The sequence below is a fragment of the Salvelinus sp. IW2-2015 genome, linkage group LG36 (genome assembly GCF_002910315.2).
Source record: "Salvelinus sp. IW2-2015 linkage group LG36, ASM291031v2, whole genome shotgun sequence".
NCBI lineage: Eukaryota > Metazoa > Chordata > Actinopteri > Salmoniformes > Salmonidae > Salvelinus > Salvelinus sp. IW2-2015.
Genome location: NC_036875.1, coordinates 10,579,113 through 10,723,291, shown reverse-complemented (window position 1 = coordinate 10,723,291; position 144,179 = coordinate 10,579,113). Strand labels below are relative to the sequence as shown.

The 144,179-nt window shown below is 41.5% G+C and overlaps 3 protein-coding genes and 1 pseudogene across 10 annotated transcripts in view; 3 read left to right on the top strand and 1 right to left on the bottom strand.

The window, feature by feature from the left end:
• LOC111959748 (sodium channel protein type 2 subunit alpha-like) overlaps window positions 1-15,633 on the bottom strand; it is a 46,924-nt gene extending 31,291 nt beyond the window's left edge. Inside the window, exons 1-7 of the mRNA XM_023981536.2 lie at window positions 15,443-15,633; window positions 5,523-5,836; window positions 3,881-3,999; window positions 3,542-3,631; window positions 3,319-3,447; window positions 2,422-2,513; window positions 1-215 (exon numbers count right to left, since the gene is read on the bottom strand). The exon at window positions 1-215 is cut by the window's left edge and continues 49 nt beyond it. Of these exons, the coding sequence (XP_023837304.1) occupies window positions 1-215; window positions 2,422-2,513; window positions 3,319-3,447; window positions 3,542-3,631; window positions 3,881-3,999; window positions 5,523-5,783 (906 nt within the window). The 5' untranslated portion in view covers window positions 5,784-5,836; window positions 15,443-15,633. The remainder of the gene's footprint in view (window positions 216-2,421; window positions 2,514-3,318; window positions 3,448-3,541; window positions 3,632-3,880; window positions 4,000-5,522; window positions 5,837-15,442) is intronic.
• Window positions 15,634-32,249: 16,616 nt separating this feature from the next.
• Window positions 32,250-40,507, top strand: LOC139023743 (putative sodium-coupled neutral amino acid transporter 11; annotated as a pseudogene).
• A 1,535-nt stretch (window positions 40,508-42,042) lies between these two features.
• On the top strand, window positions 42,043-77,356 carry cobll1b (cordon-bleu WH2 repeat protein-like 1b). 2 transcript variants are annotated; one of them, XM_023981772.2, is made up of 13 exons: window positions 42,043-42,406; window positions 42,639-42,725; window positions 64,530-64,727; window positions 66,877-67,084; window positions 67,237-67,462; window positions 67,686-67,745; window positions 67,950-68,044; window positions 68,223-68,465; window positions 68,662-68,779; window positions 73,420-73,681; window positions 73,779-73,864; window positions 74,005-75,380; window positions 76,806-77,356. In XM_023981772.2, the coding sequence occupies exons 1-13, from the start codon at window positions 42,366-42,368 to the stop codon at window positions 76,860-76,862; spliced, it is 3,057 nt and encodes a 1,018-aa protein (XP_023837540.1). In that variant the 5' UTR covers window positions 42,043-42,365; the 3' UTR covers window positions 76,863-77,356. The 2 variants fall into 2 exon arrangements, with proteins under 2 accessions (XP_023837540.1, XP_023837542.1); XM_023981774.1 differs by lacking the exons at window positions 42,043-42,406; window positions 42,639-42,725 and adding an exon at window positions 59,977-60,074.
• A 299-nt stretch (window positions 77,357-77,655) lies between these two features.
• LOC111959583 (growth factor receptor-bound protein 14) lies at window positions 77,656-134,672 on the top strand. 7 transcript variants are annotated; one of them, XM_023981246.1, is made up of 15 exons: window positions 77,656-77,741; window positions 89,203-89,417; window positions 90,923-91,055; window positions 118,880-119,036; window positions 129,043-129,164; window positions 129,320-129,394; window positions 129,624-129,761; window positions 131,236-131,346; window positions 131,523-131,618; window positions 131,722-131,781; window positions 132,927-133,043; window positions 133,176-133,245; window positions 133,826-133,913; window positions 134,088-134,181; window positions 134,261-134,672. In XM_023981246.1, exons 2-15 carry the CDS (start codon window positions 89,230-89,232, stop codon window positions 134,405-134,407), a joined length of 1,596 nt encoding a protein of 531 aa, XP_023837014.1. In that variant the 5' UTR covers window positions 77,656-77,741; window positions 89,203-89,229; the 3' UTR covers window positions 134,408-134,672. The 7 variants fall into 7 exon arrangements, with proteins under 7 accessions (XP_023837014.1, XP_023837016.1, XP_023837015.1 ...); XM_023981248.2 differs by lacking the exon at window positions 134,088-134,181 and having other exon boundaries at window positions 134,225-134,672; XM_023981247.2 differs by lacking the exon at window positions 77,656-77,741 and having other exon boundaries at window positions 89,150-89,417.
• Window positions 134,673-144,179: the final 9,507 nt, after the last annotated feature.

The following is a 144,179-nucleotide window of genomic DNA, read 5'->3' as shown; positions in this document are numbered from 1 at the left end:
GTCTGCATCATTATACTCCTTCCCATTAAAGTCCAATGTATCATTCAAGAGGTTGGTTGAGTTAGGACGGATCCTTAAACATTTGTTTCTTAAATTGCCCATGAACAGCTGCAGCCCTACTAGGGCAAAGACACTTAGGCAGAATACAGTGAGGATCATCACGTCTGACAGTTTCTTCACTGACTGGATCAGCGCTCCCACAATGGTCTTCAGGCCTGCAGGACACGACAGAACCTCACTGTTATTCGCATAGGAGTCTTATACAGTGTATGCAAAGAAGAAGTGTCATTTGTATACAATGTAAACATCACAGCATGAAACGTCATCTCTGTTGCTCATATGTTTAAAAACAAATAGTGTGGAGGTGTCCAAAACGCAAAATCCACACATTTTTCATTTTGTTTTTTCACTAGAAATGATTGCTTAATGTGTGTGTAAAATATGACTGTTCTCAGATTTTTTATTCATAGATTTTATATGTGTCTAAACGTTATATTTCCGTTGTTTAGCTGGAATGGAATGTTTGTATACAGTGTATTTGACTGTATGTGGTTGTCTCACCTAGCTATCTTAAGATCAATTAACTGAGTCGCTCTGGATAAATAACTAAAATATTACATGCAAATTATTTACATACAGATGTTATATAACTGTATTGATTTGTTTTATATTGATGTCACAAATGTATCATTTGTACAGTCCTTAATTAAAAAAATGTGTTATTTGTTACTTTGGACTGTGTAAAAYCTAGCAGTCCTACTTAATTCTCTGAGAGTGAGGCGGATATACACTGAGTGTACAAAACATTAAGGACAACTTCTTAATATTGAGTTGCACCCCCTCTCCCCCTTTTGTCCTCAGAACAGCCTCAATTCGTCAGGGCATGGACTCTACAAGGTGTCAAAAGCTTTCCACAGGGATGCTGGCCCATGTTGACTCCATTGCTTCCCAAAGTTGTGTCAAGTTGGCTGGATGTCCCTTGGGTGGTGGAGCATTGTTGATATACACGGGAAACTGTTTAGCGTGAAAAACTCAGCAGCTTTGCAGTTCTTGACACAAACCGGTGCACCTGGCACCTACTACCATACTCTGTTCAAAGGCACTTAAATCTTGTGCCTTGCCCATTCACCCTCTGAATGGCAGACATACACAATCAATGTCTTAATTGTTTGAAGGCTTAAAAATCCTTCTTTAACCTGTCTCCTCCCCTTCATCTACACTGATTGAAGTGGATTTAACAAGAGACATCAATAAGGGATCATAGTTTTCACTTGGGTTCACCTGGTCAGTCTATGCCATGGAAAGAGCAGGTGTCCTTAATGTTTTTTACACTCAGTGTATAGGGTTTTGCAAAACAACATGATTATTTGTCTCTCTAAAATGAAACCATCAAGAGATAGATTTTAAACAGATACATGTCTGTCATTGAACAACCCCATGCCATGATTAGATAGTGAAAAAAACACACCAACCTCTGTCAAACGTTCTTTAAACAATAAAAGCGAATTTACCAACATTTTTGAAAATGGATATATAGCGATTTTGAAAGAAACTCCTCAATTGTCAAAGAATGGTACGCTGGCAGTGCAGTGACACATATTCTACTGTCTCAACTGGTGGTCTTACACCATAAGAATGTTTAATCTGTTATCTAACGTTCTTTTCTCCACTAGAATTATATGAGCCATGATAAGCATATAATATTTTCTGACTAAGATCCAAATCCCATTAATATGTTTATAGCACACAATGTAGCTTCAAATTAAGTCTCTGATTGCTCTATGGTTGATTATAAAAACAAATAAGCTGAGGAGCATAGTTGTTATCATGGCCAGGCAGTTCTGGCCACAAATTGACATATGTTGTAGTAGATATTATACCTGTGTGTTATACACCCTACCAAGAGTTTGGATCAGAAAATATGTCGTAGGGTATAATAACAAAAGCATGCATGTCTGTGAGGAAGGGCATACATCACAATCAGCTCTGACGTATGACCCACCCTTACCAGACCAAAACACAGTCTGTCTTCACTGAACAGGAACAGTTGAACGAAGACAAACACCAGTCAGGGAGAACACTGACAAGCAACCATCCCAAACAGCGAAGGAAGGAGACAAGAGCTGGACAGCACCACAAACACAATTAAAGCTGGATTTAAACAAAGTCTCATGCAAACAAAATCGACTAGACCCCCAAGGCTGTTCAATAAAAATAAACAAATCAATAAATAAAATAGTCTAAAAGCAAGAAATCCTTTCCATTTTAAATGAACTGCTTCAGATTCCTGCTTTTACTGGCAGCATGAGAGGCAAACCTAAAGAAAAGCGTAAAGGTGTAGTAACCCTTAAACTTTGATGGAGTGAGTGGTACAGCACCACTCTTTGGCCCCGAAACCTTGTCCCTTAACCTGGCTCTCACCTGGGATGACCGATATAGTTTTCAGTGCTCGGAGAACCCTGAACGTTCTCAGTGCTGACACATTGCCCAGGTCCACAAACGATGTGACATATCTGTAATAAAAGGGAAGTCGCATACAGACGCCATGACAGGACAACAAAGAGCAGTCGGAGGAAACATGACACAAGGAAGGGGCTGGCTGACAGCTGGCAGCAGGCACTCCTTACCTGGGATAACTGAAATAGTTTTCAAAGCTCTCAGTACTCTGAAAGTGCGAAGAGCTGAAACATTGCCTAGTTTTACAAACTCTGTTACATACCTGCAGGAAAATTCACAATTACAATAGAGCTTGTGTAGTTCAGGAGAAAAGACATTCATGTAACATGGCAACGTCCCTAAACCCCTCAAACACTATTACATGGTGGGATAGACAATAGGTGTGAGGAGTCTGAGGAAGGACACTAGCAAAGCTAAGGTTAGACTGAGAAGTGCCTCAATATTCCTCATGTCTGCATGGTATTGTAATTACAAAGACGTGCAACCATTCCAACACAGTATTGCAAAACAACTGTTGTCTTGTGTATGCTCCAACAATTAATACACTAACAACACAAAGAATAAACTAAGGGGACTTGTTGCCCCTGAACAACAAACAGAATCAATGTACTAAACTACATGGACAGTTACCCAATACTTGTAACTCATCTGCCTCAAGCAGATAAAGCAAATGGTAGTGAAGTCTGGTAGCTGTTAGTAGAAATAGGCAAAATGACTTGTAGTGTAGAAGTGGGTTTGTCGTGAGAACTTTACAGACTGAACATTAGTGTATAGTGTCGCCACTAGTTTCATCATACAGCTAGGTACGCAGGATACAGTATCCTGTTACAGCACATGACAGGAAAATGTGTGAATACTTACGCCATGACAATGACACAGAAATCCAACCAGTTCCATGGGTCTCGGAGAAAGGTGAACTTCCCGACACAGAAGCCCCTTGCCAATATTTTTATAAGCGATTCAAATGTATAAATTCCAGTGAATGTGTACCTGTTGCAAACAAAGGGGACTGGTTAGTCGACATAGATAATTGTGGATGTGTATTGTGGATGCATGTCGATTTTGGGGTAAGAGGATGACTTACTCTATATTCTTTGCCCAGTCTGGAGGCTGACTCAGGGTCATAAACGCACAGTTGGTAAGGATAGTGAACATGATTACCATGCTGAACAATGTGGAGGCAGTTGTCAAGGAAACTGAACTGTCCAGACTGGTTAATTTAATATTGCTTACACATGACATACGATACAACACCTGACATCAGGGATAGAACGTATCAGGTGACCACATATCTTCAGTACACAAATCACTATATTGCACTAATTATCTGTTCAAACAGGATAAAGACATGGGATATAGGATATAGATTTAATTTGACCTAAAAAAAAACGTAATTAAAAAAAAAATGTCAATGAAAGGATATGAGTGAACCAAAACCTTAATTGATATTCTTCTAAGAGGGTTGAAGGGGCTTAAGACATACAAGGCAGGAGTGGCGTTGAAGCGGAAGATGGCCTTCCCTCGGTTCAACACTATAAAGGTCTGTGAGAGAGAGAGAAAAAGAGAGAGACAGAGAGAGAGAAAGGGAGAGAGAGAGAGAGGGAGAGAGAGAGAGAGATAGAGAGAGAAAGAAAGAAAGAGAGAGACGGGGAGAAAGACACCCCATGAGACTGTAAACACATATTCCTGGTCAGTTAGGAGTGATGGAAATGAACTATTCGAGAAGAACAAAATGAAATGAACTCTTTGAGAAGAACAACAACACCAGCTTCTGGTGTTGCTATAGCACAGTGATACTCTGTGGTAGAGAGCACAGTGATACTCTGTGGTAGAGAGCACAGTGATACTCTGTGGTAGGGCTGGGCGATATGACGATATATAAACATCTATCGTTTCATATTATGCTMTATCGTTTATTTTGTTGGGTTGCAAATCACACTCTTTACGGCAATATTTTCCGTCAGTTGGACGTCGCTTTGCGTTCTTCCACACGTGCCACGTGGAAGGTAATTTGCAACACAAACAAACATGGAGGAGAGTGAACGCGACACAAAGCCCGGAGACTGTACCTAAAAGAGGAGTTACGTCGGTCGCATGGACGTGGTTTGGGTTTGAAAAGTCTGACACGGACCAGAAAACCGTCCTCTGCCAAATATGCTGCAGGCCGGTCCCGACAACAGGCTCAAACACCACTAACCTCTTTTACCACCTACGCAAGAATCATGTGAAACAGTACGGAGAGAGTCTACGGATGAGACCCCAACAAGTAGTCGAGTGCTCAAAACAAGACGTTGCAAGAGGCTTTTGCCCGCGGCACACCATATGGCAAAGAATCATGAAGATGGAAGGAGATAACAGCTGCAGTTAAAACTTAGCAAAGACATGGCCGCAATTTACACGGTAGAGAAATGGGGGTTTCGTGAGTTGGTGCTAACACTCGACCCAAGGTACCAAATGCAAATACCTTTTATTTGTTGAGTATAATTCAAAATGTAATAAGAAATAGGCCTTTACATGTGGTCATTTTATATAAAGATTTATTCATTCATATCGGGATATGATATTTTGGCCATATTGCCCAGCCCTACTCTGTGGTGTGGTAAAATGTCCTCCCTGAAATTGTCAGATGGTATCCCTATCGATCCTTGCTTTCCTGTCACCTTGAATACAAAGGCTCTGGATGGATGACAGCGTGCTCCATCACCTAACCTACACAATAACAACTGAACCTGGATCTGACAACAGAGAAAGCCTGTGCTACGACAACTCTGGGTGTCACAGCATCACAGTGCCCGACCCAGAGATCTCTCACAGCACGGTATACTGTACACATGACTGGATAGACAGTAGTATGCATCAACATAAACCGTCTGCTCAAAATATTATGCAGATCCAAAGTTGAGGGCTACTGTATCCAAAAACATAAGCTACTACATCCGTTATGCAACGTTACAGACAACTGTGTGTCTATGCTTTCCAAGACTGCCATAACCCTTCACAACTCCTTCAAACACCTCTTCCTTGGTTTCAAAGCCCAGCTCTTTGTGATGACCAATCCCACTCACTTTCTGATTGCTGTAGAAGGTGTCCAGGTCCTCCAGTGGTGTGGACACCAATCCTTTGGGAATGTCCCCGTATATGAGTGGCAGTGATTTGCCTGCCTCCAGGTCACTGCTGGGCTTGGGTCCGTTGTCGTCATCGTCATTGGGCTTCCCCTTGGGTTTCTTGGCGTTCTCCTCAGCGATCCGCCTCTCGATGGCATCAAGGGACTCACGACAAAACAGGAGGAAGCTGTCTGGTCCTGGCGGTACAAGCAGCTGTGCCATCTTTTCATCCTGCACATTCAGAGTGAACGGCTAGCCTCCTTCAATAGAAAGGACTGGAGAAACAAGAGGGAGAAGCTCCAGTTAAAGGCAAGTGTAGTGACTCTGTATCAACTCCTGAGGCATGGATATCCTAAAAACGACATAAAACCTCTGAAATATTTATACTGAAGGAAATGTGCAACCTGTATGAGTGCAGAACACAGTGACTTGGACAATATTCTTCCGATATAATCTTACAGCCACAATCATCCAATGTCACATAGATACCAGTGACAAAGGGAAACAGAAATGCTTTCCATACCGCATCTCTTTGGCAGTATAACAATCAATATGAGGTACTTTACAGTCTATTCTTCACATCTATTACGTTACTTTAAAAAAACAAGCCCATGAGTGGAGGGAGATCTGTCTGTGGATCCCACAGAGGACAAGTAGCAATCCATTATCAGCCTAGGGAGACCTGACTTCGCTCTTTAATCCACAGCAACTACCTGGCAATAATGAAATCAGACTTGCCATATAATACAGGCTTCTAGTTTAACCCATTACTCTCTGCTCCAGAGCCAATCCTACCGACAACAGCTAGAAGGCATGGTTTCGTTCCGAGCCCAGAGTTTCCACCTTAAAATGAGTAACGAAATTACAGAGGTAGAGGCTGATGTTCCAAATAGGCTCAGAGAGTAGTAAGATGATGCACAGGGACACTGCAAGGGCAATATCGAATATCCCTTTTACTACAGCTCCCCTCTGCATCTGTCCCGCTGTGGAGAGGCCTCAGCTTTATCTCTATGTCATAGGCTTTATAGTGCAATAGTGTCATAAAATAAGTCCATTATTTGTCTTGACAGATCCAAGAAATCAATCACTAAGACATTGGTCAATGCTGGACTGGATTGAATATAAATCACGTCAATATGTCAACATAGTAAAACCCCATTGAGGAATTTAGTGAAACGGAAGTAGTTGTTGTAACCTCTGTTTGAGGTATATTTGTGCTCTGCTATGGCATTCGGTTATATCACCCCATATTTAGGTTGTGGGTTGTGAATATGAATGATTTGTTACATATAACAGGAACGCAAATCCTGCCTAAGGCAGCATAATACCTATAATACACTATCATATAAATACCTTAATAGCACAGCTGTGGTTGACTAGTTTGACTCTTCAGCCAGCTACACACAAATGCTAATTCATACGAACCTGAATTTGGAACGTTCTCATAAGTGCGTGTCATCAGCATTAGTACTCTATACAACTCACACATCTTCTATTCACTTTAATGGCTAGAAGCCACGTCTAATTTCCCTTCATTAAATGGAAGAAGTCATTAGGAAATGGCTTAGTTTATCTGTACAGAATTTGCCAGTTGTAGCTGTGTATCAAATTCAGCTACAGTAGCTTCTCTAGAATGCCTCCTTAATGCATCTGACATGTTGACTCTGAAGACAAAAGGCAACCTTCCTAGTTGCCTTTACAGGTATGAGTGCATGCACTGAAGGAGCAGAGCACATACACAAGTAGAAGCAGTTATGAAAAGAGTACAATGAAGAGCTGACACCTGCATTCTGAATAATAGAACCAATTATTCAGAATGAAATATTTTATATTGTTGGCTATAGAAAAGTATAAATGTCACATTAAAACACGGATGAATGACTAATCTATGTAATATAGCAAATATTTTCTATTAGTTTAAAGTCTTTTTATGTTAAGAGTTTTTAAACCTTTTAGAGTTTACCCACTGGGCACAGGCATCAGTTGAACGTCTAGTTTTGATTTGTCTTTGATTGAGTTGTCAATTAACATGACTTCAACGTAAAGATCAACAAACATCTTAAGCATGTAATTGGTTTTAGGTTCAAAGTTGGGTGAAAAAAAGACAAACATCCCTGAAGTCCCTTTACGTTGATGACTTTTTACAAATCCAATCAGTTTTCCACGTTGATTCAACGTCATCACATTGAATGTTTTGGTTGAAATGATGTGGAAACAACGTTGATTCAACTAGTTTTGCCCAGTGGGTACCTTGCTCGACAAACAAAATCCCCCAAAATTGATTTAAAGGTGAATGTAAATGTCTGTATGAATCATTTGATCTTTTATCCATTCACCACTTTCCAACAGGTATATAAGTGAGAATGCGCCGTGATGTAAAAAAAATACTTCCTGGCTTCAATGGTATCTGGGAGCAATTCCCAGTTTCCAATGTAATCGCTGAGGTGCCAGGTTGGAGTCATGCTAWAATCTTGGTACTAACCTTTCTCTAGGCTGAGGGAGGTAGGCCTCTCCATCGGACCTACTACAAGCTGTTTAGCCTTCCATTTATTTTAGATTGCTTCTACCAGAGAATATACGTAAATGTTTGGTCACAATCCAGCTGCAAGACAAAAAAACGGGCACAATCATTCATACTGTACACTACAGTATCTCCATATAACACAACAACTCATTCAACACAATATAACATAAGGTCATTATTCCTATAACCTTGGTACATCAAACTCAATAGATAATAAACAGATAATGGACTAGATACATGATGTCAACTAAAAGGGATTCAGTCAAACGTATCTTACAGTCAGATGTGACCGTAGGTGTGTGGCCAAACTGTATCCAGTGAAAACATGGTGACTGTTGGCAGCAGTTGAAGGATTTCTGTTGGGTAGGCTATATTCTGTGTTAACTCCTCGAATCTATGTTTATTGACATACTGTAAATACTGATTAGTGATTAGACTTAATATGTGAGCCAAAATAAATACTGAAGCGACTGGTCACCAAACATAGGCAGCATAAACAGATGGCCACCATCATTCCTGTTCCCAAGAACTATAAGGCTTCATGCCACAATGACTACCGCTCTGTAGCACTCACATCTGTAATCATGAAGTGTTTTGAGAGGCTGGTTATGGCACACATCAACTCCATCATCCCAGACACCACTCCAATTTGCATACCGTCCCAACAGATCCATAAACGACACAATCTCAATTGCACTCGACACTGCCCTCACCCACCTAGGTAAGAGAATTACCTTCGTGAGAATGCTGTTTATTGACTACAGCTCAGCGTTCAACATCATTGTCCCCTCCAAGCACATCACCAAGCTTAGGACCCTGGGACTGAACACATCCATCTGCAACTGGATCCTGAACTTCCTGACGGGCTGATCCCAGGCGGTGATCACCTCCGCCATGCTGACCCTCAACACGGGGGCCCCACAGGGGTGTGTGCTTTTTCCCCTCCTGTACTCCCTGTTCACCCATGACTACGTGGCCATGTACGACTCCAACACCATCCTCAAGTAGGGCTCCCGAGTGGCGCAGATGTCTAATGCACTGCATCTCAGTGCTAGAGGCGTCACTACAAACCCTGGTTAGATTCCAGGCTGTATCACAACCGGCCGTGATTGGGTGTCCCATAGGGCGGCACACAAATGACCCAGCATCTTCCGGGGTAGAGTTTGGCTGGGGTAGGCTGTCATTGTAAATAATAAGTTGTTCTTAACTGACTTGCCTAGTTAAATAAAGGTTAAATTWAAAAAAGTTAAAGGTTTGCTGACAACGCGACGGTGATAGGCCTGATCACCGGCAACAATGAGATAGCCTACAGGGAGGAGGTCAGTGACCTGGCAATGTGGTGCCAGGACAACAACCTAACCCTCAATGTCAGTAAGACYAAGGAGCTGATCATGGTCTACAGGTTGCACCTCCCTAGATCGCATGGCACTACAGATGGTGATGCAGACAGCCCAGGACATCAGGGACCGAGCTCCCTGCTATCAGCTAATGGGGATTCTAATAAAATACCAAATATCAAAATCCAGCACCTCTAATTCAGGCAGTGTGAAAGGAAGGCCCGGAAAGTCATTAAAGACTCCAGCCATCCAACCCATCAAGTCTGACACCAAAAGGTTCCTGAACAGCCATAAAACTGCTAAATAGCTAACAAAATGGCTACACAGACTATCTGAGTTGATCCTTGTATTTTATTTGTATTTTTCCAGTCTATGTACACTCACAGGTCCCTATACACTCATGCACACTGACACTCACACAAACACTCACTCCATCATCTGCTCACATACACATAACATGCACATACATTTATACTGACTCTACACACACGCACTCACATACAATCATCATATACACTGCTGCTACTCTGTTTATCATTTTTCCTGATGTCTAGTCACCTTACCTCTATACAGTTGAAGTTGGAAGTTTACATACACATAGGTTGGAGTCATTAAAACTTGTTTTTTAACCACTCCACAAATGTCTTGTTAACAAACTATAGTTTTGGAAAGTCGGGTTAGGACATCTACTTTATGCATAACACAAGTAATGTTTCCAACAATTGTTTACAGACAGATTCTTTCACTTATAATTCACTGTATCACAATTCCAGTGGGTCAGAAGTTAACATACACTAAGTTGATTGTGCCTTTAAAACAGCTTGGAAAATTCCAGAAAATTATGTCATAGCTTTATAAGCCTCTGATAGGCTAATTTAATAATTTGAGTCAATTGGAGGTGTACCTCTGGATGTATTTCAAGGCCTACCTTCAAACTCAGTGCCTCTTTGCCTGACATCATGGGAAAATCAAAAGAAATCAGCCAAGACCCCAGAAAAATATTGTAGACCTCCACAMGTCTGGTTCATCCTTGGGAGCAATTTCCAAACACCTGAAGGTACCACGTTCATCTGTACAAACAATAGTATGCAAGTATAAACACCATGGGACCACGCAGCAGTCATACCGCTCCGGAAGGAGATGCGTTCTGTCTCCTAGAGATGAACGTACTTTGGTGCAAAAAGTGCAAATCAATCCCAGAACAACAGCAAAGCACCTTGTGAAGATGCTGGAGGAAACAGGTACAAAAGTATGTATATCCACAGTAAAACGAGTCCTATATCGACATAACCTGAAAGGCCGCTCCAAAACCGCCAAAAAAATGCCAGACTACGGGTTGCAACTGCACATGGGGACAAAGATCGTACTTTTTGGAAAAATGCCCTCTGGTCTGATGGAACAAAAATAGAACTGTTTGCCCATAATGACCATCGTTATGTTTGGAGGAAAAAGGGGGAGGCTTGCAAGCCGAAGAACACCATCCCAACCGTGAAGCACGGGGGTGGCAGCATCATGTTGTGGGGGTGCTTTGCTGCAGGAGGGACTGGTGCACTTCACAAAATAGATGGCATCATAAGGAAGTAAAATTWTGTGGATATATTGAAGCAACTTCTCAAGACATCAGTCAGGAAGTTAAAGCTTGGTGGCAAATGGGTCTTCCAAATGGACAATGACCCCAAGCATACTTCCAAAGTTGTGGCAAAATGGCTTAAGGACAACAAAGTCAAGGTATTGGAGTGGCCATCACAAAGCCCTGACTTCAATCACATAGAAAATGTGTGTGCAGAACTGAAAAAGCGTGTGCGAGCAAGGAGGCCTACAAACCTGACTCAGTTACACCAGCTCTGTCAGGAGGAATGGGCCAAAATTCACCCAACTTATTGTGGGAAGCTTGTGGAAGGCTACCCGAAACATTTGACCCAAGTTAAACAATTTAAAGGCAATGCTACCAAATACTAATTGAGTGAATGTAAACTTCTGACCCACTGGGAATGTGATGAAAGAAATAAAAGCTGAACTAAATCATTCTCTCTACTATTATTTCAGGTTCTTAAAATAAAGTGGTGATCCTAATTGACCTAAGACAGGGAATGTTTACTAGGATTAAATGTCAGGAATTGTGAAAAACTGAGTTTAAATGTATTTGGCTAAGGTGTATGTAAACTTCMGACTTCAGCTGTACATATCTACCTCCATCTGTCACTCCCTGAGCGTAGAGAGCTTTTTATGTCTCTATTTTGGTTTGGTCAGGGTGTGATTCGGGTGGGCATTCTATGTTCATTTTCTATGTTTTTTATTTCTTTGTGTCTGGCCGGGTGTGGTTCTCAATCAGAGGCAGTCTATCATTGTCTCTGATTGAGAACCATACTTAGGTAGCTTTTTCCCACAGGGGTTTTGTGGGTAGTTATTTTCTGTTTAGTGTTTTGCACCTTACAGGACTGTTTCGGGTTTCATTTATTCTCTTGTTATTTTTGTTATAGTGTTCAGTTCTAATAAAAAAAACATGAACACTTACCACGCTGCGCTTTGGTCCGACTACTCTTCATCCGACGACGAAAATCGTTACACTATCACTCCAGTATCCCTGCACACTGTAAATATGGTACTGGAACTGACTGACCCTGTATATAGTATGCTTACTTACTTTCTCGTGTTCTTATTTCTTGTGTGTTTTTGTTCTACCTTAAGTTATTTTTAATATTACATTGTTATTGATTACTGCATTGTTGGGTTTAGAGCTATCAAGAAAGGCATTTCACTGGACTTGTGCATGTGACATTAAAACGTAGAACTTGAAACCAGTGTTTCATATAGGCCTCTAGTATCTATTGCACACAACTATGAGCTGCTAACGTGCTTCAAATATTTTTCTTCATCTGCAAGCTGTTGCCTTGACATCAAGACCATAAGGTGGCCAGCTGACCAAAAATGGCAACTCATTTGTCTCCTCTATCGTTCACTGACCTCAAATGACACCACTTTTGTTTTCTCTATCTTTCACCATGCATATTAGCCCTGTCCTGCTCATCAACAAAAACGGAGGGGCCTTGGCCTCAGTGGCCTACACCCCCAGCCTTCCCCTCCATGTTTCATTAATTCAATCAGGTTCTCCTCTTTCACATGGAGTTGACAGAAAACCCATGGTAAGCTACTGGCCTCAGTGTGCTTTTTTAGCCTAAGTGCTGGTATCTTTTTTCTCTCTTGTCAACACATTATGGAATTATCATGGATGATTATCATTGCTGACAAGGATTTAGCAAGAGAGCAGAAACAGACGGGCACTCAAGCTAAAGTGTGTTAGTCTACTTACTTGAAAAATGTACTATGAACTCAGGTACAATGAAAAGACTCCAGGGAGGGAAGTGCCCACGGCTATAGACGTGATTTAGCATAGATTATTTAAAACATAATTGCCATGCATTATGACGTTTTAGTAGCTTGTTATGTAGGCGAAAACATTTAGGCATTTCAGCGCATCTGCATATTTCCTACTGTAGCCGACCATAAACCACATTGAAAGTCCAATTTGAGTTGCTTAGTCTGTTATCAAAATAAATAATCCCAAATCWGTCTAACAGAGCAAATAAGGCTACTTGCTCTCCCTCTCTTTCGTGAACGGGTGCTGTTGATTGACGGATTCTACCGGGTAGTCCTACTTTTCGCGCATGTGCTGCTGTCCATGGTGCTAAAAGGTTAACCGTAAATGGACTAAGCGCAGAAATGCCAGTGGGTCTATCAGAAATGCGTGATATCCTCCTTCCAGAGTGTCTGCTCGTGTGAATGGCACTGATTTATCCTCCATTATTTCACAAGAGATATGCCCAAGAGGGAGAAATCTGAAGTTCATGGCATTACTCACATAAGAGTGTACAAAATTATGTAGTCTAACTAACTATTCAAATCATACTCGCCTTAGGGGTATATCACTTAGCCAACTGTAAATCATGTTCAATTTCATGACAAAATATACATGTTGACCTGGGTTACTCATGCAGGCAAATGTATGATATGATTTAGGAAAGTTGAGATAGGACTTTAAATTAATAAAAGCGCTAGGAATTGCTGTTTTGCYGACTACTACAACGAAATTGTACAAAAGCAACGTTATATATCAGCTTTAAACAGCAAGCAACACGAAGTTATTGAGGTAAAATAGCTTACATATATGTTATCTTAACCAATCAAACAAATGAGTATTGAGAATGTATGACCAATATCGTATTTATACCCGCGGCTAATAAATTACACATTCATGACATCTGCTTGACTATTACCACAACCTTGACACGCAGCTAGCTGACTGACTTCTTGTATGTTTATGCATTTCTGCGTCTCGTCCATAAGAAGGTCCACCCTGAGTGGCGCGCTGAGGGAAGGTAAATAAATAGAAATATGCCCACACAACAGAAAAGGAGAAAGGTGTACGGATACATTCGAAAATGAATGACTTGATTAGGCTAATATTTTGGATATGAATATGAATATGACCGCATGCGATGATACGGGAGGGCATCAAACAAGTTACCTTATCAATGGTAGATTTGACGTACGGAGGGGGTTCAACTGCTGTCGCCATATTGGAGGCTTCAATTATTTCCATGGATAAGGCTCACTCATAGCAAAATCTCCGCCCTACCCAGCGAGTCTGGTAGAACCAACACCCTCAAGCCACCCTTCCCATTCACGTACACGACAGTAGGCTATAGCCAAGCGCCCACAACCACTGCTTGCATCACGCCTCACGCCTCGATTTTTCTGAAAGAAAATGGGCTAAGTTGTAGAATGATTGGAGAAGTGTGACACATTTAGCGCGTCGGCGACACTATAAATAATGTAGACCTATACATTATGATGAGTTTAAACAGACTGATTACGATGTATAGCCTATAAATATATGTATATTGAAGAGTTATGACAGGCCTATGTCGCAGATAAATACATACAAACATATTTTGCTTGTGGGATAAAGTAAAATCGTTCTTGACTGGTATATGTTCAATTCTCATAGTCTTTATACGGCAATAATCATATTACAGCCTATCTAGTCCCAGGTGATGAAGTGTTGGCTACAGTAGGCTATTTGTACGGCTGTTCCAACGTCGGTAGCCTTATTGCCACTCTGTTGACATTAATCTAACAGGTTGGAATACCTAGAAGTGGCACCCAATTAGAAACACTATTGATGGGTCAGCTGAAACAATCCTGCAGCAGCAGACGGGACACTATTATGATCACAGTGATCAATAACATTCGATTCATATATCCGCTCTAGCAAGGTTAAACTAGGCTACAGTAGGGCGCATTATATTTTGTGTTGAACTATATTTTCTATGGGAGATTGGACATGCCGAAAGAACAATGTTGTCAGAGGTGAGATGGGATGGGGTAAATGCGGAAGACACATTTCAGTTGAATACATTCAGTTGGACAACTGACTAGGTATCCCCTTCCCCCTTATATTTCATGCCTGATCCAGGGGGTTTGATCCATTGACATTGTAAGAAGAAGGTTTGATCACACAAATCTGTAATAACTAGCAGGATCATAGTATTATCTGCTAAACAGCTTATTTCACCCATCAAGACTAATTCCCTTTAAAACCTACGCCACAGTTGTTTTTTAAATGAATAAAATACAGATCTGTAAAATCTGGTAATCCCCTGTCAAAATTACAAAATGCCCATAGTACGGATTACCTTAAACTACATTATCTGAGTATATAATAAGGCCTATCATAATTATTTGAATAGGTCAGCTATAGGTTACACATCATGGAATATTCTGTGACCAATAACTGATCATTATTGTATCAGGGCCCTCCAGGCATCTTCTTTAACCATATTTTTCCATCAGCCTTGTAATGCATCAGTTTTGAAAAACAGGGACAGCTCCCACTCCGTTTTCACCTGAGACATTAAAGATGGTAGACATACCTGTTTTTGAGAGATTTGTTTAAATTACGCAATCATTTCCCACCTTTGGGCAGCCCAATGGCACCCATTCCCATCCCCTATACTTACCATTCGTTTTGGATCCAAGGCAGGTAAAGACAATAATCGCTAGGCACGCCTCGATGTTGCTTTCTCCCGAGTAAGGTGATTGAAGGACACATGTGTAAACTTGACTAAGTCAAATGTGTTTTCTTCTTTCGATTTGGTATTTCCCAGAGATGGACAAAAAAATCACAGGAGAGCGTGATTAACTTGTTGCCACGGTCGTCTTGTTCAGAGCATTCTGTTGCGCTTCCGGTTGTTACCGGGTACCAATGACGGCAGAGAGTCGGGGTTGTGTGCGTGATCAGAAATAATGTCTGTCTGTGGTCGTGGATGTCGGGAAGAGATAATGGGCAGCCTACAGTTTAGTATCACTGAAATGGAGATTACATGTAGGCATACCTACTGTAACACATTGAAGAACATTCAAAAAGTGTTAGTCATCTCTGGATGTTGGTGAAGTATGGGGGTAGTTTCTGATACACACAGTGGGTGACTGTGGTAATACGATGTCAGAGTGTGTTTTTCTCATTATGAAAATGCTAAAGGCTTCACTACACATACACATTGTCACTACAATGTGTGCATCAATTAAAAAAACACACCTTGTAGCACTAGACACAGTTTCATATCATATTAGTACAAAATACCAGCTTTCTGTGTGATTTCTTAGTATTTTAAAACATTTTTATTAGAGGAAATCTGTGACAAATAAGAAGGCAGAGAAATGCACTTATAAACAAGTGTGAATATTGAATGAATGAGTGAATACTCTGTCGTTCTAGCCCAAAAATACCCCCAGACTGTATGCTTTCAAGTGTTCTGATGGCACCTGGTGGCTGCAGGCAGCATTGTTCAGGGATCAAATCCACTGCACTGCTCTTTGTACATATCATTCATCCATGTGCTGAAATACAGCAACCATCAATTCTGTGTTTCCAGAGAAAAAACACTTCATTTTATTGAACGTCTTTGTAGTTTTCCATTCAACATGAGAGGATCTCTTTAGTCTGATCCCGACTGGAGGTGTGTGAGTGAAGGGAGTACATATAGATTGGTGTTACAATGGAGGAAAATGTGTTGTTTAAACTCTAATTTGGGTAAATTCCAAGGACACTACTTTTTAATTAACTTCATTTAGATGAATCTATCCAGGTTTTGTTTAAATTGAGTAAATTCATTTTGTTGCCAAATGGGCCCACATTGATGTATGACTAACAAACCGCTGTGTGACATTTACAGACCTCCCTGTTAAATGTTTTTTCCGGGAGCCTTTTTTTTCATTCAGGGCACATTGCTGGGTTCATGTTGCTATAGCACGGTTGGCCAGTGTGTGAGTTTCCACCCTAACCCACTTCTCTGAATCATCATTAACTACACTAACGGGTTCAGTCATTTCTAGAACATCAGTGCTCAAAGACAGGGATCCTAATGGATGGTGCCCTAGTGAGCCAGCGTTTGTCTGAGTGCCAGCTAGCCAGACAATGGGTCCCCTGCCTAGGCGTTGCTGACGAATACCCAGATTTTACAATGCCTGGACAAGTATTTTACTTCTCAGCTAACCGCATCATATGTTATAGCAATCTGTCAGTTGGTGACACAGTCGATGATGTGGCACGCAACCATTGGTTGATGCATGCAACATCTGAGCAAGGGGACTTGACCAATGTGACCCGGACTGAGCTAATACAACCCTGGGCAGCACAGCATGCATCATGGGAAAGCAAGTGTGTGATGGGACACTTTGAAACGTGCAGTGAGGAGTGTGATTTTAACTGCTTTAAATGTTCCAAATCATTTAACTGATTCACACTCTTAAAAATAAAGGSGCAAGTTGGAACCAAATAGGGTTCTTGAGAGCGATGCCATAGGGAACCATTTTTGGGTCTCCAAAGAACCATGAATGGGATGTTCCTTTAAAGAACCCTACCAACAACAAAAAAACACAATGTAAATATCAAGAGCTCCAAATAACCATTATTGGTTACACAAGGATCCAGCATAAAGAGTTATACAAATATCCATTATTGGTTCTACAAAGAACCCTAGCCCTAACCCTAACCCAACCTTCAGTAGCACAGTATTGATGGTTCTTTGTAGATCTCTAAAAGTTTCTGTATAGAACCTAAATCAAATGTTTCTTTAAGATATGGTGGTTCTTCAGCAATTTTGTTAAAATACATTGATCCTTTCAAATGTGTTGAAATAAGAATCAATAATGACTAAACAAATGTCAAATGTACCAATAGTTTGTTATACAACTAAGAAGTACAAAACAAAGTAGAATCTACAATTTCAAACAAAGTATCATTTCATTTCAAACTCAAAGTACAATTTCCAACGAATTGCCATTCATTTTATTTCAAACTCAAAGTACAATTTCCAACAAAGTACAATTTCCATTCATTTCAAAGTACAATTTAAAACAATGTAATTGTTCAATGATAGAGGTAGAGTATAATCTAAGAACATGAGCCCATCAGTATGTGACAGGACATGGTAGTAAAGTGGAAGGGGCCATCACTTTCACATCGTTAAACCTTCATAATTTAAGAACATGATCTTCCAATCCATTAGCATTACATTTCTCTTGTGAGACATTCTGTTAACTTTATGTTCCTGACAGATTGGGATAAATCATTTGACAGCAGACCACACACAAACACAATACAGAGAAAAAAAGTGAGCGAGTAAAGAGTGAGTGAACCATGAGAATAAATGTCCCAAGTGACTGTACAGACATTTATCCTTTTATAGGCTTATCGAGGTGCCTTTGCTGGGTGGGCAGAATGCAAAGTGAATTAAACATTTTTCAAACTCTAAGAATTCAAAGTGACGAGAACCTAATTGTAGAGCTCTGCACTAATGGCTCAAAAAAAGTAATGAGCGTTCCAAAATGTCGTAACGACAATTCTTATTTCACTTACCTCATCAACCACAAACAACTGTGCTGGATCCTCTTTGAGGAGAAATGACAGCAGGAAAATGGTTCCGCTGACCATCTGGCCTGAAAAACAGAATTAAACATCTTAATTCATCGCATCTCCGACATTGTTATTGAACATTGTTTTAATTTTCTCTGCTCAAGCTTGAATGAGCATCCCCTTTTGCGCCACCTTGGTTGGCCACCACCCAACTACTGTATCATAGACAAATCAGTGGACCCCTAGCAGCTGCCCGCCTCAGGCTGAACTTCAAGAGTAATAATATAAAACCACTTACCCGCTTCTTCCACCTCTGATCGGGCAGCCATCTAGCAACTGGGCACATGACGTCTTCAGGAGACTCTTTGGGGCCTTCTCAACTAGGTTGACTGCCATTTTATGCAGATTAGTTATCAATAGCTTGCCCACGTCCTTGTGCATGAGTGCTGTCATCTCCTCCAAAAGCTAGAGAGAGCGAGAGAGGAGAGAAGAGAGAGAAGAGAGAGAGAGAATAAAGCATAAATTATGTATATTCATGCTGTACATTTATTCTGTAAATTAATTGATCTACTGTATTTTATTCAGGAACTAAATTAGATTAAATTAGATTAGACTAAATTAGATTCCTCAAAATACCAGACAAATATGTCAAATCCACCACGAAAACATATAGTAACAGTTGAGACTTTCTAATATGAATTACATTATATATTCTGTAAATACATTCTGTATATGTATTTATTAACTAAATGAGATAAATGGATAAATAGGTACTTTAAAAAAATACCCGTCAAATATGCAATTATTTGTTACTCGCTGTAAGGGCTGCTGTTGGTCAACATTATTAGCTACCTTTCTCAATGCCTGCCAGAGGCGCTCGTTGTTTAGCTAATGTTAGCTAGCCACCGTTCATATTTAGCCAGTGATAGGTTTTGGTTGAAACAACTAACATCTCACATRATGATATTACTGACAAATTAGTTTTCTAGCTAAATTGGACAACCCAAGCTAGATAGCTAATTCATCTGACTTGGTCAGAGATAATTGTGTTAGCTAACTTAGATAATGTACTGTAGCAAGCTAGCTATTTAGCACCATGCACAATGTGATGTTAGCTAGCTGGCTAGCTATGTTACAGTGCATTTGGAAAGTAATCAGACCCCTTGACTTTTTCACCATTTTGTTAAGTTACAGCCTTATTCTAAAATGGAATAAATGTCTCCCCCCCCCCACCCCCCGTCAATCTACACACAATACCCCAAAATGACAAAACAAACAGGTTTTTATACATTTTTGCAAATGTATAAAAAAATATGTTGAAATATGACATTTACATAAGTGTTCAGAACCTTTACTCAGTACTTTGTTTAAGCACCGTTGGCAGCGATTACAGCCTCAAGTCTTCCTGGGTATGACGCTACAAGCTCGGCAAACCTGTATTTGGGGAATTTCTCCCATTCTTCTCTGCAGATCCTCTCAAGCCGTGTCAGGTTGGAAGGGGAGTGTCGCTGCACAGCTATTTTCAGGTCTCTCCAGAGATGTTAGATCAGCTTCAAGTCGATCTGGCTGGGCCACTCAAGGACATTCAGAGATTTGTCCCAAAGCCACTCCTACATTGTCTTGGCTGTGTGCTTAGGGTCATTGGCCTGTTGGAAGGTGAACCTTCGCCCCAGTCTAAGGTCAATGAGCACTCTGGAGCAGGTTTTCATCAAGGATCTCTGTACTTTGCTCCGTTGATCCTTCCCTCAATCCTGACTAGTCTCCCAGTTCCTGCCGCTGAAAAATATTACCACCGCATGATGCGGCCACCACCATGCTTCACCATAGAGATGGAGCCAGGTTTCCTTCAGACGTGACTCTTGTCATTCAGGCCAAAGACTTCAATATTGTTTTTAACAGACCAGAGACTCTTCTGTCTCATCGTCTGAGTCTTTAGGTGCCTTTTGGCAAACACCAAGCAGGCTGTCATGTGCCTTTTACTGAGGAGTGGCTTCCGTCTGGCCTCTCTACCATAAAGGCCTGATTGGTGGAGTGCTGCAGAGATGGTTGTCCTTCTAGAAAGTTCTCCCATCTCCACAGAGGAAATCTGAAGCTCTCTCAGAGTGACCATCGGGTTCTTGGTCACCTCCCTGACCAAGGCTCTTCTCCCCCAATTGCTCAGTTTGGGCGGGTGGCCAGCTCTAGGAAGAGTCTTGGCGGTTTCAAACTTCTTCCGTTTAAGAATGATAGAGGCCACTGTGTTCTTGTGGACCTTCAATGCTGCATAATGTTTTTGGTACCCTTCCCCAGATCTGTGCCTCAACACAATCCTGTCTCAGAGCTCTAGGGACAATTCCTTCAACCTCATGGCTTGGTTTTTGCTCTGACATGCACTGTCAACTGTGGGACCTTATACAGACAGGTGTGTGCCTTTCCAAATCATGTCCAATCAATTGCATTTACCACAGGTTGGACTCCAATCAAGTTGTAGAGACATCGCAAAGATGATCAATGGAAACATGAGCTCAATTTTGAGTCACATTGCAAAGGGTCTGAATACTTATGTAAATACGTTTTTTTGTTATATATATTTATGGCACAATTGTTTATTTAACGGTTTTCGTTTTGTCATTATGGGGTACTGTGTGTAGATTGATGAGGGGAAAAAAATATTTCACMCATTTTAGAATAAGGCTGTAACATAACAAAATGTGGAAAAAGTCAAGAGTTCTTAATATTTTCAGAATTAACTGTATCTAAGTTCCCTATCTACCATGCTAGACTGCTAGCTACACCAGGCTTGAGAGTTTGCTGTACACCACAGTAGCAATATTGGCTAGCTAGTAGACAGCTAATGTTAGTATGTTGATATAACCAAAGATACTTGTAACTAGCTAGCTAATTTGGGGACAAGCATAATATAGATTTAAGTTGTCCGAATGGGCAAGTAAAAAAAACACACAAAAATCACTATATCAAACAATTACTCCAATCAGAATTAGATCAGAGAGGCCAACAATGCAATAATATTCAAATATATTTTTAATATAATAAATAAAAAAGTCTACATGTCAAAGTGTAGGTGATATGCATATTGTTTACAACCTCATGTCCAAACCGATGCTGACATGAGGGATGCGCCAGAAAACTTTTAATTACATCAATATACACTAAATGACAGTCATTTTTGACAAACATAATGGCAGGAATTTACACTAGAGGCACAGTTCATTCAGATCAAGTGGTCAGGGACCATGCCTGTTGCGCACCGCACATCACCTACCTTGAATCTGAGTGGAGGGGGTCAGCATTTTGAAACTATAGAGAACAAAAATATAAATGCAACATGTAGTGTTGGTCCCATGTTTCATGAGCTGAAATGAAAGACATCAGAAATTGTCCATGCACACATAAAGCTTATTTCTCTCAAATTCTGTGCACAGATATGTTTACAACCCTGTTAATGAGCATTTCTCCTTCGCCTAGATAATCCATCCACCTGACAGGTGTGGCATATCAAAAAGCTGATTAAACATCATTACACAGGTGCACCTTGAGCTGGGGACAATAAAAGGCCACTCTAAAATGTGCAGTTTTGTCACACAACACAATGCCACAGATGTCTCAAGTTTTGAGGGAGAGTTCAATTGGTATGCTGACTGCAGGATTGTCCACCAGAGCTGTTGCTAGCTGTGAACCTTCACATCCTGCTTTTTCTCCTTCGGGATCGTTTGAGTACAGCCACCCAGACAGCTGATGAAACTGTGGGTTTGCACAATCAACASCCTGATTAACTCTATGCGAAGGAGATGACTTGGTTTTGAGCCCTGGAGGGAATTATTTTATGAAGACATATTTGGTTGCAATTGTAATGTTGCAATATTTTATAGGCTACCAGAGAAACAAGGGCTCTCTATGGTCAGGGCGTGACAAAGTTAGAGCATTTCGCTGGGCATTCAACATCAATATGATGTCTCAAGGGAAAATCATAACTTCACATGCATCTACAGTGCCTTCAGAAAGTATTCACACCCCTCAACTTTTTCCACATTTTGTCGTGTTACAGGCTGAATATAAAATTAACTACATTTAGATTGTTTTGTCACTGGCCTTCACACAATACCCCATAATGTCAAAGTGGATTTTTTTTTACAATTGAATTATAAAGGAAAAGCTGAAATAGCTTGAGTCAGTAAGTATTCAACTCCTTTGTTATGACAAGCCTATATAAGTTCAGGAGTAAAGATTTGCTTAACATGTCACATACAGTAAGTTGCATGGACTCACTCTGTCTGCAATAATAGTGTTTTTAATTACTACCTCATCTATGTACCCCAAACGTACAATTATYTATAAGGTCGAGCACTGAATTTCAAACACAGATTCAACCTCAAAAACCAGGGAGGTTTTCCCAATGCCTCACAAAGAAGGGCAGCTATTGGTTGATGGGTAAAAAAGCAGACATTGAATATCCCTTTGAGTATGGTACAGTTATTCATTTTCACTTTGGTTGGTGTATCAATACACCTAGTCACTACAAAGATACAGGCACCCTTCCTAAATCAGTGGAAGGAATCTGCTCAGGGAGTTAACCATCAGGCCAATGGTGATTTTAAAACAGTTACAGAGTTTAATGGCTGGGATAAGAAAAAACTAAGGATGGATCAACAACATTGTAGTTACTCCACAATACTAACCTAATTGACAGTGGAAAAAAAGGAAGCATGTACAGAATACAAATATTCCTAAACATGCATCCTGTTGGCAATAAGGCACTAAAGTAAAACTGCAAAAACATTGGCAAAGAAATTTACTTTATGTCCTCAATACAAAGCGTTATGTTTGGTGCAAATCTGACACAACACAGTTTTTTTAGGATGAAAATAAACAGAATAGAGCTAAGCACAGGCTAAATCTTAGAGGAAAAACTGGTTCAGTCTGCTTTCCACCAGACACTGGGAGACAAATTCACCTTTCAGCAGGACAATAACCTAAAACGCAAGGCCAAATATACACTGGAGTTGCTAACCAAATCAAATCAAATCAACCTTACAGTGAAATGCTTACTTACAAGCCGTTAACCAACAATGCAGTTTTAAGAAAAATAAGCGTTAAGGAAAAAACAGATAAGTAAAAAAAAATGTAAATAACAAATCATTAAAGAGCAGTAGTAAAATAACAGTAGCGAGGCTATGTACAGTGGGTACTGGTACAGAGTCAATGTGCGGGGGCACAGGTTAGCCAAAGTAATTGAGGTAATATGTACATGTAGGTAGAGTTAAAGTGACAATGCATAGATAATAAACAGAGTAGCAGCAGTGTAAAAAGGGGGGGAGGGACAATACAAATAGTCTGGGTAGCCATTTGATTAGCTGTTCAGGAGTCTTATGGCTTCGGGGTAGAAGCTGTTAAGAAACCTTTTGGACCTAGACTTGCCGCTCCGGTACCGCTTGCTGTGTGGTAGCAGAGAGAACAGTCTATGACTAGGGTGGCTGAAGTCTTTGACAATTTTTAGGGCCTTCCTCTGACACTGCCTGGTATAGAGGTGCTGGATGGCAGGAAGCTTGGCCCCAGTGAAATACTGTGCCGTACGTACCACCCTCCGTAGTGCCTTGTGGTCAGAGGCCGAGCAGTTGCCATACCAGGCAGTGATGCAACCAGTCAGGATGCTCTCGATGCTGCAGCTGTAGAACTTTTTGAGGATCTGAGGACCCATGCCAAATCTTTTCAGTCTCCTGGGGAATAAGCTTTGTCGTGCCCTCTTCATGACTGTCTTGGTGTGTTTGGACCATGATAGTTTGTTGGTGATGTGGGCACCAAGGTACGTGAAGCTCTCAACCTGCTCCAATACAGCCCCGTCGATGAGAATGGGGGTGTGCTCGGTCCTCCTTTTCCTGTAGTCTACAATCATCCCATTTGTCTTGATCACGTTGAGGCAGAGGTTGTTATTCTGGCACCACATGGCCAAGACTCTGACCTCCTCCCTATAGGCTGTCTCATCATTGTTGGTGATCAGGCCTACCACTGTTGTGTCGTCGGCAAACTTAATGATGGTGTTGGAGTTATGCCTGGCCATGCAGTCATGAGTGAACATGGAGTGCAGGAGGGTACTGAGCAAGATTACTTTTCATGTTCCTGAGTGGCCTGGTTACAGTTTTGACTTAAATTGGCTTGGAAAAATTTGGCAAATGGCTGTCTAGCAATGATCGACAACTAACTTCACAGAGCTTGTAGAATAAAAAATCAAAAAAATGTTCAAAACTCTTAGAGACTCACAATTGTAATCGCTGCCAAAGGTGATTCTAACATGTACTGACTCAGGGGGTTGAATATCTAATCAATATATATGTTTTTATTTTATTTTATTTTTAATTTTTTTACAAATGTTATATTTTTTCTTTTGCATTGACAGAGTATTTCATGTAGATTGTTGATWAAAAAAAATACACTTTATTTTAATCCCACTTTGTAACACAACAAAATGGGGAAAAAGTAGCGGGGTGTGAATACTTTCTGAAGGCACCGTATAATGGCAAGCCCTAACCCACCAGATGTTATTATAGCAACAATTTGCAAACATATCTATGTGTGGCCTTCATTTTATTGCCATGCTATGAAAGGGACACATCTGCAGGCTTCAATACATTTCAAACTTTTAGAATTCTGAAGACCTGTAAATGCCACCTTAGGAACCCCCCACTTAACTCAAAGGTTCTTTATTGGTCAAGAGTTCTAAAAGGAACCTTAAGAGCTGCTGTAGAACCATTTAATATGACACCACCATCCAATGTTGGCACAGGAAAACATTAATGCCTGCTTTATGGTGCACTGAAGAAAAAAGGTTCTTCAGTCCAGAAGATCGTACCCTTTTTTCAATTTTCGCCCAAAATAACATACCCAAATGTAACTGCTTGTAGCTCAGGACCTGAAGCAATGATATGCATATTATTGATACCATTTGAAAGGAAACACGTTGAAGTTTGTGGAAATGTGAAATTAATGTAGGAGAATATAGCACATTAGATCTGGTAAAAGATAAAACAAACAAATAAACATGTGTTTTTTTCATCATCTTTGAGATGCAAGAGAAAGGCCATACTTTCAGATAGGAGTCTAGGTGTAATTTAGATTTTGGCCACCAGATGGCAGCAGTGTGTGTGCAAAGTTTCAGACTGATCCAGTGAAGAATTATATTACTGCACAATATTTTGTATCAAGTCTGCCATGAGTTTGCCTAAATGTGCAATTGATACATTTTAAAATACATAACTATTGAGAACACTCCCAGGAATGTCATACATGATGTATCATTAGCTTATACACTAACTTTCACACATTAAGAATGTAAGCTTTCTGCCCATATAAGGAATGTCCATGTCCCTGAAAGTTGGCTGTTGTATACAACGTCATTCTAGTCACATTAGCACACATTATCAACAACCGTCCCGGTTTAGGGACTCCCATCCCGTAGAGATTAACTTCTTATGGAACAGTGGGACGCTAGCGTCCTACCTCGACAACATCCGGTGAAATTGCAGAGCACCAAATTCAAATTAAATTACTATAAATATTTAACTTTCATAAAATCACAAGTGCAATACATCAAAATAAAGATTATCTTGCTGTTAATCCAGCCAAGGTTTCAGATTTCAAAAAGGCTTTACGGCGAAAGCATACCATGCGATTATCTGAGAACAGCGCCCAGCAGACAAATCATTACAAACAGTAACCAGCCAAGAAGAGGAGTAACAAAAGTCAGAAATAGCGATAAAATGTATCACTTACCTTTGATGATCTTCATATGATTGCACTCCCAAGACTCCATGTTACACAATAAATCTTTGTTTTGTTCGATAAAGTCACTCTTTATGTCCAAAAACCTCTGTTTTTTTAGCGCGTTTTGTTCAGTAATCCACTGTCTCAAACAACATCCGGTGAAATTCCAGTGCGTGAAACTCAACAAAACAGAAATGCTCATAATAAACATACATAAAAGGTACAAGTGTTATACATAAGCTTAGAGATATTGTTAATCCAACCGCTGTGTAAGATTTMAAAAAGGCTTTACGGCGAAAGCAAACCATGCGATTATCTGAGAACAGAGCCCAGCAGACAAATCATTACAAACAGTAACCAGCCAAGAAGAGGAGTAACAAAWGTCAGAAATAGCGATAAAATKTGTCACTTACCTTTGATGATCTTCATATGATTGCACTCCCAAGACTCCATGTTACACAATAAATGTTTGTTTTGTTTGATAAAGTCACTCTTAATGTACAAAAACCTCCATTTGTTAGCGCGTTTTGTTCAGTAAYCCATTGGAACAAAGCGCGGTCACAGCAGTCAGACAAAAAATCTAAAAGGTTCGTAGAAACATGTCAAACGATGTTTATAATAAATCCTCMGGTTGTTTTTGTCATAAATAATCAATCATATTTCAACCGGACAATAGCTTCGTCAACAGAAAAGGARAAACAAGAAAGGCACGCGCCCGTTCACGCGCAGGACTCATGTCTGGAAATTTCCAMTGTCCTCTCATTGAAAGTGCTGTTTCTCCCTCATTTTTCAGAGTAAAAGCCTGAAGCAATCCCTAAAGACTGGCCACGTGTAGTGGAAGCGACAGGATAGGCTTTCAATGGAAAAACAGCCATTTCAAAATAAAAGCATTTCCTGGATGGATTTTCCTCAGGTTTTCGCCTGCAATATCAGTTCTGTTATACTCACATACATTATTTTAACAGTTTTGGAAACGTTAGAGTGTTTTCTATCCAAATCTACCAATGCATATATGCATATACTAGATTCTGGGCCTGAGTATCAGGCAGTTTACTTTGGGCACCATTTTCATAAAAATTCCGAATGCTGCCCCCTATCCCAAAAAAGTTCAACACTATCATAAACTTCATACCAAATTTGTGTTGGTGATACCACAGACAGAACAGCTTTAATTTCAGAAGTCAAACAGTTTTTCTTGAGGTTAATTTTGTGTTTCTGCTTTGTTTCTCTACAGCATTTGATTTTCTTCCTGAGTAAAAGGCAAAACAAGTCTGACCTAAATTTCCTCACCTGACTTGATCACACAGTGGGGAATGTATAGTATACATTTCTTTCATAATGTAACAATTGATACCAACACATGACCAAAACCCTATGAACAGTCAGCTAAAGCTGTCCATATCTCTGACCTTCTTGCCCAAAGGACTTAGCCTATACATTTGAATACTAATGTTTAAAAGCCAATTTCACTCGACTGGTTATTGGTGTTGAATCCAGCTTATAGTTTGGATTCGTTCCAGAGACAYAATTCTGCACAGGCCTGTGGTTACATTTCCGTTTGAGTAATTTAGCAGACACTCTTATCCAGAGCGACATACACRAGTGCATACATTTTCATACTGGTCCTCCGTGGGAGTTGAACGCTCAACTCTGACAACGCTCACGTTGCAAGCCACAACTCTGGCGAGCCACACAAGACCAAGTAAGTTCACGTTTCAAGAACCACGTCAGTAGTAGCCTATACTGATGTTGTACTTTGCGCAAGCCTGTCCAGAAATTGTCTAGACCTATCTGGAACACACCCATTGCTGCCATCGTTTTTCATGGGCGGACTTCACCGACTCAGATCAGCAAAGTTTTGCACATTCTGCCAAGCAAAACWATTTCACGGCAGAGATGCGGACAGCAAATGTATAAATTGATGKAAACACTTGTATTAAAATGAATTCATCAACACAGAAAAGTGGAGACCAGAATRCTCAATGCTACGATACTAATAGCATAACCTTTATTGATACTCACGATTACCACCATTCTACCAAAACACTTTAACAATTTGATATTTTACCACTCTAGRTTGAGAATGGCGATGGTAAAACGTTACTTGCTTCACAAAAGGTGGTTGGAGAAGTCAAAAGTTGGACGACCTCAGCCTCTTTTAATTTAATCAATTCGATAATAGGATCTGGAATAATAGGTAAATTGGTGTTTACACATTAAATTGCTTGAGCATCATGTGGCGCAACAGAATATGGGGAGGTGGATAGATACGACACCCTTCTTTGGAGGGGAGCACCTGTTGCATGTTAATGTGGGCCTATACRATGATCGATCATATTACCCAATAAGATAAGCAATTTCCATATAGTTCAGAACATGCAGAATAGAAAACATCATACCTCAGCCATAGTGAACAGCCCCTGGGTGGTTGTTCTCTGCATGATCGCATGACTACTGCAAATGCCTTTTTTCTCTCCTTTTAAAAAACTTTACCCCTCTTCTTTTGCCCTTCCAACATTCTCTCAAAGTTGTAGGATTCAAACATTCCAGTCAATTCAATGAAACAAAATATTACAAATATATATATCTTTTTTGAACAATATGTACATGTATGTTGGATGTGTAAATAATAAAATCGCAAGATTTCTGAGAGTTTTGTATGGTGACGATTGTGATGAACTCCTTTGATGATACAAAGAATTTAAGTCAACAGCTAGGTGTTCTGTTTATTCCCTGCAGACTATTTCATCATCTTGTTGATAAAAGGAGGGAATCTTTCGGAGACAAAAAGCTACCAGTCACTTGTACTTTCATTGGTACTTGATTGGAGAATACATTTTAAAATAAATCAGAAATACTTATCATCAAGATTTGAAGAGATTGAGCAGTCTCAATCTCAGGTACAGTATGGGAGGACAGGTACAGTATGGGAGGACAGGTACAGTATGGGAGGACAGGTACAGTATGGGAGGACTTGGATTGTAACATAACTACAGTTGAAGTCGGAAGTTTACATACACCTTAGCCAAATACATTTAAACTCATTTTTTCACAATTCCTGACATTTAATCAGAGTAAAAATCCCCTGTCTTAGGTCAGTTAGGATCACCACTTCATTTTAAGAATGTGAAATGTCAGAATAATAGTAGAGACAATTATTTAGATCAGCTTTTATTTCTTTCATCACATTCCCAGTGGGTCAGAAGTTTACATACACTCAATTAGTATTTGGTAGCATTGCCTATACATTGTTGTTGTTTGGGTAGCCTTCCACAAGCTTCCCACAATAAGTTGGGTGAATTTTGGCCCATTCCTCCTGACAGAGCTGGTGTAACTGAGTCAGGTTTGTAGGCCTCCTTGCTCGGACACACTTTTTCAGTTCTGACTACAAATTTTCTATAGGATTGAGGTCAGGGCTTTGTGATGGCCACTCCAATACCTTGACTTTGTTGTCCTTAAGCCATTTTGCCACAACTTTGGAAGTATGTTTGGGGTCATTGTCCATTTGGAAGACCCATTTGCGACCAAGCTTTAACTTCCTGACTGATGTCTTGAGATGTTGCTTCAATATATCCACATAATGTTCCTAACTCATGATGCCATCTATTTTGTGAAGTGCACCAGTCCCTCCTGCAGCAAAGTACCCCCACAACATGATGCTGCCACCCCCGTGCTTCACGGTTGGGATGGTGTTCTTCGGCTTGCAAGCCTCCCCCTTTTCCTCCAAACATAACGATGGCCATTATGGCCAAACAGTTCTATTTTTGTTTCATCAGACCAGAGGACATTTCTCAAAAAAGTACTATCTTCATCCCCATGTGCAGTTGCAAAGCGTAGTCTGGCTTTTTTATGGAGGTTTTGGAGCAGTGGCTTCTTCCTTGCTGTGCGGCCATTCAGGTATTTCGATATATAAGACTCGTTTTACTATGGATATAGATMATTTTGTACCGGTTTCCTCCAGCATCTTCACAAGGTCTTTTGCTGTTGTTCTGGGATTGATTTGCACTTTCGCACCAAAGTACGTTCATCTCTAGGAGACAGAACGCGTCTCCTTCCTGATCAGTATGACGGCTGCGTGGTCCCATTATGACGGCTGCGTGGTCCCATTGTCACGCCCTGACCTGAGATATCTCTGTTTTCTTTATATTTTGGTTAGGTCAGGGTGTGACTAGGGTGGGTACTTTAGTTTTTGWATTGTCTAGGGTTTTTTGTATGTCTASGGTTTTTGTAGGTCTAGGTGATTTGTATGTCTATGGTGGCMTGATATGGTTCCCAATCAGAGGCAGCTGTTTATCATTGTCTCTGATTGGGGATCATATTTAGGTAGCCATTTTCCCTTTGGTGTTTGTGGGTTCTTGTTCTATGTTTAGTTGCCTGTCTGCACTACTCATATTAGCTTCACGGTTCGTTTTGTTATTTAGTTCGTTTGTTCAGTGTTCATTCTGAAATAAAGAAGAATGTACGCATACCGCGCTGCACCTTGGTCTCCTCCTTACAACGGCCGTGACAGAAGAACCCACCACAAAAGGACCAAGCAGCGTGTTCAGGAGGAATGGACATGGGAAGAGATTCTGGATGGAGCAGTACCCTGGACGCAAGCGGGGGATTATCGCCTTCCGAAGGAAGAAATAGAGGCAGCGACAGCAGACCGGCGATATTACGAGGAGAAATACAAACGAGGCAAGCACGAGAGGCAGCCCTTTTGGGGGGGGGGGGGGGAGGGGCGGGGGGGGGGGGGGGGGGGGGGGGGGGGGGCGTGGAACATGGAGCAGTCGGAGCCAAGGAGCGAACCAGAGCCAGTCAGGGAAGGCGGATGAGGAGTTCGACGCAAGATTCCGGAGAGAGGTGCTAGCAGAGCGGTCGGGGGAACGTGTGACTGGTCAAGACACCGTGTTACGCAGTGATGCGCACGGTGTCTCCAGTTCGCATTCTAGTCCGTGTGCGCTCTATCCATCTCTTCGCACTTGCCGGCGCAAGTGACATCCAGCCAGGACGCAGTGTGCAGCCTAAGCTCCAGTTCTCCAGTGCGCCTCCACAGTCCAGTACGTCCTGTTCCTCTCCGTGCTCGCCCTGAGGCGTGTGCCCCAGCACGGTACCACCAGTGCTGCACCATGCATCAGACCTCCAGTGCGCCTCCATAGTCCAGTACGTCCTGCCTCCTCTCCGCACTCGCCCTGAGTGCGTGTCCTCAGCCCGGTACCAAGCACAGTTCCGGCACCACGCATCAGGCCCCAGTGCGATTCCACAGTCCAGTACGTCCTGTGCCTGCTCTCCGTGCTCGCCCTGAGGTGCGTGTCCCAGCACGTGTACCCAGTGCTGGCACCATGCATCAGACCTCCAGTGCGCTCCACAGTCCAGTACGTCCTGGGCCTCCTCCGCACTCGCCCTGAGGTGCGTGTCCTCAGCCCGTCCACAGTTCCGGCACCACCATCAGGCTCCAGTGCGATTCCACAGTCCAGTACGTCCTGGCCTCCCTCTGCACTCGCCCTAGAGCGTGTCATCAGCCCGTACCACCGGTTCCGGCACCACGCATCACCTCCCCAGTGCGCTTCCACAGTCCAGTACCCGCTGTGCCTCTCCCCGCACTCGCCCTGAGGTGCGTGTCCTCAGCCCGTACCACCAGTTCCGGCACCACGCATCAGCCTCCAGTGCGATTCCACAGTCCAGTACGGCCTCTGCCTCTTCCCCGCACCCGCCCTGAGGTGCGTGTCCCAGCCCGGTACCACCAGTTCCGGCACCACGCATCAGGCCTCCAGTGTGATTCCACAGTCATTACGGCATGGTCCTCTTCCCTGCACTCGCCCTGAGGTGCGTATCCTCAGCCCGTACCACAGTTCCGGGCACCACCATCAGGCCTCCAGTGCGATCCACAGTCCAGTACGGCCTGTGCCTCTTCCCCGCACTCGCCCTGAGGTGCGTGTCATCAGCCCGTACACCAGTTCCGGCACCAGCATCAGGTCTGCATGCGCTCCACAGTCTAGTACGGCCTGTGCCTCTTCCCGCACTCGCCCTGAGGTCGTGTCCTCAGCCCGGTACCACCAGTTCCGGCACCATGCATCAGCCCCAGTGCGCTTCCACAGTCCAGTACGGCTGTGCCTCTTCCCCCACTCGCTCTGAGGTGCATCTCTCAGCCCGGTACCACGAGTTCCGGCACCATGCATCAGGCGTCCAGTGCGCTTCCACCAGTCCAGAGCTTCCGGCGACCGTTCCCAGTCCATAGCTTCCGGCGACAGTACCCAGTCCAGAGCTTCCGGTGACAGTACCCAGTCCGGAGCTTCCAGCGACGTTTCACAGTCCGGAGCCTCCAACGACGGGCCACAGTCCGGAGCCTCCGGCGATGATCCCCAGTCCGGGGCCTCCGGCGACGGTCCCCAGTCCGGGGCCTCCGGCGACGGTCCCCAGTCCGGGGTCTCCGGCGACGGTCCCAGTCCGTGGCTTCTGGCGACGGATCCACAGTCCAGAGCCTCCGGCGATGATCCGCGGTCCGGTTCTACAAAGGCGGAGGGATCAGCGTAAAGAGGAGGGGCTGCGTCCAGAACCGGAGCCACCACCGAGGGTAGATGCCCACCCGGACCCTCTCCTATAGGTTCAGGTTTGCGGCCGGGAGTCCACACCTTTGGTGGGGGGTACTGTCACGCCCTGACCTGAGATATCTCTGTTTTCTTTATATTTTGGTTAGATCAGGGTGTGACTAGGGTGGGTACGTTAGTTTTTGTATTGTCGAGGGTTTTTTGTATGTCTAGGGTTTTTGTAGGTCTAGGTGATTTGTATGTCTATGGTGGCCTGATATGGTTCCCAATCAGAGGCAGCTGTTTATCGTTGTCTCTGATTGGGGATCATATTTAGGAAGCCATTTTCCCTTTGGTGTTTGTGGGTTCTTGTTCTATGTTTAGTTGCCTGTCTGCASTACTCATATTAGCTTCACGGTTCRTTTTGTTATTTTGTTCGTTTGTTCAGTGTTCATTCTGAMATAAAGAAGAATGTAYGCATACCGCGCTGCACCTTGGTCTCCTCCTTACAACGGCCGTGACACCCATGGTGTTTATATTTGCGTACTATTTTTTGTACAGATGAATGTGGTACCTTCAGGTGTTTGGAAATTGCTCCCAAGGATGAACCAAACTTGTGGAGGTCTACATTTTATTTTCTTAGGTCTTGGCTGATTTCTTTTGAGTTTCCCATGATGTCAGGCAAAGAGGCACTGAGTTCGAAGGTAGGCCTTGAAATACATCCACAGGTACACCTCCAATTGACTCAAATGATGTCAATTAGCCTATCAGAGGCTTCTAAAGCCATGACATCATTTTCTGGAATTTTCCAAGCTGTTTAAAGGCACAGTCAACTTAGTGTATGTGAACTTCTGACCCACTGGAATTGTGATACAGTGGATTATAAGTGAAGTAATCTGTATGTAAACAATTGTTGGAAAAATTACTTGTGTCATGCACAAAGTAGATGTCTTAACCGACTTGCCAAAACTATAGTTTGTTAACAAGAAACTTGTGGAGTACTCCAACCTAAATGTATGTAAACTTCCGACTTCAACTGTATGTTTCTTCCCCAGCTGTTATCAGCTACAACATCATAGCTGGTGACACATTGACCAAAGTATTTCAGACTACCTGGAGGTATAATATGGCACATTTTACTTTAATGTAATATATCTGAACAATATCAAGCCACAACTTAGCGATGTGCATTGATATGCTAATGCAGTGACAGTCAAAGTTTTGCTAAATTAAGCACAAAACACTAAGGCCACATTTGTTATTGTATGTTGCTTATTCATATTTTTCATAAATGTTATTTGCAGTTGGGCCGGGCCCCGCACTTGCAGTGAGACATTTTGTCATCTCAGTATCCACCATTCTGTTCACGCTTCCTCTGTCTCTTTTCCGGAATATATCAAAGCTGGGAAAKGTAAGACTTAATCACATATTGTTACATTGATTTAAGGAGTCAATGACTCATTCTTCAATTTCTGAGCTAAAGCACCTGTCTATGTGATTCTTGGTGTCCTTACTGTCCATGGTGTTGACTGTTTTGATCCTTATCACTGTAATCACCAGAACAGCTACCCTAGGACCACAGATGTATTGTCACGCCCTGACCTTAGTTATCTTTGTTTTCTTTATTATTTTGGTTAGGTCAGGGTGTGACATGGGGGATGTATGTGTTTTGTCTTGTCAAGGTGTTTGTATGTCTATGGTTGCCTGGATTGGTTCTCAATTAGAGGCAGCTGTTTATCGTTGTCTCTGATTGGGAACCATATTTAGGCAGCCATATTCCGTTGGGTATTTCGTGGGTTATTGTCTATATGTAAGTTGCCTGTGTCTGCACTTTTCGTATATAGCTTCACGTTCGTTTTGTTGTTTTTTGTATAGTTTGTCAAGTGTTCTTCGTTTCGTTATAATAAATAGAAGAATGTATTACTATCACGCTGCGCCTTGGTCCTCCTCTCTTCCTCCATACGACGAACGTGACATGTATATAATAACACTGTCAAAATCTATTCCCTCACACCAGTGGAGGCTCCTCAAAGGAGGAAGGGGAGGACCATCCTCAGTGAATTTCATAAAAATGTAAATAGTGAAACATTTAAAAAGTTATCCTTTTTAGATAGAACCATACTAAATATATCGCCTTTACCAAATAATTGATTAAAACACACTGTTTTGCAATGAAGGTCTACAGTAGCCTCAGCAGCACTCTGTAGGGTAGCACCATGGTGTAGCCAGAGGACAGCTAGCTTCTGTCCTTCTCTGGATACATTGACTTCAATACAAAACTTAGGGGGCTCATGGTTCTCACCCCCTTCCATAGACTTACACAGTAATTATGACAACTTCCGGAGGATGTCTTCCAACCTATCAGAACTCTTGCAGCATGAACTGACATGTTGTCCACCCAATCAAAGGATCAGTGAATGAAACTAGTACTGAAAGCATTAGCTACAGATAGCTAGAACTGCAGTGCGTAAAATGTGGTGAATAGTTGACTCAAAGCGAGAGAAAGACAATAGTTGAGCAATTTGAGAGAGAGAGAGAGAGAGAGATAATTTTTTTTAAACTTTCACTTAGCTAGCTAGTTTAGCCTACTCAAACACCCTGCTCAAACAACGAGGGATGCCATATTAGCTAGCTGTCTATGACTATCCAACACTGTAAGTCCTCCATGTCAAGGTAAGCTTTTGGCTTTATTAATGGATTGCCCCCGGGGCCCGCCGGYGTAACTGCTAAACTGCTTTCTGACTGTACACTGTACTGCATGATTGTAGCGGGTTTACTAATGTGTTAGATCTAGTAGCTATGTTGACTATGACGTGGCAATGATGTAGGCTGTGTGTAGCGGTTAGCGGTCATGATATGAAGGTTGGGCTTGGAAAGGTTTTTTCACCTGGTCACAGACAGCTGATGTGTTGTGCATTGAAGTCCACAAGTGAAGGGAAAAGGGGAAGAGGAGGAGAGCACGTAGCCATAGATAGCTGCGAGAAGGAATTATATACAGTATACAACGAGCAAAGTGAGCATGCTGCTTTTATGTGGCTGTAATGAAAGTGAACTGTGTTCTCGTGTGATCAGGGGTGTAATAATTCTGCCGATTTTGTTGAAAAATGTTTCTTCAACAAAAGCAAACGGAATGAAACGGGGAAAAACATACCTGAATTTGTCCAATAGAAGCTCTCATTTGCAGCTGTTAGACTAGATCAGCTAGATGCAGGCAAGAGTGTGCAAGGCGATATTGAATGTGTCACTGTCTGTCAACTTGATTACTCAAAATCMTCTCAATCTGTGCAGCTACGTTGAAACTTTCATTCATAGGCTATGTTGTAGTAMCCTCATGATGGGTACAGGGAAAATTGGAGTATCATGTAGTAGCCTAAATGTATCGATATTACATTGAGTTGGGTGAATGGAATATGAATTACAGTCACCCAATACTTAATAGAAATAAGGCCATGCTCATTAAAAAATTATCATCCTCCCTCGTCTTAAACGGCAACAACCGCCACTGACTCACACACGCTATATCACATTCTACTAATCAATCTGAAATGCATTCTATTTTTATTTTATATTTCAGTCAAATAAACGACTATTGAAACCACTTCCTCTAGAATTTGAAAATGTTAAAATGGCTARCAAAATGTTAATCCAATGACTTTGTGTCCAGTCCCCCTACACTGAATGCATGAGCATTTACAAGATGGAATGCAATTTAGGCTGTTGGTGTTGTCTTTTGACTTCTCTTCTAATATAGCCTATGTGTGTACAGCTTCATATTGTATGATAATGCCAATCAAGTTTCATAATAGCAGAAATCCACACAAAACAACAACACAAAAATGTAACTTGGACTATTGATATATTGTAATACTTTGCTATATACTTTTGTTTTGCAGCCTATATCAGCCATCACAACAGCTTTATGATCTATGGCTCTCTGGAGGAACCAAGTCTTGGTCTCGTGTCACTCAYGTCTGTTGGTTCTTCTCTGATTGTCAGTGCTCTGTTTGCTGYGACTGGCTATGCTACCTTCACTGGGTACACGCAAGGTAAAACACAACACATAGAATACTCTCATGGTATGTCTCCAATCACTCTCCACTAAGTGTTCTTTTTCTGACCTCTTATCTCTTTTTCTTTGAAAACTACTGCAGAAACGATGACCTGGCTATGTTTGTTTACTTTTGTTTTGGCATCAGTATAATAACAACTTGTCCTCTCTAGTGTTTTGTGACTCGAGAGGTACGGTGCATTCTGAAWGTATTCATACCCCCTCATCAATCTACACACAATACCCCATAATGAAAAAGCAAAGACAKGTTTTTATAAATTTGAGCAAAAAAATTATAATACAAAAAAAWATATATTTACATAAGTATTCAGACCCTTTGCTATGAGACTTGAAATTAAGCTTAGGTACATTGTGTCCATTGATCATCCTTGAGATGTTTCTGTAACTTGAGTCCCCTGTGGAATATTCGATTGATTGGACATGATTTGGAAAGGCACGCACTGGTCTATATAAGGTCCCACAGTTGMCAGTGCATGTCAGAGCAAAAAACAATCCGTGAGGTCAAAGGAATTGCCCGTAAAGCTCCAAGACAGGATTGTGTCGAGGTACAGATCTGCAGCATTGAAGGTCTCCAAGAACACAGTGGCCACCATCATTCTTAAATGGAAGAAGTTTGGAACCACCAAGACTCTTCCTAGAGCTGGCCGCCTGGCCAAACTGAGCAATTGGGGGAAAAGGGCCCTGGTTAGGGAGGTGCCCAAGAACCCAATGGTCACTCTGACAGAGCTCCAGAGTTCCTCTGTGGWGATGGGATAACCTTCCAGAAGGACAACCATCTCTGCAGCACTCCACCAATCAGGCCTTTATGGTAGAGAGGCAAGACACAAAAAATATTTCAACATTACAGTTGCAACCAAATATGTCTTCATAAAATAATTCCTTCCAGGGCTCAAAACTAAGTCATATCCTTCGCATAGAGTTAATCAGGCTGTTGATTGTGCAAACCCACAGTTTCATCAGCTGTCTGGGTGGCTGTACTCAAATGATCCCGAAGGAGAAAAAGCTGGATGTGGAGGTTCACAGCTGGCAACAGCTCTGGTGGACAATCCTGCAGTCAGCATACCAATTGAACTCTCCCTCAAAATTTGAGACATCTGTGGCATTGTGTTGTGTGACACAACTGCACATTTTAGAATGGCCTTTGATTATCCCCAGCACAAGGTGCATCTGTGTAATGATCATGCTTTCAAATCAGCTTCTTGATATGCCACACCTGTCAGGTGGATAGATTATCTAGGCAAAGGAGAAATGCTCACTAACAGGGTTGTAAACATATTTCTGCACAGAATTTGAGAGAAATAAGCTTTATGTGTACATGGACAATTTCTGGTGTCTTTTGTTTCAGCTCATGAAACATGGGACCAACACTCTACATGTTGCATTTATCTTTTTGTTCTCTATAGTTTCAAAATGCTGACCCCCTCCACTCAGATTCAAGGTACAGTAGCTGATGTGCGGTTCGCAACAGGCATGGTCCTCCACTCTCTGGGCTTGTGACCATTTGATCTGAATGAACTGTGCCTCGAGTAGCCTATGTCGACAGAATCAAGCCTTTAGACATTAATGTACATTTCCTTCCTTATAATTGTCAAAATGACTGGCATTTAGTGCATATTGATGTAGTTAAAAGTGTCATTAAAGTGTRGCTACATTTTCTGGCGWATCCCTCATGTCAGCATCGGTTTGGACATGAGGTTGTAACCAATATGCATATCACCTACACCTACACTTTTWAAATTTATTATATTAAAAATAGATTTTAATATTATTCCAATGTTGGCCTCTCTGCTCTAATTCTGATTGGAGTAATTGTTTGATATAGTGTTTTTTTTTATTTTTTTTAACTTGTCCATTTGGACAACTTAAATCTATATTATGCTTGTCCCMAAATTAGCTAGCTAGTTACAAGTATCTTTGGTTATATCAACATACTAACGTTAGCTGTCTACTAGCTAGTCAATATTGCTACTGTGGTATACAGCAAACTCTCACGCCTGGTGTAGCTAGCAGTCTAGCATGGTAGATAGGGAACTTAGATACAGCGCATTCTGAAAATATTCAGAACCCTTGACTCTTTACACATTTTGTTACTTTACAGCCTTATTCTAAAATGGGTGAAATATTTTTTTCCCTCATCAATCTACACACAATACCYCATAATGACAAAGTGAAAACCGTTTAAAAAAAATGTGTGCAAAAAAGATATAACAAAAAAATACCTTATTTACATAAGTATTCAGACCCTTTGCAATGAGACTCGAAATTGAGCTCAGGTGCATCCTGTTTCCATTGATCATCTTTGAGGTGATTCTACAGCTTGATTGGAGTCCAACCTGTGGTAAATGCAATTGAWTGGACATGATTTGGAAAGGCACACACCTGTCTATATAAGGTCCCACAGTTGACAGTGCATGTCAGAGCAAAGGCCAAGCCATGAGGTTGAAGGAATTGTCCGTAGAGCTCTGAGACAGGATTGTGTTGATGCACAGATCTGGGGAAGGGTACCAAAACATTTCTGCAACATTGAAGGTCCCCAAGAACACAGTGGCCTCCATCCTTCTTAAATAGAAGAAGTTTGGAACCGCCAAGACTCTTCCTAGAGCTGGCCACCCGCCCAAACTGAGCAATTGGGTGAGAAGAGCCTTCGTCAGGGAGGTGACCAAGAACCCGATGGTCACTCTGACAGCTTCAGAGTTCCTCTGTGGAGATGGGAGAACCTTCCAGAAGGACAACCATCTCTGCAGCACTCCACTAATCAGGCCTTTATGGTAGAGAGGCCAGACGGAAGCCACTTCTCAGTAAAAGGCACATGACAGCCCGCTTGGAATTTGCCAAAAGGCTCCTAAAGGCCTCTCAGACCATGAGAACCAAGATTGAACTCTTTGGCCTGAATGCCAGGAAACATGGCACCATCCCTTCGGTGAAGCATGGTGGTGGCAGCATCATGCTGTGGGAATGTTTTTCAGTGGCAGGGGCTGGGAGACTAGTCAGGATCGAGGGAATGATGAACAAAGCAAAGTCAGAGATCCTTGATGAAAACCTGTTCCAGAGCACTCAGGACCTCAGACTGGGGYGAARGTTCACCTTCCAACAGGGCAACGACCCTAAGCACACAGCCAAGACAACACRGGAATGGCTCGAGGCCCAGCCAGAGCCYGGATTTGAACCCAATCTAACATCTCTGTAGAGACCTTAAAATAGCTGTTCAGCGATGCTCCACATCCAACCTGACAGACCTTGAGAGGATCTGCAGAGAAGAAKAGAAGAAAGTCCCCAAATATAGGTGTGCCAAGCTTGTAGCGTCATACTGAAGAACACTCAAGGCTGTAATCGCTGCCAAAGGTTCTTCAACAAAGTACTGAGTAAATGGTCTGAGTACTTATGTAAATGTTATATTTCAATGTTCTTTTTTTCATATACATTTGCACACAAAAAAACAGTTTTTGCTTTGTAATTATGGGGTTATGTGTGTAAATTTATGAGAAAATCTATTTTAGAATAAGGCTGTAACGTAACAAAACGTGGAAAAATTCAACGGGTCTGAATACTTTCCGAATGAACTGTATGATTTTTACTGATAATATGGCACTTCATAACTTCAGGCTCAGTGTTCATTCATTTGAATGCAAATCACGTACGAACAACAGTTCTTTATTCTCTCCTATGTTTGTAGGTAATATCCAATGTTTTTTTTAATGGGTCTCTCAACAACCATGCCCATGTGGCTGTCACCTTGCTTATAGTTGCAGCGTGCACATTGCTTTCCTTGGCCTACGACTGTCTGGGTATTGTTCTGGTGTTAAATGTAAGTCAGATGTCCTTTGAATTGTTGTAACTTATTTCCCTACTCTGGTACAACATGTAAGACTGCAGAAACAAATGTATTATTAACTCTGCAAGGAATGTGTGTGTCATAATTTACTATTTGACTATGACGTATGTGTGATAATGTGCCAATACGCAATGCATTTATCAATTTGTAAATCAAATTGTGAAACAGTGAAGTTCCACCTTGAATGTATTTACCTACCACATGATGTCGCTATAACATGAATAMAACTATCATAAAAAGGCTCAATTTGAAAACTAGGCTACCTACAGTATTGTCCTCTTGCCTTAACGTCATTATTCACCCTTCAATGATTAAGATTAAGATCCAGATTATAGGTGTTTGTCCACTGGTAGTGCGCACCTAAGAACAAYGTTCAATTTCTGACACAATAAAGCTACRTTTGGTAAAAATGTGGTATGTGGATGATGGTCATGCTTAGGCAAAAACTATACATGGAAATAAGTAGCTACAGTTTACATTTTTTTTTGTTATTTCATGAAATATGTTKTTKTTTTTTTAGAAAAGGGGCGTTTTTCCCAAGTACTGGGGTAACATGGGAAAAACATGTATCTAAAAAATAACTGTAACTCAATGAAGTTACTTGTAGATGGTTTGGGCATGATTTGAAATATGGTAATTTAGGTACCACTGACTTGCATTGGGTCACCTTAAATGTTACTGCTTTATTAAAAACGGATTACAATGTGTATCTGTAAACAAGTGGTTGTTTATCTTTAGGCTTTCCTAATGGTATATATAACTTTTTCTAAATTACAAAATATTAGATCAACTTAACTCAGAATTGTTTTGTTAGAGTGACAATTTTTTGTTTGTTGATGAGACAGATACCATTTTTAGTTGAGAAAGAGCATTRGTAGCCAGAGAAAGTGTTGAAAAAAAATGCTGGTGACATGTGGTTTCTGTGAGAATTATTGGGGCAATTACCCCGGGTGGTTAGTTACCCTACGTTATCTTATAGTAGGTATATTTAGGAAATTGCAATAGGCCTATTATAACATTTAGGCTATTTCAAAAGTATAAATGTAAACGCGAATTGTTCACTTCAGATGTTGAAAATACTAATGACGGCTCCTTCAATAAATTCAATTGGCTCCTTCAATAAAGTTTCACATACACTTAGTGAACAAAACATTAAGAACACCTTCTTAATATTGATGCACTTAAATATTTTGTCTTTCCCGTTCACCCTCTGAATGGCACACATACACACTCGTTTCAAGGCTTAAACGTCCTTCTTTAACCTGTCCCCTCCACTTTATCTACACTGGTTGAAGTGACATCAGTAAGTATCATAGCTTTCGCCTGGTCAGTCTTCCTTGGAAAGAGCAGGTGTTCCTAAAGTTAGCACTTAGTGTACATATTTCCAATAGCTGCTTTAAATTAATAAAAAAGCGAAACGTTTGTAGCCTATTCCTTCTGGGATGGAGCGATGAAATCAATCACCGCTGGGAGGAAAACTAGGGCAGTAAGGTATTCGACGCCCCACGAAAGGCTATTTGCACACTGAGTCGTCGTGCAAAGCATCTACAGTGCCCATAAGCTTACGTTTGGACGACGATTTTTTTTAGTTGCTCTGCATTCGACGGAGAACTTGGCATCCGTAGCATTGTGTCACAACTTTGATATGTTAACTGCTGGCTAAACGGGAAAGACTGGGTTGTGCTGGCGGCGTATTGGAACAGAGCAGTGACTGTTGTTTTGAACCAAGAGTTGGAGGTAAAAGTGGGAGTTCCAGAATTCATAAGAACGCGGAGTAGCCTAATGGATCACTGAACGAATGAAAAGTCTACGGTATATTTTGTACGGTATAAGTCATTTTTTGAATCCCTAATAAAGACTGATGAAAGTTGACAGCTGCTCGGAGGGGCAGGGCCATTCATGGTAAGAGATGTCGAGTTACAGAATGATCATAATGAAATTGTACTTTAATGTCTGTCCCGCTTTGTAAGTCTGGCAAAAGTTATCCGGAGAAACTATGACCTCATTGTTAATAGGGTTCGCCCATCCGCAGCAGGCACTCGGTCGTTTTGGGACAGCTATAGATGTAAACCTGTACATTTCTGTTGTTATTATGAAATATGAATAATTGTGTGTTTTGCTTGCCTTTCATTAGTCCGAGGGATTTAGTTAAACCTATGCAGCTAGACATGGAAGAAAATGGGTCCCAAGGAACTCCTCGACGACGACTCTCTGGCTCTAGGTACAGTATGTGGATTCATTATGGGTACTAGGATCAGAGGGTTCCTGTGTGAGAACTGTCAGCTGTCACTTTTTCTTAGCTGTAGTCTACTACATTATTGTTCACTTCAGGATAGAAATTGTCACCATTATTTGGAGGTGTTTTAAAATGCTTAGATTGATGATGACACTTAAAAATCGTGTATATTAGATCATTTATTGTGGAATTCTTGAGATGACATCAGTTGGAAAATATGGGACTTTTGTAGTCCATGCATGGTGTCTTATGTCATTCCAAACCCTTATTCAATTCAAACCTTTTACAAAGCTTCACTGGGATTCCATCCCTTCTATGCCATTATCTACCCCCCCCCCCCCCCMCACACAAAGACAATGTTGCAATACATTTTCTAGACACATGTTACAAGCAAATTGCAATTGAATGAAATGACATAATTGCATGTCTAAGACAAAGGGTTTGACTAATTTAATAGTCCACAACCAGAGGGGATAGATGTGCATCGGCTATATTGAGTAAATGTAGTCAGTAACTGAAGTAACAGTTGTTGCAGACATTTCAGTAACCTTTGAACTCCACTCATTTCCTGCCTTCTGAGTTGTTCTGAGAAATTGCCTTGACCACATGTTGGGGTCATGGGAAGCATTTTGGAGGAAAACCAGTGTGCATCTCATGTGCATTATAATCAACGTCTGGTTATTTATTTATATTCTGAAGTATTTTGGTCAATAATTGTATGGATGGATGATCTCATAGATATATCATCATATTTCAGTCTCAATATGGAAAACTCAACAACTGTGGAGAAATGGAAACTTCACATGAATTGCTATTAAACCCTCAAATTCTGCATCTCATTCCTAATTAAAATCACAATAAATCTGCAGGCCTGTGTTGCATGCCAAGGGAGTGAGCAGTGACTTTCTAAAAGCTTGCAAAGAACTTTGGAAAACTCACTCCCAAGTTTAAGAGCAAACGCCTCCGACCAACTKGAATACAGTCAGCTGACATAATCTTCAAGCAACCGGGCTTGAACCAAATATATGGGAAATTCCACACGGTCACAGATATAACACTTTTAAAGAGATCCTCGTTGACTCTTATTTATTTGACATTTAATATTAGGCAAAAGACACGTTTAGACCTCTCCTCACGGATCATTGTGTTTCACCACCAGTGGTATTTTTGGGATAGGTGCTTATCACGAACTCCACATAACCACACAGTAATCTATTGGATCAAGTGCTGTAGTTTCAACATGACCCTTTTGATATGTCGTTGTAGAATTGTGTAATTCGGTAGCAGAGCCCCTCTCTGGCTTTCTAGAGTAGCAGACTACCCAATTCAGTCTGTGGTTTGTCTGTTATTTGGAAATGAAAGCCGCTCTCCATGAGCTGTTGTTGGGGGGGGGGGGGGGGATACATGTCTGCCGGGTTTATTTGTGGCTTCTCATACTTTGAGCCACAACTGCTTCTGAAAATCCACCCCGCTTTTCAAGTGCAATGACTTGTGGAGACATCATGTGGCCATCCACGCCATGCTACATTTGTTATCCTGCTACAGACCCTTTCAAAACACATTCCCTTGTCCAAGGGTGGCAGTTTGTAGTACACACAAACATGCATAGCTCTATGAACACAGTGATATTCACTTGAGGATTTTCCAAATTAGCCTCAACTAAATAATTCCAAMGGCTTTGGCCGTTGGAAAAGTTACTTAATGTCTGCTAAAAGACAGTATCATTTTGTCACAGCAGCATCTGTTTGCAATGACATCTGGTCATTTTGAAATTCTTCGCTTGGCAACTTTGCATTTCTGAGTAGAGCTGCACATACAGTGCCTTCAGAAAGTAGTCATACCCCTTGACTTTTTCCAGATTTTGTTGTGTTACAGCCCGAATTCAATTCAATTCATTGATTAATTTGAGATATTGTGTCACTGATACCCCAAAATGTCAGCGGAATTATGTTTTTAGAAATGTTTACAAATTGATTAAAAATGAAAACCTAAAATGTCTTGAGTCGATAAGTATTCAACCCTTTTGTTATGACAAGTCTAAATATGTTCAGGAGTAAAAATGTGCTTAACAAATCACGTAATTTGCATGGACTCACTCTATTTGCAATAATAGTGTTTATTGCACATAGAGTGGGGTACAGAGATGACTACTCCATCTCTGTACCCCACACATACAATTATCTGTAAGGTCCCTCAGTCGAGCAGTGAATTTCAAGCAGAGATTCAACCACAAAGACCACGGAGGTTTTCCTATGGTTTGTTATGAAGGGCACCTATTGGCAGATGGGTAAAAGAAAGCAGACACTTAATATCCCTTTGAGCATGGTGCGGTTATTAATTTTACACTTTGGATGGTGTATCAATACACCTAGTCACTACGAAGATACAGGCGCCCTTCCTAAATCAGTTGCCGTAGCGGAAGGAAAACGCTCAGGGATTTCACCTGGAGGCCAATGGTGRTTTTAAAACAGAGTTGAGTGGTTGTGATAGGAGAAAACTGAGGATGGATCGACARCRTTGTAGTTAATCCACAATACTAACTTAAATGACAGAGTGAAAAGAATTAAGGCTGTACAAAATACAAATATTCCAGAACATGCATCCTGTTGGCAATAAGGCACCAAATGAATACTTCGAAAAATGTGGCAAAGAAATTAACTTTTTGTCCTGAATACAAAGCATTATGTTTGGGGCAAATCTGAAACAACATATCACTGAGTACCACTCTTCATATTTTCAAGAACAGTGTTGACTGCCTACTGTTATAGGTATGCTTGTCATCAACAAGGACTAAGGAGTCTTTTTTAGGATAAAAATAAATGGAATAGAGCACAGGCAAAATCCTAGAGGAAAACCTGGTTCACTCTGCTTTCCACCAGACACTGCAAGACAAATTCACCTTTCAGCAGGACAATAACCTAAAACACAAGGCCAAATATGCACTGGAGTTGCTAACCAAGACAAAATTGAAGGTTCTTGAGGAGCATAGTTACAGTTTTGACTTAAATCGGTATAAAAATCTATGGCAAGACTTAAAAATGACTGTCAAGCGATGATCAACAACCAATGTGACAGAGCATGACAATTAAAACAAATATATATTTATTGTATTGTACAAATATTGTACAATCCAGGTGTGTAAAGCTCTTAGACTTACCCAGAAAGACACAACTGTAATCGCTGCCAAAGGTGATTCTAACATGTATTGACCCAGGGGGTTGAATAGTTATCTAATCAAGATATATTAGTGTTTTTTTTCTCTCCATTAATTACAAAAGTAAATAAAACATTTCTTCCACTTTGACATGAAATAGTATTTTGTGCAGGTTGTTGACAAAAAATGACAAATCCATTTTAATCCCACTTTGTAACACAACAAAATGTGGAGAAAGTCTTGGGATGTGAATACTTTCTGAAGGCTATACAGGCCTATACAAATGTAGGATCTTGATTTGTATCACCCTGTTGCWGGAGAACTTTCCTGAAATGCAGGAAATGTCAAACTTGTATTGTAAAAACGCTTCTGACGTTTTAATTTCCATTTGGACATTTCAGAGTTGAGTTTTCCTTTTGAAAAATGTATCAGCCCCTACAAAAATGTCCATTAGTTATAATGCACATAGTAATTCACACTTCCTGTTGCTGCAGGATTATTTTCCTGTTGTAGCAAACTGCTGTAGCAAAGATCCTACATCTGTACAGGAAAGGACTCCAGAAGGAGGATGGATGGTTTATAGATTTTCCTCCATGACAGTTGAGTGTTTTATTGGTGACATTCCTCTCCCTATCCTCCCAGCTATGTGAAGCCTTTGCAGATAATGAGAGACACCTTTTTACCATGATCTCACATTGCAGGCTTCCCTCGGAGTGGAGCCGAGTGTGGAATTGGTGAAGGTATTGTGAATCCCTGCAGCTGTTTCCAGACACTTTAGCAGTCCAAGGGCACAGCTGCATTTGAATTCAGCAGCTTTATTCTCATTTAACTGCATCTAGTGAAGATATCATACGTCTAGACCCTGGCAAATGAGATCACTGTCACACATTGTAGAGGCTTAACTATTTGGACGTTTCTGTTTTAGGTCTTCTTCTGTTCTGAGTTGAAACTTTGCAGGAGTATAAATGGATTGAGTGTCTGCAAATATTTGGACAATTAATTAAGCTCACAGCCTTCAACCACTTTGAATAGTGCTACTATGTCGAGAGGGATGGGCTGAATTCTACAACAGATGATAAATATTAGGAAAATATAGCTGCAAGCTGAAATCATTGGGGTCAAAGTTACTGCCCTATAACCATATTTTGTGTTATACCGCCAGAATTGAGCATACTGGCAGCAGTACGCCCTTATAACGAGCTACTGCACACCCATGTTTTCCATGGTAGAAGTTATAGGTCTTTGAGGCTAAAGTGTTCCCTGTGAGGAGAGGAACTTGTGAAACTAATACTGCAATTTCAAATCCAAGTTTGCTATTTCAAACTACTTTGATTAGTACAACTGTGAGCTTAATAATTGTCCAAATATTTGCAGAGACCCAATCCTTTGATACTCCTGCAAAGTTTCAACTCCGAACAGAAGAAGAYCTAAAACAGAAACGTGCAAATAGTTGAGCCTCTACAAACAGAAGTGTTATAAGTCTAGACCCTGGCAAATKAGATCTTCACTGGATGCAGTTAAAGGGGAATAAAGATACTAATGGAAGGTTATGATAGCATAGACAAAAACCCTCAGAGTTCTAGCATTTGCAACATTTTCCCCTTGAAACTTTCCTGAGGGATAAAAGCCTCTCTGTTCAGCCAGGAAAAGAGTCTCCAATTGGGCCAGGAACTACTGTAGGTTACAAATGAAACACAAAACACTGTCAAAAAACTCTGAAAGCCAATAGAGGACAGCATGTGTCATTCCCTCACTAAATGCGATGAACTTATATGAAAATGAACACGTTTCTAAATAACTTTTCAATACAGAATAGTATATACTGCGTTTTGATACAGCATTTGTGCGATTATGATTTAGGCCTATACATTTGTACAATGTTGTTTATCACATTATTTACAATACTGTTTGACAGACTCAATAGAGTAGATAAAGATATCACACAGGCCTTGTTGTTTGTCGTTTCTGTGAAGAGGTCAGTGGCATTCCAACGGCCACCCACACCACTCATAGCAACGCCATTAAATGTAAAGGAGAGGCGAAATCACTGAATTTGGCCAGTAGGAAAATGAAAAACGTATTCTAACAAAAAAAAGGAATTGAGACCTTACGACAAGCTTGTGTTTGCTAAGCCCGTCAGGTCTTGGGAATACAGAGGCTCTTATGTCTTGTGGATGGGATGCTTTATGCCTCAGAGGGCTAAAACAGACAGTGGCCATCATCCAGAGAACAGGGAATAATGGGTCGTCTTTGTTGTGCAGTTGAAGCCAATGCACTGACCGTAAATACCAATGAGGGCTTATTACTGGAGTTGTACTGGGTTAGTATACAAAATCAGTCAACTATATGTTCAAATTTTGCCAAATGAATTGGTAGGCTTGGCTATTCCAGGAATTTATGTGTTCGTTTTTGATACTAGAGAGAGCACGTATTCAACACAGATCCCACGCAATAGCTCTGTGCAAATGGCGTCATAGTGCCTGGAGAATACAAATAGTCAATACTGTGAAGTCTTGGCCCGTGTTTTGTTTCTGTTGTGTACTCTTCCAACACATAACAGTTGGAAGCCACCTACCATCCACCTTCATAACAGAGCCTTTTGTGTTAAAAAGGTCAGAGAAAAATAGGACAGGGCTGAATAAAAGTATGTGAAGCAAATCTCTAGATGGCGCTATTCTTGCGCACATTATCATTTACCAGTTGTTCATTCAGTATATTGAATATGTCACAGAAGCAGACATTTCGCAGCCATTAACCTAATGGTTACAAATGTGAGAAATATGTATCTTTCATAATGAATGCTAGTGTATGGCACTGTGGCCCAAGTATCATTTATTTTTATTTTGGGATTTCCTCTGTGTCTTTTACATGGAAAACTGTAATCACAAAGCAAGATCGTAGTTAACGTTCCCATATAAAGCTCTTGGCCCTTTGACATTTTGTAAAGCTCCAGTGCATGTGATGAGCATCAGGGGAGACCGCAAAGCAACAGGCTAATGCTTCTTTGATAAACACTCCTGTATAGACAATGCAGCATTGTCTCATAAAAGAATGAATGCAGTGTGATTATATATTATAATTATGACTCAAGGGGAAAAGCGCTCTCTTCTGCATTTTTATGTAAATGTTGACCTCACAGAAAGGGCAAACTTGTTCCTCTTTTTCAGTAGCGTACACATTTTACATACACTCTTAGAAAAAAGGGTTCCAAAAGAGTTCGACTATCTCCATAGGAGACCCCTTTTTGGGTCCAGATAAAACCGTTTTTGGTTCCAGGAAGAACTCTTGGGTTCCATGTAGAACCCTCTATGAAAATGGTCCTAAATGGAACCCCAAAAGGTTATTCCATGAACAAAAAAGGGCTCTCCTATGGGGACAGGCGAAAAAAACCTTTTTAGGTTCTAGATGGCACTTTTTTTTTCTAGGAGTGTAGGCAGCTGAAGCTTATGTGTATTTGATGGGTTTACAGTGCATTCAGAATGTATTCAGACCCCTCGACTTTTCCCACATTGTAACATTAAAGCCTTATTCTAAAATTGATTTAAAATTGTGTTTTTCCCCTTATCTACGCACAATACCCCATAATGAAAAAACAAAAACAGGTTTTAAGATTTTTTTGCAAGTGTATTATTTAAAAAAAAAAAATCACATTTACATAATTATTCAGAACCTTTCGAGTCTTCTTGTATATGACCCTAAAAGCTTGGCACACCTGTATTTTGGCAGTTTCTCTCAAGCTCTGTCAGGTTGGATGGGGAGTGTTGCTGCACAGCTATTTTCAGTTCTCTCCAGAGATGTTTGATCAGGTTCAAGTCGAGGCTCTGGCTGGGCCACTCAAGGACATTCAGAGACTTGTGCCGAAGCCACCCCTGCTTTGTCTTGGCTGTATATGCTTAGTCATTGTCTTGTTAGAAGGTGAACCTGCTCTGGAACAGGTTTTCATCAAGGATCTCTCTGTACTTTTCGCCGTTCATCTTTCCCTCGATCCTGACTATTCTCCCAGTCCCTAGCGCTGAAAAACATCCCCACAGTATGATGCTGCCACCACCATGCTTTATTGTAGGGGTGGTGTCAAGTTTCCTCCAGACGTGACGCTTGGCATTCAGACCAAAGAGTTCAATCTTGGTTTCATCAGACCAGAGAATCTTGTTTCTCATGGTCTTAGTATTTCAGGAGCTTTTTGGCAAACTCCAAGCAGACTGTCATATGCCTTTTACTGACTGAGGAGTGGCTTCCGTCTGGCCACTCTACCATAACGTCCTGATTGGTGGAGTGCTGCAGAGATGGTTGTACTTCTGGAAAGTTCTCCGGAGTGACCATCGGGTTCTTGGTCACCTCTCTGACCCTTCTCCCCCGATTGCTCAGTTTGGCCGGGCGGCCAGCTCTAGGAAGAGTCTTGGCGGTTCCAAAATTCTTCCATTTTAAGAATGATGGAGGCCACTATGTTCTTGGGAACCTTCAATGCTGCAGCCATTTTTGATACCCTTTAGCTCTGACATGCACTGTCAACTGTGGGACCTTTATACAGACAGGTGTGTGCCTTTCCAAATCATGTCCCATCAATTGAGTTTACTACAGGTGGACTCCAATTAAGTTGTAGAAACATCTCAGGGATGATCAATGGAAACAGGATGCACCTGAGCTCAATTTYGAGTCTCATAGCAAATCAAATCAAAGTTTATTTGTCACGTGCGCCGAATACAACAGGTCCAATACAACAGAATACTTAGTGAAATGCTTACTTACAGGCTCTAACCAATAGTGCAAAAAAGGTGTTAGGTGAACAATAGGTAAGTAAAGAAATAAAACAACAGTAAAAAGACAGACTATATACAGTAGCGAGGCTACATACAGACACCGGTTAGTCAGGCTGATTGAGGTAGTATGTACATGTAGATATGGTTAAAGTGACTATGCATATATGATGAACAGAGAGTAGCAGTAGCGTAAAGGAGGGGGTGGTGGGTGGCGGGACACAATGCAGATAGCCCGGTTAGCCAATGTGCGGGAGCACTGGTTGGCCAGCCCAATTCAGGTAGTATGTACATGAATGTATAGTTAAAGTGACTATGCATATATGATAAACAGAGAGTAGCAGCAATGTAAAAAGGGGGGTTGGGGAGGGGGTACACAATGCAAATAGTCCGGGTAGCCATTTGATTACCTGTTTAGGAGTCTTATGGCTTGGGGGTAAAAACTGTTGAGAAGCCTTTGTCCTAGACTTGGCACTCCGGTACCGCTTGCCATGCGGTAGTAGAGAGAACAGTCTATGACTGGGGTGGTTGGGGTCTTTGACAATTTTTAGGGACTTCCTCTGACACCGCCTGGTGTAGAGTTCCTTGATGACAGGCAGCTTAGCCCCAGGGATGTACTGGGCCGTACGCACTACACTCTATAGTGCCTTGCGGTCAGAGGCCGAGCAATTGCCGTAACAGGCAGGGATACAAGCAGTCAGGACGCTCTCGATGTTGCAGCTGTAGAACCTTTTGAGGATCTCAGGACCCATGCCGAATCTTTTTAGTTTCCTGAGGGGGAATAGGCTTTGCCGTGCCCTCTTCATGACTGTCTTGGTGTGTTTGGACCATTCTAGTTTGTTGTTGATGTGGACACCAAGGAACTTGAAGCACTCAACCTGCTCCACTACAGCCCCGTCGATGAGAATGGGGGCGTGCTCGGTGCTCCTTTTCCTGTAGTCCACAATCATCTCCTTCGTCTTGGTTACGTTGAGGGATAGGTTGTTATTCTGGTACCACCCGGCCAGGTCTCTGACCTCCTCCCTATAGGCTGTCTCGTCGTTTTCGGTGATCAGGCCTAACACTGTTGTGTCGTCTGCAAACTTAATGATGGTGTTAGAGTTGTGCCTGGCCATGCAGTCGTGGGTGAACAGGGATTACAGGAGGGGACTGAGCACGCACCCCTGGGGAGCTCCAGTGTTGAGGATCAGCGTGGCAGATGTGTTGCTACCTACCCTCACCACCTGTTGGCGGCTCATCAGGAAGTCCAGGATCCAGTTGCAGAGGGTGGTGTTTAGTCCCAGGTTCCTTAGCTTAGTGATGAGCTTTGAGGGTACTATGGTGTTGAACGCTGAGCTGTAGTCAATGAATAGCATTCTCACGTAAGTGTTCATTTTGTCCAGGTGGGAAAGGGCAGTGTGGAGTGCAATAGAGATTGCATCATCTGTGGATCTGTTTGGGCGGTATGCAAATTGGAGTTGGTCTAGGGTTTCTGGGATAATGGTGTTGATGTGAGCCATTACCAACCTTTCAAAGCACTTCATGGCTACGGACGTGAGTGCTACGGGTCGGTAGTCATTCTTGGACACAGGGACTATGGTGGTCTGCTTGAAACATGTTGGTATTACAGACTCGATCAGGGACATGTTGAAAATGTCAGTGAAGACACCTGCCAGTTGGTCAGCACATGCCCGGAGCACACTTCCTGGTAATCCGTCTGGCCCCGCAGCCTTGTGTATGTTGACCTGTTTAAAGGTCTTACTCACGTCGGCTACGGAGAGCATGATCACACAGTCGTCCCGAACAGCTGATGCTCTCATGCATGCCTCAGTGTTGCTTGCCTCGAAGCGAACATAGAAGTGATTTAGCTCGCCTGGTAGGCTCGTGTCACTGGGCAGTTCGTGTCTGTTYTTCCCTTTGTAGTCTGTAATAGTTTGCAAGCCCTGCCACATAAGACGAGCGTCGGAGCCGGTGTAGTATGACTCAATCTTAGCCCTGTTTTGGCGCTTTGCCTGTTTGATGGTTCATCGCAGGGCATAGCAGGATTTCTTGTAAGCTTCCGGGTTAGAGTCCCGCACCTTGAAAGCGGCAGTTCTACCCTTTAGCTCAGTGCAAATGTTGCCTGTAATCCATGGCTTCTGGTTGGGGTATGTACGTACAGTCACTGTGGGGGGGACGTCCTCGATGCACTTATTGATAAAGCCAGTGACTGATGTAGTGTACTCCTCAATGCCATCGTAAGAATCCCGGAACATGTTCCAGTCTGTGATAGCAAAACAGTCTTGTAGTTTAGCATCTGCTTCATCTGACCTCTTTTTTATAGACCGAGTCACTGGTGCTTCCTGCTTTAATTTTTGCTTGTAAGCAGGAATCAGGAGGATAGAGATGTGGTCGGATTTACCAAATGGAGGGCGAGGGAGAGCTTTGTACGCGTCTCTGTGTGTGGAGTACAGGTGATCTAGAATTTTTTTCCCTCTGGTTGCACATTTAACATGTTGATAGAAATTTGGTAGAACTGATTTAAGTTTCCCTGCATTAAAGTCTCTGGCCACTAGGAGTGCCGCCTCTGGGTGAGTGGTTTCCTCTTTGCTTATTTGCTTATACAGCTGACTGAGTGCGGTCTTAGTGCCAACATCTGTCTGTGGTGGTAAATAAACAGCCACGAAAAGTATAGCTGAAAACTCTCTTGGCAAGTAGTGTGGCCTGCAACTTATCACAATATACTCTACTTCAGGTGAGCAAAATCTAGAGACTTCCTTAGATTTCGTGCACCAGCTGTATGCACAGACCGCCCCCCCTCGTTTTACCGGAGTGTGCTGTTCTATCTTGCCGGTGCAGCGTATATCCCACTAGCTGAATATCCATGTCGTCATTCAGCCACGATTCCGTGAAACATAGGATAGAAAGTTTTTGATGTCCCGCTGGTATATTCGTGATCGTACCTCGTCTAATTTATTGTCCAATGATTGCACGTTGGCGAGTAGTATTGACGGTAACGGCAGCTTTCCCAGTCGCCTTCTCTGGGTCCTGACCAGGCATCTTTGTCCTCTGTACCTGCGTCGCTTCCTTTTGCAAATAACGGGGATGTCGGCCCTGTGGGGTGTTTGGAGAATGTCTTGTGCGTCGTCCTTGTTGTAGAAAAAATCTCTAATCCGAGGTGAGTGATCTTTGTCCTGATATCCAGAAGCTCTTTTTTGCCATAAGATACGGTAGCAGAAACATTATGTACAAAATAAGTTACAAATAACGTGAAAAAAAAACATAATAGCACAATTGGTTGGGCGCCCATAAAACTGCTGCCATTTCTTCCGGAGCCATTTTACAGGGCCTGAATACTTATGTAAATAAGGTATTTCAAATTATTATTATTTTTTTTAACTTGCAAAGATTTCTAAACTTGTTTTCACTTTGACAATATGGGGTGTTTTCTGTAGATGGATGAGGATTAGAATTTWAAAAAATCAATTTTAGAATAACATGCTGACCAGACCGGACACGTCGCGTGCGCAAGCGTCGCAAAATAAATTTAGAAGTCCATGTTATTCAATTATTGCATCCACACTGCTCGCGCGCACCAACGAGCGTCTGTGTTGCCAAGGGCTAAAATAGAAGTCATTCCTATTTCTGACGCAGATCACGCTGCAAGTCCTGCCTCTCCCATCTCCTCATTGGTTTATAGAAGCAGGTACCCATGTGCCATCTCCTCATTGGTTATACCCACGTGGGTGATTGAAAGACAAAATGTTTTGCCGGTCGTCATGGTAAAAGTGTAAGTTAGATGCCAATCACCATATAAGTTCAAAGATGAAAAAGCCTGGAAGGAGGAGCGATACCTAGAAACGATTTGGCTAGCTAATTAACGTTAGCTAGCAAGTGCAAGCTAACTAGCTAAATTGCCATACATGTTTAAAGCTTTTCGACCTGGTCCCAAATTAATGTAATTGGTTCAGAGTTTGTTTTGATATTTTAACCTGCGTGTCGTGATCTCGTTTGGTGTAGCGGGGGCAAAATACATTTTATGCACGATAGCGCACGATAGTGCACGCGCGCAGCCGGTTTGGGTTCCGTGTAAGGCTGTAACGTAACAAAATGTGGAAAAAGAGAAGGCTTCTGAAATAATTTCTGAATGCACTGTAAATAGTTCCAGGCGCTAACTGCTCCTAATTTCAGCTCTTATCACTCCAAAAGCAACGGATTTAAACATACACTTGGACAGGAACATATTACTTGTTGTTTTCTTATCTTAATGCTTGGCAGATGTTCACCCTGTCTTTACTTGGCCAAGTTACTTGCCTATACTGAGAAAGTTCTGGTAGAAGCATATTTSACCTCTGAAATAAGGTGTGGGGAGAGAACAGGTCAGACAAGGTTGATCTCTTCTGTGACTAGCGTTGTGTAGTGTCATGGACATGGAATTCAAGGATCACCCAGAATGATCTGGAATCTCTTTGATTGACAGACTGCCTGACTGCCTGACTAACTTCCTACCAGCTGGAGTCCCAGTGGTATTAAGAAGGATATAATGTACTATAGTCTTAAATGGCACCCAGCCGTTCCTTATATAGTACACTACTTTTTGACCAGTAGTGCACTATATAGGGGAATAGGGTGCCATTTGGGATTTTCCCAATGTTACTGAAGTGAAATAAGGCGATTCATAACGGAAGGTTATAACATACTGTATATTAATGCTAAGCCACTCTGAAGTTATTAATGCCCCCTGGATACTTATCAGTTGTCTAAATAAGGGTGTGAAATGTTCCAAGCAAGTTTGAAGCCTGCATACGGACATGTTATGGGATTTTTTGTTGTTGTTTTGCCTAAAATAATAAGGTATACACATAGGAAGTGGGGAGTTCTCATAGTTTCTTTTTTTTAATCTCCTGCCACCCGCCCCACACAGCTCCTGGAGTAATGGCCTTTCCAGACCTTCTCTAAACAGCTTGTGTTTACTGTGAGCAACCTCTTACCAAATTACCAGCTGTGTCCCTGGTCCTGTGTTTTGTCTTTCCACAGGGATTTCCCTTCTCTGCAACCCAACCCCCATCTCCTGTCGCTCCGATTCCCACCCACTAATGCCTCCAACCACAAGTTGTCCCTTATCGTCTGATATGGCTTTTCTATTAAATGAAGGACAAACKCTAAAGGCAAAAGAGTATGTACAGAGGAAGTATACTAAGATCATGTGTTTCAGTAGAAATTCCTCTGTTTGTTTCACTTGGAGCATGAACTGTGTGACACTTGATCATTGTACTGTATCAAGCACCTAGTTCTGTTATTTTAAGTGAAAGAACCAGGGAATGGGACATCTATAGTACATAGTAGGGCAGAGGGTGCAGGAGAAGACTTTGACGTAGTTGAACCTATGTTGATCTCATTGTAAGATGTAGGAAATTTAGTTGAGTCCATTGTACGCTTACTACCCAAGGTCAAACTGTAGCTTCCTGCTTTTTTGTCGCATATTCAATGGGCAGACGGTGACCTCTTGCGTAGATTGTTCCATTTACAACCACTATGATTTAGCAAACAAAATACAGCACAGGACAGTTCAAACTACTTTAAGTACTGTGTAATAGACGGTAAATGGCAGCATCTCTGAGCCCTGCTTTTCGGTTAGAGTTTCAGGTCAAGTTTCAACCTGCATGTCATTCCTGACATTATCAAGTAGTATGGAACTGAAAAATGTTGATATAGATAGATTTTTTTTTTCTTCTTTTTTTTTTACAGAGGAACATTAACACCAACCTGCATATTGGTGCTGTAAATCTTCATCTATTCTTCTGAGTTTAGCTTGCCTAGTATTACCTTTCCTCATATACCTGTTGTCCAACATCTATTATGTGCTGAGTAGCTGTGTGAGTAAAGCATTGGAAAGCAGGAGGCTACTAAATCGGCCTTGGTAAGCTGCTGGGGATAGTAATAAGTAGGGTGTCCATCCACTCTGCCCAGAGTGGGTGAAAACACGCTTTGGTGATGACGTTTCACTTCCTTATGTTATGAAATACATTTTTCCATGACAATTCTGATTATTTATGGTCTGAATCGGTCGGTGGGGTCTGTTTCAAACATATCATTAACAGTATGTCCAAAAAGTTGCATTTTGTAACCTAATACATCCGACAATAAGCACCTAGCTGTGTTGACAAAGCGGTGCAGGTTTCTCGTAACAACTTTTGAGGATTTTACATTTTGTGGTCGCCGCCTTCAAAGTTGTTTCCTCGGGTTGCAAAATTAACATAACACGAGCTGAATGAAATGTAAAAGGCTTTGAAAAGAAAGGGCTTGGTGTACGCTCATTGATCTGTTAACATTTCACAGAGACGCTTGTTTTTTAACGGATTATGATAGAGACATGAGGTTTAGACCATTCGTTTTCTTAGAGGATTATCTACACAATTGAAAATTTTTACCCATTGTTACAAGCTACAAGCTTGGAACATCTGTATTTGGAGTTCCTCCCATTCTTCTCTGCAGGTCCTCTCAAGCTCTGTCAGGTTGAATGGGGAGCGTCGCTGCACAGCTGTTGTCAGGTGTCTCCAGAGATGTTTGATCGGGTTCAAGTCCGGGCCACACAAGGACATTGAGACTTGTCCCGAAACCACTCCTGCTTTGTCTTGGCTGTGTGCTTAGGGTCGTTGTCCTGTTGGAAGGTGAACCTTCGCCCCAGTATGAGGTCGTGAGTGCTCTGGAGCAGGTTTTCATCAAGGATCTCTCTGTACTTTGCTGTGTTCATCTTTCCCTCGATCCTGACTATTCTCCCAGTTCCTGGTGCTGAAAAACATCCCCACAGCATGATGCTGCCATCACCATGCTTCACTGTAGGGATGGTGCTAAGTTTCCTCCAGACATAACGCTTGGCATTCAGGCCAAAGAGTTCAATCTTGGTTTCATCAGACCAGGGAATCTTGTTTCTCATGATCTGAGAGTCCTTTAGGTGCCTTTTGGCAAACTCCAAATGGGCTGTCATGTGCCTTATTCTGAGGAGTGGCTTCCGTCTGGCCACTTTACAATAAAGCCCTGATTGGTGGAGTGTTGCAGAGATCTTTGTCCTTCTGGAAGGTTCCCCCATCTCCACATAGGAACTCAGGAGCTCTGTCAGAGTGACCATCGGGTTCTTGGTCACCTCCCTGACCAAGGCTCTTCTCCCCCGATTGCTCAGTTTGGCCGGGTGGCCAGCTCTAGGAGGAGTCTTGGTGGTTCCAAACTTCTTCCATTTAAGAATGATGGAGGCCACTGTGTTCTTGGGGACCTTCAATGCTGCAGAAATGTTTTGGTACTCTTTCCCAGATCTGTGCATTGACACAATCCTGTCCCGGAGCTCTATGGACAATTTATTCGACCTCATGGCTTTATTTTTGCTCTGACATGCACTGTCAACTATGGGATATTTTTATATTGACAGGTTTGTGCCTTTTCAAATCATGTCAATTGAATTTACCACCAGTGGACTCCAATCATGTTGTAGAAACATCTCAAGGATGATCAATGGAAACGGGATGTACCTGAGCTCAATTTCGAGTCTCATAGCAAAGGGTCTGAATATTTATGTAAAGGTATTTGTTTATTTTTATACATTTACAAAAATATGGCTGTTTCATAACAAAGTGGAAAAAGGGAAGGGGTCTGAATACTTTGYTGTTATGGTCTTGGGAGTGGATGGCCCTTACATAGGTGAGATTTCCATTGCTTAGCTGTTATGCACTGAATACAGTAGCGTAGGCCTACTGTACTTTTCAGTTTGATGCCGGCATTTGAAGTCATCCTGTATTGTGTCGCTTTAATATTTAATTTCATAAAGCTATCAAGATGTGTTATGCATTTAAGCTTATTCAAAGATGATTTCATTGAGCTGAGATTGGAACCCATGCCGACTCTGGGATATGTGTGAGTACACATCATTTATTCTGCCTACTTCTTGCCTTGAACACATAAAAATAATTGATCTAAAAAAAACTGATTTTCTCTTAACAAAAAATACATATACCCCCTACAAATAAGTACATTTATTATAATCCACATAAGAATACAGCGCTTCTCTTGTGAAGCCTGCACGTAGACTACATACAGAAGGCTACTTGAACTGGCGACCTAGTGGACCTGCAGTCTAAGATACAATGTAGGTAGCTACGGTACTGCATTGTATACAAACACCGCTTCGAGGTGCCCCCTGGCTGGGATTTCTAAATATTTCTTTAGATATTCAAATCTTCCTGCTGTAGGATTATTTTCCTACTGCGACGAAATGGGTCAAATTAAGATCCGACATCTGTAGTAACCACTACTGTAATGAACAACGTCACTTAGATCACATCATTTGACCTAGCTTCCCATGCACACTGCAACAACCTCATCTTTTCTGTTTTACGATTGATTTCTCTAATGCTATTTTACTATTTCACAGTGAAACCGATTTTAACCAAAACCAGACATGCTGGATTCATTTAAAGAAATGTTGATCAGACTTTGAAAACAATAAAGTGTATTCGAATGGAGACTTGTGGATTCATCAGATGTATAATACTAAGGTAATGCCGCTACTGTAGGTACGTTATCTTAGATTAGGCTGATTTAATCATGTCAATCTCAACGGCACTATGCAAATCAATACAAATCAGAGGCTTGAGGCAAAGTCTGTTGTCGTCTATAAGGATATGTTTATCAGAAGTCATCAGAAAGCAATCATCCAGAAGTGATTTATAAGATTAGCTTACAGGGAATCTGTTCCAAACCCTCGTCTCAGCAACTAGAGCACCCTAGAATCATCTGAGCAGGCGTGTAATCTCATTCGTTGGCAGGCTTGTTCATGGGAGTAAGATCCACACAGAGTTGCTGATGTGATTTCAGAGTGAATCACCTCGAAGAAGCAGGGTGTGGTGGTGGTCTGTGTTTGGGATAATGAATAGCAAACACATACAAAGTAACACCTGATTGAATTAAGTGTTGGAAAAGCGTCCCAGGCATGCTATTGTAGCCAGGCTCAAGAAGGCGGACAGATAGCTAGCGGACACAGTGTGGTTTGGACTGGAGGATATGAGAGGAAGTTGATAAACTCGCTGTGAATGTGATGGATAGCAGGGCTGTGTTGTTTCACCGCCCTGCCCACAGGTTCACGGCTCTAGCGCAGTGTGCAGGGAGGTAAAGTAAAGCTGATTTATCCCTTTGCTTATTACTGACGGTGGGGGAGTTCACTCACTCACTGAACTGAAGCTCCACCGATATATACCAGGCTTAAGAGATTTCTACGACCGACTGACTGAGGGGGCCCACTGTGTGAAGGGATTTAAAGTACAGGAGACTACAGATTTTCTGACGTCACAGCCTGGGCGGGGCATTAAGGTAGGCCCGGTCTCCTCTGCTCCAACAGTCATAGCATAGCGGAGTCTGTCTTTGAACGCAGTGGAGATGGCAGGTATTTAAGAGGGGAGAATTCAACACTGAGGCCAAGAGGTAAGAAGGCGTTACAGGGTAATGATTGGAGGAGAGGATCTGTTTTAGGATGAATGTGTAATGTTCAAACCTGTAGCCAGCATTTGAAAAGAAAGTACAGGTGGACTTGAGGCACTCTAGTTTTGCTCTACTTCCTAGAGCACCCTGTCTAACTTTTGTTGCGTTGTTTCTTTCCTAAGACAATGTTGAAGGGGAACATAGTGGGTATACGTGCCTTCAGTTTTAGGATTATATACACTTGTGTATTACTGCTACGATTCTTGAAAGTACATGCCTGGGTAATAACTTCAGACAGGACAATGTGGGCCATGTTGCTTGCACTGTCATACAAGAATGTTGTAAGACACGTTGGTTTGAGTAGCTAGTTTACTGGTTGTAGTTTGCTTGGATTCAATGGTTTTGTGGGAGTGTACAGTAGAGTTTCTGTTAACCCTGTATGTGTGAGGCCGTACAGTAGATTACTCAGGCAAGGCAATAAAAAAAAAGTGGTGTGGACGTTGGTGGTGGTATGCATTGTTGCACTCTCGCTTCTTAAAATACACAGGGTGTTGTCCAGAGGAGAGCAGGGAGGCTTGTTTGCATAGCCACTTTGTTTGTCGCTTTGTTCATGAACCTACCTTTTCCCAAGGGACCTTTTAGGCTACACCGCCGGTAAGAGACTTCAACAGCGGGAAGGCTTCCTAATCTTTATGCATCAACTCTCAGTAAAATAATTCCATGTATTCACTGAACATAACTTCAGCTTGGCAACTCCAAGAGCACTCTTGTCAGTCATAAGCATAAACAATCTGTTTTCCCCCTCAAGTATTTACTTTTTCCCTCAGGGTTTCCCATTGATTATGAAAGAATTTCATGGAAGAGGCTGAAAATGTATTTCACGGGAACATGCCTATGTTCCAGCTGCAAACATGTCCATTGGAATGTAAGGAATTTAGACAGCCCTTGTGGTGATGTTATTTGTGCCTTCCTTATTGGTTCAAAACAAATATAAGAATGGCATGTCAGGATATTACTTGTTTAAAAATGGTAACAATCAAAACAGAATGTAGTTAATACAGGCCAGTAGGCTTGAGCAGGTCGCCTGCTTCCCAGCCCCTTCAGCTTATTCATTTAGAGGAGTGAGTAGCAGCCTCCCTGATGCCGGCGATTGATATGGCAATACTTGTTTTATAGGTTAGTTAATTATGTTTGCCCTAACAAAGACCAGGAAGGAGCCATCAAAGGTACGACACTATAACAACGTCTGTGGATTGATTTGGAGACTGTTGAACTTCTATGGACTGTTGTCTCGGTGTGTCTCTCTCTCTCTCATATGCACACACACAAAGGCATCTCAGCTATATGAAAGTCGGTAGCAGTATCTGGATATTATGCCTTTGAGCTGTAGTCCTATTTGTGCATCGTCAGACAATAATGGAAGGAACAGGCCACATGCCTTTGATGCTAATCTAACAGTAGGATTATGAAAATGCAATATGGCTTCTTGTGTGCCGTCTGGATGTATTTAGTTATTGTCTGCTTTAGGTAGACTGACTGCGGACCTTCCTGCAGCTGCGTTGCACATTTGCGCAGTACCAGGTGTGAGCAAAAACATCAGAGGCTGATTTCACTCTACATCTGTTTTCATATTTCACACTACTGTAGTGATTCATCAATTGTTGGTGCCAGACTAACAGTAACTGATGCCTGGCAATGGTACCGGAGAGTTCACACAACTACTGTGTGTGTTCTGATACAGTCTGGCAACTGGCAAGTCCATAAGTATAGTAGGCCTAGTTTGACTTGTCTACCAAGGTTACACTCTTAGAAAAAAAAGTTGCTATCTAGAACCTAAAAGGGTATGCCGGATGTTACCCTCTGAAGAACCATTTTTGGTTCCAGGTAGAACTCTTTCCACAGAGGGTTCTACCTGGAACCCAAAAGGGTTCTACCTGGAACCCAAAAGGGTTCTACCGGGAACCAAAAACGGTTCTCCTATGGGGACAGCCAAACAACCCTTTTGTGTACTTAGTGGTAATGAATCAATCTATAGGCTTTATCTAACACTCTATACATCAGTGGAGGCTGGTGGGAGGAGCTATAGAAGAACGGGCTCATTGTAATGGCTGGAATGAAATAATGGAACAGTACCAAACAAATGGAAACCACGTTTGCCCCTGTTAAATTTATTCCGTTCCAGCCATTACAATGAGCCTGTCCTCCTATAGTTCCTCCCACCAGCCGCCGCTGGTATACATACACAGGATCAGCTGTATCAAGCCTGTGATCAATAAAAGACACGGAAAACAAAGGCACCAGACTTGTCATTTCCTCCTGTCTATAGACCAATAAGCATGTTCCCTGGTTGTGAATGGGTTTGTTTATGCACAGCAGACCTCCTATATGCAGGGAAACACTTGGGGGTAAATGTAGGCTTAGACGGGTCAAGCTGCAACATGTCTCCGTCTCATCATTCACCAGTCACCTCACTGTCTGGCAGAGGCTGCTGCTGCAGAAACATGGGCTTGGATGAGGAAAACAGTCCTTTTGTCTCTGCCTCCGTCACATGTTCTCAGAAGTGTCTGGATAAGGCTCCTGAGAAAAGCTAGGCTGTTTTATAAACCAAACAATATTCTGTTTGTCTTTTGAGGACTTTTGACTAGTATTTACATTATTGTATTGGTTATATTGGCACCTGCTTTTTGTTTCCAGAGTCTATTAAAGTATCACTGTTGTAATTTGTAGACATGCCACTTAAATGTTGTTTCCTATCTGTGGAAAGAAAGTAAATCTTGGCATAATTTCGGCAAATGGTATAACATTTAGATAGGGAGAGAGTAGCTCATTCCCATAATCGCATTGCCAAACAAACTTTTAGAGACATGAAATCTGGACTTTGTACCCTAGCCTGGTGTGGACCACAGTAGTCTGTCTGTTTTAGCTGGGGGCGTCTGTTGACATATTTAGTCACAAGGCTATTCATGGACATTTCTGGTGGTTCTAGACTAGTTTTGTCTGTGTGTTGAATATAACTGTTGATTTAACACTTTGTCTTCCCTGCCTAATGTCTGTTTCTGATGCTCTAGGCTTCTGGACGCATAAGTCCCACGCTTTGTTAAAATCTAAAGCAGTTAAATGACTTTTAATTGCATCATTGTGCAACTATTGTGAATGAAGGTGGGGGCTTACTGGTGTGATTACATGATTAGAACCATGGAATATTTGAGAATAGAACCCCCCCTGAAGGAACAAATATTAATTTCAAGTCAGGGCTTAGTGGGCCTGGGCCCATCAAGTTAAGAAATTGCAAAAATTTATATTTTTCAGAGTAAGTTGTGACCTCTGAGGAAATCACATACACTACAGGTCACGCAGCTTAGTCACGCAGCTTACTCCCCACTGAATAACACCTTGAATAATTAATGACAACTTTAATTTATAGATTGTTTTAGTGAAGCGTTATGTACAGTATATTGCATTTCACTGCCAGTTTCTCATACTGTAATGTGCAGTATCCCTCTGAAGGACAAAGTGTGTGACATCTTATCAGGAGATTTGTCCGTTTAAAACGCATGCATGTTTGCTTTGGCTGACTGCGTTAGCTGTTGCAGTCAGGTTAGAGCTAATCTGTCTGTACAGTGAGAAACATTTTCAATCCAACCTAAAGAAAAGAAAAATCGGCCATATGATTACACTCTCCCCAGTTAGCCCAGTCAGTTTTAATGATGATGGTGTAATTAGTATAAAAGTAAGGATTGGCCACACATTTCTTCTGACAGATGGTCAGACTTTTCTATCCAGTTGTACACACCACACAGCAGATGCCACTATACTCTGTATCGTTGAGAAAGGGCTAGTCGGTAATGTCTGTTGTATTCGGCGCATGTGACAAATACAATTTGATAATAATATTGCTGATTCAGTGATTAAAGGGGAGACTGATGGGTTTTAAAAGACACCTGTAGAGAGAGACATTTAGAGAACAGAAACGTTGATCACTGTGCTACACCTTTCGTTTCTGTTTCACATGGGTTACCTTTCACCACACCGTCCTCAGGCCCAATGGACAAATCACTGCACGTGTGTCTTGTGACTTGTTTGCAAAGGGAGCCCAAGCTCTTTCATCTAATAGCTGCTTACTTTAAGTTGGGAAGAAAGGATTCCTTTCATGCTATATAATGCAGTGTTATGTGTAATCAGATTGTTTTATGCAATAACAGAATCATGTCTCATGAAATTTCGTTTTTAGATCTATTGCGAACGGTTAGAATTATTTTCGTGACAAAAATTACCCAGAGCCCCTGCCTTCTCTTTTTCTACCTGTTCAATGCTTCTTATTTATATGGATACCATCAGGGAAAGATGTGTATTCATACCAGTGAAATACTACCATATTGTTTTAGACTGTAACAGGCTGATACTATTGTGTTTAATATTATTGTGTGAGGCTCATCTTGTCCCTTTTCCTACTGACAGAGTGTCAACCAAAAGCAAGGCACCCTCTCCCCCAGTATCAGTGAAGGGTCTGGAAGGTGCAGGCCTCTCCCAGAGACACTCCGTATCAGGATATCCTCTGATGACCATGGACCAGAAGGAGAACCTACTTGAACAGGACCTGACTCTGGTTGTGGTTCTGCCAGGCGGAGTGGAGAAGACGGCCACTGTCCATGGCAGGTGAGACTTGGGCTTAAGTCCCACATGGCACCTATTTAGTGCCTATGGACCATGGTCAAAAGTAGTGCACTAAAGAAATAAAGGAAGTGTCCCACTGTGACTAAACACCAACCAAGTGCTCCCAACTTTCCCTCCTTGAAAATGACCTCCAAGACATCCCCATGATTCCAAGATGAAGCGTGATCTAAATGCATTTTGAGCATCAGAACAAAAATATAAACGCAAGGCAACCATGTTTCATGTGCTGAGATAAAAGATCCCGGATATTTTCTATACGCACAAAAAGCTTATTTCTCTCAAGTTTTGTGAACAAATTTGTTTACAACCCTGTTAGTGACCATAAATTCCCAATCTGGCCCTCAAACCATCATGGTCACCTAATAATCCCCAGTTTACAATTGGCTCATTCATCCCCCTCCTCTCCCCTGTAACTATTCCCCAGGTCGTTGCTGCAAATGAGAACGTGTTCTCAGTCAACTTACCTGGTAAAATAACGGTAAAAAAATAAATAAAAAATAAATAAAAAAAAATTCTCCTTTGCTAAGATATTGCATCCACCTGACAGGCGTGGCATATCAAGAAGCTGATTAAACAGCATGATCATTGCACAGGTGTACCTTGTGCTGGGGACAATAAAAGGCCACCCCAAAATGTGCAGTTTTGTCAACACACCAACCAAACATGGCTGCACCCCTGCCCAGTCATGCGAAATCCATAGATTAGGGCCTAATGATTTTATTTCAATTGACTGATTTCCTTCTATGAACTGTCACTCAGTAAAATCTTTGAAATTGTCGCATGTTACGTTTATATTTTTATTCAGTATAAAATGGTATATGATTACTGCACATCCTACCATTACATCATCTTTCCAAGGCTCTAATGTAATGTCCTATTTCTCTGAGTCAGATATTGTAGGTGGTGCTGTAAAAGCTGTGGTTTTGGTTAACAGTACTTGCACCATTAATTGCAAAAAAAAAGTTTTATGATGTGGCTGATTCCTTTCCACTTGCTAAGGTTTAATAATGTTATTTACGTTTTAGGCCCAGTAATCACATTTTATGGTTTAAATATATAAAAATATATTTCCTGAACTTATCTCCTATATAGGACACACTTCAAAACCTTAGTTCAAAAATAAATCATAAGGAATGTCTCTCTTGCCATTTATGAATGTTTTGTTCAATGTGTTGCTATGGGATTTGGTTCCATTGGCGAAACTCAATATATATGCGAAATTCAATATGTATTTTTTGATACCTAAAGACATCCTAAAATCAAATAGCTAAATGATCCATGGTATGACCATCTTAAAACAATTCCATATAAATTTAAAACATCCCCCCCCCCCCCCATCTTAGACTTTAGAGAATTTGCTAAGATGAATACATGTAGACAGTGTAATTTGCTACAGGCCCCCTGCACACACATTTCATGAAAGTTAATCTTATGAAGTCTGGACGATGAAACTCTCATCCACACCAATTCAGCTGAGACCAAAACGCCTAATCAGACAAACATGAGATGAATATCTTACGGTCAAAAGGGCTTCGTTGTTTTTCAGAACAAGGACTTTGTGTCCTGGTATGAAACTACAGGCCCACACTCTTCACTTGCCATCACCGAAGTTTACTCAAGATATCATTCTTCTATTTTTGCAAGACTCAAATACTCCATTGGTATATTGTGCCCCTTGCCCTCTCTAGCTTTAATCAAGACCAACTTTTAATATAAAAGGATTAAGCATCAAATTCTTCACCCTCTTTTATTTTACAGAGTACAGTGAACTCATTATGACAAGGATTAAACTTCTGGTATTATATTTCCAGAGACTGGGTTTGGAAACTGCTGCATAGCTTTGTGTGGATGCTGTTGCTAAATGGTTTTCCACATCACCAACAGTTGTGTGTGAAGCACAAACTGACAGCTCCTTATGCAAAGCTTTATCACTGTGAAAAAGTAGCGTAAGAATGCATTACTATGACGTAGAGTATAAAAGTCATCTGTGATAGCATCTACTTTCGTGAGAGTAGTTTCTCCTTGGCATTTGCAATTTCCACACAATAAAAGTTCAGTGTTTTCTCGATACACACAGCCTTTTATCCTTAGCTTAGGCGATTTATTACTACTAACCTTTTGTGTTTTTCAGCAAGCCTATGATGGATTTGTTAGTCATGCTTTGTGCCAAGTACCACCTGAACCCATCAGGCCACACTATAGAGCTCGTCACCACCAACAGAAACCACATCAAGTTCAAACCCAACGCTTTAATCGGGGCCCTAGAGGCAGAGAAGGTTTTGCTCAAGCCCAAAGGAATGGAGGAAAAGAGTAAGAAGCCTGGCCCTCAGATGCCAGAGGTACAGTTGAGACATCTGTGGTAGAAATGTCCTAGTTATAATAATTGCTTTATCTTGTAATGTATATATGAAATGATTGATTTATGTTTTTCTGGCAGTTTTTAATGAGGATAGTCATGAGGTCTGATAATCTAATTGCTTTGACTCTTCAGGCAACTGTCCGTCTGGTAATAAACTATAAAAAGACCCAGAAGACTATACTAAGAGTCAGCCCTCGAGTCCCCCTTGAAGACCTCTTACCAGCTATTTGTGAGAAATGTGAATTTGAGCGACAGAGCACACTTTTATTGAGAGATGCCCAATCTGAGGATCCTTTGGATTTGACCTGTTCTCTCAATGATTTTGCAATAAGGGAGGTTTATGCAAGAGACACAAAAGGTAAGGGCTTCTCTTTAAAACCATCAGCCTTCAAAACATTCATCAAACTGAATAATTACCATACATTCTGAACTAATCTTGGCACCCAGAACCAAATCTCGTGTGTTAAGTCTGTCAACAAGAGACTTATTCTGAATAAACACTATTCACCATTCATTCATTCATTTTACAATTACACAGGTGCATTTACTACCGCATATAATTTCCATCTTCTCTTCCATAGCTATGTACTCAGCAGATGTACCTGCCTCACCTACTACACCAACTCACCAAGGTCATCTAGGTAATGTAACATGATTTTACATGGGTTTATTTTGCGATTTCTATTTACCACTGACATTATGCATTTGAAGTCCATCAATACTTTTGACAGAAATTTAAGAAACGTTGTCAGTAAGATCAAATCAAAGTGCATTTGTCAGGTGCGCCGAATACAACAGGTGTAGACCTTACAGTGTAATGGCCGAGATCTATATATTCCTAACAGATACCATTCCACCCAGCAAAGATAAAATGCAGAAGGAGAAAGAAAACAAGGGATTGTTCAGTCTATTCAGGAGAAGTAAGAAGAAACCTGAGCAGGTGTGTACTATGTTAATTTACAGGTCAGTTTTGGCTGATTATGAGTTAAATGTGTGTGTGTTGGGGTGGGGCATGGGGATATTGTCACAGCCATGTGATTGGATAGTTTTCTCTTTGCTTACTGCAGAAAACAGGCCTTTGATCAGGATCTGATTGGATGTTTGTTTGCTCTTTAAAGGGAATGACTGCCAGTGCCCCGGCGTCCCCAGTCTTCCCTAGCAGGCCTCGACCTCTCAGCATGAGCTCACTCAGTGCCCACTCCTCCACATTCAACTGCAGCACCATGCCTTCTGACATGCCAAAGAAGAGACGGGCCCCTCTGCCCCCCATGCTGGTGTCCCAGAGCTGCCCCTCTGACCTCAGCCATCGCCAGAGGTTCATCTCCGCCTCGGAGCCCGAAACCCAAACGGATGGTGACCAGGTGAGTGGGACTCAACCCGACTGGACCTGTGTTCTGGCTTTACCAGGTCTGTTTGTAAAGGTAGTTGTTAGTATGTCCAGAGAAATGGCTCGTGATGCATTTTAAAATTAAAATCCTAGACAAGTAAATCAATCATTTCAGGTAGGTCACTTCTTTGCATACTTCAACTAACTCGTTTTCCTCTTCTGTTGTGGAGATGACGACTGGTCTGAGTCGCAGCACAGAGTCTTCATTGAAGAGGACAAAGCGCAAGGCTCCTCCACCCCCCGCATCTCCTGGAGTGGTTGTCCAAGATGAAACTTTGCTAGATAGAGGTAAGAGAGGTTTCACTGAATTCATACGTACTGTATTGAATTGGCTTGTGCTTGAATTGGCTTGTGTATTTCAGGTATAGTTACTTGAAAATAGCATCTTGAGGCAGGTTTTTTTTGGATGTTGGTGATTTAGTTGCTCTTTCTCCTGGTTTGAGACCTTGAGTACATATATTGTACTTTGGTCTCTAAAGTCAACAACTGAGAATAGTAAATAAGACCAATGATTGATCAGTGGGAGTTGCAGTCATTGTATTTGACTCTGATGCCTCCTAGTGGTCAATATGAAACAGTTACAGAATGAAATAGCTACGCTTGTGGAGCCTTCAGTACTCGAGAGTTTGAATACAATTCAGAGTAGCAAAAAATGTTGTGATCTCATGGGAGATATATATTAGTCCTTGCATCATTATGTTCCTCCATAAGGGTAAACACCACGTTCTATCAGTACTTCTTCGCTCTAAACTTGCAGCCTGCGAGTCACCAGATGAGGGTGTCTGAGGGAGATTCTGCGCTGGCGCAGCTTCCTGTTGTCTCTTCTACCCACTCTGCTCTGCTGCCTCTTTCACCTCATCCTCAAGCATATCGTCTTCCTGCACTGGCCTGCTGCTTTTCCTTCCCACACTTTCTGTCAATYGGATGAACATGTGCTATTCTGTTKGTTTTCTTGCTGCRTGTTTACACCTCCCTGCATGAGTTTTCTTTGGCTCCTCTTTCAATGTACTTCAATATGATCAAATTGGTAAAACAAAATACACTCTTGACCACAACAATACAGACATAAATACATGCAATAGTTGAGATACATTGAACGACAGTTTCCAGACTTTTGATCCAATGCATGRATTTATATGGGTTTATGATTATAAAGTGATGGAAATCAGACACACTGTTATTCAGGTGAAACACCTCGGAAAGCACTGTCCGGAAATCCACTACCTGCTATTGATTGAATACCGGCTTTAGGTTATATCTGTTACTGACTAGCTTAGATTGGGTTGCATGCTTTCTGTGAGAGAGGAATGATCTTTAGTGATCTTTAAAGTTTAAACATGCATGAATTACATTCTAATCACTCCCAGTCGTTCAGCAATACAGACAGCCCCGGGAGACTTTGCRTTGGATCTAGCCATCATCCTCTTTTGTTTATTCTGAATTGTGTTTTTGTATTTTCAAATGGCTCTTTTGATACTTGTTTCCGTTCTGTTCCTGTCTTTTGTAACATGTTTAAAGTCTCCAGTTCTGCATTTCCACACGGCAACTCCTTGTGTTGTCAGAACAGAGTGCATTTCATTGAAACTTAATTTGTACATTCAGTATTTGAATACTACACTAGCCAATTATCCCAGATCGTATGAATAAAAGATTTGACTGCTCTCTGCTTGTATTGCTACATCTTCCATCTGCCCTTCCTCCCCCGCTGGCTTCACATAATCGACTTCACAGAGAAAGATCAAGCCCAGATTCTGGATGTCTCTCCCTGACGTCCCGCGGCTGTTCATTTCAGTTCGACATCACAGACTGCACAGTGAGGAGTCTCAGCTTTGTATAACCAGCCTGCTGAATATTCCTTCTGCTCTCTATTTCCCTGTGATCGCCTTCAAGAACTAGAGGGGAATATGAGATGCTAGATGTCTTCATTAAGCCCAATTCACTTGTCTGAAGTATCCCTCATACTATAATATTATGTTCGTTGTTGTGTGAAAGTGACACTAGTAATTAGTGACATATTTTGTAATTAGTGACATTTTTGGCCAATACCAATATTTTCCTTGCCAAAAAACGATACCGATTTAAATTTTTGCGGCCTTTTTAAGCATTCTAGTACAGTTAAATAGTTAACACACACACATGGACGCAGCGGTCTAAGGCACTGCATCTCAGTGCAAGAGGCGTCACTACAGTCCCTGGTTCAAATCCAGACTGTATCACATCCAGCCGTGTTTGGGAGTCCCATAGGGCGGTGCACAATTGGCCCAGCGTCGTCCGGGTTTGACCGGGGTAGGCCTTCATTGTAATTAAGATTTTGTTCTTAACTGACTTGCCTAGTTAAATAAAGGTTACACACACCCACACACTACACTGTCCAAAAAGTTATTTTGTTGGCATTTATGTATGTCCCCATTACTAGTAAAACATAATCAAAACCTATTTCTTTCACTTACTTGCTGTGCTGTTTCATTCTCAACCAGGATTTCATCATACATGTCAAGCAGTGAAGTTTCAGCTCTGTCTGTCCGCAGCCTCTCTTCCTCGGTGCGCACTGTCACTGTGTCCATTTCCATCTTGTCCAGCTGTGTATATAACATTTCACGTAAACCCTGTTTCTTGTCTGCATCGAAGTAGCGGTTCTGGTACATAGCATCGAGCATGGTGGCGACACAGTAAAGAGAGAGTGCCACTGAATTGTTCACAGCCTGTGTCAGCAGTTTTGTTGAGCAGGCGTTTCAATGCCATGACAAGAGGGTATCACGTCTGCTGCAGGCGCAGTCGATGAGGTTCTTTCTCAAATCAGTTGTTCGAATGGAGCTCACTAGTGTGTTCATGTCCTCAAATGCTATTGAAATGTCAGCAGAGGTATGACAACCAGCACATTCATGAGCATGCAATACGACCTTCCTCAGTACGAAATCCTCAACGACCCACTGTGCTGTCATACTCAGCATGCTCATGGGGCTGATATTGCTGGTCCAAATGTCAGTCGTGAAGCTAATAGCAGTGACGCCACTACTGTGTAACTCCGGTAGGGCAACATCTGAAAAATAGCGCATTTGGTAGTGTGTACCGGTACTCGACTAGTCGGCGAAAGCCAACATCACCCACGACGAGAACGGTTGATTGTCAAGTGCAATGAATTTCATTATCTTGACGTTTTAGTTGTCTTGCTGAAATTTTCATACTCTTTCAAATGACTGCTCGACTTGTTGACTGCTTGATCCACACAGCAGACATTGTGGGCTAGGTTAGGAATGCTGTGTTGTGCTAAACTTTACATGGCGTCATTACGTCATGTGCATACCTATATAACGTAGGTACGTCAGCTTTGACATTGGTTTTACACATCGGCGTTAAACTAGACATCGGGCCGATGTCGATATTTGCCAGACATGAGACCCATCTCGTCCAAAAAGTTGACTCAAGTTTGTCAAAAATCACCTGGAGGCACCTGGATGATCATCAAGACTCTTGGAAGAATGTTCTATGGACAGATGAGTCAAAAGTTAAACTTTTGGAACGACATGGGTCACATTATGCCTGGTGAAAACCTAACACTGCATTCTACAGTAAGAACCTCATACCAACGGTCAAGCATGGTGGTGGTAGTGTGATGGTTTGGTGATGCTTTGCTGCCTCAGGACCTGGATGACTTGCCTTAATAGAAGGAACCATGAATTCTGCTCTGTATCAGAGAATTCTACAGGAGAATGTCAGGCCATCCGTCTGTGAGCTGAAGCTGAAACGCAGCTGGGTCATGCAGCAAGACAATGATCCAAAACACAGAAGTCTACATGAAAATGGCTAAAAAGCAAAAAATATATAGTTTTGGTATGGCCTAGTTAAAGTCCAGCCCTAATCCCAATTGAGATGTGGCAGGACTTGAAACGAGCAGTTCGTGCTTGAAAACCCACAAATGTCGCTGAGTTAAAGCAGTTCTGCATGGAAGAGTAGGCCGAAATTCTTCCACAGCGACATGAGACTGATCAACAACTACAGGAAGCGTTTGGTTGGAGTCATTGCAGCTAAAGATGGCACAACCAGTTATTGAGTGTTAGAGGTAATTACTTTTTCACACAGGGGCATTGGGTGTTGCATAACTTTGTTTATGACATAATAAACCAAATTAGTATGTACTGTAATTGTAGCGTTATTTCTTCACTCAGGTTCCCTTTGTCTAATATTTTATTTTGGTGAAGATCTGATAACATTCAGTATCAAACATTTGCAAAAGTAGAGAATTTTAAATGGGGCAAATACTTTTTCACAGTACTGTAAGTATTCACACACCTGAGTCAATACTTTGTGGAAGCACCTTTGGCAGCTATTACAGCTCTGAGTCTTTCTGGGTAAGTCTCTAAGAGCTTTCCACACCTGGATTGGTCAACATTTGCCCATTTATTATTTTCAAAATTCTTCAATCTCTGTCAAATTGGTTGATCATTTCGAGGCAACAGATTAAGTAGATTTAAGTCAAAACTGTATCTCAGCCACTCAGGAACATTCACTGTCTTCTTGGTAAGCACCTCCAGTGTAGATTTAGCCTTGTTTTAGATTATTGTCCTATTGAAAGGGGAATTCATCTCCCAGTGTCTGGTGGAAAGCAGACAAACAGGTTTTTGTCTAAGATTTTGCCTGTGCTTAGCTCCATTCCGTTTCTTTTTAATCCTGAAACTCCCCAGTCCTTTACGATTACAAGCATACCCATAACCACTATGCTTGAAAATATGGAGAGTAGTAATGTGTTGTATTGGATTTGCCCCAAACATAACTTTGCGTTCAGGACAAAGTTAATTGCTTTGCCAGATTTTTTTACAGTATTACTTTAGTTCCTTGTTCCAAACTGGATGCATGTTTTGGTATATTTTTATTCTGTACAGGCTTCCTTCTTTTTACTCTGTCCTCGTCTCCATCCTGTTGTGCTGCAGGTGGCCAACCTACTACACTGGAAGAGATCGTGGAGCAGGAGGAGACCACTGCCTCTGTGATCCTAGACTCTATGAGTGATGTCCAGGAGGACGACAGCAGCCTCAACCTGTCAACAGCAGACATCTCCGTGGACTCTGAGAGAACCGAGGGTCTCTCTCCATCCCCGGACGCCCCACATGCTGAGATGGAGACCTCCCCACCGTCTGAGAGCGAGTGCCCAGCGGGGGAAGATCAGTCTTGTGATCTGTCCTCAGATGGCAAGTACGAACTCTAGCAGATAGTCCTACATTATGAATGAAGTAGTGCCTCTTTGACTTCGGTTTTTTGCATTGCTTTTCTTAACTCCTGTTTTTGACAGACTAGTGCACAGCATGGTGAACAACGCTGAGTGCACGGTTCCCATGCTGAGTGTGGGGATGGACACATCTGAAACAGAAGATGCTGGTAGGTTTACAAGTAGTGATGAAATCAAATACATCAAGTTCCTAATGTGTTAACTATGGATGTAATGCTATAGCTTTAGTAGCAATGTTGGCAAAATCCATGTCTACTTTGTACTAAATCATGTTTTTTATGTTCTCCAGAAAGCCCTCCATGCCAAGCAGAGGAAATAAATGGTCAGACAGGTTTGCCATGTGAAGATTCCACAACACAAGATGGGGCCAAAGGTGAATGTAGTACTGAGAGCTCTCCTACTATCAGCCCACCAGCAGCCCAGCCAGTGACACAGAGCACAGGAACACAGGCCTCCGATCAGCTGGACACTGACCCCTGCTGTGATGAACGACCAGTGGCCACAAGCACCCCCTGTCTCCCTGCCAAAGCCTCTACCTCTGGAGCGGTGGGCCAGAAGAGGGACATGTCCACATCCACAGAGGAGCTGCTGACCACTGCTGAACCCATCACACCTGCCTTATCTCCTTCCTCAGCAGCCCATCAGGGCCAAACATCCACTCAAAGTGCCCCGGCCCCACCGAAGCCATCCAATGAGCTGACCAGGGACTACATCCCCAAGGTGGGGATGACTACGTACACTATCGTGCCTCAGAAGACCCTGGAGAAACTGAGATACTTTGAGGTGGAGCTAACGTTGGAGTGCCCTCATGTGGCTCTAGAGAAGGAAGTAGATATTGGTTCACTTGAACTCAAAGACCGCACTACACAGGCTGAGCAGTTACAGGTCAGAACAGAACAGACAGAGTTGCTGTCTACTGTACCTAGGGAAGACTCTCAGTCTCAGCAAGTCCACAGCACTACTACTAGTGAGAGCACTGTAAATGGCAACCTGATYGAGTCTATTCACTCCCCCTCAACACCGACAACAATAATTCTTGCAAGAGATGACAAGATTCCATCCCCTGCTAGTGGTGGAGACCAAGCAGGCTCAATAGCAGAGGTCAAGGAGATGAAAATTCCACCCGCAACTAAACCCAAGCCTGGCTCGTTCCGCTTGCCACAGCACAAAAGAACACCTGGGTTTTACGTTACCTCGGCTGCAGTGAAAAGTTTGAGTGCCAGTCCTGACGCTGGCCAGAGGGAGGCTCCAGGCAGTCTAGTGGCAGCAGCAGCAGGGCAGGCCCTGCAGCCAGTAGGGGGCAGCTTTCCCCCTCCTCCTCCTCCGGTGCAGTGGGACGAGGAGACATCAGAGGGCGCTGAGATAGTTGAGGTGGAGCTGAGGCCAAAGGAGGAAGAGAGCAGAAGTGTGCCCCCTCCACGGCCCAGTCCCGTCAGAGCGCCCCCATCCCCAGGACTGAGCCTGGAGAAGCTGAGGAGTTTTACTGCTCCCAAACCCTACTCTCCTACTACCCCATCCCGCTTTGCCCAAGCTGTATCTTCGGCGGTCAAAAGGTCCCAGTCCTTATCCACTGGGTCCACCTCACCATCTCCTTGCTCGCCACCATTCTACCCAATCACAAGCAGCTTTTTAGTTAAAGATCCTAAAGGAACAGATGGGGATAAGGTGAGTAGTTGCAGATGTTTTTTGTCATTTTCTTTCTATTAGTCTCTGTATTCTCTATATTAGAACATACAGTAGGAATCTGGATATTTATCTAATTCAATGAATTTCTAAACGAGGATAGTGTATCTTCACAGCTCAATGAAAAAGCCAAGTAGTTGCTTTTCCCTTAAAATTCCGAGGTTCAAATGTTGATTGCTTTGATACTTGTATTGAAGTTCAAAGCATAGGACTACCTTTAAAAATACTTTGCAGTAGAATTGAATCTCTCATCACAAGATGATTTAAAAGTGATCCATGTTTCACTGTCAGTGCTATCTTTAAACATTTGGCTACCCTCAGATGAACTCTTCAGTCTGCTGTTTTCCCATGTCCTCTAGGGTCAGCTTTGAGACTTTTGAATAACACAGGAAAGGGGAGGTGTACTCCTCTCTGAGAATGTATATACAATTTTCTCTCAATGGAATTAGAACACTACAATGAGCTTTTGTTTCTAGGTTGGGTGTGTGTGTGTGTGTGTGTGTGTGTGTGTGTGTGTGTGTGTGTGTGTGTGTGTGTGTGTGTGTCCCCAGTGTGGCCTGGTAAACAATCCTAGCTGCTTATCCCACCTCTTAGAAACCTTGACCTATGACACGTCCCCTCCATCAGAGAGTGTGCCTGCGTGTCAATGATGTGCCTGTCCTTGGGGAGACACATTTTGTATCTCCTTGTGAATAGCCTGAGCGCACGTCTTTTACCATAGTTATTCCTGAAGGACTCTCTGTACCAGGCCTATTACCGTGGTGTACTGATGGTTGATGTATCTAAAGCAGGTACAGCAGTGTCTTCTTTCCAGTTTCTCTGTATTGACTGGCACACTCAGTTCTGAGTCTTGATTGATTGTGCACATTGCGTCTTCTCCGCTGAGCACAGGGCAGTGACAATAGCGATTGGGTGAAGGACAACGGCTTGGAGCTCCAGGAGTGGGGGACCCGTGCAGTGTCCCAGCCAATGACATGACTGTTCAGATGGCAGGCCAGAGTGACCCTGGGCGGCGCCTCAGTACGAGTGGAGAGGAGCTGAGAAGGGATCAACAGAGACATCTACAGTAAGGACTAGACTGTCACATAACATGGTGTTAAGTGGGGAGGGACTGCGACAGTGTCATAGACTGCCTACTGTAATGTGACACTCACTGCCCACTTAACACCATGTTATGTGACAGTCTAGTGCTTACTGTAGATGTCTCTAATGATCCTTTGCTTCTCAGCTCCTTTCCACACGTACTGAGGCGTTGCTCAGCGTCACTCTGGCCTGCCATCTGAACAGTCATGTCACTGGCTGTCCCCCTCCCTGGAGCTCCAAGCCTTTGTCCTTCTCAGACTACATGAATGTATGTATAATTGTGTTAAGTTTCAAGTTCCCTCTTTTTTTTTTTTGTATTTTCAGGAGCCCGATATCCTGCCCTCGAGTCTGTCAGTGCCTGAGCCCAGGAAAGAGGAATAAAACTTTGTTTGATAGTTTTAAGACCTTGGTTGCTAGTCTTAACAACAACCTACACACTGTAGAAGACTACTTTTCTGTTTTGTTATGAGATAAATTACTGTATGTCCTCCACATATAATTTTGATGTTATGAAATAATTTGATGTATTATTCCCAATTGTGTTTGAAATTTGATTCATATTGGACTTTTCAGCTGTCTTATTTTGCCAATGAATATGTATATTATTAGTTTTAATATTGAGTTGTAATTTTCATTGAGAAAATACAGTAGCCTATTTAGTACTGTCTACCATTTTGAAGAGGTCAATAATTGGACTGACCTGAAAGTGGTACTTATAAATTCCTCAGTCTGTTTTATTTTGTGTTACTCATTTGGTTTTGATAAAGCTGTGCCCGGACATACACTGGTATGTAAAGTATTTCTCTAAACATATAATGCTGTTATGAATTAAAGTTACATTCACAGTATATTAAAGTATTGACAATCAAAAAGTGTATCTCACTGACTATTTTTTTCTGAATGAGTTCAACACTAATTGCAACTAAATCATATACACTAGACAATTCATGTTATTAAAAGTACAAAGGTCCAGTAACTGAAATGAAGCATGCTTCAACTACAATTGAACGGTACAAAACAACATCACATAAAAAGAAAGATGATATTTCTCTCTACAAGATTGAACCATTTTTCAGGCCGGATCTCAGCGCCAGACCCCTCAGGTAAAAGGTGAGGGCTGTGCATGACGTAACGCATAAGTAAATATAAACACCTGTCTAGGGAGAGCGCGTGGACTAAATGAGCAAACACCTCAAAGACAGCGAAGAAGACGAGAGAGGAAGCGATATGCAGTAACGGTGCCATTTCAGCGAGCAGCAGGTATTATGTTACAATAAACCATGTTCTAGGCAGCGCTGGCATAGGCTAATTTTTTGAGTTAGACCGATAAAGAGTATAGCTAGCCTACTGTGTAATTATGTTCATGACGATGGTTACATGGTGTCCTCGACCTACCCATTGTGTTTTTAGATTTCCTTCGATTATGTTGACTCATAGTCTTATTTTCTGAAGACGATGTGTGTGATGCGTGTTCCTGTGCATTGTGCCAGGAAAGGTAAAACACGTGCAGCCTACCTGTCTTGTCTATGTCATAAGAGGCTGAGGTGAAATAATGTAGCCTTAAAAGCTACAATGTCACTTTTTTGACAACCGGCCCAAATGAACATAGAAATGGAATTATAGATCTGTCATTCTAATTGAAAACAAGTCTAAGAATCTATAGTGTGCAACTGCAGCCCGCAATTCGGGCGTTCCTGCATGTCGGCATTCCTGCAGCCCTTCCACCGCCAAGTATACTATTGTTTCCTTCATGAACACCCTTGAGCATCCAAAAGTTTTAGTTTTTGCGTCTTTTACTTTCGGTTTTGTACACCAGCATCAAACAGCTGAAAATACATTTAACATAACCCAACATATTGTATATCACAGCGGGTTAGATGGTACAAGGATTCTCTACACAATGACTGTTTGTTTTGGCACATAAACTGAATTTAGGCGAACAATTCGAATTTTAGCAACCAGTAAATGGCGGAGCGATTTCTGCATATTGCATCTTAAATGGGAATTGAAAAGTTATGGAAAAATACAACTAAAGGCTGTAACCCTTCATTATTCATTCACAATTCAAAACATAATTTCAACCATTTTCAGCAAAAAACGATGACAGTTTTCTTTTTAATGATGAAGATTACAAACAGGCTACTCTAGCGCTTTATTTCACACAGACTACCGTAAAATGTCACTTCAATACCATACTACTGCCATCTGGCTGTTTGTATGAATTTACCGAGTCATGGCTCGACATTGAAAGTCATTATTAGAGCAGAAGGCTATAATAGGGTGCAGTCACCTAACCATCAGTAAAGTAATAACAATAGTATCCTATTATAGCACTTAACTGACCATGACTAAATGTGTAAAACATGTATATACAAATGTTAAATTATAATGTATTACTTAAGAAAATTTCAACCTGTTATTGATAAAATACAATAATTATTAAAGGTAGTAAGTTTGAAAGAAGCATGATCAAGTTGGTGCATAGCCGTTAGGAATGAAATAAAATGTTTAAAAAACATTTAGCTTCCAAACCCTGAGTAGGTTTGAAATTCATTGCAGGTTATTGCCTCATATAAAATTCTTCAAGAATGGGTGTGTATTTTTAGTAGTTTAATAAGGAGACCTCTAAAATATCCACTTAGGGCCTATCTCCTGCAATACACTCAGAGGCTAAAAGCTCTTCAGCCTAGAGCTTTAGTACACTCAGGGAACAGGCTATGCTGTACAGATTTAGCAAATGTTATCTACAAGTTTTCAAGTATTTTCTCCTAGAGTTGCAAAGAGTGTGTGCTCGACAGATGCATGTTAATGTTTCATTATAATGAGCAGCGATATCTCTGAATATACAGTATTGAGAGTGGTTGAGGACACCAGGCAGTCTGAGTGTTTACAAGTGTACTATTGTAGGCTGTAAATTACAGCCTGTAATTTATTATGCTCTTGGGTATTTTGCCTGTCTTTTTGTATGCCTGAGTTCATGCAGTGGAATAAGAGGGCATGTGATAGTCCCCTGAAGTGGATCCAGGTGAACATTTTTATTTACTGAGAACAGTTTTATTTTTTATTTTATTTTTACACATACCAGTTAGCCAGTCACATGGTATGTTTGTTTACAAAGAGCACATGGAGCAAAATGATGTTTTGTGAAGATCCACTGTTGAGCAGCACAATAGAGGTGATCAAGTTACACTTGAAATTCACTACTAATGTTTGCCAGCTAAATATCTAATAACTACAAGTTGACTATCTAAGTGCCAAATAGATTTTCTCCAGCTCAGGGCTCCAGCTATGCATTTGTTTTGCTAACTTGCTAGCAATAGGTGGCTAGCTTGCAAGATCAAGCTTCTTGCTTACAGCAGAGACAATCAATCCCCTCCTGGATTAAGTGTGAGTAACCTTTTGAGATAGTTGTATAACTTTATGAGCTGGGTTATCTGTCCTTGTATTTAGTTCATGTTTGCTTGCGTTTGTTAGCATTTACCTAGCGTCTGCTATAGGAATTCGAAAGTACTTGATAGCATAAAAAATGAAATTAGCTCCTCTTGTGTGCACTGCCGGTAATACCATATACCCTGGTATGGTACAGGAACAATATGAAGGTATGGAAATCTGGATACCGCCCAACCCTACTAAATATGCGGTTCTTTGTACATTGATGTGCATACCAGTCAAACTTGTATTGTGTAGTTACAGTATCATACCTTTTAACACACAGAATTTGTGCTTTTTGAAAACACCATTGAAATACTATTCAAGTCTATTCCACATGGATGATCCTTTTAAGAGTATGATTACAGTTTAAAGAAGAACAGTCTACATTGGTAAAAAAAATGTTTTGCCTCTCTTGGCAAATCTGTTATCCATGCATGTCAGTAAATCTGGGATCAGTGAATTTTGCTGTCTTTTTCCTGTTTTCAGAAGGGATTTGTAAAGCAATTTAAGTTGCATTTACACTTTATTAGGTGCTATACTTAAAAATATGTCATATCAGTTATTATTGTGTGTTCTTCACTTTAAGTGTCATTCTTCTCAGGTAATAGTAATAATCTACTGAGAAAATACTTTCAGGCCAAAGTCTTATCTACTAATTGGTGAGTATTTTCAGAACTTTGTGTAAAACTACATCTGGAAAAAAGACCATTCCATAGTTTTTCAATAGTAACTGTCAACGTTGGCGAATCACAGGTGTGGAGTGGTCCTGTTATTTAGATTATACCCAAGAAGCATGACAATATTCATGACATCATTGGTACTGAATGTGTTGTGCCAGATTTCTTCCTTTAGTTCTTCATCTGCCACGACTCGGGATAGAATTCAACAGAGATGGACACAAGCAGCGGACAATCCCTCAATCTTGGTGGTATTTGATATGTAAATTGCAGACAGTAATGTGTAGAGAATCTGATTCTCTCCACTCTCTCTCTTTTTCCTGCGCTCTCTTCCTCTTTGTGCCCCCTCCCAGTAGTTACATTACTTTACAGTAGTAATTTCAGTGTTGCGTACATACTGTAGACATGACAAATTTGGAAGTCGGTAACATTAGAGTATATCACATTATATTATATTTCACATTAAATTACTGTAATCTGCTTGTTGGATCGAGAATTGGATTCGTCTGCTTTTAGCTTTGGCACTTCTTTTTTTTTGTCACAGGGTTTTGTCTATTGCTAATCTAGCAGCATGAGGTGTTTTGGCTGCTCAGTCATACACATAATGGCTCATACAACATTTCTCTCTAATCATCATACCGGGACTCCAAGAAATGATACATTGGGGTATTATAGCTGTCTTCTTTTCTGCGTCAACAGAGGATGAAGCATTAGAAAGGAAAGCCAGTTTGCTATTTGAATTCTACGAGGTCTTCCATTAGAGCAGCCAATGTAGTGTAGACAGCTGGGACTGGGGAGCGTGTGGGGTCAGACTGCTTAGTAAGTTGTGCAGTAAAGGTCAAATGGGGTGAGAGAGTGTGTTATGTGTGCTGTTTTTCGAATGCGCAATTATGTTTCTACATGACAGTCTAAGAATAGCTGTTTCTGCACTTACCATAAGCGCAGTACCACTTGCATGTGCGGAGTATGCTGCTCCAGAGACAAATAATTGATGATGATTATGAGGATAATGTTTGCTTAATTACTTCATATCCTAGCGAGAACATAGTCTAGGGGCTAGATCATATGTTGATGTCAGTCACACTGTATGTGCCCGGACCCGTTCCTGTTTCTTCAGCCACAACGTAAACCACACCACCTTGATGAAAGACACATAGGCTTTGTTTGTCTTTGCAAGCTTATATTTTCCTTACGAAATCAATTGTGACACTGTAAATAACACGTTACTGTACCTACCCAACAGTGGGAAGGCCAACCTACTGTAGCACGAATTGCAGCTCGCCTGTACTCCCCATGTCACTCATGAATATCAGGTGAGGGGAGTGGGACTAGGATATTCAGTAAGAACAATCGACTAGGAAACGAGCAGCACTACTCGTATAATGACAGTACATACGTGTTGATCTAGCAATGCTAAGCTCTATCCTTAGCTCCAAATAGAAACCATTGAGACGTCACTGTTTTGCCCAACCTGGGGTGTAGGCTAGACAAGGCAGACTGTTCTAACAAGGCCAGGCTAATGCTGTGGACAGTCTTCATGTTGGGTCGAGTCCTGAGAGGGGATCACTTTGTGKGGCTGCTGAATGTATGAGAATGCAATATGACCTCTGGGAGACAGCACTAATGTGGCTTTGTTTCCGTTGCATGTACTGTGTGTGCAATGACAACAACAACTTAGATCATAGGTTAAGGGACAAAACGGATGCCGCAGCTACTCTATGATTGGCCTGTGATCTTTACCGTAATTTACAAGTGCTCAACATCTTACTCGACCATTACTCCTCATACATAATCCACACAAGCTAGAATGTACCTAGGATTTCACCAGCTATTGTTGTCCCCCACAATGAAATTGGATCGGGGACTGTGCATCTGTCTCCGTCCGTACATTTGTTCGTACGTTCGTTAGTCACTCGCGATATCTCAGACAGCACTGTCCCGATTTTGACAACTTGGGTGAATGATGCTTCTTGCCATAGAGATCTGGCATTTACACAATTACAATGATTGGTCAGATGGTGGCGCTATAAATGCAAACTTTGAACTGTCACGCCCCTCACCTCGTTTGACTTAGTCATGACATTCTGGACATAGGTCCCTCTTCTCACAAGGAACACATTTGCCCCAGGGACTGATAAGGTCCGCCATTTAGAATTTTGTGAAAAACACTTAAAACGTTACTCTTCTGGGCCCGATCTGCACGAAACTTGATATTTGGCATCTATGGAAAAAGGTCTCAACGCAATATTTTCCAGACTAGTACCTTAAACAACATGGCGCAGCAGTCTAAGTCACTGCATCTCAGTGCTAGAGGTGTCACTGCAGACCGTGGTTCGAGCCCGGGCACTATCACAACCGGCCGGGATCGGGAGTCCCATAGGGCGGCGCACAATTCGCCCAACGATATCCGGGTTAGGGGAGGCCGGGGTAGGCCGTCATTGTAAATAAGAATTTGTTCTTAACTGACTTGCCTAGTTAAGTAAAAGGATATTCGTATTGTAACACAATTTGGTACACGTTGCAGGACAACATATGTAAGATCATTTAATATTGACCACACGGTGGTGCAATAATGGGCACATGTTTATATCTATTGATCTGTTTGACTCAGAGTGGTGACATTTGGTACATATGCTCAGGGATATGAGTCTAGCAAACCCACGTGATATCTCAGAAACCACTGGCCCGATTTTGACCAAATTTGGGTGAATGATGCGTCTTGCCATAGAGATCCGTCATTTACAAAATGTCATTGTGGGGGACAATTGGAAAGCATTTGCATTGACTGATAGCTGAAGAATATGTTTCAGGCCAGGGTTATTTTTGGACAGCTCATTCTGCTCGGCCTCACGGTGTCCTTGTCTCAGACTTTGCTTTTGTAGGACCCCAGTTGGATTGTTTGACTAGCCTTTCTCTTAGTGTCTTTTTGTCTTACTTTCTGTGTGTCTCGCTCTCTCTGACACACACACACACACACACACACACACACACACACTACTGCGCTAATTCACTATTGTGCTGCTAATGCGATAGACTTGCGTCCTGTCCAGTACATCAAGCTGCTACACGCTACAGAAACAGGAGGCTCCTGCCCTATGAGCCATTCCGGTTCGCACAAGGCTTGTGCAAGGCTACTTGCGTACTGCTTATGCATTGGATGAATAAGCATGGGACTATTTATATTCACCTTTACAGAGACTTCAGCAGTAGCATGTCATTTATTTGATTGTTTCCTGTTTTTTTATTTTGTGTCGTGCTTTGTCAGTGGTGCTCTCCAGAGAGGGGGCCTTTCTTATGATGGTGTGTCTAAGTGAAAAGGTAACCTAAGCCAGGTGGAGCTGTGTTATTGTGACAGTGCTGTTAGCTCAGGCTCCTTTACACTGGGAGTGCATTACTGGAGGCACACAGCTCCCTTTCATACAGATCTGTCTGATTTTCCATTGAATTGCTAGGGGGCTGCTTAAACAACTGAGGACCCATAGGGCTCTGGTCAAAAGTAGCGCACTATATAGGGAATAGGTTTCCATTTGGGACACACACTGAGACACAGGAGCCTCTTCAGGGTGAGACTGAAGCCATGTTCTGGGAAAAGATGCTCAGTGTCCTTCTCAAGAAAACCCTTTAGTGCTTGTTTTGTTAACTGTGAAAAGACACAATGATGGGCCATTTGATGACTCTCGCGTTTACTTTGGAATCAAAGAATCGAGTGATAAGAAAACGCAGAACATGACTTATATTTAWTCAAAACAAGTGCTATTGATATTCATTTATTAATTTCTTAACCCCCAAAAATCCGATTTTATGCCATTTGTAGACTTGGGGAGTTACAGAATACATCTGTAATCTGTTACTTTATCAGCAAAAATATTGTAATACTTCTAGGATTACTTTTCAATTCAGAAAGGATGTTTGAAATAAATATTTGACTCCTGTTTTTTCAGTGACATTCAAATCAGCGTTGAAAAAAGGCACACATTTAAGTTTGTTCCGCCTGATCGAGTCTGACCACAAGTCAGAGACCACTGTGATGACACACCAAATGCCTTTTGAAGGATTGCGTGAAAAGAGCAGGAATAGGCTTTTGTAGGCTACAGTCCAAGCTATGTCTTCCAATGGTGCTGACTGCATCCAAAGATTATCCAACTTGAATAAACGCTTGGAGGTAAGGACAATAGCAGTGGTGTAGCCTATGTGCGCTACGGATAACACTTACTATTGAAATCTAAGTACAGTAGCGCATTGATGTGAATCACAGTGCTGCTCTCTCATTTAGCTATTTGCACCTTAGATTGTGGTTGTTGTGGATGGCTGTTCACAAATGTACACTGAGTGTACAAAACATTAAGAACACTTTAATATTGATTGGGCTGGATGTCTTTTTGGGTGGTGGACCATTCTTCATACACACGGAAACTGTTGAGCTTGAAAAACCCAGCAGCATTGCAGTTCTTGACACAAACCAGTGTGCCTGGCACGTACTACCATACCCTGTTCAAAGGCACATAAATCTTTTTTCTTGCCCATTCATCCTCTGAATGGCACGCATATACAATCCATGTCTCAATGCTTAAAAATCCATCTTTACCCGGTCTCCTCCCCTTCATCTACACTGATTTGAAGTGGATTTAACAGGTGACCTCAATAAGATTGCATAGCTTTCACCTGGTCAATTTGTCATAGAAAGAGCAGGTGTCCTCAATATTTTGTACACTCAGTTTATATTTGTATTTTAACACAAATGTTTTTCGACCAGTGGACAGCCAGTGAAAATTGTGCTCTTGCAACCGCTGCATAGTGCGGATAAAAGTTTGAGGGATTTCCTCCCTTCCTCTGTGGTATTGTGCTCCACATACTGTCAAAAACAAGTTTTTATTTATGAAGACCACAAGTCGGGCTTTTATTGCTCAATCTAGTTCGTGCTGATAAAAAAAAAAACATAGGCCAAACAGACACATGCTCAAACTCGCACACTTTTGATAGACTTAAACAGCTGCAAATTGTTGAGATATCAAGGTGACACCAACAAAAACGTTAATGGTCCTATAGAAAATGCAGCATACGGCATTCATCTTTCACATGCAAATAGCACTTATCGGTAGTGCTCAAAGCATGCACGAGAGCAGCATTATTTTTCAACTCGACGCAATGATACCAATCACTCCTCCATGACAACAAAATCCTTAACAGGGTAAGCTAATAAGCTTTTAGTTTGAGTTATGCTCAGGTAATTTTGGGCTAAGCTATATTTCAAAATCCTTTTCTTGAAGATCAAGGGGTATTAAATTAACTAGAATGACTGGAAATCTGACCGACTTTGGTTTTTAATGTAAAGATATAACCTAATAGTATTAGTATCTGTATTGAAGTAGAAAGCAATGGGTTAGAAGAAACCTACATAAGACCAACCCATAAAGTAAAATGCAACATCCATGTATGACCACCTATGTAAACTCTAACATTGATTTATCTTGCAATATATGTTGTTCAATTGGTAATATTAATGTTTTTCTTCTTCTAATGCTTCTTAGGGGGAAAGTAATCTAAAAGTAACTGAACGTAATCTGATTACGTTACAGAGTTTAGGTAATCCAAAAGATATGTTACTGATTACAATTTTGAACATGTAGCAAGTAGCCTAGTGGTTAGAGCGTTGGGCCGGTAACCGAAAGGTTGCTGGATCGAATCCCCGAGGTGACAAAGTAAAAAAACTGTCGTTCTGCCCCTGAACAACTGTTCCTAGGTTGTCATTGTAAATATGAATTTGTTCTTAACTGACTTGCCTAGTTAAATAAAAAATGAGTTAACGGATTACATTTAGAAAGTAACCTACCCTAGCCATTAGTAACCCTAACATGTAATCCATAGATTTTTATTTTTATCAAAATATTGAAAAGTATGTTAAAAAAAAAWWAAAAAATGTAAGTGTTATATTCTCGGTCACAATTGTGACTGATGGGTGTGCTTATAATACAATGAACGTACATTGACCTCAATTCCTCAGCCCCAATATCTATATACCACAGCCCACTTACCCACACACCTAAACCCAATTAGCCAAACACCCCATGCCCTGACCCGAACACCCACATGCCAATTCCCTAATATTGATACAATCAAGTACTGATACACCCATATCATAGCCCTAAATGCCCTATTTGTTACTCATAGACTCCAGTTCCTTTTCCAATACTCTTCATCCCTGATACYYACTTTCCTTAGGCCTGTATTTCCCAAGGTTAACATATCCAGCTATTTGCTGCACACCCAAACCCTGTTATTTGCATATCGTAGTCCTGTGATCTCTGACCTGTATACGCTAATCATTTCATTGATAAACTCATAGTATAACACGTGCCCCATTTTTCCTACCACAAACTTGTTGCCAGAGGATTTGAATGGGCAATAGACATCCGTCCAGACCCAGCCATATGAGCCTTGTGTATTTCTACACTCCATTACTCATAAACCAGGTAAATCCATGGGCATACTCGTATATAAAACAGGTGTGCCCAAGCCTCAACATTCATACAAACAAGGTGTACAGTTGTACTTTAGCCCCAATATTCTTACAGACCAGGTGTACACCTGCATGTGTAACCCCCATTTTCTTTTCTTTTTTAACAGGTCTACTGCTACGTGTCATGCCCAATTGTCAAAAAATAGGTGTACTTCTCCATTTCAGCCCCAATATTTATACAAACAAGGGTACACCTGTAATTCAGCTCCAATTTAAATATCTACAAAGTCTGCACCTGTGCTTGAACCCCAATAGTCAACTAAGCCAGGTCTAAACATGTGCCAAAGCCTGAATACTCATAAACTGAAAACCAGGTCTACACCTTTTGACTGAGTCCCAATGTTAATATTAACCAGATCTACACCTTTATATCTCAGCCCAAATAGCCATACAAACCAGGTTTACACCTGTGACTATGTCCCAATGCTCTGATAGCCAGGTCTTTCCCTTGTGCAAGAGACACTAAACAAACCTACTGACATTCAATATTTGTTACATTATTACACTAATTCAGTTTATGGATCTATACATGGCCAATTCCCCCTGAAATGACAAAATACGACTTTCTACTCTCAATCAAATTAAACTTACAGCATGTAAAGGCTAATGGATAATCGTCTGTAAGATCGTCTTGATGAAGTATATCCATAACCCAACTCGACTTCAATCTACTGAAATAAAGACTCTGCTAAGATGAATGAGTTAGTGCCACTGTATTTTCCCATTGGTCACACGTGTGACCGCTAAAATATGTCCATATACCTCCAGCATCATTGATTCAATGAATTGAAAATGGAAGGGAGATATGTAAACTAGACCCTTTTAAACATTTACAAAGAAAATATTTTTAAATGCCAACAATGTGTTTTGTTTTTTAAGCTGTTGAATACAGACTTCTGGTGCCAAATGTCTGTAAAAGTACACCTTTGAGATTTATGCTTGAGGTCTCGAGACCATTAGAGAAATCATATTAAACTTCTCTGAATCATACTAGACACCTTTTTACTAATGCATAATATATGACTAATTTGTTGATCTTCTCTAGAGCCTGTAAAGTACAAACATTTCTTTCCACTATTGTGACCGATGGGATTAAATGGGTTAATAGCATTTGCCATAATTATTTGTTATTGCAATTTTAAGTAGCTTTTTGAAAAGTTGCTCCCATACAGATAATGGCCACTTTTCAGTTTTGAAGCACATAACATTAATAATCACCCTCAGCAGCCAACAACAAATTCATGTTCAGTGTCTACTTACTAATAAAGTAGAAATTGGAGTTAGAAACATTTGCAAAGGTTTGTATAGAATGAAGTTCTGCCATCTAGATTTCTGGTACTGCAAGTAAACTGGTACTGCGACCAGATGTTACCATAATGACTGCCTGCATGTGATTATCTACAGTAGCCTCTCAGCCCCAGCCCAATCTCTGTTACACATTACCTTTCAGATAGATGTTATCACGCCAACTATCGCCCCACATAATGCTTGGCTGGCTGTCACAGAATGACATAACCTACCACACCACAGCCCACTACATCATGGCTGAGTCATGGCTGGGATACTCTCCGCTTCTACATTCATCCAGTCCAGCACAGGGCTCAGTTTTAAAGTGCAGTCGGGACCTCAGTGCGAAGTCTTTGACAAAAGGAACAGTTGGTATTACAGTCTGGTAGCCATCCAGGACTCATAACATAGCTAAGTTACATACTAACAACCCTTTGCGTAGGTGTGCTTTCTGTGCAGGTCTGCTTTCCAGGAAGTGGGAGAGAGAAAAAATTCTAAGAAAAAAAGAAATAGAGGGAAGAATTAACAACTAAAATCTCAGAGTTGGTGCATGCATTTTAATACACCACTGTGCCAAAGCCAGGGCTCATTTGCGAGTCATTGAGTTAAAAATAACTTTATTGTGGTGGATCATGTTTTGCCCCACTGGGCCAGTCGCACGGGCAGCAGATGAGCCTTGCGGAGAGGCTTGTGTGTGCTGTGAGCAGACAGAGGATCCCTTCCAGCTCTTGCTCCTTCTCACTATGCTCTTCTCTGCTACTTCCCTGTACACTCCATTCCAACAGCTCGTCTCTTTTCTCTGCTCCAGATGATGCCTTGGATATAGCCGGCCCCCATGAGTGATATGAATAACACACTGGAAGACGCACACACCTCTGGCAGCCTCGGAGAGAAGGCAGAGATTTTTGGGAGTGGGAAGGGTAATGTGAGTGGCTTTTCCAGCCCATCCCTCATCCCTTTGCATGGTCCTTTACAACCACCAAATGCCCAGCTCTCCAGGAATGCTGTCTGCCAGGGGAATAGGTATTGTTAATTTCTCCTTTGGAATGGCTGGTTTGAATGAATGTGATTTAGTGTCACATTTTTCTTTTTAGTCATAGTTATGTTTTCAATGAACAGTCTAAAACACAAACCTTGTGTTGGTAATATATATCCCCAAATTTCCTCAAAGTCTCAGCGTATCTATCTTACTTTATACTGTAACTCGCGACTTGAAGTTAATATTTAACATATGTGATTAGTGCGCTTGTACAATGTGCTTTCCTACAGAGGAATAGTACACCCTTTGTATTCGCAACAGCAGGGCACAGAGGTCCCAGTTGAACAATTGCCGTAGACTTTGTACCGGTAAATGCAGGACTGTCTGCRAGAGAATAGTTTTACCCAATTTTGAGAGTACGCTGAAAGAACTGGACTCGACTCAAACACCTGTTACTTTGATGCTTGTAATTAGTAACTTAGTAACTGCTGTGTGTTTACATAGCAGTAAGGAAATGTCAATGTGAGCCACCTTTTACCATTCAAGGCCCTCAAATGTATTCGTCAAATGCGCCGAATACAACAGGTGTAGACTTTACCGTGAAATGCCTTCACATATATAAACCATGTTAAATCTCAATTTCATATCTTCTCATGATACTAATGGCAAATGTGGTGATCGTTTTTGTCAGGGCGGTCTTTCCCACACGGACAGGGTTGCTTTTTCTGCTCGTTTTTGTATGAACAGATTAAACGGACACGCTGGCTGAGTTTTTGTGAAGTAAACAGCGTAACGGCCATCAGGGCCTCTCCCTCATACAGACACGACCAGAAATCCATGTCAGATAAACACAACAATCATAGGCCTGTATTTCCGTTGTGGATTCACTGCATGAACGGGGTGACCCGGCTCTACAGTGTGTAGCCTGTAACGTATAGAGGTTAGCCAAACTCTGTCTTAAATGATGTCAAGTTCGAATGTTCTTTATGCTGACTTAGAGCGAGCTAGGCTCCAAGTGCTCTTTCTAAGCTGCACACTGCTGAGGTGGAGGGTGTCTCGTCAAAAATCAGTTTGTCCCTCTGCTTGGTGTGTCTTCTGACTGGCTGAGAGCGGGAGGGTCACACAGTCGCAGACATGGCTAGTCTCACTGTCGGTCAGCCATGTCTGTGTCTGTCTGGGAGTATCAACTGTTCAGTCCTACTGACCCCCTCGAATGTACAGAAGACACATTATTCACAACAGAGGCACTAACAATAGCTAGGAGGTGTACAGTAGAATCTAGCAATACACATGCTTCAGTTTGGGTATTGACAGTGATATATGATGTCTCAGGTAGAGGCTAAGGAGATCCCATGACTGGCTGTAGGCTCCTAAAGCTCCAGGCATCTAATATCTGATATATCATTGCGATGACATTACCATGAATGCCTATCTCTCCTCATTCCAGATGGAAAGACTGCCCGACAGACAGCATGTTGTTTGTGTTAAGAGTCGAGCTCAGCGGTTGTCAGTATAATGTTTTATATACTTATTCTTTGCCTTTCTCCAGGAAAATTGAAGAGGGAGAGGAGTCTCTGCTGGCTGCTCCTGTTCCAAGCCTTTTCCCAGAACTCATTCCCTCAACCGTCTCATCCCTCGTCTCCGATTGTTTATTACCCTCGACCAAAAGTGGCGCAACTCAGGTGAGCAGATATATTTTATTTTTACATAGACAAATAGAAAATGCAATGTCCCCCTGTAATGATTTCCAGTTGACATCCTCGGGCATTACATGTGATCCTAGAAGGGATGACACTGCCAGAAATAATATAAAATAAAAACCAAGCCGCAAGACACGTGTACGTTCAAATTCTCGCATGACTCGGTCATACTTGGCATGAGCTAAAAGTCTAAAACTGCAGGGTGTGAGGACGCAGAACCAGTTGTATGAGTATGCGAAGCACACGCTGCAGARAAATCGCAAAGAACATGTGACTGTGAGATCCTGACTTTGTAGCTAGATTCTGCATCAGCAATAGCGTTGCAATGAACAGTGCACTTGTTCTAATGGCACAACATGTACAACCGAAGAGCTCAGACAAGGGTCGGTGACCCAGTATTTATGTAGGCCTATGTGGTGGTGTTGTATCTGCATGCTGTTCTTCACCCTGCAATGGGCCGCATCCCAAATGGCATCCTATTCCCTATATAGTGCACTACTTTTGACCAGCTCTGTAAAACAAAAAAAGGGGGGGAGAAGAAAGCTGGCACTGGATCAGTGTTCACTCCTCACTGGACCCTGGCTCTGTTCTTTTCTGCTTGATCTCATCATATGGAGTTCCTGTGCTTAAGTGAATAACTTTCAGTGCATGCTTGGGTAACACTGTTAAATGTAAAGTGAAAATGTAGATATACATTCGCACATCCAAGTCTTCTCTTGAGTTGGGCTCGGGGATGGAACAACTGTTGAACATTTGATCGTGTGTGTGTGTGTGTGTGTGTGTGTGTGTGTGTGTGTGTGTGTGTGTGTGTGTGTGTGTGTGTGTGTGTGTGTGTGTGTGTGTGTGTGTGTGTGTGTGTGTGTGTGTGTGTGTGTGTGTGTGTGTGTGTGTGTGTGTGTGTGTGTGTGTGTGTTCTGTGTGTGTGTGTGTGTGTGTGTGTGTGTGTGTGTGTGTGTGTGTGTGTGTCCCACATCTGTTGCTATGGGGTAATGATGTTGGGGAAAATACAGGATTAATCACAATAATTGCTTGCCAAAATTTTATTTTTGTAATGCCAATCCTGGTTATAGGTAACATTCCTTCATATGAACTGCTGACTTTATTGAGCATATTATTCGTTAATTGTGGAGATAAAGTAAGATATGCAAGATTTTTTTGAATATATATATTGTATACAATCGAGGTGAGCGCATTGGAAATGCTTTTGGCAGTTAATCTGCTTCTGTTCTGTGGGTGGCACTGCGTGATCTTTTTAAATGATTGGTCCCAGTCTCTCAAAGGCCCTAGAAGCCAGGTGGACAGGGGTGGTCTGCCAGTCACTGGGACAACAGTCCAACTTGGGATGGGGGGAGGTTTTAGCAGGTGGAATAGTGGAGAACAATTGGAGGTTTACTTRGTAGCAGTGAGAATTCCATGGTATAGCTATATGGACACAATCATTATGGTGCTTTTTAATGGTAAGTTTACAAACATATATATTATGATAAATAGAATTGAAACTTGTATTTCATTATGGTGATATAAGTATAGCCAATTATAATTGTAATGGCTCAGCAGATAATGAGAAAAGATGATCAGTTTTTACCTGGCCAAAAGAAAAGGAATATAGAGTGCATTTGGAAAGTATTCAGACCCCTTGACTTTTTCCACATTTTGTTAGGTTACAGCCTTATTCTAAAATTGATTAAATAGTTTCCCCACCGCAATCTACAAACAATACACCATAATGATAAAGCAAAGTGTTTTTTTTTTGTTGCTAGTTTATTTAAAAAMATATATATATACAGTGGGGAGAACAAGTATTTGATACACTGCCGATTTTGCAGGTTTTCCTACTTACAAAGCATGTAGAGGTCTGTAATTTTTATCATAGGTACACTTCAACTGTGAGAGACGGAATCTAAATCAAAAATCCAAAAAATCACATTGTATGATTTTTAAGTAATTCATTTGCATTTTATTGCATGACATAAGTATTTGATCACCTACCAACCAGTAAGATTCCGGCTCTCACGAGACCTGTTAGTTTTTCTTAAGAAGCCCTCCTGTTCTCCACTCATTACCTGTATTAACTGCACCTGTTTGAACTCGTTAACCTGTATAAAAGACACCTGTCCACACACTCAATCAATACAGACTCCAACCTCTCCCAATGGCCAAGACCAGAGAGCTGTGTAAGGACATCAGGGATAATTGTAGACCTGCACAAGGCTGGGATGGGCCTCCAGGACAATAGGCAAGCAGCTTGGTGAGAAGGCAACAACTGTTGGCGCAATTATTAAAAATAGAAGAAAATAGAAGAAGTTCAAGAATGATGGTCAATCACCCTCCGTCTGGGCTCCATGCAAGATCTCACCTCGTGGGGCATCAATGATCATGAGGAAGGTGAGGGATCAGCCCAGAACTACACGGCAGGACCTGTCAATGACCTGAAGAGAGCTGGGACCACAGTCTCAAGAAAACCATAGTAACACACTACGCCGTCATGGATTAAAATCCTGCAGCGCACACAAGGTCCCCCTGCTCAAGCTAGGCCGCATGTCCAGGCCCGTCTGAAGTTTGCCAATGACCTCTGGATGATCCAGAGGAGGAATGGGAGAAGGTCATGTGGTCTGATGATTCAAAAATAGAGCTTTTGGTCTAAAACTCCACTCGCGCGTGTTTGGAGGAAGAAGAAGGATGAGTACAAAACCTCCAAGAACACCATCCCAACTGTGAAGCATGGAGGTGGAAACATCATTCTTCGGGGATGCTTTTCTGCAAAGGGGACAGGACGCTGCACCGTATTGAGGGGAGGATGGATGGGCCATGTATTGCGAGATCTTAGCCAACAACCTCCTTCCCTCAGTAAGAGCATTGATGATGGGTGTGCTGGGTCTTCCCAGCATGACAACGACCCGAAACACACAGCCAGGGAAACTAAGGAGTGGCTCCGTAAGAAGTATCTCAAGGTCCTGGAGTGGGCCTAGCCAGTCTCCAGACCTGAACCCAATAGAAAATCTTTGGAGGGAGCTGAAAGTCCGTATTGCCCAGCGACCAGCCCCGAAACCTGAAGGATCTGGAGAAGGTCTGTATGGAGGAGTGGGCCAAAATCCCTGCTGCAGTGTGTGCAAACCTCGTCAAGAACTACAGGAAACGTATGATCTCTGTAWTTGCAAACAAAGGATTCTGTACCAAATATTAAGTTCTGCTTTTCTGATGKATCAAATACTTATGTCATGCAATAAAATGCTAATTAATTACTTAAAAATCATACAATGTGATTTTTGGGATTTTTGTTTTAGATTCCGTCTCTCACAGTTGAAGTGTACCTATGATAAAAATTACAGACCTCTACATGCTTTGTAAGTAGGAAAACCTGCAAAATCGGCAGTGTATCAAATACTTGTTCTCCCCACTGTATATATATATATTATTTCATTTATTCAGACCCTTTACTCAGTACTTAGTTGAAGCACCTTTGGCAGCGATTACAGCCTCAAGTCTTCTTGGGTATGACCCTACAAGCTTGGCACACCTGTATTTGGGGAGTTTGTCGCATTCTTCTCTGCAGATCCTCTCAAGCTGTGTCAGGTTTGATGGGGAGCATTGCTGAACAAGTATTTTCAGGTCTCACCAGAGATGTTCAAGTCTGGGCTCTGGCTGGGCCACTCAAGGACATTCAGAGACTTGTCCTTCACCCGTCTGAGGTCCTGAGAGCTCTGGAACAGAATTTCATCAATGCTCCGTACAGCGTTCCCTCGATCATGACTAGTCTCCCAATCTCTGCCGTTGGAAAGACCTCCCCACAGTATGATGCTGCCCCCGCCATGCTTCACTTTAGGGATGGTGTCAGGTTTCCTCCAGACGTGACGCTTGGCATTCAGGCAAAAGAGTTCAATTCTGATTTCATCAGACCAGAGAATCTTGTTTCTCATGGTCTGAGAGTCCTTTAGGTGCCTTTTGTCAAACTCCAAGGCTGACATATGCCTTTTACTGAGGAGTGGCTTCTGTCTGGCCACTCTAACATAAAGGCCTGATTGGTGGAGTGCTGCAGAGATGGTTGTCCTTCTGGAAGGTTCTCCCATCTCCACAGATGAACTCTGGACCCATCGGGTTCTTGGTCACCTCCATGACCAAGGCCCTTCTCCCCCGATTGCTCAGTTTGGCTGGGTGGCCAGTTCTAGGAAGAGTCTTGGTGGTTCCAAACTTCTTCCATTTAAGAATGATGGAGGCCACTGTGTTCTTGGGGACCTTCAATGCTGCAGAAATGTTTTGGTACCCTTCCCCAGGTATGTGCCTTGTCCATAGAGCTCTGAGACAGTGTCAATTCCTTCGACCTCATGGTTTGGTTTTTGCTCTGACATGTACTGTCAACTGTGGGACCTTAAATAGACCCGTTTTACCATTATGGGGCATTGTGAGTAGATTGAGGAATGTTTTATTTCCTCCACTTTTTAATAAGGCTGTAACATAACAAAAAGTGGAAAGTCAAGGGGTCTGAATACTTTCCGAATGCACTTTATAATAATTTATCAAGCCTACAAGCAATACAAGACCCTATTATTATGGTGGGAGATTATAATAAGTGTTTTAAATACCTCAATGGACCGTAAAGGAAATCGCACTGCAAACGATCACCCTTATGCACTTAAGGAAATCACGAATATAATGGAACAAGTGGATATATGGAGGCTTAAATATCCTGACCTAGTGAGATATACAGTTGAAGTTTACATACACCTTAGCCAAATACTTTTAAACATTTAAAGTTTTTCACCATTCCTGACATTTAATCAGAATAAGAATTCCCTGTCTAAGGTCAGTTAGGATCACCACTTTATTTTAAGAATGTGAAATGTCAGATTAATAGTAGAGTGATTTATTTCAGCTTTTATTTCTTTCATCACATTCCCAGTGGGTCAGAAGTTTACATACACTAAATTAGTATTTGGTAGCATTTCCTTTAAATTGTTTAACTTGGGTCAAATGTGTTGGGTAGCCTTCCACAAGCTTCCCACAATAAGTTGGGTGAATTCTGGCCCATTCCTCCTGACAGAGCTGGTGTAACTGAATCAGGTTTGTAGGCTTCCTTGCTCGCACACACTTTATCAGTTCTGCCCACAAATTTTCTATAGGCTTKASGTCAGGGCTTTGTGATGGCCACTCCAATACCTTGACTTTGTTGTCCTTAAGCCATTTTGCCACAAATTTGGAAGTATGCTTGGGGTCATTGTCCATTTGGGAGACCCATTTGCGACCAAGCTTTAACTTCCTGACTGGTGTCTTGAGATGTTGCTTCAATACATCCACATAATTTTCCTGCGTCATGATGCCATCTATTTTGTGAAGTGCACCAGTCCCTCCTGCAGCAAAGCACCCCCACAACATGATGCTGCCACCCCCTTGCTTCACGGTTGTGATGGAGTTCTTTGGCTTGCAAGCCTGCCCCTTTTTCCTCCAAACGTAACGATGGGCATTATGGCCAAACAATTGTATTTTTGTTTCATCAGACCAGAGGACATTTCTCCAAAAAGTACGATCTTCGGCCCCATGTGCAGTTGCAAACCGTAGTCTGGCTTTTTTATGGCGATTTTGGAGCAGTGGCTTCTTCCTTGCTGAGCAGCCATTCAGGTTATGTCGATGTAGGACTTGTTTTACTGTGGAWATAGATATTTTTGTACCAGTTTCCTCCAGCATCTTCACAAGGTCCTTTGCTGTTGTTCTGGGATTGATTTTCACTTTTCGCACTAACGTATGTTCATCTCTAGGAGACAGAACGCGTCTCCTTCCTGAGCGGTATGACGGCTGCGAGGCCCCATGGTGTTTACATTTGCGTACTATTATTTGTACAGATGAATGTGGTACCTTCAGGCGTTTGGAAATTTCTCCCAAGGATGAACCAGACTTGTGGAGGTTGAATTTTTTTTCTGAGGTCTTGGCTGATTTCTTTTGATTTTCCCAAAGAGGCCCTGAGTTTGAAGGTAGGCCTTGAAATACATCCACAGGTACATCTCCAATTGACTCAAATGATGTCAATTAGCCTATCAGAAGCTTCTAAAGCCATGACATAACTTTCTGGAATTTTCCAAGCTGTTTAAAGGCACAGACTTCTGACCCACTGGAATTGTGATACAGTGAAATAATCAGTCTGTAAACAATTGTTGGAAAAATGTAATTGTGTCATGCACAAAGTAGATGTCCTAACCGACTTGTCAAAACTATAGTTTAACAAGAAATTTGTGGAGTGGTTGAAAACGAGTTTTAATGACTCAAACCTAAGTGTATGTAAACTTCCGACTTTAACTGTACATGGCGGAGACAAACCAAGCTAGTTGTCTTGACTACTTATGTCATTCTTGCTGGCACTAAAAGTAAAATAAATTGTTGATGGGGACAGAATGCGGTCGGACCATCAAATAATTGGCGTATAAGTTACTCTTACATAATTTCCACGTTGGCGAGGATATTGGAAATTTAATCAAAGCCTATTGGATGACAACTTGTTTTTAACCAGGACAGCAGAATTTATAACTGACAGCAGATCACCTTATTGTATGGGACACTTTTAGATGTGCCTTTAGAGGCCATGCAGTTCAATGCTCATCTTAAAAACAAAAGCGATGTAAGTCAAAATAATTCATATTAAGAAAGGAAATATAGGAGCAGAATCCGTTAGAGGAAAAACAAAGGAGAAACTTTTTCAAGAAAAATCAAGTGTAATGTATTTTAAAAAATAAACCGAAATGGATAGCATATGGGAAAAAATGCACTTTCTTTTAAATGTTATCTTCAACATAGAAATTCTACCAAAAAATAATTTACTGAAACTTGTTACAAATGACGGCGTCACCCATGATTCACCAAACAATATTTTGAACAAGGAAGCAAAGTACTTTAAGCATATGTTTTAGTTTGTCTCCTCCATCTCTACTAACCAAAGTTAATTGTAAGTAAAACTCCAGGGCTGAATGGCATACCAGTGGAGGACTGTTATTAGCATTTTTTTAACCACTCCTATAAAAATGGTAGATTATCACATACTCAACAAGGTCTGATTTCATTAATACTGAAACGGGACCCAAGTGGTAAATATATAGGTCCATTAAAAAAATTGGAGGCCCCTTACACTATGCAAACTGCATAGCGCATAGAATTAAACGGGTATTGTCGGATATTATTCATCCTAATCAGACAGGTTTTTTACATGGATGATACATTGGATCAAATAGAAGACAAGTACTGAAAACAGTATAACACTATGAAAAATCTGGAAAACCAGGGCTGTTTATGATATCTGACTTTTTGAAAAGGCTTTGGATGAAGTACCACTGCAATTTATAAACTCAGCAAAAAAAGAAACGTCCTCAATGTCAACTGCGTTTATTTTCAGCAAACTTAACGTGTAAATATTTGTATGAACATAACCAGATTCAACAACTGAGACAAACTGAACATGTTTCACAGACATGTGACTAACAGAAATTGAATAATGTGTCCCTGAACAAAGGGGGAGTCAAAATCAAAAGTAAGTCAGTATCTGGTGTGGCCACCAGCTGTATTAAGTACTGCAATGCATCTCCTCCTCATGAACTGCAACAGATTTGCCAGTTCTCGCTGTGAGATGTTACCCCACTCTTCCACCAAGGCACCTGCAAGTTCCCGGACATTTCTGGGGGGAATGGCCCTAGCCCTCACCCTCCGATCCAACAGGTCCCAGATGTGCTCAATGGGATTGAGATCCGGGCTCTTCGCAGGCCATGGCAGAACACTGACATTCCTGTCTTGCAGGAAATTACACACAGAACGAGCAGTATGGCTGGTGGCATTGTCATGCTGGAGGGTCATGTCAGGATGAGCCTGCAGGAAGGGTACCGCATGAGGGAGGAGGATGTCTTCCCTGTAACGCACAGCGTTTAGATTGCCTGCAATGACAACAAACTCAGTCCGATGATGCTGTGACACACMGCCCCAGACCATGACGGACCCTCCACCTCCAAATCGATCCCGTTCCAGAGTACAGACCTCTGTGTACCGCTCATTCCTTCGACGATAAACACGAATCCGACCATCACCCCTAGTGAGACAAAACCGCAACTCGTCAGTGAAGAGCACTTTTTGCCAGTCCTGTCTGGTCCAGCGACAGTGGGTTYGTGCCTATAGGCGACGTTGCTGGTGAGGACCTGCCTGACAACAGGCCTACAAGTCCAGTCCAGCCTCTCAGCCTATTGCGGATGGTCTGAGCACTGATGGAGGGATTGTGCATTCCTGGTGTAACTCGGGCAGTTGTTGTTGCCATCCTGTACCTGTCCCGCAGGTGTGATGTTCGGATATACCGATCCTGTGCAGGTGTTACACGTGGTCTGCCACTGCGAGGATGATCAACTGTCCGTCCTGTCTCCCTGTAGCACTGTCTTGGGCGTCTCACAGTACGGACATTGCAATTTATTGCCCTGGCCACATCTGCAGTCCTCATGCCTCCTTGCAGCATGCCTAAGGTACGTTCACGCAGATGAGCAGGGACCCTGGGCATCTTTTTTTATGTGTGTTTTTCAGAGTCATTAGAAAGGCCTCTTTAGTGTCCTAAGTTTTCATAACTGTGACCTTAATTGCCTACCGTCTGTAAGCTGTTAGTGTCTTAATGACCGTTCCACAGGTGCATGTTCATTAATTGTTTTATGGTTCACTGAACAAGCATGGGAAACAGTGTTTAAACCCTATACAATGAAGATCTGTATAGTTATTTGGATTTTTACGAATTATCTTTGAAAGACAGGGTCCTGAAAAAGGGATTTTTTTCTTCTGAGTTTACAATATTCTTGCAACCGGTAGGATGTTACAGTACGAGTCAAAAGTTTGGACACAACTACTCATTCAAGGGTTTTTCTGTATTTGTACTATTTTCTACATTGTAGAATAATAGTGACGACGTCAAAACGATGAAATAACAAATGGAACCATGTAGAAACCAAAAAATTGTTAAACAAATCAAAATATGAGGTTCTTCAAAGTAGCTACCTTTTGCCTTGATGACAACTTTGCACACTCTTGACATTTTCTCAACCAGCTTCACCTGGAATGCTTTTCCAATAGTCTTTAAGGAGTTCCCACATATGCTGAGCACTTGTTGGCTGCTATTTTTTCACTCTGCAGTCCAACTAATCCCAAACCATCTTAATTGGGTTGAGGTTGGGTGATTGTGCAGGCCAGGAAATCTGATGCAGCACTCATCACTCTCCTTCTTGGTCAAATAGCCCTTATACAGCCTGGAGGTGTGTTAGGTCATTGTCCTGTTGAAAAACGAATGACAGTCCCACTAAGCACAAACCAGACGGGATGGCGTATCGCTGCAGAATGCTGTGGTAACCATGCTGATTAAGTGTGCCTTGAATTCGAAATAAATTAGACCAAGACACCAGCGAAGCCGCATCCACACAGTCTCACCACCACCTCCATGCTTCACGGTGGGAACCACCCCTGCGGAGATTATCCGTTCACCTACTCTGTGTCTCACAAAGACAGCGGTTGGATCCCCACATTTTTGTGGGGACTCATCAGACCAAAGGACAGATTTCCACCGGTATAATGTCCATTGCTTGTGTTTCTTGGCCCAAGTCTCTTCTTATTATTGGTATCCTTTAGTAGTGGTTTCTTTGCAGCAATTTGACCATGAAGGCCTGATTCACGCAGTCTCCTCTGAACAGTTGATGTTGAGATGTGTCTGTTACTTGAACTCTAAAGCATTTATTTGGGCTGCAATTTAAGGTGCAGTTAACTCTACCTCTGTTGCAGAGGTAATTTACCTTTCCTGTGGCGGTCCTCCTGAGAGCCAGTTTCATCATAGCGCTTGATGGTTTTTGCGACTGCACTTGAAGAAACTTTCAAAGTGCTTGAAATGTTTTGGATTGACTGACCTTCATGTCTTAAAGTAATGATGGACTGTCGTTTCTCTTTGCTTATTTGAGCTGTTCTTGCCATAATATGGACTTGGACTTTTACCAAATAGGGCTATCTTCTTTATACCAACCCTACCTTGTCACAACACAACTGATTGGCTCAAACGCATTAAGGAAAGAAATTCCACAAATTAACTTTAACAATGCACACCTGTTAATTGAAATGCATTCCAGGTGACTACTGTACCTCATGAAGCTGTTTGAGAGAATGCCAAGAGTGTGCAAAGCTTTCATCAAGGCGAAGGGTGGCTACTTTGAAGAATTTCAAATATAACACTTTTTTTGGTTACATGATTCCATATGTGTTATTTCATAGTTTTGTTCTATTCACTATTATTCTAATTATAGAAAATAGTAAAAATATAGAGAATCTCGAATGAGTAGGTGTGTCCAAACTTTTGACTGGTACTGTGCATATTTCCCCCAAAAATTTGGGTGATTGGAAATGATGCAGGCAATTGCTTTGATGGAAGCCACCACCCCCCTCCAAAAATATTATTATTATTTCCTTAAATATTTCAAAAAATCTCTACACTGCCAAGGGGAATGGCCTCTGAAATCCAGCTTCCCCGATTGGCCGACCATGCCCCGCCCTTTTTTGATCCAKAAAAAAAACATGCAAATATTTTTAACCAAAGTGGGGGAATAGGGTTTTGAAATTATTGAAATATGATCTTTCTTAGTGACAGTACAAAATTTGCACCACTTCATTTAAATGACAGAGCATTTTCTGCCCAGCGTCCTCTGAGTGACGGAGATTCCATTCAAATGCCTGCTGACTTGTAATAACTTCAGCTTTAAGCATAAGGTTATTTCTTATTTCGCTCCCTACGCAAATGATGTGTCAGATTTCACATACTGCATCTCTGATGAGAGCAGAGAATGGCGTGCGAAGTGGGACAACCAGACCTGTCACGGAGTGCACAGCGATTGCTGTTTCGCCGTTCAGAGTGCTCTGTACACACATTCAATTCAGATTATTATTTTTTTAATTCAGCTTGCACTGCGGCAAAAAATACAACATGGTCACACAACTGTTTTTGCAGTTCGTGATCTACAGAAATTAATTTGGAATTAGTGAAGTAAAACCAAAACAAATCWAATTTTTGATTTGAATCAAAACATCTTCCTTTTCTCATCGCAGGTCAGGTGCAATGCTGTTTTTGTACTGCTCAGATTTAATTTGAGCCAATGTTTAATTTGTGATGTATGATATATACGAGTTTACATTTGCTAAAATGGGAGCAGCTAAAAATGATGTTTGTGCTTCAAGAAACGACTGAACGTCAGAATGAAAAGTTTTGATATATATATTATCCCAGAGACTGTCAAGTCAGGCTGGCTGTGGCTTGTTCATTGACCACATCACCCATTCCCTGGAGGTGATTGGCTCCCTGCAGGTCTTAATTACACTCACACTAGGCATCTCTGGCTGGGGGAGGGGATGAGGCGAAGGGGGGGTTAGCCCAACTCAGACCTCTTACTCATGGTAAAGCCTGAAATTTCAGCGCTAACCGAAGAATATCAGCAGCGTTAAACCTTGCTCCTCAGCTTTGAACGAGATGCTTTCAGCATATATATACTATTCTCCAGTTTGTTCCGGTGCCCACCATTGTGCGATTTTTAGAATACGTTGTGATTGTTTGTTCTCCTGTAGATGCCTGTAGTGCTTGATTATCTTCCCCAAATAAACTAAGCTGTCACTCTTCGCTTGATATGGCAGTCTCAAATGCGCCCTTTATACCCGATCCCCTTTCCACTTGACCCAGGATTCACACTGGGAAATCAGATAGTGATTGCAATTCTCTAATGCACCCCTGGCTCTATTGTTTATGAAAGTCCAGGGGATTAGCATGGATTTGTCATTCTCTTTTGATTTTCGAGAGTAAAATTTTTCTATTTCTCAGCAGTGTAGGATGACACCTTGGTGACCTCAGGCTTGAACAGTGTGGCTCCTTGTTAGCCTGTCTCAATGTGCTCCTTATGTAACGCCGTGATGAGGGGTGCATTCGCACCTGATTAGGCTGACAGGCTTTCACTCAGCCTTTTGAGCTTTGCCATTGTCAAGACAAAGGGACTATGTCAGACTGCCCAGCTGTTTATGTGTCACAATCCCCCAGTCGCAGGGTCACGACCCATCTTCACAAGCACTTGAGAAACCGGTGACATCACTGCCCTAGCCTCCCTATCCCCATAAATGGGTGTGCCAAGTCTGTCTTTTGAATCCCCCAGTCGGTCTTTGAGGGTAGTCTGTTTCTAGGCAAAACTGCTTACTCTCAACATGTAAAGCTGCAGAATTAGTGTCTATATGTCATCAGATTTCATGATAAAGTAATGGGAACGCTTTACTTGTGTTTGAAACACTTTGTCCCACAAAAAGGTAGTGGTAGTGTTAAATGATAAAAGATATAGGGACAGGGCTAGAGTTAGTAGTGGTGGTGTCTGCCTTGGTGCTAGTTGCCGTGGCAATTGGAGCAGCCAGTGTGCTTGTGCATGATTGGCCAGGTTTTGGTTTACTGTGGTTGGCCTGAATGCCTGTTCGGAATTATTTCCGAGGCCCTTTGCTTGACATGCCTTTGTTTTACATGGGCTTTAAAAGCTATTCCAGTCGTGAGAAAGCAGTTTGCCTGAGCCCCTGTCAACTGTGCGTTTTCATAAGAAAGTCTATTGTGTATATCATTTGCCCTTGTCCATATCATTTTTGCTTCTCTGTCATATGTTTTATTGCGAGGAACCAGTTTGGCCACGCATTGTTTGAGTTCTACCATCGTTGTCAACATTCAATATTAAATGTTCAACTGTTCAATATTAAAATGTTCTTCAAGCGAAATCATTAATATTGTATGAAGTATTATTTAGATGGGGAATGCCTGTGGGCGTTTAAATTGTTAGTTGTGTTTGTGTAGGGTAGACACTTTAATCACTGATTTATTACAATCGAACACAGTATTTGATGTTTGGATAAGTTACATACTGTGTAGTGACTGACAGTATATATGTTTAATCACAATTGTTCAATTATCATTTTCACCTTATGTGTGGGGTATTAACTCTGTGCATAGAATGTGCAAAATGTTGTCACTAAGAAAGACATAGGGGACATGGGCCAATGGCAGCCAGTGATTATGATGCCAGATGGGGTGATAAGGGGATTAAGTGAATCACGATCTGTCCTATACTACTTCTGCTCCCTCAGCCATATCACAGGCACTTCTGTGACTACCTTGTGAAATAGAATACTTATGCACTTTGGATCATAACTTCAGTCAGATCCCATTGGCAATGCCAGGGGACATGGCTCCTACCATGTCTTTGCAGCACCAATGGCCCTCTAATCCGTTCAAGGCTTTGCAAGGTACTGTAGGCGCTATGGTTGTTTGTGTGSTAGGGAACGAGGTTGTGATGAAACTCTACGTAAACCAAATTGTCCCATGACAGCTACTTGCAGGCCTGTCATGTGTTGTGATATTTTTTTGTGACACCTTATTTGTGAGATTGGTGGTTACGTTGCAATCAAATTGTTCAATTGCATAACAATCATAATAACATGCATATCATTCTTATAGCCAATAGAAAGTGCATAATAGTGATTTCAGTCATTCTCAGAGGCGACTTAGATTTCACACAATAACGGGCACCATAGAATCTTAGTTAGGTTGATGTCCTCATGTATTCTGAGTCTTTTTAGATGTACAAAACAGGTAGAGTGGAAGGACTGGACACTGCTTGGCCTGTCATCAGACACACACACACACACACACACAGACGCAGACAGACCGAGACCCTGCTTACAGACTTTTTTTTATATATGCAGTTGAAGTCGGAAGTTTACATGCACTTAGGTTGGAGTCATTAAAACTCGTTTTTCAACCACTCCACAAATGTCTTGTTAACAAACTATCGTTTTGGCAAGTCGGTTAAGACATCTACTTTGTGCATGACACCAATACATTTTTCTAACAATTGTTTACAGATGGATTATTTCACTTATAATTCACTATATCACAATTCCAGTGGGTCAGAAGTTTACATGGACTAAGTTGACTGCCTTTAAACAGCTTGAAAAATTCCAGAAAATTATGGCATGGCTTTAGAAGCTTCTGATAGGCTAATTGACATCATTTGAGTCAATTGGAGGTGTACCTATGGCTGTATTTCAAGGCCTASCTTCAAACTCGGAGCCTCTTTGCTTGACATCATGGGAAAATCAAAAGAAATCAGCCAAGACCTCAGAWTTTTTTTTGTAGACCTCCACAAGTCTGGTTCATCCTTGSGAGCAATTTCCAAACGCCCGAAGGTACCACGTTCATCTGTACAAACAATAGTACGCAAGTATAAAAACCATGGGACCACGCAGCCGTCATACCGCTCAGGAAGGAGACGCGTTCTGTCTCCTAGAGATGAACATACTTTAGTGCGAAAAGTGCAAATCAACCCCAGAACAACAGCAAAGGACCTTGTGAAGRTGATGGAGGAAACCGGTACAAAAGTGTCCTATATCCACAGTAAAACGAGTCCTATATCGACATAACCTGAATGGCCGCTCAGCAAGGAAGAAGCCACTGCTCCAAAACCGCCATAAAAAAGCCAGACTACGGTTTGCAACTGCACATAGGGACAAAGATCAGAGGACATTTCTCCAAAAAGTACAATCTGATGAAACAACAATAGAATTGTTTGTCCATAATGCCCATCGTTATGATTGGAGGAAAAATGGGGAGGCTTGCAAGCCAAAGAACACCATCCCAACCGTGAAGCACGGGGATGGCAGCATCATGTTGTGGGGGTGCTTTGCTGCAGGAGGGACTGGTGCTCTTCACAAAATAGATGGCTTCATGAGAAAGGAAAATTATGTGGATATATTGAAACAACATCTCAAGACATCAGTCAAGAAGTTAAAGCTTGGTTGCAAATGGGTCTTCCAAATGGACAATGACCCCAAGCATACTTCCAAAGTTGTGGCWAAATGGCTTAAGGACAACAAAGTCAAGGTATTGGAGTGGCCATCACAAAGCCCTGACCTAAAGCCTATAGAATATTTGTGGGCAGAACTGAAAAAAGTGTGTGCGAGCAAGGAGGCAAACAAACCTGATTCAGTTACACCAGCTCTGTCAGGAGGAATGGGCCAACATTCACCCAATTTATTGTGGGAAGCTTGTGGAAGGCTACCCAACACATTTGACCCAAGTTAAACAATTTAAARACGATGCTACCAAATACTAATTGAGTGTATGTAAACTTCTGACCCACTGGGAATGTGATGAAAGTAATTAAAGCTGAAATAAATCATTCTCTCTATTATTCTGGGAATTTCTACTTGGATTAAATGTCAGGAATTGTGAAACTGAGTTTTTAAATGTATTTGGCTGTGTATGGAAACTTCCGACTTCAACTGTATATTTGTAACTACTGGAGGTCGACGGATTATGATTTTTCAACGCCAATACCAGTTCAGAGGACCAAAAAAAGCACTTATTTTTTTCATTTAAATTTTTATATATGTATTTGTAATAATGACAATTACAACAATACTCAATGAACACTTTTTTATTTTAACTTAATATAATAGATAAATTAAATCAATTTAGTCTCAAATAATAATGAAACATGTTTAAATAATGCAAAAACACGGTGTTGGAGAAGAAAGTAAAAGTGCAATATGTGCCATGTAAAAAAGCTAACGTTTTAAGTTCCTTGCTCAGAACACGAGAACATATGATAGCTGGTGGTTCAGCATTCCCAGTTCTTCAATATTCCCAGTTAAGAAGTTTTAGGTTGTAGTTWTTATAGGAATTATGACGCATCGACTATTTCTCTCTSTACCATTTTGTATTTCATATTCCTTTGACTATTGGATGTTCTTATAGGCACTTTAGTATTACCAGCCTAATCTCGGGAGTTGATAGGCTTGAAGTCATAAACAGCACTGTGTTTCAAGCATTGCTAAGAGCTGCTGGCATATGCAGTAAAGTGCTGTTAGAATGAATGCTTATGAACCTGCTGCTGCCTACCACTGCTCAGTCAGACTGTTCTATCAAATCATAGACTTAATTATAATATAATAAACACAGAAATACAAGTGTTTGGTCATTAATATTGTCAAATCCGGAAACTATCATTTCGAAAACAAAACGTTTGTTTCAGTGAAATACGGAACCGTTCCGWATTTTATCGAATGGGTGCAACCCTAAGTCTAAATATTGCTGTTACATTGCACAACCCTCAATGTTATGTCATAATTATGTAAAATTATGGCAAATTAGTTCGCAACGAGCCAGGCGGCCCAAACTGTTGCATATACCTTGACCCTGCTTGCATTGAACGCAAGAGAAGTGACACAATTTCCTTAGTTAATATTTCCTGCTAACATTTAATTTCTTTTAACTAAATATGCAGGTTTAAAAATATATACTTCTGTGTATTGATTTTAAGAAAGGCATTGATGTTTATGGTTAGGTAYATTTGTGMAAAGATTGCTTTTTTCGGCAACGTGCTTTTGTTAAATCATCACCCGTTTGGCGAAGTTGAAGTAGGCTGTGATTTGATGATAAATTAACAGGCCCCACATTGATTATATGCAACGCAGGACAAGCTAATGAACCTAGTAATATCATCAACCATGTGTAGTTAACCCTTTCGCACGTACCATCACACGGGTGTGATCGTTCTACAGTGGTCCCTGACGTGTACGATCACACCCGTGTGATTAGAACGCTTATTTAGAACACTTATTTAGAACGGMCAGTTTYGAATTACGCATCAATCAACATTTGAACAGGYCAACTTTTTTTTCCCAGAAACTATTTATACAAACAGTCCTTACAAAGTTATGTCCAGAATGTGAGCAGTTTATTTTTGGATGCAATGTTCAGATATTCKCTTGAAGTATCTATAGCATAACACAATCATCCAAACCGGAAAAATGTAGGCTACATTTGTCCTAGCGCTGAGGAAAGATTGACGCAACACATGCTGTCATTTTTTAACTCTCGGCTGACAAACTACTATGAATTAGCTAATAGCAATTACTATTTATAATTAATCACGGGTAAGCAAAATAATTGAGTAAAACACTTTCTAGAAATCGAAAGTAATCTGAATATAAGTTTCAGTGCGCCGCCATGCTTTTTTTCTTCACAGAAACCAAAGATAATAAGAGAAGACAAGATGAGTTTGGTCTGTCTGCATGTTGAAGGGGTGTKTCGTCTACCATTGTTCACATCCCACCGTTCTCAAAATGAGAACTCTTTTGAGCACGATTGTATATAACACCATAAAGGTTATGTAATGAGTAACATTACCTCGCGTGTCAACGGTTATAAGGAATATACACATTTATTATGCCATACACACAGTGAGCTACAGTAGAAATGTTATAACACGACATACAGAAACTATTATAACGTAATAAGGCACTTTGATAGAAACGCAGTCTGGATTTGAACCTGGGTGTCTGTAGTGACGCATTGTTTTCCAGAGCTAATAGAGGAATGTAGCTAGCTACCTAAGCATCGAGTATAACACCATAAAGGTTATGAAATGAGTAACGTTACCTCACGTGTCCGCGGTTATAAGAAATATACACAAATATTATGCTACAGGAGAAACGACGACACGACATGCAGAAACTATTATAACGTAATAATGCACTTACTTTGATAGAAATGCACACATTTCCAAAGTTATTATTGGTAAMGAAAACAACTATGACTGCGATGCAGGCAACAGATGGAAAATGTGAACGTGTGGTGGTAAGCCTGCCACGTAGTKTCCCATTATTTTTATATTATGACATTTACCAGTAATCCCCAGTCACATGTTTGTTTACAAGCAAACAACGAGGAGAGACCGGAGTCTTGTGAGTCACTCACTGTTTTGTAGCACACGCCAGGRTGATCTAGTGATGGTATGGAATTTAGCTAGATCTCTAATACCTATTCAGTTTGTTTTGTACACTGCTGCTACTCGCTGTTTTATTATCTATGCTTAGTCACTTCACCCCTACCTACATGTACAAATKACCTCTAACCTGTACCCCCGCACACTGACTCGGTACCGGTACCTCCTGTATATAGMCTCGTTATTGTGTTACTTTTTAATAATTTTTTACTTTAGTTTATTCAGTAAATATTTTCTCAACTCTTCTTGAACTGCGCTGTTGGTTAAGGGCTTGTAAGTAAGCATTTCACGGTAAGGTCTACACTTGTTGTATTCGGYACATGTGACAAAGTCTGACTTTTGATTTAATAACTGTTCAGTTAACTGTCTAAAATGTGCTAAATGATCTGTAGTTGTGCTTTTGGTGATGTCTTTTTGATTGAGGAATTGAGAACTGAGATATGTGGTTGTCCCATCTAGCTATCTTAAGATGAATGGTACTAACTGTAAGTCGCTCTGGATAAGTCTCTGCTAAATGACTCAAATGTAAGTGGTTAGCTTCTTGCAATCAAGCCCCTCTTGGTAACAACAGAGGATCCCCTCCTGGATCAAGAGCCTTGCTGTCTAATATTGGTTTTGTGTGTGCAGAAAACTGCGAGGAGAATTTGAGTTACTTGTATAACTTTATGAGCTGGGATGTCTGTCCTGCAAATAGTTTTGAAAWTRGCTCCCCTTGTGTTCAGTGCCAGTATTACTGAATATCCTGGGATGGCACAAGGTTGGTATGACAATCTGGGTACCGACAAAGCCTAGTGTATACATGTCTAGGTGGACGATTTATACTCTTATGATGTTAGGCCCGGCACAGTCAAGTCAAGCACCAGTGAAGGAGGATATGAGAATGGAAATGGGAATTGCTTTTATGTAATAAAATAATATTAACCAGTGGTGTAAAGTAACTAATTAAAAAATACTTTGATGTATTACTTAAGTAGTTTTTTGGGGGTATCTGTACTTTATTATATATAATTTAGAAAAATTGTACTTCCTCCACTACAATCCTAAAGAACATATGTATGTTTTACTTCTGTACATTTTCCTTTTAAGTACTTGTTACATTTTGAATACTCAGGCCGGACAGCTATATAGTCTAATTCACGCACCTATCAATATAACGTGTTGTCATCCCTAAWTGTCTGAGTGTTGGAGTGTGCCCCTGGATGTTTAAAAACATAAATAAAAATTGTGCCGTCTGATTTGTTTAAGGAATTTGATGTATAGCATTTACTTTTTTACTTTTACTCATGTATGACAAATCAGTTATTTTTTGACCACTTAAGGCGCTTCAGAGAAACGGATAGTAATTTGTGTGCATAGAATGGAGTCATGAGTGCATTTCCTTCACAAACGGGCTCATTCTGTTCAGAACAACCCACGGTATGAYGCCATGTCGTCCTTSTAACTGTACATCAAACATGGCGATCATAAACTTTTGTTAATGTAAATTACATGAATATTATAATATKGAAATGTGAAGCGCATATTTGGACTCACGGGTGTGTGGTTTGCTTATATGACATCAAAGCTCTATTTATTATAATCCTCAACGTCTCAGCTTTCAAAATATATCGCCTACCATTGATATACAGCTTTCCCCACACACAAACAAAACATTTTTAAAAGTARCCCAATCAGCGGGAGGGATGGGGCGCATCTTCTCCTTGTGCTTGGTGCTCACATTTAGAACTGCTGTCAGTTGAATCCCATACAGCGCTGTAAAGTGGAGAACCTGAGCTCTGACATCATGTATAGTATGTTACTGTACAGCCACTGCCGTTTATCAGTGTCCAAATCTGCCATTTTTAACCCGTATACGGGTACGCGTGTAAAGGTCTACGAGCACATAATACACTTGTGATATGGATTGAGAATATCTATTTGAATGTACTGTACAGTGTACTGAAGGTACAGTTGAAAGAAAGRAGTACAATGATAGCTGTGTTTCTACTCCCAGACCTCTCAACAAAGGCATTCATGCATAATTGTAGACCTGCATTTGCCAGAGTTTGTTTTATTTGCAGGCATGTGGGGTCAGAAACAGTTCCTCCTGCCCTGCTGTGTGTGATCCCTGCTCTGACGGGGCCTGTGAAAGGGTCTTGTTTGAATCGAGCCCTGGTCAAGGACAGAGTGTCTGGAGCAGGCTTTGTTATGAGAGTTGCGGAGACTCCGTTATCAATTTGGCTCCATTAATACAAATTCATTTTTGCACTCCGATAACTAGCAGCGTCTGCTTGTCTGTGCGATTCACAACATGTTGTGCTGCGATTCCAGATAAACTGTAAGCTTGGGATGGACTCCTCCTCCGTTCTCATGAGGGAAGCTGTATGACAGTCACCGCTATGCTGCCTGCAAACGCCCCCCCCCCCCCCGGTCTGGTCTGGGAGGGAAGGGAAAAAAGAGTATCAGGAGAGAGGAATCCTCCCACTGCTACAATGTGTCCAGATTTAGTCTAAACTACAGTACATGGTCTGATTCTGACCTGTATACTGTGTTAGTACATTTCATGCACTTTTAATGACATATTAATGTACGTTCAGCCGGATAATGTGTTTTCTTGCTGAATTCATTCAAATGCGTACCGTTATCTGCCCATAGAATGTTGTTGATTAAATCATTTATCGGCCCTTCTGTAAAATAATACTACTAAAAAAAAAAATTCTGGTCTCGTTGTTTCTCATAATAAAGTCAGTGTAGTATTTTCTCAGCTGAAGTTGCSTCCTCTGCTTGACATTTTAAGATTAATAGGAGAGCTTTGGCTCAAATGTTGAGCTTTGCCCTGCACTTGGAAAGACAGAAATATGTAGCAGAGCGGAATTGGCCTGGTCATGGTGTGTATCTAGCAATGCATTTCTGGTCCCTTTTCAACTGTGACCCATTCTAGGGCATAGCTAATTGCATAACTGCGTTTTATGAAAAGAGATCTAGCACTCYTGGATGTTTCTAGTTTCCTGTGTCCAAGGACATGTTTCTGCTGTCCTTTTTAATAAAACATAAGAAACACTTGTGCTCTCCAACAAAAACACCACTATTCTCATTATCAAATTCCCTTTTTTTTTTTTAAATCTCTTCCTTGAACCTTTTATCCAAGTTGAAGCTTATCAGCAGGAACATTTGGCAGAATAGCCAAGGGAGATAATATAATTGTTTAGCGTTGTCAGAATTAAAATCGAGGTTTTGTCAGGGCCAAATCCTCTTTTACCATTGACAAAAATGTATTGAGTACATCTTTATTTGATGTGTAACTCGTCCTTATCAGACCATTGAGTGACTTTCACTATTACATCATTAACTCTAATGCATACTGTGTGAGGCTGCTCGTTTCCGAGACTTGTTTATCCTTACAGTAAAACAGATGTAGATGATGAATTGTGGCAATTGTCGCTGTGGGAACAACTTGGCGCAGAGCTATTTTGAAGCCCCCAATTTATACAGTCTCCCAACCTCCTCCCGTCCCCCATTCCTCTTTGCCAACCACATCTTTTCCTTTATGTAGTGTCGTATAGATATGAAATCAGCAATGCACTATTGTCCATTGCCTATACCTGTACTTGACTTACATGCTTTTTACGATACGAAATGTGGAGAAATGTAAATATGGAAATTCATCTCAAATGTGATTTGCCAGATATTCTTGTGGACATATTTGCAAAATACATTATTCTAAAGTTGACAACATTTATACACTTCACATTTTGATAGATTGTAGTACAATGATATTGTTGAATAGACAAACATGTTCTGGTAAAGGGGGAAAAAAAGAGGTGTCAATTCTCCGCCTAAATTACTGGCCATCGACTACGTCAGTTTTCCCTTTCAGACATTTTTTTTATTTCATGTTGCTTTTGTACCAATGGAAAGACATTCTCAGGGCTGTTAGAAATGGGCAACTATATTACTATAAATAATACACCTACTCACTTTTGTGTCAGATGTTTAATCTTGATTTTTAGTCGTTTTAGCTTTCTGGCTTTCTCTGAGCTTCTGCATTGTAAACTATAGTCCTTCTTGGAACTATTTTTATCAAGACTTGTTTGTGGCTTGATAAAGTGGCTTTCTTTAAAAAAAAAATATTTTTAGATTTCCAAGGACAAAGGAGGAGTTTCTTGTACAGCGATGACTTCTCTGTCTCACACATTCATTGTGCACGACCTCAGTGTAGAGATATATATATACGATACAACGTGCATTCTATAGCATACAGTAGAATCACTTAGAGAAGAGTCTTCTGCATATTAAGGTAATATACTAAGTATGACATTGCGTGTTTGATTTTTCTAAAATAATCTATACAATACCAGTATTTACAACTTAGATATATGGATATTATTTATTTTAGTTGTGTACTGAGGAAAGAAGCATGAACTTCCATGCGAGAAGAGTCACCTTGCCTGCCATTACTCCACTTTGTCTTCAGAAGCGGGTAGGAAACGTGCTTGTAATTTCCTCTTTGCCACACTGTGCATGATTTCTGCTTTCTTTAACTGTCCTAATAGTGTGTCCGTGTTAAATCGTACAATGGGATTCAACTAAACCACTCTGAAACTAGAAGTGGAAAAACAGTTTATTCATCCACTTTTCTGAACCAGTTTGGCCTGGAGTTCAGAAAAAAACTCCAATCCAGAGATACAGTAGTTTTTATTTGATCCTTTGGATTGTGCTTCAGTATTTATATCAGTTTCCCATCAGTCATCACGTTTGCTTTTTTTTTTACATTAAATTCATAGATTTGTCTTCAGTATGTTTTCCCCTTTACTGCTGAGGTACAGTAAATGGCAGTCATTGGAGTAGCTATGCTTCTTCTGAGGTTAGCTAGCCTCGTGTGTGTGTGTGACAAGCAGGCCTATATTTTTCACCATGCGCTTCCCTGGATCTTTCTCAGTAGCGTGTTTACAGTAGCAGCTTAATAGAAATGTGATACAATTTTGCAGTCGACGCACTTATTAAAAAGTGAAAAAACAATGGTTGACATTAAAACACAATTTTGTCCACGTATTTCAGAAGACTCTGTTAACTCAGACTTGGACAGCTTAATGCCATGATGATATCACGCTAAGGATAAATGTAGAAGTGATTTGGAATACAAAACATCTGACCGGTTGAAATATGTGTCTGTAACGGTCTATAAACCTGTTTGGCAAAAATGACACTAGAGTGAGCCATTTCAAGGTTCTATGTGAGCCTGTTGCCTGTTGAACCACTGGAGTTYCACTGTTAAATGTGTAAAAGGTTTGGCCTATGGTTATTTATGGTCCTCAACATATTCTTGGTTTGCTGTTATGAATACCTTTTCTAAAATGTGTTGTTAAAATAAGTTTCGCATTAATCATGAAATGAAAGGCTTGACATTACGTGGCAGAAACGTAGAATATACAGCTGCACAATGTTCAACTAAAATGCCTCAAAATGAGAGCAGTAGGGCAAGGAGACTGCATAGGCCCAGGTGTAGCACCTAGAACTGCTGTGTCCAGACAGGCAGGGAGTTCAAGCATGTGGAGGAGTAGCATGGCTAACTGAGCTTATCCAGTGCTGTAGTGAAGGGCACTGTGGATGTATGGTTGTTACACGCCGAGCCCAGGGCTGAGGCCACTGCTGTGGCGCTCACAGATAGAGCTGCAGCTGTGGGAGTGGAGTTCAAGGTAAAACCAGCACACGCAAATTAGTAAACCGGTGTCCGCAACCCTGTCCTTGAGATAAAGAGGACTTTATAGCGTTTGTTAGCAAAGCATAGACAAATCTATATTTAGGCCAGCGCTTATKTCTGTCTGGATTTTCCATCCCATTTCTGTCTCAATTGGAGACCATGTTCCTTTCCTCCCAGAGYTTCTGTTCAATTTGTATGTACAACCGTGTGGCCATCGACGGGGAAGGCCGGGGCTAAAATATGGGTTGCAGTTAGTACTGGTTCAAAGCTCGTAGCGCTGCTTAGCCCTGTCATCAACCTTATCACTGTTGGCCAACTCTTATCTTATTTCCCTCAGCACTCTCCCATGTCAGTCCCTGCACAGTGTATGTCATTGTGTTAAGTTCTAGAACGACTGACTATCTAAACTTAAATCGCGAGCACACTTCACATTTACTTTGGACTGAAATGCACTTTTAGTATTTAGTTGCACAGGCCAGGTTACCTGTATGTGCTCTGGACTACTATTTCACGTCGACTGAGGCATTAAGCAGTCCTTATGTGTTCACCCTCTTCGGGTTTTTTGTGATATTTGAGTTGTCTTTGAACATGGTATAATGAAAGAGAATATAAAAATTGGTAGAAAACTGCAGCTTTAGACTTTATCTATCTTTCTAGGAAAGCTTTTTGTAAAGCATCCACAGTAACTATATAATGACACTTAAAAAAAGGGGAATTTGGCTGACGGAAATGGAGCTGTGAACTAAAAGCAGGTGGGCACATGGAGCAGCATGGCTACCTGATGAATGCACCTCTTTGTGCTCATTGATACAGAAAGCAGAAGTTCACAGCAGCATTTTATCTGGCTTCGCCGTTCATTTGACTCCCTGGACCAAGTGATTTATCATGGATACCRAGGCCAGTCATTTCAACCCTAGTTGAAACATCCCAGCCATGCTATGAACAATGATCAAATCGATATAGGCGAGAGGTGGCGCATGTAGGAGCTAGTGTGGGCTCATTYTGAAGGATTCATTAGAGCGAATTATGCACGTTGTGTTTATCGTTCGTTAGTTGTGAACTTTTTGCGGTCTGCAATCTTGTATCTCCAAATACAGAATGTAGGACACCGAATRAGCACAGAATCAGCAGATTTTTATTGCAGTGTTGAATGCATTTTCAAGAACCTCAGCAAATATTTGTCCAAACCTCTCTGAAGTGGGTTAACATAGATATTAGTCAAGAGATATAATCTGTGTGCATATCTAGCTTTGCGGAACACTCCAATAAGGACATACGGGCCATATTTGTTTTATTGCTAAATATAAAGAGACCGAGTGCTAAAGGGAGTATGCACAACGCCTCGATCACACCTACAGCGTCTTTTTGCTAAATGGTACGCAGTATAATCTGGGTATGTGTGCAACAAAAGTTCAACAGTCACCTTCTGCTACCATTTCTGTCAAGCTGTTACGCATACAATTTTTATGTGTACATTCGATAAATCCAACRAATTCACCACCCAGAACACACTGSAACTGCCTCTGCCATGCAATGCTGCGAGGCAAATGCAGTRTTCCATTGGAAATTTTAAAGTACGTCTGTTGTACCAAAACGCAATGACRCTGTCGGTGTGATYGAGGCGTAACACTACAGTACTTTATAATACATGTGTCACATTTTCATGAGGCAATTTCTCAATGAGTACATAAATGTTCTGTCATCATTCRTTTTGGGTGTTTTGTTGAAAAAGGTGCACTGTACTGGTAGTCATAGAACTGTTTCCTATCAACAAAAATGTAATTCATGTTGTATTGCACTGAAACAAAATGACAACAAACTATCATTTAAAGAAAGTTGTAATGGGATTGTGATTGGGGTGACAAAACCCTACAAGGCAAAAACCTATAGGATTACTTTTGATTTCCAGTAGGAAAAAGTAGTCCAATAGGACTGATACAAAATATTTTAGGATTGTGAGAATCCTATAGGATCCAATATGATTACTTTTGATTTCCAATCGGGGGAAAAAGCAGTCTAATAGGATTCTGAAAGAGATGGAACAAAATCTTATCGGATTGTGAAAATCCTACAGGATTCTATTGGAAAAATCTTTTTTTTTTGACTAGGGTTTTCTTATACATATATTAAAATATCTTCCTGATACACAAATCCTAAACCTTGTGTAATATAGCATCATGTCCAGTGTATTTTTGTGGAGGAACTAATGTCAACCCGTCATCTGCAGGAGTAACGCAGTAAAAGCTGTTTCACCCCCTGACAAACCCTGCCCTGTTCCTCCATGAAACACGATCCTTTTGAGATTTGATTTGGCAAWTTCTCAGGAAGTGACTTCCACAGAGGGACACAACTGGATTCCTGCCTGGATGTTTTTTTCCACAGCCTGATTTAGAGGCTCCTTCACACTGTTCATCTTTTTTTCTTTTTTTTTCTTTTCTTTTGTCATTTCTACCCCTGGAAATACATTGGATGCAATGTAATGTTTTATACAGTAAGTGCTCTGGGCTTTGAGATGATCATCTTCGGCTTTCTACTTCAACCTCAGTGACTTCAGTGTTACTGCAATGTATGAGATGATTAGTGTGTCCTTATTAGCTTGTCTGTCCGTACTGTACGGACAACTCACCAAAAGGACATTAAAGTAATCCCAGTAATGCAGTMCTTTGGCTTTTGTTAGGTACCCGCAAAGGGGATCCTTAAATGTTTTTTGGGTCTTGTAAATCTCAGCGAAGACTGATTTTAAGTTCATTGAGGGGTTTTTACTTCATTGAGGGGTGACGTCATAGTTGGTGGTTGTGATTCGCTGCGGGCTCCTTAAGGGCGCTGACCCCAGCTCGGCTGGAGCACTGTGGCCTCGTTTCACTCCACAAAAGAGGGCTGGTGCGTCCTGCCCCACGATCCGCCTTAAACCAAGGCACAGAGACCCATGCACACAGAAAGAGGCAGCCAGTTGGTCTTTACTGTGACTYTCTTCCTCCCTTCTCCCCGCCCACCCCTGTCAACTTTAGACGGAGTTGACCCAACTARCATTACATTTAACCAGCACCTTTGTAATGGCTTTAGAGCTCACGTAGGGCTTTATGCTAAGATCTCGAATTGCCATGGCTGTGTGAATAGGGAGGGGGAGCGAGCCTTTTGACTCTTTTCTCCTCCTCCTGGGCTGTGTGGAGCAGAGCAGGCTGATCCTGGGCTCTTTTACTTGGGGGGGAAAAGGTAGCAGGTGATTGGGCCATAGCCCCGGTGACATATATCTGTGGAGTCAGGAAAACGYTGTGCTCAGARGCAGCTCTTTCTAATTAGCTCATTTCTGCCCCACTGCAGTAAAGAGGAGAAAGAGAGGGAGAGCGGGCTCTACTTTACGCTTCCCAGCTGATACTTACTCGCTACTCGGCTCCTGTTCTGTTCTGTTCGGCTCTGCACTGTCTGCCTGTCTGATGCATGTTTCCATGTTCCTCACTAAAAGCCTGGTTTACAATGCTGTGCACTCAGCCCTACATAGGCTGCAGAGTTAGCTCAAATTCACAAGTCTTGTCTCCCAACAGAAAGGTAAGTTGTGATGTCAGATGATTTGTTAGTAGCTTGTTTTGTGTTTAATATTGCATGACTGTTGAGATTCTCAGAGAGCTTTTTAATGCAGAACTGTAATATACCTGCTGTAAAGAAGGGGGAAAAAGGAAAGGGTCATTGGAGCAATAGACTACGCAGTAGGCACGTTGATGTTTGTCGTGTCTTGTCCTGGAGGCAGGACTGGTCGCTTTCCCATTTTAGATAGGCAGGCTGCAAATTCAAAATATAAATGTATGAAAACAAAAATGTTTGTCTTAAGTTTAAGTTAGGGTTAGGCATTAGCGTTAGCAGTGTGGTTAGGGTTAGGTTTAAAATGTTCTGACTTTGTGGCTGTATCAGCTAGTGACCACTCTGCAGAGCTGTCTCCAGAACAAGATTTATGATGGAGAAACGCTAACCTGCACGCAGTAGGCTACTTTGTTAGGGATACATTTATCAACTTTTGGGAGAATTTGGTGCTGTTGTGTGTGGGTTGAATGATTATGGGGTAGAATTATCGTGGACTTTGACAAAGATGAGATTTGACATACCTAATATCCTATAAGGCTTGGAGAACATTTGAAAATCCCATGTTTGAAMATTTCTGACCACCCTTTCTTGCCTAGTTGGTTATTTGTAAAGTTTGATGTATATTTAATGTATGTATTTTAAATGTACATATAAAGCAAGCTCTGAACTCTTCTGATACATATGTTGTTCATGTCAATGTGTTTGTTTCGCTGCAGGTAATCAAAGTGTATAATGAGGACAATACAAGTCGAGCAGTAGAGGTTCCCACTGACATCACAGCCCGGGACATATGCCAGCTGTTTGTCCTGAAGAATCATTGCATTGACGACCACAGCTGGACTCTGTTTGAGCATCTCACCCATCTAAGCATAGGTAAGATTTAAATTCAAAACTACTTTATTTATCCCACCAGGGGCAATTAAGTAAGACAAAGCCGTTTTACAAGTACAGTATCAAATAGAGACAAAATCCTCCACGTAAATGTTTTTATACAACCTTAGATKACTGTGTAATAGTGATGAGGATGTRCACACGATYCGGTTTAGTGAGTGCATAACCCTAAACCGGACCTCTTTCTGTGGCACACTGCAGTGTGATTCTGCTCTTTGAAAAGATGCCACAAGTTGATCAGCAAAGAGTTAATCGTACAGCAACAGTGGCTCCAATCTTCCTACAGGTGTAGCCTTACCATTTCTCAGCGGCTTACATTGCATAACTTATCCATCTGTTCTGTTCGTTATTTCATTGAGTCTTTAAAGCATTGAATTTGCTGGAAACGTGCTCTTATCATTCAACCAGTTTAGTAAGGTGTGTCCTAAAGTCTGCAGTGTTGCTCTGAGTCTCTCCTTTTCTCCTTGACTTTATTGGCATGACTGTAATGTGTAATTATATATTTTTTAAGTGTTCATTTCAGATGAGCTGAACTGAACAAAAATATAAACGCAACCTGTGAAGTGTTGGTCCCATGTTTCGTGAGCTGACGTAAAATATCCCAGAAATGTTCCATACACACAAAAAGCTTATTTCGGTCAAATTTTGCGCACAGATTTGTTTACTTCCCTGTTAGTGAGCATTTATCCTTTGCCAAGATAATTCATCCACCTGACTGGTGTCTGCAGTGTATCAAGATGCTGATTAAACAGCATGATCATTACACAGGTACACCTTGTGCTGGACATAATAAAAGGCCACTCTAAAATGTGCAATTTTGTCAGACAACACAGTGCTGCAGATGTCTCAAGTTTTGAGGGAGCGTGCAATTGGCATGCTGACTGCAGGAATGTCCAACAGAGCTTTTGCCAGAGAATTGAATATTAATTTCTCTACCATAAGCTTCCTCCAAYGTCGTTTTAGAGAATTTACCAGTACGTCCAACTAGCCACACAACCGCAGACCACGTGTAACAACACCAGGACCTCAACATCCGGCTTCCCCACCTGCGAGATTGTCTGAGACCAGGCTCCCGGACAGCTGATGAAACTGTGGGTTTGCACAACTGAARAATTTCTGCACAGTCTCGGGAAGCTCATCTACGTGGTTGTCGTCCTCACCAGGGTCTTGACCTGACTGCAGTTCGGCGTCGTAACTTCAGTCAGCAAATGCTCACCTTCGATGGCCACTGGCACATATAGGAGCAGTGTGCTCTTCACGGATAAATCCTGATTTTAACTGTACCGGGCAGATGGCAGACAGCGTTTATGGCGTCGTGTGGGCGAGTGGTTTGCTGGTTTCAATGTTGTGAACAGAGTGCCCCGTGGTGGTGGGGTTATGGTATGGGCAGGCACAAGCTATGGACAACGAACACAATAGCATTTTATCGATGATAATTTGAATGAGCAGAGATACTGTGACGAGATCCTGAGGGCCATTGTCGTGCCATTCATCCGCTGCCATCACCTCATTCAGCATGATAATGCACAGCCCCATGTCGCAAGGATCTGTACATAATTCCTGGAAGCTGAAAATGTCCCAGTTCTTCCATGGCCTGCATACTCACCAGACATGTTATCCATTGAGGACGTTTGGGATGCTCTGGATCATCGTGTACGACAGCGTGTTCCAGTTCCCACAATATCCAGCAACTTTCCCAAGTCCACAATCAACAGCCTTAAGTCAATATGAAGGAGATGTGTCGYGCTGCATGAGGCAAATGGTGGATACACCAGATACTGACTGGTTTTCTGATCCACGCCCCTATCAATTTTTTTTTTGACCAACAGATGCATATCTGTATTCCCAGAAATCCATAGATTAGGCCTTAATGAAGTTGTTTCAATTGACTGATTTACTTATTTGAACTGTAAATCTTTGTTGCATTTATATTTTTTGTTCGGTGTATGCAGAAAATACTAAATTAATCCCTAAATGGAAATGACCCTTTGGAAAATAAACTTGTGAAAAGATTGTCAGCTAAAACATAACCTCTTTTATTCCAATAGTCAATGGTTTCCTGTTGATGAAACATTGAGCTGTTGTCATTATAAAGAGGCCATAAAACTATAAAGAACTAGGGTTCCAAAATTCCCATGTTTTCTGGAAATCCCGGTGGGTGGATTCCTTGATTTCCTGCTTATTCACTCCTAAATCCAGGCATATTCTAACCTGGATTTCTGGAAAACCTGGTAACCAGTATTTTGCAACCCTGTAAAGAACCTTACATATGACTACATTGCAAGGCATCTCAGCATCTTTTTTGATATGTTATATCATACTGACATAAAATATTGCTTTTCCAGTGCCTGTATGCAGGCATAGGYTGTGTCCCAAATGGCACCCTATTCCCTTTTACAGTGCACTACTTATGACCAGGGGACATGGGGCTCTGGTCAAAAGTAGTGCACTATATAGGGAATAGGGTGCCATTTGGGATATACTAATTAGTTCCTCTCGACCTTTTAGAGCCCTTTGAACCTCTAACAATCTCTGGCCTGATTCACTCATCTTGGTCAAGCCAAATAAAGCTTGCACTTCAAACTACTTCTCTAACAGAAGCACATCTGCTTTCACCGAGTTTGTAATGAAGTGCTACTCGACTTAGATGTACAATTTTTGCATTATTCATTATCTAAGCCTTTTCAGCGCTTAATGCAGTGCTTATGTGGCGATGAAATGGTACCTTTTTTTTCCTTCTCTAACGATACTAAACAGACATTGCTGTAATAGACCCTGACGAGGATTTGGGTCTGATGACCGTGCGGCAGCCCGCCTTGSCCCGGCTGTGGTTATACTATGGGAATAACTCAGCCTCAAATGGCTGTGCAGCATTYCAGATGACTGCCTCCAAACCGCTGCTTTCCATTGGAACGATTAATATGCATTTGAGGTTCAAACGATTGTGTAATGTTCGATGATAAATTGAAATAATAAATATAGCTGTGAGCAACAATGAACGGGGTTCACAGGATGACCGAAATTGCACATGATCCGTTGGATAACAAAGTTCCTACATGAGATTGCTATCTACCTTTATGTACAATCAGCACGACCATGTTTATCTCTCAATACCACAAGGATGACACAAGTGACGTTAAGTCTAGTGCTGTAGGTTGCATCTTTGAATGCAGCAGGTCATTATTTTTAAATGCATTACTTGATGTGTTGAGTTTTTATATATTACATGCGCAGTCAGCGTATGTAATATATAAAAACTCAAGAGGCAGGACTTCCGGTTTCAAATTTTCCTAAATAAAATATACCCTTTCCACTACGTTCAGACCATATAATGGGGCAACAAATTATATACTAATCACAATGTTTTAATTAACAGATTTTGAGCATTAGTGTTACATATGCAAATAAGTATTTTATGTTTTTTGAGATACTAAATTCAGTGTGGTTCATTTTAGGGACGTCCATGATTGCGATGACAAGTTTCAAGTTGATAGGCAGCTGTGGAATGGATTTACAGGGCTTTTAAATGTACATTTTTGACCAATCCCTTAGTTTTCACAAACAAAGTTTAGGCATGAACCATGGACCTATCTATGTTCCACATTTTGGTGTCATTTGGACTTATGGTTCATGACATTTTTTTACCTTATATTTTTTGTGCATATTTTAGCGCATGCTAATATTTATCTACTGGTATAGTGCGGCCATCCTTTGAATGCATCAACGTATGGAGGGAATCTGACTTTTTATAGAATGGGTGGTTTGGAATTCCCATTGTTAGTCTCATGCCCATGATATACTAGACAAACTGTACACTGAGTGTACAAAACATTAAGAACCCTTTCCATGACGGACTGACCAGTTGAAGACAGGTGAAAGCCATGATCCCTTATTGATGTCACTTGTTAAATCCACTTCAATGAGTGTAGATGAAGGGGAGGAGACGGGTTAAAGAAGGATTTTTAAGCCTTGAGACAATTGAGACATCGATTGTGTGTGTGCCATTGAGGTTGCATAGGCAAGACAAAAGATTGACGTGCCTTTGAACGGGATATGCTAATAGGTGCCAGGCGCACTGGTTTGAGTGTGTCAAGAACTGCAACGCTGCAGGGTTTTTCCACGCTCAACAGTTTCCCATGTGTATCAAGAATGGTCCCACCCAAATGACATCCAGCCAATTTGACACAACTGTAGGAAGCAATGGAGTCAAGATGGGCCAACATCCCTGTGGAACGCTTTCGACACCTTCTATAGAGTCCTTGCCCCAATGAGTTGAGGCTGTTCTGAGGGCAAAGGGGGAGGGGGAAATTCATAAAAAGTTGCATTGTTTGTCGTTACCTAGCAACGCACTACTACTTTTACAGATCCACTGTCTCATCTGCCCAGCCATGCAACTTATAAACTTGATCTCCACTGTAAAAGCATCTAGGTGTTCTCTCCGACATTTGAAATATTGAAATTAGATCTCCACTGTGTCCCATAATAATGTTGTCGGGACAAGATACAGGCAGCTTTCCTCAGCCAGTAGAAATTATGAATCTGCATCATTTTATGGATATATATATAAATTAAATGTCAATAGAGAAACAGGTCAAATGAAATGCAGCTAGTTTGCGGTCTTTCTAACTGAAGTGATTGTGTTAGCTGTGTAATTGGCTTGCTAGCAAGGGGGAAGAGCCTCCAAAGCAACCATTTTTGTTTGCCATAGCAACCTGCAAAGTTCTGGAACTATCAATCAGCGCTTGGGTAGTTTTTGACAGGTAATTTGAATAGAACTAATGACCAGAGAAGCCCAAAAATTGCACTTGACAACCAGTGTTAGTGAATGTAGCATCACGCTCTGTTGAAATATGTGTGGTTTGAGAAAGAATCTTGCTTTTTAATCCTGGCAACCCATTGTATAACAGCAATAATACACTCGAGTCCATGTGTTATAACATTTTTATCATGGCTGTRATGTAGTCTAAGTCACTCGGCGAAAAATGCCATAACACATAGCCTCGTATTATTGCTTAATTAGTCCTTGAGAATAATTTGTATGATTTATTTTAAGCATTAGTGGCCATTTTGTCAAAGTGAATTCTTATTAGTTTCCTTATTTTTAAAGTTATCCATGCCAAACTTAAATCATCTTATCATGGTAATGTCTTTGATAACCCTAAAACGATTCAAGTTGATAGGTCATTGTGGATTGGATTTTAAATGGACACGTAAAATCWGATTTCTTGATTCATCAATAACTCAGCCGTCTCTTAACCAATCCCTTAGCTTTTGTCAAACTAACYAAGAGATGTACCGTGGGTCTACATTGGCGTTATTTGAACTTATGGTTCATGAGAATACGTTTTCAAAAATGTCTAAGATAGAGGAAAATCTCTCCCAATTTACCTTATGGGTCCTTGAGGCAAATTTGTTCAGCATGAGGAAAGACACACCTACATAAAAATGTCCACGTCTCTAGGTCAAACAAGGCGATGGATATGAGGGTTTAAGTAAGACTGCTTATAACAATAGGTGCCTTTTTTTTGAATGAAGTTACTCATGGCCTCTTTTGGTGTGCCAAATTAGAAAAAAAGTTACCAATCTATGCTTGAGTTATTTGAACATGGCAAGGGRAAAAAAAGCTAAATTCAGACAATAATGTGTTTGTTGTCTTTGCTGTGAACTTCTAATAACACCCACAGAGCCAGGACTCAAACTGTAACTCCCACCTTAGATTAATAAATAACTTATCTCTAGATAAAGTGTTAATAATCAATCTGCACGGTGTAACGTTTTTAAAGGTAGCAAAACACATGTCCTGCTGTGACACAGATCTGATTGTACTGTATGTGGGCCCTGGGCACTAAATGTGTTTATTGTGGTTATGATTATGAACAAATAACCACTAATGTACTGTATGTGTAACGTGGTTAATTGTTTCCACTTGCCACTGCATAAATGTGTATTTTAATGTTTTATGTATCTAWTAGGTTGGTTTAAGTTAGATGTCAATAAGAGGTAATGTCATTGGGTACGCTTGCAGATGGGGTGGAGATTGCAAACATCAATTATTCCCAGTCGGATATTGACATGCAAGCGGTAGGTCACATTCTGAAATACTGTATTATATTTAAGCAATTAAGGCCCAAGAGGGTGTGGTACAGTGCATTCGGGAAAGTATTCGGACCCCTTGACTTTTCCACATTTTGTTACGTTGCAGCCTTAATATAAAATTGATTAAATMATTTTTTTTCTCATCAACCTACACACAATACACCATAATGACAAAGCAAAAACAGGTTTGTAGAAATYYTTGCACTTTTATCAACAAAAACCCCCAGAAATATGACATTTACATAGGTATTCAGATCCTTTACTTAGTACTTTGTTGAAGCACCTTTGGCAGCGATACAGCCTTGARTCTTCTTGGGTATGATGCTACAAGTCTTTCGATGTTAAGAATGATGGAGGCCACTGTGTTCTTGGGGACCTTCAATGCTGCAAAAAARWAATTGTACCCTTCCCCAGATCTGTGCCTTGACACAATCCTGTCTTTGAGCTCTACAGAGAATTCCTTTGACCTCATGGCTTTGTTTTTGTTCTGACATGCACTGTCAACTATGGGACCTTTTATATACAGTACCAGTCAAACGTTTGGACACACCTACTCGTTAAAGTTTTTGTACTAWTTTCTACATTGTAGACAAACTATGAAATAACACACATGGAATCATGTAGTAACCAAGATTCTTCAAAGTAGCCACCCTTTGCCTTGACAGCTTTGCACACTTTTGTCATTCTCTCAACCAGCTTCAACTGGAATGCTTTGCGAACAGTCTTGAAGGAGTTCCCACATATGCTGAGCACCTGTTGGCTGCTTTTCCTTCACTTTGCGGTCCAACTCATCCCAAACCATCTCAACTGGGTTGAGGTTKGGTGATTGTGGAGGCTAGGTCATCTGACACAGCACTCCATCACTCTCCTTGTTGGTCAAATAGCCCTTACACAGCCTGGAGGTGTGTTGGGTCATTGTCCTGTTGAAAAACAAATGAGTCACACTCAGCACAAACCAGATGGGATGGCATATCGCTGCAGAATGCTTTTGACTGATACTGTAGACAAGTGTGTGCCTTTCCAAATCATGTCCCATGAATTGAATTTACCACAGGTGGACTCCAATCAAGTTGTAGAAACATCTGGATGGATGATYGATGGAAACAGGAGGCACCTGAGCTCAATTTCGAGTATAAAAGCAAAAGGTCTGAATTCTTATGTAAATAAGGTACATTTGTGCACGTTCAAGACCGAAAAACATTTATCGTACGGAGAACAGTAGCAACATTGGGGAGCAATGGATGGTCCCGTTCAAAGTTATCAATCCCTCACCGAAGCCAGTAACAGTGAGACAAGATAGCTGAGGTTTTTCCCTGTATGGCATTGGAGGATTTTGACACTGACTACTTGGATGGGCCCGCTGTCTCCCTGGGGCAGCAGGTGGACAAGATAGATGACACCCCCAACTGTGGCAGTGCTAGTGCAGATAGCTTGACTATTGACAGTGACATCAAGCTGCACAGAGCAACAAGTGAGGTGCTGCAGGAGTTAGGGCTAGGTGACATTGAGTCCACTCCGTTGTCGCCACAGTATAAGGCCAAGCTAGTTCAGCTTATAGACCGCTACGAGTCCATCTTCTCAGGGCACAAGCTAGATTGTGGGAAGGCTACTGGATATGTACATCACGTCCAGAATCGGTGACGACAAGCCGCTCAGTCTGCCTTACCTTAGGCTCTCCCCTAACCATTATGACCAGCTCAGACAGGCCTTGGATGAGATGGAGGAGCGAGGGATAGTCGAAGTCCCGCAGTGAGTACGCCCCCCCTACTCGTGGTGTTCTGGAAGAAGTCCGGTGACCTGAGACTGTGCAGTCTTCCGATGGCTTAATGCTCGCACCATCCACGATGCTCACTCTCTGCCTCACCAAGCATGGGTATCAATGCCTTTTCCACTATGGATTTGACCTCGGGCTACTACAATTTGGAGGTACATGTAGACGACAAGAAGTTCACAGCCTTTACTTCCCCTTTTGGCATATATGAGTATTACCATCTCCCACAAGGCCTCTGCCAGAACTTGGATTGAAGTGCTGGGACAAAGACCCCATGCCATGGGAAAGGCAAGAAGAAGTGAAAAATACATGGAAATCTCACAGCAGCAGACTGGACAGAAGCGTGCAAACGGGCCTTCAGTCAGTTAAAACAAACCATCCTCGATCAGGTCATGCTAGCCCACTCTGATTTCAACAGTCCTGACGCTGCCTTGGAGACACCTGATACAGGAGACAGTGAGGATCAGAGTAAGGAGACGGAGGCCTCATCCATGAATGACATACCAGACATGGRCATGGGCGAGAGGACTAGTGGGTGGGTATCAGCGCTGACCACTGAAGAGGAGATCCCGGACATGCAGAAAGATGTGCCACTGGTAGGYGACCATCGGAACACACCACATTCTGAGGGTGCCCTCTGACACGCTTGGTTGTGCAAGCGTGTCAGAGCTGACCTTTAGATGATAAAGGTCAGAACCCTCTGAAGAGGAAAGTCATTCTGAAGAGTCCGCTGGGGCCACAGCAGCAGTAGCAGAACCCTTGACCTGTGGACAGTGACCCCCCCCCTATGGTGGTTGTAGTCGAACAGGATGACTGTAATGATGGCTGTTAAGCCTCTCAAGTCTGGGGCWGGTTCAAATTAGGAAACCACCAGTGAGCCTCATAGAGACTATGCAGACACAGAGGGTGTTTCATAATGAGTTCATTAGAGTACCTGTGTGGGTATARGATGGGACTCTAGGTTAGCTTTTAGATTAATTCTAGGTCTTAAGCTCCCTCCCCAAAAGTATTGCTTTCAGGATGGCCCTACGGGGTTAATGGGTCAGAGGTCAAGTAGGCCCAGGTTTTTCTTTTCTTTCTATGAGGTAACCATTTGTCACTGAGTGTACTTAACATGTAACCTGCATGTTTGYCTATGGGGTCTATTAATTTATTTTTAATTTCACCTTTATTTAACAAGTTCCCCTAATTCCCTTTAGAGAATAGTCTATAGACTGGAATATTTGGTGACATTGCAAGGTATTGCATTCCTCATATTTTGTTTATAGTGTGCAAATGGAATTCAACAGAGGAGAATGTAACGTGGTTAATTATGTTTCCATTTGCCACTGCAGAAATGTGTATTTTAATGTTCATGTTTTCTAATTGGTTGGTTTAAGTCAGAAAATATGTAAATTGGCTACGCTTGCACGTAGGGGGAGATTGCGAACGTACATTCCTCTGTCTGTTTTTGACATGCAAGCAGTAGGTCACGTTCTGAAATACTGTATTTTAATTTATAAACTGGGTGGTTTGAGCCCTGAATGCTGATTTGGCTGACATCCGTGGTATAACAGACCKTATCCCACAGGTACTACAAAACATTTATTTTAACTGCTCTAATTACGTTGGTARCCAGTTTATAATAGCAATAAGGCACTTCGGAGGGTTGTGTGATATGGCCAACATACCACGGYTAAGGGCTGTGTCCAGGAGAATAGCCCTTAGCCGTGGTATATTGGCCATATACCACACCCCCTCAAGCCTTATTGCTTAAATGTACAATGTGTACGAGTTCACTATGTACATGTCCTGATGTTGGGGGCTTCCTGGATGTGCTTTTGTATGTTATTGCTGTAAGAGCGAGTTAGCTTCCATGCTCTAAATGTAATGGTCACATTAGCCTCTGCTAATTCAGTTATTTCCATGCTAACAGGCTAATCACGAATCTACAGCCATCGACATACTGTTGTCCTGCACATCTGATGCCCTTCCTTATGTCTATCGTCAGGAACTTATTTTTTATTGTATTTTGTACTATTTTCGCAATTGTTATGTTTGATTTCTCACTTTCCCCTCTGTCCATTTCTTTGTCTTTTTGTGGTCTCTACATTTGACATTTCTTTCTCCTGTATCCACCAGAAAGAATCATAGAAGACCATGAATCTGTRATGGAGGTGCTGTCCGGCTGGGCCATGGACACAGACAGTCGGTTATATTTCCGGAAGAACTATGCCAAATATGAATTCTTCAATAAACCGCTGGTAAGATGATGGTGTGATATTAGCAAAGAAAATGGTGTACTCATGTAAACATTTATCCCGCCTGTTATCTTAATGCACTCTGCTGGACCAGTAGGTATTAGTTGATATAAAGAGCATGTATGGTGTTATAACTGATGGTGTTTTCATGTTGATAGGATTTTTTCCCAGATCACATGGTGTCCATATCAAGTGAAACCAACGGGATGATGAACCATTCTCAGCTAATACAGGTATCCATCAAGCTACATTCTACATGTACAGTATCTTCACTTTAAAGGGACAGAGTTGGGTCCAGTTTCCTGKACACGGATTAAGCCAAGTCCTGGACTAACAAGCCCTTTCAAAGGAGATTCTTCAGTGAGTTTGTTTGCAAGTCCAAGACCAGGCTTAATCTGTGTYCAGGAAACAGCCCTTCAGTGGTGCTGCTAAAGTATTTACGGACTGTTTTCTGTCCRACAGACTTTTCTCAACTCGAGCACTTGTCCAGAGATCCATGGGCACCTCCATGCCAAAGAACAAGGCAGGAAGTCTTGGAAGAAGTTCTACTTTGTCTTGAGGAGGTCAGGTCTCTACTTCTCCAACAAGGGGACATCAAAGGTCAGTCAATATCATTGATAAATTAGTGTGCATTCAATACATTTTTCCTAAGTATCTGTCAAGTGTTCCAGATTTCAATATAACATGAATTCATTACAATATGAATGGAATAGATTTCCTTCCCAAAATAATTATGTATGTTAAAAAGCAAAAAGTATGTTTTTGCAAAAAGCAAATAGATTTTAGGAGATAATTGAACTTGTTTTTACTGGCTGCTCTATGGGATCATTTGATAAGTCTGTGTCAATGTGTTTGAGTGGTGTAGTGTACAGTAGGGGACTAGCTCGCTCTTGTCTCCTGGCTGCTTTGTGTAACTGGTTGAGCTAGATTTCCCTTAGCTCAGCTGGCATGCCACTGCCAGGGACTGAGCCCTCAACACCCACCGCTGACAGGTGAGGCTTAGACCTGCACAGCGCTGTGCCAAGCCAACCACTTCTCCCTCTCCCAAAAACAGAAGACACTAGAACACAAAAAGACCTCGGTTTGCTATCTCAAATATAGGTGACGCAATTAGAGAAGTAAGATCTGACTTCATTCTTTTAGTTTGATATGAAGGGATGATGTGTAAATTGGTTTTGGCCCTACACATTGCCAGTCAATCAGACAACACAAACACAGACAACTATAGCTACCCGTTCTTTACACTGTGCCACAGAAGTGAGAATGTTGTGTCGCAGTCCCACCAAGTTTGAACAATGGTTTACTTTGTGCTTCTCTGCTTGGTAAATCTCTTTTGCCTTGGCTCCCTGACAGTGTTCTTATTGTATAAATAGAGCTCTTATCACTTTGTCACATATTTGGTCCTATGTCAAACACTAGCCACACCTACAGTGTAATGGATAGGGCAGTATTATTTGCTTGACTATGTTGAAGTGTTCCCACCTCTCCATTTTAACGAGTCTGCAGCAAAAACAACAAGCTCTTTTTATTCTGTGATCACAATGGACCAGGTTGATGGGAATCTTTGTCCCAAATGGCGCCCTATTCCCTGTMCAGTGYTCTTAGACTCATAGGGCTCTTGTCAAAAGTAGTTTGCTGTAAAGGGAGTAGGGTGCCATTTGTGATGCAGACAAAAACTCCAAGCTACTCCCTCTTTACTATTGTCACAGTGACCAACATACTACAGACTCGCATTATACCACATGCCTTAACTGCTAGCTTTTCCTTACGTTGACCGGCCCAGTAAGCTCACACAGATGTACGTCTGTGTGTACATAATGGCCAAGAAGTATGACATTGTAGTCTTTATTTGCTTAGCATCTGTCTTCAAACTGGGCAGCCCTGCATTGTTCACATTTCTACCCTGATCCCTCACATAGTTAGATTTGTAATGGAACTTGAGTCTACTCTACAGTGGAATGCAAGAACCAACCCCTCGTTGAAATGGAGCATCGTCGGGTGGGGGGGGTGTTCCGTAAAGGGGACACTGAAAGGCATGTGGAGATTTGAGACATTTCTTGTTTTCTATTCACAGGAACCAAGACATCTCCAGTTCATCGCCGAGTTCAGTGACGGYGACGTCTACACGTTACTATCAGCGAGAAAGATACACGGAGCGCCTACGGACTATGGATTCTGTGTCAAGGTACTTATTACTTTCTCTGTCTATAAACCTATATTTGATGTTTTCTGTAAAGGTTTTAACATGTTAACTTATTCAAGTCATTCTAACTTAATTGCCCCTGATGGGATAAATAAAGACAAGTCAGTTCCAAGTTATGTTTGGTAAACTCATGCTTTCTCTTCATGATGATCCTCCAGTCTACTAAGCGTGGCTCTCCACGGGACCTCAAGCTGTTGTGTGCAGATGACGAGCAAACCAGAACCTGCTGGGTCACTGCCATGCGCCTCTTTAAGGTAGTCACCACGCTGTGACCCCCTTATCACATCCAAACTTTGTCTAGTGTCTACACATCTAAAGGCTTGCCTTTTTGAAACGTGCTCATGTTTTGTGTTGCAGTATGGGATGCAGCTGTACCAAAACTTCATTCAACCACACCAGAAACAGAAAACACCTATGGTAAGTGATGTGTAGATACAATGTGCTGACACACTGTTTAACAGCCCATGACACAGGACACAGTCAGTATTCATCCTGGATTGATTTTCCAGAATATTCTGAAATGTGTGTATTCCCCCCTCAAATACGAGTATTCTGTATGAGTAAACGCCTGTTCTATTTTGGGCATTGGAACATGTTCCAGCCTGTCTGCTCTAAAAATAACCGTAGATCAGCTGCTCTCAGACTTACCAACTCATCACCCCTGCTTTGCTGTCAGAAGAACGCAAAGAGTGGCCAGGCATGGGGCTGGGACCCTGTGCTCAGAGCTTCACAGGGAGGAGCTAGGATGCATCTCAAATGGTGTACCTTTTTGACCAGGGCCCTATGGGATACACTATGGTCCCTGGTGAAAAGTAGTGCACTATATAGGGTACCGTTAGGGAAACACTTAGACTAACCCTCTGGGAACAGGCTTGCGGAGGATATTAAGTTAGGGTACAGTCATGTTGCTGCTGAATCTCCTTTACCCTGGCATACAGCTGTTACAGCCTAGAGCACGACGTGCCGTTCGACTACGGACAAAGAATCAAATCACAATAAAACCAGTCCAAGGAAAGGAGCAATCAGTTTGTTTGCACAATGATGCCAGGGAGCCCCAGAATGATCTTTGCATCGCCTGAATAGACCCAGACCGGGGCGGAGAGTCTTAGAAGGATTGGAATGTTTCTATCCTTAGAGTAAACAGTAGTCACTTTGTGGTGACTGCCCTTAAGGATCCCGAGGTTAGGGCTGATAGAGGGGCAAACCATGGCAATTTTAAAGGCTTCTCACTAATCCTGATAAGTATTTTCTTTTGTGTGTGATTTATTTAGAACCAGTGACTATGACAGCTTAAGGGACCATAATCAATTCTATGTGTCATTCTATTCACATCCCGTCTAATCCCCAGTCACTGGCGCACATTCTGCTCGGAATCATTTAGAAATTACACTGTCAAACTCCTCCACACTAGATGGCAGCACAATACCACACACGAAAGCATGAATGTGCTTCTCCTATAACTTTTCACTCACTATCTCTATCCTTTTTTCAAACGTTTAAACCCTGTCACACTGTATATTCATAATAATGTATACTACCTCAAACACGATGTATATTTCCAGAGAAGTATCTCCGAGAACTCCTTGGTGGCCATGGACTTCTCAGGACACAAGAGCCGGGTGATCGAGAACCCATCGGAGGCGCTGTCCGTAGCCGTGGAGGAGGGGCTCTCATGGAGGGTAGGCCATTGGTTCTCTCTCTGACGTCATTTCTCTCTACTCAGCGAGTATAAGGTATGAAATGATGGTGCAGCCATGTGAAAATAGTCCTAACATGTGACACTTGAAATGCTCTTCTCTCTTTCCCTTTAGAGGAAAAGCTGCCACCGTCTGAGCTCCCATGGAAGCCCGTCCACCTCTCAGAGTCCCATGTCAAACATAGGTTAGTAGAAGGCCACTTTCAACATCCAAGCAGCAACTTCCATCGCTACAGCCACATGACTCTCCTGACCAGATACACTGTGCTTCATGACTCAGCCACCAGTGTCGTGTCCTCTCCCTCCCTTTGACACATGGGTCGTATTCATTAGTGCACACCTTAGCAATACGATTTTGGCGGCAGGTAGCCTAGCGGTTAGAGCGTTTGTCTGCTATCCGAAAGGTCACTAGTATCCCCGAGTCGACAAGGTGAAAAATCTGTCTGTGCCCTTGAGCAAGGCGCTTAACCCTGATTGCTCCAGGGTTGCTGTAGATACTGGCAGAGCCTGGCCCTGACCCCGCTCTACAAAGGTGTCTCAAGGAGAGTTGGCATATCCCCAAAAAACATTTCCATATTAATACACACTTGTACGTGTATGAAATAGGACAAATATAAGCACTCACCAAATGTATTATTTTGCAACGGACAACTGAAACGAGCATTTCTTATTGGACAAGTTCAGCTAGTCACTCACTGTTTCTGTATGTTTTCTTCCGTTTGGTGCCTAATGAACATCACCATGGTTGTCCTGTGTGTTTTGCAGTTCTCCATATGGCCCAGCCCTGGTTCCACAGCAAACTGTCCAGAGACGAGGCACACCGCTTAATCACTCAACAGGGTTTGATTGATGGGTGAGCAGCATCAGGCACTTTTCTATGCGTTTTTTGACACTGCAAGCTAGAGAGATTACATATGGATTTTATTGTAGAGTAATTCACTTTTTTTCTCAGACAGAAATGTGTAAAAAAAAAAGAAAGGTAAAAATGTGTTCCTGACGAAACTGAGAGACTTGTCTTTCTTTTCAGAGTATTTCTTCTAAGGGACAGCCAAAGCAACCCTAATACATTTGTACTGTCACTGTGTCACACACAGAGAATCAAACACTTTCAGATCTTACCGGTGAGTGTAACCTTTTGTCTTGGTATATTCTCTTCTCTTTTAGACAACATCTTGTTCAAGTTTGTGTTTTGTGTGTCAGGTGGATGAAGAGGGGGAATTGTTCTACAGCTTAGATGACGGTCACACGCGCTTCACTGATCTGATCCAGCTAGTGGAGTTCTACCAGCTCAACCGGGGAGTGTTGCCCTGCAAACTCAAACACCACTGTGCCAGGATCACCCTCTGAGGGGGAAGGGGTCTCCAAGGGCCCCATACATACAGAAGCACCTTTAATCACAGCCAATATCCCTCTGGAGAACCAACCACCCACGCATCCCTCCTTCCCTCCCATGCCATGGAAAGGAGACACCGAGAACACCTCCAGGCATAAGCAAACTGAAACCACTTATCACCTTCTAGAATCCATTCTCTTGGAGAAAACTGTGGTAATCAATCTTTTGTAATGACTTATGTTTTTCACAAAAATATTAAATGGGTGTTATGATGACAAATACATGACGACATTGTGTCATACGTGACCATAGGTGTTGAGAAATCTGGCGTTGGAAAAAAGTGAATCTACTGTAGAATTGATGTGACTGAGGGCTCTATTGCGAGCCCATTGGTTGGCCCTGTATGTTAGCCCAGGTGTGGTGACGAATCACAAACACCACAGGGACTCATGTGTCGAGTCCAAACTTCCGCTAATATACTGTATACAATGTGGATCATGTTTGCATTGTGTATCGGCGCACTTTACTACTCTCTATGGGAATGAACATTTACTGTAGCCAACGGTTGAAACCGTAGAGCGAGAGCTGATATTTGACAGTGTGTGTTCACACCTTGAGAGTAGAATGACCAGTGTGGTATAGCCATCAATGTGCAGTATCGGCACAGTTAAGCTGAACCTGGTAATTTGTCAGTAGAAGGGGATCACTGCTATCAGACGAGACAAGGCATGATGGGAAATGTAGTATGTCGACTCTAGAGGAGGCTGGTGGGAAGAGCTATAGGAGGACGGGCTCATTGTAATGGCTGGAATGGATTAAATGAAACGGGGGGTGAACATGTGGTTTCCATAAGTTTGATACCGTTCCAATAATCCATTCCAGCCGTTACAATGAGCCCGTCCTCCTATAGCTCCTCCCACTAGCCTCCTCTGGTAGGCTACAGTGGTCCTCTGGCCTTGGTCATCTCCTGGGTAAGCGAAGCTGTTTTTATCAAATCTCAAGGAATTCCGGTATATTTAAAATAAAAAAACACAAAAAAAAAGAGTTTATTTTCTATTTTAGAGGTATGAGTAGCCGAGTTGAATTCAAAGTGGTTGCATGTTGTTTAAGCTGGACATTGACCGCTGTAGGGAGAGCATGCACAACAACATGCTTTACCAGCCTGCACTGTACATTTATTGGAAATGTATTGATTGCATTTGAGTCAATAAACGGTAGGCTGCTCCCTTTTTGTTATCACAAGACCAGCAGAAGAGATATTTGACTGATTTGAGATTCAAACCACCGTCTTAAGATAGAAATACAGTATACTATTGTGATTTTTATTGATCAAAATCTGAATTGTTGTACATTGAAATGAATGTTTTATAGTCTTTTTTTTCTTCTCCAAGATTCAGGTAAAGCATGTGCAGCACCTGAAATGGTTAAATTTTGATGTAAAGAACCATGACTTACATCATGTACTGTTTTGTTGCTTAATTTTGGAATTGGTACTGTAATCATGCAGCAATTTGTACAGACAGGTTTCACCAGTACAATATAATAAAACAAGGTGATACTTACTTTGATACAAGTGACAAGCAAGACATGTTCACAATGCATTTCACACAATATTTCTTTTTAACATAAAGAACAGTGCATTTAAACAGTAATGGATGTCATGGACTGCAATGTTTTATAAAGGAAACAAAATCAATGTCTACATGCACTGTATGATTTCAGTTTTATAATTATGTATTGAGAGCAAGCCACAAGGTAAATAAACACACAGTAGCTAGGTTTCCATCCAATTGGCAACAGATTGTCATATGAATATTCTCAAATCTGCATTAAAAACTGTCGGCATTTTCCCATGTTTTCATCAAATTGACTTTCATCAAATTCGGTGCATGATGACGTCATGCACATAAAAGTAACATATGTCGTTAAAATTCCTATGTACTGAATAAAAAATATAAGTTAATTGGGACTCACCGCTGTAATCGCTGCCAAAGGTGTTTCTACATCTATTGACTTGGGTGGGGTATTTCTGTATTTAATTTTCAATACATTAGCAAACATTTCTAAAAACATGTTTTCACTTAGTCATTATGGGGTGTTGAGATGGGTGAGGGAGAAAAAACATATATGTAATCCATTTTGAATTCAGGCTGTTACAAAATGTGGACTAAGTCTAGGGGTATGAATACTGCATTCCATTTATATCGCTATAGATAACCTGTTAATTGCGCTGTAGTAGGTGTAACACTGGTAACACACATGTCTGATACGAATGGCCCAGCTAGCACAATGTTCTGAGAACCATATACAGTATTTCTTAGAGCTTGGTGATTGTGTGGTTGCCATACGTTTCTTTTGCAACCACCTTTCCATTACGTTTTCTCATGGTTCTATTTAAAATAATGTTCTCAGAACGTTCAGAAATAACATTCTGTGCGAATGTCAGTACTTCAGCATAATGCTTTCTGCAGGTTTCCTCATGGTTCAATTTAGTCATGTTCTCAAATTGTTTAGAGAATGTTAAGAAATGACGTTCTTCTGTGGGAATTCAAGTACTTCAGCATAACGTTTTCTGCAGGTTTCCTTGTGGTCCTATTTAGTCATGTTCTCAGAACATTAAGAAAAAGTTCTAAGAATGTTATTTAAAAAACATTCTGTTCTCAGCATTAACAAAACTCTATCTTGTTAAGTGTGTTGGCCGCGCCCACTAATTGGCCACACCTGATTATAAAGAGTGCTTGTTTCCTTTAAAATGGGGGTCTGTTTGAATAGACTAAAATGAACTGCTTTGTAAAAAAGCATGGCATGGTAGCGCCATCCTAGTGGACTAATTGGTGGACTAATTCCATGGATAAAGAGCAGAAGATCATAGGTTTGAATCTCACTGAAGCCATACCACAATAAAAAACCAAATGTGCTAGCTGGGGGTTGCAGACTGTTAAAGGGCAACTGCACTTCTTGATTTAGCCTCGTTTTAGATTTGGTTCATTAAGAAATGCTAGTGACTATGACGGAATTCAAACGCGAGTTGGTTTTGGGGTGTGGTTTTATGTGGGTGTTGTGTGTTTGTGTGTGTGTTCACAGTTGGGAACAGTTAGCCAATTAACTTCAGCCGGCTGGTGTGCAACCGACCGTGGCAATGTGGGGCGGCAGGTAGCCTAGTGGTTAGAGCGTTGGACTAGTAACCGAAAGGTTGCAAGATCGAGTCCCTGAGTTGACAAAGTAAAAATGTTGTTCTGCCCCTGAACAGGGTAGTTAACCCACTGTTCCAAGGTCGTCATTGAAAATAAGAATTTGATCTTAACTGACTTGCCTAGTTAAATAAAGGTAAAAACTTTGGATAGCCTATCGCTGGGGCTAGTTAGTGATGCCGATAAATTACACAATGTAAATGAGACAATATGTTCATTTTGAACACTTGAATTTCTAAAATCTATAGTTGGTTTGAGGTTTTATAGTCATTGTAATTTGGAGCTATTGGAATTTTAACATATTGTCCCAGGCTACATTGTGTATTTTTCCGATGGTCCCTAACTAGTCCCATAAGTCAACCCAAATTTACCACAAGTATTAGGATCGGGTCTTATGCAGCTGCACTCCGAATTGATGATTACTTGTGTCCTGCCAGCTGTGGGCATGTGGGCAGGATTGAAACAAACCCAACCTTAATTTAGCTTGTGATGCAGTCACGACCAGCGCAGTGACTTTATGACCAAAATTACCTTATTTAAACTTTGTAGTCAATATTGACAGTAGAATACATGTTTCTGACTCGTACTCAAAGCCACATAGGCTGTTCTTGAACTGAGAAGTTTTTTAAGGGGCAGTTTCTCTTTAAGAACAGTTAGCTGCTTTAATTTTATACCACAGGAGGGTGGTGGCACCTTAATTGGGGAGAGCGGGCTTGTGTTAGTAACTGGAGTGGAATAGGTGGAATTGTATCAAATACATCAAGCACATGGTTTCCAGGTGTTTGATGTCATTCCATTTGCTCCGTTCCAGCCATTATTATCAGCCATTCTCCCCTCAGCACCCTCCTGTGTTTTATACAGACCTAAATAGCCCAGTATCTACATTATCTGAAATGACAATGTATATATAATTTGTCTTCTATAAAGCTTTCTCTGTGTTCACTATTTCTCTGCATCTGTCATCAACAGTCACCCGTTGTCCTCTTTGGTCACATTTACGGTCCTCGCTAGTTACCACGGCCACAAAGTCATCAACCTGGCCTAGTCATCATTGCCACGGTTGTACATGTTATAACCACTAGATGGCAATAAATGGCTTCTCTTAATCTCATCTTTACTGGTGGGTGTGATGACATCCCTCCATTGAAGTCCATGGATCTCTGTCTTGCATAGACCTGTAATTGCTACTATTTGAATAATTTGAATAGGCTAATCAGTAATTTACTTTATACATGGATTAGAATGATGTATATTGCAGTCAGATGGCTGAGCGTTTTGACTTGAGGCGCTTCTTGCACACAACACGAGTAACACAACACATTCTCTAGTGAGATAAACAAATCACCCCGCCACATCCTGACCACAGCTATTTCAACGTCTCACTTTGAAAATGTGCTCACGACCAGGGTTGAGATGTGCACAGTGAAGTCTTAAATGCACCCCTGCTTCCAAGGTCTTCAGCTAAATGCTGCTCTGGGATGTATTCCTGCCATTGATCCATGTCTGGCTGCAGGGCTAGAGATTAGGGAGAGATGGCAGCTGGGTGGGACTCTGCTTCCCTTAATGAATTCATCCAGCTAGACAACAGCCCAAACAGCCCGTGGATTACTTCTCCTCCCAGGCAGACTGGGGCTCACTGTCTGGGCCCACATGAGAACAAGAACAACTCCTCTACTGTACCTGACCAGAAGGAGAGCAGCAACCGGGCCTGTATTGAGGCTATGTGAGGGTAGGTGTGGACTGTAAGGGGAGTGGATGTGCGATACCATATCTGTACTGTCCGTGACCCAACAATGTGTCAGCAGGAAGCTGGCTCCCCCAGCAGGGCAGCTCTACTGCTGATGCCACTGTGGTCCGAAAGGAACAGCACGGTCACTAAGGTAAATGAGCAAAATCTGAATATCACTGTCCTTTTGTTTTTTTTCAGCCTGTTTTGCCTTTTGTCCTTGTACTTTCTAAACAGCAATAAAAAAAAAAATTATATAGTACAGACGTGTAAGAAATAATATTCAATATAAAATCAACTAGGGCTCTTAACAGGAATGTTGCCTTTAAAGCTGAAGAATCTAATATTTCAGCTTTACAGACTGAATAGAGCCCTGGATTGAGGTAAGGTGTATCTATTGTTTGCATTGCAGCAGGATGTATTGTATTAGAACTCATTACCACAATGCCATACCTCAGAACATATCATTTTTTCTCTCAAATGCCTTTACCCACTAAACGAATCCATGGCCATTTCCTCATTGCAACACGTATAGTATTTCCATCCACCTAGTGATACACACACAGATACACATACGGTAGTTTAAAATGAGTGATACATTATTAACGAGCATCCTGATTGAGCAGCTGATTTCTTCTGTCAAATGCCAATCATATCTGTCCATTTATTTAGAGATTGAATTGCTATTATACACTGAGTTGAACAACAGGTGTAGAAAACAAATAGCATTAGCTCAACAAAGAAATATATTAAGACGGCGGGTTGTAAATGCAGAGTTTAAGCACATTGATAATAAGAGTATGTGATATTTTGTAACATCTCAAGTCAACATTTTAGTTGTTTAGCAGACACTTATCCAGAGCAACTAGGGTACATTGACAGATTTTTCACCAAGTCAGCTCAGGGATTCAACCCAGCAACCTTGCAGTTACTGGCCTAACGCACTAGGCTACCTGCCAGTACTAAGGTAAAGGGTTGGATTTTGTGCTTGTATCAACCTTAAAAAATAAAATAAAATGATTGCACTTCCAGATGCAGGAAGGACATAATTGAATAAAGATACATCTCTTCATGTATTTAAAAGGTCTAGTTTGGTGGTAAGATGAATAATGGACAGCTATATTTGCATGTCCTTTATGCTTAAATTATCTCATTTTACTAGACTTTTTCTAAAGGTGGTTTTCACCTCATATTTTTCTGATATATTGTGTCACGGCTAATTGCACAGTTTCAATGTTGGCTTCCTAGTCTGCCTGCTAACCCCATATTTCTTTTTTTTCTCCAGAGGTCTTGGTACTGGAGAACGCCAAGTATCCAGGTTTGTTAATTACAAGGATAGCACATTCAGTCGTCAAATAATGGATGTGGTTTGCAATTTCAAGTTTTAATAATCAATTACTGGGAGTAATTCTCTGTGGAGTCACAGGAGAGTCATTAACTCATAAAACATATGTAATGTAGCTTTTTCTAAAGCCCTATTTTTAAATACATAAGGGAACAGGTTCTACTTCCATTCTACGCATGTCCTTCCCTTATTACAATCTAAAGTCGCTCAATTAGACCTGGACTATTCCGTTTCTACACCACACTAGTATATACTTTATCCATCTAGGTAATGAATGCTAAAATACAAATATAATGTAAGACGTTCAAGACTCTTGATTAATATTGTACATCAAACGTATTGTTCTAAGCGATACATTAGAAATACAACCGATGATACCATGAGCCTTTGTCTCTGATGTGAAGGTTAACACACTAGGTTCAGGTGGATGTCTTTAGTTGTTTAGCCTCCTCAAACTTTGCAAACCAGTGGCAGTATCTTTGTCATAACAAACCATAGTGTTGTTTTCCAAACCAGCAGTACAGTTGTGATTGTCTTCTCAGAACTCATTCAAAGCAGCAGCCTTATAGAGTGATTTCTGACCTTGAGAAATTAACATGTGAAGAGTGGCTCTGAGGCAGCCTGGCGAGATCCCCCCCAATCCCCGGTTGAAAGCCATACCTTTATATTGCTCGAAGGAGATAAAGAAATCACAGCAAGCCAAGTGTTTGTGTGATACAAACTGACGTGTAAATAATGCCTGTGCGATTACAGCAAAGAAGAGGACACTGCAAATATGTATAGGGCTCTAAGTAAGATCACGATGATAACAGAGCTGATTCCGAGGGCTATTGGCTATCCTTGTACCCCTGCCTGTTGTCAGAGCTGGGCTGGATAGGTGCTCTGTGATGGAGAGAGAGAGAGGGAAGGCGATACAGAGAGAGAGGGGGGGGGATAAGAGAATAAAAGAGAGAGCGAAGCCCCAGCAGCTCGAGCCTGGGTTGACTAACAGTGCAGGAGCTCCCTGTGTGGCTCAGTGGCTGACTGGCTGACCACCGACTGAGCAACATTAAGGCAGTACTGCATGTAAAACCTTCTCACTCCTCACAGAAACACTTGAGTTTGGCAAGCAGGCCGTGGCCCAGCGGGGAGGTGGGCACACTGGGAGGCAGAGAGAAAGAGCTGTGGACAGACAGCAGGGAGACAGCTTATAGAGGAGATGGACTGATGTTTTAGGTGATCAAAAGGATGGATAAGAAAGGGAAAATAACAGGGGTGAAAACAGGAGGGGGTCTCGCAGAGAAAACATTTGGATTTTTACAGGTATAAAAGAGCACAAAACTTGAAAGCCATAGCAAAGTTTAGATTTTTTTTTACAGCAGAATAGGCCTACTGAGAAACATATTACATAGTTCGTATTCAACTACAAAGCCATAAATTAGACATGCAGTAAAAGGAATACATCAATAATGCACATTAAACAAGTTGTACAGAAATCTCATTTTATCTAGTATCAATGTTTAATATTCAGTTAACTCAAATTTGTATTAATTTTCAGTGTGAAGAACAAAAATAGCTATATATTATCACATACAGTACCAGTCAAAAGTTTGGACACGCCTACTCATTCCAGGGTTTTTCTTTATTCGTACTATTTTCTACATTGTAGAATAATAGTGAAGACATCAACACTATGAACTAACACATATGGAATCATGTAGTAACCAAAAAAGTGTTAAACATATCAAAATATATTTGAGATGAGGTTCTTCAAAGTAGCCATCCTTTGCCTTGATGACAGCTTTGCACACTCTTGGCATTCTCTCAACCAGCTTCATGAGGTAGTCACCTGGAATGCATTTCAATTAACAGGTGTGCCTTGTTAAAAGTTAATATGTGGAATTTATTTCCTTCTTAAAGCGTTTGAGCCAATCAGTTGTGTTGTGACAAGGTAGGGGTGGTATACAGAAGATAGCCATATTTGTTAAAAGACCAAGTCCATATTATGGCAAGAACAGTTCCAATAAGCAAAGAGAAATGACAGTCCATCAATACTTTAAGACATGATGGTCAGTCAATCCTGAACATTTCAAGAACATGGAAAGTTTCTTCACGTGCAGTCGCAAAAATCATCAGGTGCTATGATGAAACTGGCTCTCATGAGGACCGCCACAAGAAAGGAAGACCCAGAGTTACCTCTGCTGCAGAGGATAAGTTCATTTTAGTTACCAGCCTCAGAAATTGCAGCCCAAATAAATACTTTACAGAGTTCAAGTAACAGACATCTCAACATCAACTGCTCAGAGGAGACTGCGTGAATCAGGCCTTCATTGTTGAATTGCTGCAAAGAAAGAGTGAAGGAAAAGCAGCCAACAAGTGCTCAGCATATGTGGGAACTCCTTAAAGACTGTTGTAAAAGCATTCCAGGTGAAGCTGGTTGAGAGAATGCCAAGCGTGTGCAAAGCTGTCATCAAGGCAAAGGCTGGCTGCTTTGAAGAATCTCATCTCAAATATATTTTGATTTGTTTAACACTTTTTTGATTACTACATGATTCCATATGTGTTATTTCATCGTTTTGATGTCTTCACTATTATTCTACAAAGAAAAACCCTTGAATGAGTAGGTGTGTCCAAACTTTTGACTGGTACTGTATATTATGCAAACAAGCATTTTTAAAACAATTACTTTGAAATGCTTCAAGAAACAGCATGCACTCTAACAAAATAATCTTTGCGGCATCACTGAAAATTGGGAGTATTGTACGTAGTGACACACATAGTCTTGGCGTTTATAGAGAGCAGAGCGGCTGACACACGACATTGAATCTATTTACATTTCTACCAAATTTTTTCTCTCATTTAAATGGTGTGCAAGTGACTCCTGAGCTAGGCAGGAAGCCTTGTGGAAGAGCTAGGAAATTGACAATTTCTCGGAATGCTGAGCAGTGGAAGCAGAGCAGCATATGTTGGGATTTGAATAGCCAATCGATGAATAACCCAAAGCAGTTTTTCTGGACGGACTGGTAGAACATTGCTCCGCGTTTGTGGGTTGGGTGGGGTCATCCTTCCCCAAGGTACCAGGCAGTAGTAGAAAATATTTGCAATGCCAGGAGGTATTTTGAAAGATATTTGGAAAAAAATCTAGAGCTGACCTTTCACAGGGCATTTGGCAAACGCTCACTCTCCCTATCTCCCCTGTTTCTGAGGAAGAGGAAATCATAGCACCACTTACACTGATTCTCTACTAAGAATATTCACGTACTCTTTATGGTGTTTCATTTAGTTAACGTTTTGTCAAGAACAAAACTTTTATTGACTTTCCCAAGCCATCTTATCAAATGGTATGATTTTCAAGATGATTTGAACTGAATCCAAGTTTACTGTGTTTTAATATTGAGAGGTTTGCTGTGTTAAATTATTCACTTGATTACAATGTCTTCTTACATACAGTATTGCACTTACAACGAAGACTATAATGATACATTATCAGTTATTATTATACATTATTACATCTTTGGGATGCATCTAAATGTTTGTTCATCGAA